A 144,179-nucleotide genomic window follows, 5' to 3' on the forward strand; every position below is an offset into this window, starting at 1 on the left:
CATCGTTTACTAACTTCTTAAAAGCTTAAATTTTCGAAGGTGGAAGACCTGAATGCTTCATACTTTGTATATAGATGCCTTATGTTAGGAGGTTTCTGTCAGTCATATGTCCATTGTCCTTGACCTCATTTTCATGGTTCAGTGACTACTTGAAATGTTGTTTTCTCGTAACTCGTTTCTCGTGGAAGTATTTTAAGATGTACATGTCCACCTGGCAGGTGTCATTTGACCTTGACCTCATTATCATGGTTCATTGATTATAGTTTTAAGTTTTTGTGTATTAGGCCACATTTAAAAGAATGTCTGTTTCCCTTCCCCCGGGTCTACCCTTTGTAAACAGACCAGGAAGGCAGGTTCTTTTTTTTTTTTTTTTGACCCGGGGGCTTATTTTTGACCCGGGTGGGGGGAGGGGAAACAAACATATTTTTAATTTTGGCCTTAGTCTGTTTTTCTTATACTGTATGCAATAGCCTATTAGGTCTACTATATTTGGTGTATGGAATGATTGTTAGGTGTACATGTCCAACTGGCAGGTGTCATCTGACTTCATTTTCATTGTTCATTGGTCAAAGTTAAGTTTTTTAATTTTAATTTTTTTTTTCTAATACTATATATGCAATAGGTCAACTATATTGGTGTATGGAACTATTTTATGATGTAAATGACAGTCTCGCAGTTTTTATTTGACCTTTACCTCATTCTCACTGTTCATTGCTCTGTGTTAAGTTTTTAAATTTTTTGTCTGTTTCTTTGTCGAAAAAGCGAGACATAGTTGTCCTACATTCCCTCTGCGTTGTCAACAAATATTCACTCTGTGGTTAAAAGTTTTTGAATATTAAATACTTTCTGAACTATCCTGGCTTTCTTGTTTATAGTCATAAGAAAATATCCAGAAGTAAATTTTGTAAAAAACAAAATTCCTGTTTTCCAGTATTTTACTTATAAATGGACTTAGTTTTTCTGCCAAGATACATTACATTCACTCTGTGGTTAAATTTTTTTTAAATTACAATATTTTTCTTAAACTTTCCTGGATTTGTACCAAACTTGCACAGAAGCTTGTTTATGATCAAAAGCTAGTATCTAGAAGGAAATTTTGTTAAAATTTTGTGCCTGTTTTTCTGTATTTTACTTATAAATGGACTTAGTTTTTTTTCTCCAGTTAACATTACATACAGTCTGCATTTAAAGTTTTTTTTCCCCACCTACGATAGTAGAGGGGCATTATGTTTTCTGGTCTCTGCCTCCGTTCGTCCGTCCGGTTAAAGTTTTTGGTCGAGGTAGTTTTTGATGAAGCTGAAGTCCAATCAACTTGAAACTTAATACACATGTTCCCCATGATATGATCTTTCTAATTTTAATGCCAAATTATAGTTTTGACCCCAATTTCATGGTCCACTGAACATAGAAAATGATAGTGCAAAGTTCAGGTTAAAGTTTTTGGTCAAGGTAGTTTTTGATGAAGTTAAAGTTACATCAACTTGAAACTTAGTACACATGTTCCCTATGATATGATCTTTCTAATTTTAATTCCAAATTAAAGTTTTGACCCCAATTTCACACTCCACTGAACATAGAAAATGATAGTGGGAGTGGGGCATCCATGTACTATGGACACATTCTTGTTAAAATATTTATTAGATTCATAAAATATTCTGGATTTTTATCAAACTTGGACAGAAGCTTCTAACATCAAACAAGAGGCTGTCAGAGCGACAGCAAACCAGATTTATTAACATTTATTTGTATCCTGGCATTTTTCAATATTACAAGAACCATAACTGCTGAAATTGAAAGTGAAAATCGTCAATATCAAAGGAGAAGGTTCACGAATGGTTAAAATCGGCCTTGATTTTTTTCTGTTTTTTAAATTGTGGCAAAAAATTACAAATGAAACATAGAAATACTTGTGATAATACTACTAAGACAAAAATATTTTTTCTGGCACTTTCCTTTACTATTTATGGAGCAATGACCCCTTAAATGAGCATAATTTGTATTAAAAGGTCATTTTTGGTACTTTTTGTCCATAATTTTAATTGTTTTTGGCATAATTAACCTTGGCCTCCATCTACGATCCAAAAAGTTTTTATACTGATGAAATCTATATCAAAATTGGAATCTTTTGGTTACAACACGTTCTGGATCGTAGGTGGCAGCCAAAGTGTTTCGAAAGCTTTTAGGTCTGAAAAATGCACACAATCATCATATTTTGAGAAAAGGTCCAAAATGGGCTTACTTTGGCGAATATTTTGTAGTCTTATGAAAAGAACTGATATATTTAGAATTTATACTTTTGAAATAGACCCATTTACGAACCAAATTGAGACCCGTTTGGTGTTTTATGATAAAGTTGATATTTTAGGCCATTTTGTGCCATTAGTGAACCTTGTCCTTTGACCTCCATTTATCATCAGTAACAACATATTAAAATTTGAAAAGCTTTGGTTGAATGGCTCATGAGTAAATGCAACAACATGACTGGAAACACAATTGTTCAATCTTTCAAGAACCATAATTCCTGAACAGAAAAAGTGAAAATCACCATTTTTTAACTTAACCTCAATTTTGTCATCGATAACAACATATTATATTTGAAAAGCTTTGGTTTAACAGTTCATGAGTAAACACATGGACAAGACTGGAAACACCATTTTTCAATCTTTCAAGAACCATAACTCCTGAATGGTAAAAGTGAAAATCGTCATTATTGAACTTGACCTTCATTTTGTTGTAAGTAACAACCTTTAAAATATTAAAAGCTTTGGTGGAACAGGTCATGAGTTAATGCAAGGACATTTGGCTGCCGCCTGACTGACCACCCGCAATACATCCCCAAATCAATAACCGACATTTTTGTTACAAAAATCTGGTTAAAAATAGTATTATGAGAAAATTTTTTTTTTTATTTTTCCACATTTTTGTTGAGCCTGCGATAAACAGCAAAAGTAGGCGAGACTGGGTTCCACAGAACCCCTTCAAATTTGTTACAAACTCTAAGCATTAGGTCAACTATGTTTGGTATCGAAGGATTGTAAGCTGTACATGTCTGCCTTGCATGGTTCATCCGACCTTGACCTCATTTTCATGGTTCATTGGTCAATGTTAAGTTCACCCGGTTAGGTTTATATAGTGTATTGAATGATTGTAAGGTGTACATGTATTTCTCGTTTGGTTTATATGATCTTGACCTCATTGTCTTTGATCATGTGAATTTAAATGTGGTTTTAGTTTTAGGACTATCAACATAATATCGATAGTTAGTAAAGAAGGCGAGACATTTCAGTGTATGCACTCTGGTCGATAAGAATAATGCCCTTCATACCCGTTTTTTTTTGGGGTTATTTTCAATGTGGGGAAACGTTTTTTAAAGATTTGTTGAGCTAAATGACATAAATTTATAGGTTTCATAATAAGTGAGAATGAGAAATCACTTGATCATTATTTAAATTAAATAACCAGACTTGATATCAAAAGATATCCAATTCTCACAAGTTGTTAAACATTTTTATCTTATGGTCAACACTCTCATTGTGCTAAATTAAACATTCTGCAAATCATTGATATAGTCTTTTGCACATTCCAGTATGATGCCGTATGGCCTTTTTTAAGACTGTTTACACTCTAAAATGAGATTATCAGGAAAAAGTGTGAATGTTTTGTATATTGTTGACGAAATCACATATGTCCATAAACTAGCTTTCTGTAACTAAGTAATTTTTTTTGTTTTCAGTGGTTTTTGCAGATCCAAGGAGTCAGGTCATTTCCAACTGGTTTTTGTTGTTCTGGTGTTAGCTGTCATTTGTTGGGGAGGGTTAAGCACTCACAGAAAGGCTTGACCTGAATAATCTTTATGCTCCTGTTCCAAATCAATAGCCTGTGATTCAGTGATCGTTATGTGTTGCTGTCATAATTTCATCAATCAGACCTTAGGGTTTTTTATTTGAATTGTCATGACAGGGTATTTTATGGCTGGCTATACAGTTTAGGGTTTGCTCATTTTTAAAGGCTGTAACATAACTTTTAGCTGCATATATCCATGACATTTGAACTCTGATCCATGTCATTTGAACTCTGATCCATGTCATTTGAACTCTGATGCATAGTTGTCTCATTTGCAATCATACCAAATCTTCTTATTTTATATAAGTAAATTGTTGATGAAAAAAATATTATATCTATATAAAAGTTTTGAACATTATGAATGTATTCAGATTTGTACTAAATATTACGAGGCATTGATTTATAGTTCCTTCAGAAAAAGACTCAGAGGCAAATGGACAACAGATGCTTAGTGATAGTAACAGCTCGCGCAGAAACTTTGGTTAGGGCCAGATACATAAAAAAGAAATAGGAATTTGCATAGGGTTTATTATTTCTTAAAATGAAAGATTTCTACTTCAAAAACTGCTATAAAATTACATAAAACTCACTGTTTACTTTGTTCACTTAATAAATTTTTTCTTGTAAATATATCAAAGTCAATAAAACACTTACATAACAATCTTTGGTTTTATAACTACTTTTTTAAAATGGTATACAAAAAAACAACAATGAATCTTATTAAAATTTAACAATAGCAAATTACAAAGGCACATATGGTATTCTTTTTATTCTCTCTTTAGTCTAGCTTAATTTTTTTTATACACTCAGTGAATTTAAAGTTTCAAAAATATTTCAAAATATTTCAAAACATTAAACTTCAAAGATCATGCAATATGTTTATACTTCAAATGATCAAGCATTGACTAAAATTAGTTTTGTAGCCTTGTTATTCTGGTAGAAGGCACTGTTACTAAATTAAATAACACACATGATTGTCATGAAGCAGTACCATGTTAATCTACAAACAGAATTTAAAAGTATGCAAATCTTGTTTATACAAGTTAATATTAATAAGTCAAGGAGGGGATATTTTGATTGAAGCTCTTTTTAAAAAACAGTTCATATAAAAATGCATGTGTAGTCTTGGTATAAAAATCAATTTAATGTGTAAAAAAAACAACTGTAGGTAAATTTTTATTAAAAAATAGAACTGTCAATTAGAATCTAACAGTAAAACTGCTTCTGGTTTAGATTCACCAATGGAAAAACAAATGGAACAACACGAGTTGCACTTTTTTTTTAGGATAAAACCCAAATTTCAGTACTTTTCCAGTTGAAAGATCAGGAAATGGAACAAAGAAGGATTTAATGCTATGATAAAACTGCGTTTTGATGTGATTACTGGACTGATTGTTAAAATCACACAATACATATTATTTGTCCATTGTAAATTGAGCCTTTTTCAAATTGAGAGACTAAAATTTAATAGCAAACCAGGACAAAAATAGAAAATATATAGACTTGACACAGTTTTTTTTTTGGCTATCTATTTTTTATGTCAGCTCTAAAAATAGTTTGTTATAAAATCTGCCTAAAATAATCATCTGCACTTGAGAGGGTCATCACCATAGTAACAACTCAACGAGATAACAATCACAATTGACAACTTTCAATCTAGTCTGGAAATTTGTATTTCCCACCAAAAGTGAACATAAAATATTGTTATTTAGATTTGAAGTTTAAGTTATCTGGATTTCTTAGTTTTGACTTGTTGATTATAATATAAAATGATTTTAAATTACATTAATTGTAGTATAAATATCAAAAATATTGTACGCTTAAATAAAATTGCAACCTTTAAAAATAAACTAAAAAAGCAATAGTATTCAAATAAGATAATTTTTTTACAACCTTTGTTGAAAAAATTTAATGAAACTCTTCTATATTATACTGTTAGGATTGATTGATATGAATTATAAATTTTTGACTGAAATACACATGAAGACAGAAACTTTTACAACAAAAATCTAAAATTCCAATCGACATATAAAAACAACACAGAACTATTACAAATCCACTTAAATGTAAATACATATGAATTTAATAAAAGCATCTCTACATAAAAATATTTACATGTATATATATACCTAAATGGTCATTAATAAAGAAATACAATAAAATCACAACTAGAGGTCTCAAGGAACCTTAAACATTTATACAGCATATGTGTTACATGCAGGCTTTTATGCTAATTGAATAATGAGGACTACAAAAGAATAAAAAACATCCAACATTTGATACTAATAGGTTTTGTAACAACAAAATGTGTAGTAGGAAATTATGTTTTCTTTGACTGTGGCCAAGTTTGGTTCAGTAACAGATTAAGAAATTTGTTTACCAAAGAAATATCATCAAAACATCAATCCTGCAATTTTTTTGTTGTTGTCATAGTTTAAAAAAAAATAATGGATGATGGACGCCAAGTAATAGATCAATTATTGACAATGGCACTGTAAATGGAATTCAAAATAAAACAGAAATGGTATAAAATTTGTGACCAAAATTAAAACAAAAGTTTTGATTCTGGTAGTTGTCCCAATAGGGCTCCCTTAATTATATACATTATTGATGAGGAAACACACAAGACTAAGGTTTTCTATAAAAGCACAAGGTGGAAAAACTGTAAGAATCTGAGAACATAAGTCACACTTTCTGACCTTACCAAATGTGTACTGTATTGGTGTATATAGGTAAGGGTACGAATTCTCACCAAAAAAAACATTTCGGTCACAGTTACTATTGAGGGAAAGCTCCATAATGATTACAAAATACTTTCTCTTCAGTGTGCGAGTGCATATGTATGACATTATTATAACATCATTAATAAAGAAATTTAATTAAATTTTGTTAGTTTTGAATAAGTTTTTTCAAAAATAAATCTGCTTAAAAGGCGTTGCAAATACCATGACAGAATTTTCACTGATTATTTGTGACCTTCTTTTTGTTTTCAGAGGAATAATGTCAAGATCTAATTTAATTTCTAATTTTGTGATCTCTTTTCAGTCCTTTTCATTAAAAGTAAACAAAAGCAGTATTTCTATTCTTTGCACTGTGACCAGGAATACAGTTTTAATTTTTATGGGGTTTTGTAGACGTAAAGCGAATATTATCACAAAAATATCAGAGTCTAAAACTCTGATAAATGAAAACAAAAACAATAATGTCAGCACCATATTATAAATATTGTTCAATTATTTTACTGAAATATAATCATGTAACACAGTTTGAGAAAATATTGGCACATTTGTATAATAATGAGTATATGAATCTAATATACACGAGATTAATAACCATGAAATACAACCTGAATAGATAATCTAATTCACATGTTTATCTAACCTACATTTGTATATAATATCAGGAAAGCTTTAAATACAATCGTACATGCAATAAGTTATCATAATTGTAAAAAAAATATGCAGATCTGTCAATTGGTTACAGCCCTTTTAAAACTTTTTTACCACTAACTATGTATGGCAACTATGTTTTACATTTATAATACTCCCTGGATTTCTTTGTTATAACTTGCAGATAAATTGTCATATTTCTGTTTAATTCATCTATGTCATCTGCTAATTGATTTAAAGTCATTTCATTTTTGTTGAAATCTTCTTGCATTTCTGAAAATAAATACACAAAAAAATATACATTTTGAAACATATTCCCGAACATACAAAAATAGCTTGTGCAATCACAGTACATTTATGCTTAGGTAAACAATGAAAATATCACTCAAATATATTTGGTGCATCTAATATGCTTTCAAAGGATTTACCTTTATCCTGATTTTCAAATCCACAGATGTATAAATACGGAATACTTACGACTTAACGACTATATCAACAAACAGGACCTAAAGAGAATACTAAAATCCATCAAAGGTCAACTTTGCCTGAGGGATTTAAGAAAGGTAATTATCAATCATATTTAGTGTTGATGGGATGGATAGACAGTGGTATATTATATTATCGCTATTTTGTGCATTTTTCCTTTGATCTTTTTTTGTGATAATTTTCATATCATGCTTCTCGCTTGAGATGGAACCAGATGCTCCGCAGGGCGTAGCTTTATACGACCGCAGAGGTTGAACCCTGAACGGTTAGGGCAAGTATGGACACAACATTCAAGCTGGATTCAGCTCTAAATTTGGATTGTGATTAAATAGTTGACACAGCATAGGTTTCTGACACAGAATGAATGTGTTCTAATGAACTTAAAATTTTTGTTTCTCTTAGAGCAATTCACTATGCTGTTGAATATTAATCCTCTCAAAAAAATGTTTGAAGAAATTTTCTTTTTTATTTATGAAATTTCAAATGAGAAAAATTGAACCCAATTTTTTTAATCACATCCCCCTTTCCCTTATTCCAAAACTAATCTCAATTAAAATTTCTAATGGAGTTTGCAACAATAACTACTCATTTAAATACATCATAAAATATTAAGATGTAAAAAAACTGCTTGTTATCACTGAATGGTAAAGATTATTTTAATTTATCAGTTGGTAGTAAAAAGTGAATATACATTGTATATTGTATATAACAAAGATTTAAGTTGATTCTGGACAAAGAAAGATAACTCCAATTAAAAAAAAATCTTGCTATTGCACAATATTTTGCAATTAGATATTTCTTGCTTACTATTCTGGACAAAGAAAGATAACTCTAATTAAAAAAAAATTTGCTATTTCACAATATTGTGCAATTAGATATTTCTTGCCATTGCGCAATACTGTGCAATTGAAAAGACTTGCTATTGCACAATACTTAATATAATAATTTTAGATCCTGATTTGGACCAACTTGAAAACTGGGCCCATAATAAAAAATCTAAGTACATTTTTGAATTCAGCATATCAAAGAACTTCAAGATTTCAATTTTTGTTAAAATCAGACTAAGTTTAATTTTGGACCCTTTGGACTTTAGTGTAGACCAATTTGAAAACAGGACCAAAAATGAAGAATCTACATACACAGTTAGATTTGGTATATCAAAGAACCCCATTTATTCAATTTTTGATGAAATCAAACAAAGTTTAATTTTGGACCCCGATTTGGACCAACTTGAAAACTGGGCCAATAATCAAGAATCTAAGTACATTTTTAGATTCAGCATATCAAAGAACCTAACTGATTCATTTTTTGTCAAAATCAAACTAAGTTTAATTTTAGACCCTTTGGACCTTAATGTAGACCAATTTGAAAACAGGACCAAAAGTTAAGAATCTACATACACAGTCATGACAGTTAGATTCAGCATATCAAAGAACCCCAATTATTCAATTTTGATGAAATCAAACAAAAGTTTAATTTTGGACCCTTTGGGCCCTTATTATGTTGGGACCAAAACTCCCAAAATCAAACCCAACCTTTCTTTTATGGTCATAAACCTTGTGTTTAAATTTCATAGATTTCTATTTACTTAAACTAACGTTATGGTGCGAAAACCAAGAAAAATGCTTATTTGGGTCCCTTTTTGGCCCCTAATTCCTAAACTGTTGGGACCTAAACTCCCAAAATCAATACCAACCTTCCTTTTGTAGTCATTAACATTGTGTTTAAATTTCATTGATTTCTATTTACTTAAACTAATGTTATTGTGCGAAAACCAAGAATAATGCTTATTTGGGCCCTTTTTTGGCCCCTAATTCCTAAACTGTTGAGACCAAAACTCCCAAAATCAATCTTAACTGTTCTTTTGTGGTCATAAACCTTGTGTCAAAATTTCATAGATTTCTATTAACTTAAACTAAAGTTATGGTCCGAGAACACAATTAATTCGTAGTGCATTTCTTTTAGAACATAAATGAAAATAAAAAAAATCCCACCTGCGCTTTCTCAATGAAATTTTTACAGTGTGTTGAACTACTTTTGGGACAAATTATATCAAAAATATAGAAAACTTCATCGCCTCTAACTCAAAATATGGACAATTTTGTGTTTAGGGTGTCTTGAAATCTTTTGACAGCTTCCGAAGTGCTAATTTTTAACCTTTTTCAGCTGGACCAAATCACTACTTTCCTGTAAAATTCTGGACCCAAATTTTTTTACAGTGTAGTTTCACCCCCCTACTTACAATTTGAGGCATTAAACATGGAGAAATAAATTTGGAAGGGGTATAAAAATTATTGGCAAGTAACCCACTGTTAACACTAGGGACTATATTCGTGAACAACGAAAATCAAGGGACGACAATTGTGGTCTCGGACCTAATAGGATAGAAAGAGTTGACAAATCTTAAAAAAACTTGGTATGACCAAAGCTTAATAAATTATAACACTGCTTGCAAAGTTTCATAACAATAGGATATATATTATAGACAATATGCTAAATTCTATACTCATCTTTGCGTGTTTAATTTTGACGTTAAAATTGAATAATTTCAACTATCAACATTTTGGGCTTTGAAAATTAAAATATTGCAAAAAAATACTTTTTAAATGCCCTAATATATCATTTATTATGTACTAAAAGCAATAGAGTACTCATTTGATATATCAGACTTAGCATAATTATTCAAAAGTCAAATTTATATCAGCCTGGGCCTAAAAATTGAGGTTTTTCAATGAAAGGGGGCCTTACATGAAGATGTAATATTTTCCAGCAATTTTAAATTTGTGAAGCTTTTAGGTTATAAATAATCCTTACATATGTATTGAATGTACTTTAAATGGAAAGAAAAGTCACAAATAACATATCATATTACTTTAAAAGGGTCTTAAGCCAAGTAAGACTGGAAAGAAATAAGGGTCAATTTAGGCCGTGCCACATATTTACATTAAAAAATGCATATTGAGGCTATAAGAAATAAAAAATTGTGTCTTTTTTATCATTTCTATACTCATGTGACATGATACAACAAATCTGAGCACAAAAAGGCTCTTGCAATTAACTTTTCTTACAGACAGTATGGTATGATACAAAGATTTTTGCCTTTTTAATGAAAAACTTGAATGCAATTTTAGTCTCAACAGGCTTATATCTAAACCACTTGCTATCCTACAGAAGAAAAGAAAGATATTATGTGAGATGGAACAGGTACAATAGACATTGCAAAGTGCTTTTGATACAAATTTAGTGAGGTCTTTATTGTGGACTTCAAATTTTATGTACCAAGAACCCCACTTTTGACTTCATCCAAACAGGGCGTTAAGACAAGGGTCATTTATACAACACATTTTGTACATATTGTCTGAGATAATGTTCTTTTCTGTAGATTCTGAGTTCATTAACAAGCAAAAGAACTAGATAAAGGCATAGAAACACAAGTATTGACACATGAAAACCTGTCAGATAAAAAGTCAGGATGCCATGTATGCATCATTATTGAAAAAGCCTTAAAATGCCTATTTTGACCATAAAATGCCAAAATTGGTCATTTTTGCAGAAATTCTATAAAATAAAAGTGTAAATCCTTTAGTTTCATGCTATTTGACAAATTGAAACCACCAAATCATTTAGGGAAGTTGCCAAAGTACAGATTCTATATTTACAGACTTCACCTCTTAGGTCCGAGAACACAATTAATTCGTAGTGCATTTCTTTTAGAACATAAATGAAAATAAAAAAAATCCCACCTGCGCTTTCTCAATGAAATTTTTACAGTGTGTTGAACTACTTTTGGGACAAATTATATCAAAAATATAGAAAACTTCATCGCCTCTAACTCAAAATATGGACAATTTTGTGTTTAGGGTGTCTTGAAATCTTTTGACAGCTTCCGAAGTGCTAATTTTTAACCTTTTTCAGCTGGACCAAATCACTACTTTCCTGTAAAATTCTGGACCCAAATTTTTTTACAGTGTAGTTTCACCCCCCTACTTACAATTTGAGGCATTAAACATGGAGAAATAAATTTGGAAGGGGTATAAAAATTATTGGCAAGTAACCCACTGTTAACACTAGGGACTATATTCGTGAACAACGAAAATCAAGGGACGACAATTGTGGTCTCGGACCTTATAGTGCGAAAACCAAGAAAATGCTTATTTGGGCCCTTTTTGGCCCCTAATTCCTAAAATGTTGGGACCAAAACTCCCAAAATCAATACCAACCTTCCTTTTGTGGTCATAAACCTTGTGTTAAAATTTCATAGATTTCCATTCACTTTTACTAAAGTTAGAGTGCGAAAACTAAAAGTATTCGGACGCCGGACGACGACGACGACGCCGACGCCGACGCCAACGTGATAGCAATATACGACGAAATTTTTTTCAAAATTTGCGGTCGTATAAAAATTATCGCTAGAAACTAAGGAGGCCACGTGGCGTTGCTAACGAAATTGACATGAAATTGACAACGTCGTCATAGGTAAAATAGCGATAAACAGATTATCATTGGTCATCTCAACTCGATTGCTTTTCTCATTTTCGCTGTACCAGCTCAAGCGAGAAAATCAATCTTGTTAAGATGATCGACGATAATCTATAAATATAGGTTATCAAAATTGCTTACATGATACAATACAACATAATCATGCTGCAGACCAAATATTAAATCATTCCTTTCAAAGAAGTCAAGAAAACTTTGACAGAAATTTTCTACCTAAGGTCTTTCAGATGACAAGACAGAGAGTGTCGAAAAGTTACTATAACTGCTTTTGTCGGTGCAACCCGAAAATATATACAAATGATGATATCTGACGAACTACTATCATGTTAAATCAAAAGGGGCTATTTGAAATCTCTTTAAAATATCTTTCTCTTTCTAGAATTCAATTTGCTTAAAAAGTGGCATAATTTTTTTCTCATGCATGACACAATTTACATACTTCTGAGTTTGTCTAATTTATTAGTTGTCTCCCCTGCTAATCTGTCAGCTCTATCCTTTAGATCTTGTGCCTTAGCTCTGGCTGCTTTGGTAAGGTTATAACGAGAATCTAGCTGTGATGCAGTGGGACTGTAGTCCATTTCAAGTTCAGTAGCTCTCTGTAAACATAAACATCAAATAAACAAAATTCTTGAATTTAATGTTTATAACTGTTACTTGGATTTAGGGGATCACATATCCTATGCATGGATCATTTCCAAAGCATTGAACACAGCACTCTCTACATTAAGTCCACATAATAAGAATATCTGTATAACTGTAGTGTAATATCCAAAGGTTTCATGTAACCCATGTATCATAAAAACCACAAAGCACCCGATGTCTTAAAGTATAGGATCCTGCTATAGCACGACAATTTTCTAATTAGTTTTTTTTGTTGTAGTAACAAGATAATCTAATAATGTTGATAAAATATGGTAAATCTGTAATATAATAAAAATGCAATCTTAATTCTTTTTTAAACCAGGTGCTCTGCAGAGCGCAGCTTTATACAAATGCAGATGTCAAACCCTGAACAATTGGGGCAAGTATGGACACAACATTCAAGCTAGATACAGCTCTGATCTTGGATTGTGATCAATTTTTGACATAAAATGAGTTTCTGACACAAAGCAAATGTCAAGATCTTACAAATCTATTGCGCAATATTGTGCAATTAAAGATTTCATCTTCAAACTTTTAAAAAATTTGGAATTTGAGAAATTTGAAAAAAAAAAATTGAAAACACTACCACCCCCCTTTTATGGAAATGAGTCCAAAGCCTGATATTCCTTAATACATAATTTACAAGAAGTGTAAGGGAGGTATATCTGAGCATACCCAACATTGTATGTTAAATGTTTTTGAATTACCTCCCTTACACTGCTTTTAAATTGTTTTAATTGTCCATTGACCAGAAAAACCTAGTTTTCCCCCTTTCTTGCCCCTAAATCAATCAAAGTGTTGGATAGCACCTCTGGAAAGTTTGCAACTGTATATGTGTATTATTTCAAATAGGTCATGTAGGTTATAGACGTGTATTATTTCAAATATGTATTTAATCACAGTTTTGATTTTTCAAACTAAACCATTGTCTCGCCAGCAATTTCCAAAATTCACTTTTTATGCCCCATTTATGGGCATTATATTTTCTGATCTGTGCGTCCGTTCGTCCGTTCGTCCGTCCGTCCGTCCATTGGTCTGTCTGTCCCATTCAGGTTAAAGTTTTTGGTCTAGGTAGTTTTTGATGAAGTTGAAGTCCAATCAATTTGAAACGTAGTACACACTACAAAACACCTGTGATATCTTGGGTCCGTGACTGAATTAAAGTATATAACTATGTGTATGCCTTATTTTAGTATTGGGATTGTCATCTGATAAAGTCATGCCGATTATAAGATGCACACTTTTCTCTGCTTTCAAAATCTTTCTGTTTGAATCCGTCGACTTGGAACTTATCAATTATTGGTAATATCAATTATTTGGAAAACAAAAGGTCCTGGAATGGAGTATTTTTTAATCAACAGCATTGTGCTATATTGGATATATATAAAATTGAATTCTTTGATTTGTCGTTTTAACCCCATGACTGCTGACAAATTGGACCTCGTTATTTTAGTATTACAGATGTTTCCTATGATATAATCTTTCTAATTTAAATGCCAAATTAGAGTTTTACTCCATTTTCACGGTCAACTGATAATAGAAAATGATTTCAGATGGGGCGTGCGTGTACTATGGACACATTCTTGTTTTATATATCTATACTTCTAAATCTAAAGACCGTTTTTATGTTCACCTGATAATGTTTAACCGAAGAAAGCTATGAGTCAAACTTATATATAAGGGTATATATACTTGATAGGGTATACTGAAATTTTCACCCCTTTTCATCTAGAATGGTAAAAGTGAGCTAACAATTTTAAGCTTAACTTGTGTTTTGTGGTTATAAGCATTGCGTATAAGTTTCATAAAATTTGGTTCAGGCAAACTAAAGTAAGAGAACAGAAATCAATTTTTGGATCATATGGATGTACGTACAAGTAAGGGACGTACATACTTACAGAAAAAACAAGGATAAAACTCAATATGGTTGGGGAATAACAATAGAAGTATGACCTCAGGAATAAAAAGCTTATATACACTAGATTCATACAATGTTGATCTGAGGTGCTTATAACCCTGCAACACATTTTAGTTGCTGCTGTGTAATTACCATTGAGGCAATGACATTTGATATTTTTGTTTTAAGCCATTTATTTGATATACTAGTAATCATTGCATCTGTGTTAGGACGACACATTGTTGATTATAGGTCAATCTTAAAGAATCATACTGTCCCAGGAATAAAGTGTGAGGATAAAAAGTTCTGGATCCGCCACTGCATTGTTAAGCACTAAGAAAGTCATTTTGCTAGTACATGGACAAACGTTATTAAATCATTTTAATAATTTCTAAAGCACTTGTCTTTAGCTTGATCTCGATCTTGATACACTGAACTATAATATTCTCAGAAGTAGATGATGACTCGGTTGCTTTTAAATTATACGGATGCAATGATACTAATTGTCATTAAAACGTTTTTCTGTTGTCAGTTTGATACACTTGAGCATGCTGAACGAGTGAAGGGTCTTATATCCACATTTGAATGTGAAACAGTTAGTATTTAAATAACGGAATTAAAAGTTTTCAAATGATTTTTTGCATCAAAACTTTCAGATCGATGTCAGTTTGACAAAAACAATGCACTTTTCTATTAAAGCCGGTATTAACCTTTCTTGGCGTGAGACATAAGCCAGTTAATTATTGATTATTTTATATTCTATCAGCTGTGAATTGTTCAAATAAATCAAACCATTATCACTTGTCAATTATCCGAGAACTTGCAGTCAAATATCAACTTGTTCTCGCCAGAGACATATATACACAAGTGATAATGGTGTGTATATATGTCTCTGTTCTCGCATACAGGACTCTTTTGATACACTGGGGATTTTACTTATTCAATAATAAACAGTTGTAAATATCGTACAGAGTAAAAAATAGTGCGGGAAAATGTTCATTCATAAAATATTCATGAATGAAAAGCTGTCTCGCGTAGATTTCTTTTGATTTTCTCTTCAGCCAATGACCGATATGCAAAGTAGTGTTTGTGATATTTATTTTTAAAATGAAGTTAAATTCATCTGAATTGTCGGTGAAAATTCATTCCTTTTTTATTCAGCTGTAATCTTTTCAAAAGACTTAGAGTAGCAACTCAAAATATCCAAGATTCACAATTTGAACACTAGTACTACATTATCTTGGAGCAGAACATTGCGATAGTATGTCTCACCTGTAGTTGAGGCCGACGCCTATGGAAAGTAGCTATAGCAAGCTATAGCAAACTTTCCAAAAACATTTTGAACCATAACTTCCCAAAGTCATAACTAACCATCCCTTCATGGTATTGAAACTTGTGCAATAATTTCCGAGATTCAAACACTTAAACACGAGTTATTGTTTAAAAACTGCAAAAATGCTCATTTTGGGCCCCCTTTTTGGCCCCTAGTTACTTAACTATTGGGACCATAACCCCCAAAATCAATCCCAACCTTTCTTTAATGGTATTCAACCTTCTGGTAAAAATTTATAGAGATCCATTCACTAAAACTTAATTTATTGTCCAGAAACTAAATGCGGTCTTCAGACGACGACATGATAGCATTATAGGATGCACATTTTTTTTTGCAGTTGTATAAAAACCTCCAATATTAAAGGTTCTCATTTTGGCAATATATCTCTGAATTATAATTCTGAATTAAGCAACTTTCAGCCTTTCCAGATTACATTTCACACCCTGTAGTTATTCATACTGAGGGTCCTCAAATAACAAGTACTAATTAAAAAAGTATATATATATATAGATTATAACATGGCATTTTTCATATCATGATTAAAATATCATATATACATACACACATATACAATATTAATTAAATGCTGTATCAATCGACTTTTTCATGAAGAAAATAAATCTTTTTCTTTTCAAAGATGCAAGAGCATAAAAAATCTTTATCTAATTTGGTAATATCCAAAATTTAAGGAAATTCAAATGATAAACAATAAAAAGAGGATGTCTAGGATAAGTATACCAGACTTTTATTTTTATTTTTTTATCTAAAACCGAAAAGCACACAGAATTTTATTATCTGTGAAAGAGAAAGATTTAAAGAGATTTCTATACTTGTAGTACACTTCTGTTAGGAATACAAATTGATTACAAACCGTTTCAGCTATCATAGCAGTCTCACTAGCTCGTTGTGCAGCGTCTTCAGCTTGTTTTACTTTAATGTCATTTTCAATGTATTTTTTTCGTAAAGCTTCCAGTCTTATCTTCAACAGTTCTATTGCTTTCAGTGACATGTCTGATTTTTCACTCGCAGCAGATGTCTCTGATTCAATCTAATAAATGAAAGAGAATTATTTTTACTCATACAAATCTTTCATTTATCTTTCAATCTAATAAATGAAAGAGAATTATCTTTACTCATACAAATCGGCATTTCTATAATATAAATAATATCACTAAATTTCTTTCTACTTGAACTAGACAAACTAGTGCATTCCTGGCAAAAACATTTACTGAAAAATTTGGTTACATAGTTGTTTTAAACGTTCTGCAGAATTATGTGTTATGCCTGCCATTGCTGCTGGCAGTGTAAAAGTGTAATGTTGACTGTAACAAGAGCCTGAATCGCTCACTTTAATTTTTTTTCAACTTAAGTTTGGTTGGAATTGTTTCAGTAGTTTCAAAGGAGAAGATTTTTTAAAGTTTGAAAATATGATAAACAAATTATGTAAAATTGTCTTTAAAGGACAATATCTCCTTAAGGGGTCAAATGACAGTTTTGGTTATATAAACTTATTTGTAGATTTTACTTTGCTGAAAATTTTTGTTGTTAACAGTTTATCTTTATCATCAATAATATTAAAGATGATAACCAAAAACTGCAAAATTTCCTTAAAATTACCAATTTAGTGGCAGGAACCCAACAATGGGTTATTAAATTCATCTGAAAATTTCAGGGCTGATAGAACATTACCTTATGAACACTTTTACCTCATGTAAGATTTGCTCTAACTGTTTTGGGTTTTGAAAGATAAGCCAAAAACTGCATTTTATCCCTATGTTCTATTTTTAGCCATGGCAGCCATGTTTTTTGACGAAACAGAAAATAAAACACAAAGCAAAAACTGCATTTTACCCCTATGTTCTATTTTTAGCCATGGCAGCCATGTTTTTTGACGAAACAGAAAATAAAACACAACATTTATTCCAGATACCCTAAGGATCATTCAGCTTAAGTTTGGTTTGAATTGGTTCAGTAGTTTCAGGAGAAGATGTTTGAAATAGTTTACACCAGACGGATGATGACGATGATGGACGACGCCGGACGCCAAGTGATGGCTAAAGCTCACCATTTAGTGAGCTAAAAAGGACTCCATTTATCAGTAAAATACAGAATTTTGTTTTTAAAATGAAGTTTTTTTTCAGATCAAACTGTCCAAACCGAACACCCACAGGACTTTAAGTTTTGTTCGGTTTTCACAGGTGTTCGGATTGTAGAGGTAAACGGAAGTCGACACCAAAATAATTTTGGCAATTACTGACAAGGTATAATAGGTGACACAACAGACGAAAATTTATTTTCGTGTCGATTTTGATGTAAATGTAAAAATATAAGTAGATGAAGATAGACGTATTGATACATTTTTGTTTGTAAATCAGTCGTCACTCCGTCAGGCAATCACGCTGTTGTTGTGAAACTATAAATCGTTCAATGATGTCCAACTTGGAGCGATTTTTCTTTTTATAATTATTTTCTCAATCGTTCATTCACTGATCAATTCAGATTCCCAGTCACTGTCAAATGACGATTCTGTAGTTGAATCGAGAACGGCATTGTACACATGAGTTCTCGGACTAAACTGGCCACCCGCTGATTGCTACTTCGCCACACAATTAGAGTGAAACAATGGCAGGGGTCCAGTTTACTCACAGACTTTATCGTTGCTAAATAGCTAACGGAAGTCTTCAGGAGCATCCGAATCAAATATATAGGGCCTCTAAAGGAAATACGGCAATCGAAAGCGATTGACCTTGTTGTGTTGCACAACTTCTTAATCCAGTGAAAGGCTTTAAAACTAGTATTCAATAAAAACAGTTTAGCTACAGAATGGCAGTTACGATTTTGTGACCATAATTATTTGAGTAAAGTGCATTTAATTGATCTAAGGGAAAGTTCCTATCTTGTCATTTTCAGCGATGGAGCAGCTGACCTGTTTAACGTTTCTTTACAACAAAATCACTTTATACATGGACACAAACATGCTAATTAATTTGTAATAACAACTCACCAGTTAATTTAACCTCAAATACCCTCGGGGATACTCTGTCATCCTGTTTTTGGTTAATTAAATCATGCAAATAATTAAAAATACTTTTTTGTTTTGATTGCTATCGATCGATTTTGACAGGTAATTTTTAAATACATATTTACTAACGAGCCTTCAAAAAGCTTTCGGAATTCGGTGTTGACAGGGTTTGTTTTTTTCAAGTTAGGTTAACGTTAATTGATAAGGAAATTTTGTGGGACTTTGAAAATTGTTTGGTTTAAACTGAAATTTGGTTTTATCAGGGTTCCGTTTACCCAGGTTTCACTGTACACAGATATTGCAGTAAATTATGCAATTCTTGTCTGTTCTCAACAATTAAAACAAATAAAATGAGGTCGACCATAATCTATGTGAACAACTTTGTAAAGTGACTGCATTTCTATTATCCAGAGAAGAAGTATTTCCTTAGGAACCTGTTTTCTCTATTTACCTGTGTGAGGTCTGCTTCAGCATTGGTTATGTCTGTGTCAGCCTTATTAATAGCAATTGTAGCTAACTCCTGGGCAGATGTAGCTCCCTTCAAGTTGTCCAGAACATCCTGGGCTTTTCCTAGGATAGTATTAGCATCACCCCTACAATAATCAAGTTTTTTTCAAATACAAACAAGCAATAATTTGTTAAGAAAGTACCAAAAGATTATCTCTTTCTTTATTATATAAAAATAAGGAGATGTGGTATGATTGCCAATAAGACCATAGTTCAAATGAAGTGGATGTACCAAGTTTATTGATGGCCTCTACAGGAAACTAACTTATTTTCGCTGATCACTAATTTCGCTTTTAACCCCTTCTAGTCCACCTTGCTGCTATTCAATTTCGTTATTTTCTAATTTACTTAATGTAATATAAGAAGCAAAGATCCTAGTTTTACATATTCTTGACAATTTATATTTGCATTATTTTTCTACTTGCAAAAATAAATAGCTTGTGAATATAAGTTGGTTTACAGTATTTTTTTTTTAAAACAAATATGGCATTAAATTTGGTATAAAATAAAGACAAGAGTTTTTTACCAAATATTTCCTATTAGAACATAATCAACTCATTCAGAAAGATAGAATTTCTTTTTAACAATTAACAAACTAAATATCAACCTGGTGTCTTTGATAATTCTAATTACAATTGAATTAAGTCAATGGTGGTTGACACAACCCTTAACAGTAATGGTATTAATCAAGTTTTTACTTTGCATTTTCCGCCCTCTCCTTCAGCTTCTGTGCTTTATCTAAATCATCTTTTGTAGCATTGAGAATGGAATCAATATTCTGTAAACCCCAAATGGTTTCATTTATTTTCTGTGCCAACTCGATGATTTGGTCTGGAGTCAGTGATATATTCATACCAAGTACCTCTTCAGTTATCTACAAACAAATTTTTACTGTTAATGACTTAGCAACAATATTGAAAGTGTATATTACAGCCAATTGCATTGAGTGTGTAAGCAAAGGTAATATCTGGTTAGCTTGCTTGCCATCTGAACTGTGAAGTCATTATTAGGTCAGGTAACAACAATGTTCACTAGCTGTAATATCAAGACTTTGTGATGATCTGTGCCTATTTAACAAGACCTCCCTTGATGTCACCATAATTTTTTTCAGGGTCTAAGTAGATATGATAGGATGTTTGTATATATAAATATATAATTTATGTTTCTATTAAGTAATATGAAAGAATTGCAGCCCTTTTACATTTACAGTCTTGTGAAGACAACAATATTCCCTACCACTTTCATGATCAACATATATACTTATTGTATTTCGCTTTTATCTCGATTAGACCATATTTTTAAGTTCTATCAAGCTTTTTCAACGGTTTACTTAAAGTGATTGAAAAGAATAACTGTAATGCTCATGGTGTAAATTAACCCTGTCTAAGAAAGGTTCAAAACATAGCCATGAAACATGTGAAGTACAAATGCATCTTGCCAATCTAGAATTAATGTCAACTCCTTTTTGGTACAATAACATTAACGGTACCAATTTTCCTGCACCAGATGCGCATTTCGACAATACATGTCTCTTCAGTGATGCTCGTGGCTAAAATATTTGAGAATACAATCTGTAAACCTTTAGGATGTAAGTAACTTGTTATTTAAGTCAGTAAATTTAATGAGATTTCAACAACAAAGAATTAAACTATCATCATTCTGACAATCAAATTCTTAATAGTAACAAATAAAAGTAATAGTGTAACAAGAATGTGTCCTAAGTACACGGATGCCCCACTCGTACTATCAATTTCCATGTCCAATGGACCGTAAAATTGGATAAAAAATCTTAATTTGCAATAAATTTAGAAAGATCATACCATATGGAACATGTGTACTAAGTTTCAAGTTGTTTGGTCTTCAACTTCATCAAAAACTACCTTGACCAAAAACCTTTAACCCGAAACTCTCACTTTCATTTTCTATGTTCAGTAGACCATGAAATTGGGGTCAAAAGTCTAATTTGGCATTAAAATTAGAAAGATCATATCATAAGCAACAAGTGTACTAAGTTTCAAGTTGATTGGACTTCAGCTTCATCAAAAACTACCTTGACCAAAAACTTTAACCTGAAACTCGCAATTTCATTTCTATGTTCAGTGGACTGTGAAATTGGGGTCAAAAGTCTAATTTGGCTTTAAAATTAGAAAGATCATATCATAAGCAACAAGTGTACTAAGTTTCAAGTTGATTGGACATCAGCTTCATCAAAAACTACCTTGACCAAAAACTTTAACCTGAAACTCGCACTTTCATTTCTATGTTCAGTGGACCGTGAAATTGGGGTCAAAAGTCTAATTTAGCTTTAAAATTAGAAAGATCATATCATAAGCAACCAGTGCACTAAGTTTCAAGTTGATTGGACTTCAGCTTCATCAAAAACTACCTTGACCAAAAACTTTAACCTGAAGCGGGACGGACGAACGAACGGACGAACGAATGGACGAACGGAGGCACAGACCAGAAAACATAATGCCCCTCTACTATCGTAGGTGGGGCATAAAAAAATGGTAAAATTTTGAGAAAATGAAATAAGAAGTTCTCTGGAATAATTTTCTACTCGGGGGAAGCCATATATGAGATGGCTGTCTACCAAAAGTTGAAATAGATGAATGCTTTAAATGCAAGAATATCTGTTTCATTTTGTACCATTTAATATTTAGCTTATCAAATAAGTTTAAATTCGTTCCCACAGAGTCTGAAATAAATCTGAAAAAAAAACATAAAATAAAACTATGATAATTACCTCTTTAACATCATCTGGTGTTGCTCTACCTAATCCCAAGAAGTCTTGTACGTCAGAAAGTACATTCTGCAACATGAGTTTAGCTTTTTCAGTTTGATTTTTAGCTTTCATTGCTTCATTGTAAGCCATCTGTGCTTGATCTTTAGCTTCTTCTGCTTCTTGTTGTGCTTGCTGTATCTGAAATATGAATACACTATGTAAATATGAAACAATTTAATAGAACTATGTTGCTTGAGTAAACACATTAATAAGATAATGTGTGCATGTTATCTTATGCAAATAATTAAACAGGGGGGTATACTTAAATCATTCTTTAAGAAACATCAGATTGTGATACTGTCATTCTGTTACATAATAAATAAGTCATAATGAACAAATTCCAGCATTCTTTCCAATACAGATCTGCTGTTATTAGGATTGTCTCTCTTTGCCATTCACCTGTTTAGACTGACAGGAAAATTCAAAAATGCAAGATATTGGTCGAGTTTTAAAAATGAATAAGATAGAGGTTCCAAGGAGCCAAATGTAAGAAGTATTTAATATGAAATTCAAGAGAGAAAGCCATGGCAATAATGATGGCAAATGACACTTGTGAGTCTTTGAGCCTCAAAGACCAATACAGCAGAACTTGAGTCTATACCAAGGCCAATACAGTAATGGCCAGTTTATTACACTATATGACATCTATGCGATATAATTATATAAGAGAGAAAATATGTTCAAGGAGAATTTTATGTTGTTTAAGTTGTAAAATGTGACAAAAGAAAAGAATTTTTATGTCCTCTGCATAGGACATATTTCAGGAAAATAACTAAAACAAAACTTTCGGGGTCCTCCAAACTTTGCAGGCTTGAAAGCGCTTAAAGAACAATTGTTCATATAACTAATACTTCAAAGGTGAATAACTTTCTTTTTTATTGGATCTGATTTTGGAAATTGTCCTAGACATTTATTCAAGAAATAACTATTTGACTTTTTGGTTGATGACACCTAAGTATACAGATTATTTATTGGTTGATGTTAGCTTCAGTTCCAATAATTATAATCAGTATGACTAACACTTCAGTTGTTTTCAAAGCTGTGCTAAATTTTCCTTCCATGAAAATATTGCTAACCGTATAAGTTTTCATATATAATAGGGCCAATGAGGATCAAGACAAAATCATTGATCTTATTTCTTTATACCTCTGTAAGCATTGTATTGGCATCTACTTCTTTAATGTCTAATAACAGTTTAGCTTGGTTGGCCCGATCTATGGCATTGTCAGCTTTGGTAAGAGCCCCTCCATCACAACTGATTCCTCCACACTTGCCACATCCGCCCCCTCCACAGACACTATCACAAGGGTCCCCTCTTCCATCACAAACCTGAAATGTACAAGTCAAACTTTATTTAGAAGTAGTCAGAAAGACACAGATGCTTTGCTTTCAAGGTATATACATTACAAGAGGCTGTCACAACGACAGCAAACCGGATTTATTAACATTTATTTGTGTCCTGGCAATATCACAAGAACCATTACTGATGAATGGTGAAAGTGAAAATCGTCAATATCAAATTTGACCTCCATTTTGTCATCAGTATCAACATATTAAAATTTGAAAAGCTTAGATTGAATGGTTCATGAGTAAATGCAACAACGTGAACAGAAACGCCATTTTACAATCTTTCAAGAACCATAACTCCTGAACGGTAAAAGTCAAAATCGTCATTATTGAACTTGACCTCTATTTTGTCATCAGTAACAACATATTAAAATTTCAAAAGCTTTGGTTGAATGGTTCATGAGAAAATGCACGGACACGACGGGAAACACCATTTTTCAATCTTTCAAGAACCATAACTCCTGAACGGTAAAAGTCAAAATCGTCATTATTGAACTTGACCTCCATTTTGTCATCAGTAACAGCATATTAAAATTTCAGAAGCTTTAATAGAACAGTTCATGCATAAATGCACGGACACGACTGGAAACTCCATTTTTCAATCTTTCAAGAACCATAACTCCTGAACGGTAAAAGTCAAAATCGTCATTATTAAACTTGACCTCCATTCTGTCATCAGTAACAATATATTAAAATTTGGGAAGCTTTGGAAGAACAGTTCATGCGTAAATGCACGGACACGACTGGAAACTCCATTTTTCAATCTTTCAAGAACCATAACTCCTGAACGGTAAAAGTCAAAATCGCCATTATTGAACTTGACCTTCATTTAGTTGTCAGTAATAACATATTAAAATTTTAAAAGCTTTGGTTGAACGGTTCATGAGTTAATGCACGGACAACATTTGATTGCCGCCCGCCCGCCCGGCCGCCTGCCGTACATCCCCAAATCAATAACCGACATTTTTGTCACAAAAATCCGGTTAAAAATGTTAGCACCTGGACAACAATGTGAAATTTTCCATAGTTTACAAATTAAAAAAAAATATATATCAATAATCAACGAAATATAAAATAAAACAAGAATGTGTCCCCAGTACACGGATGCCCCACTCGCACTATCATTTTCTATGTTCAGTAGACCATGAAATTGGGGTCAAAACTCTTTATTTGGCATTAAAATTAGAAAGATCATATCATAAGGAACATGTGAACTAAGTTTCAAGTTGATTGGACTTCAACTTCATCAAAAACTACCTTGACCAAAAACTTTAACCTGAAGCGGGACAAACGGACGTACGTACGGACGTACAGACCAGAAAACATAATAAAAATCAAAGGTTTCATTATTATCAAATATTTATTATGCTAAAATATCCCTGATGCTCATACATAAAGGTCTTAAACGTTGATCTAAATTTGAAACATTGAGAAACAGGCCTTTTTTTTAAAACTGAAACAGCATTGTTTTATTCTACACTTTCAACATTTAATTCTGAAAATTAATGATTTCTAATTTGTCCCCCAAAATTGTACATTTTCCTTTGCTATGTTTCAAACAATGTTGCTCTGTAAAATAAACTTTACCATTTCATTTAGATCAGCTATTCTACCACCAAGACTTGAAACTTTGTCATCTATTTCATTCAATTCAGCTTCATTTTCCTGTATTTTCTGATTAAATGCATTACGTTTTTCTTCCAGCATTTTTTCCACTTCAGCTCTTGTTTTCATCGACTCATTTAACATTCCCTGGGTTCCATCAACTTTAGACTGTGCCATTCTAGACTTTTGCTGTGCCTCTTTTGTTATGTTGAAGGCACCTAATGTAAAAATAAGAAGTTGAATTAATAATGGAAACTAATATCAGACAGAGAAGGGTATAACTTGAAATCAAAATGTGAGAAGTTGATGGACGACAGACACTGAGTAATAGCAATAGCTCACACAGCCTTTTTTGAGTTGCAAAACTGAAAATTTCCAAGTTCCCCATTATTCTTTACAGTATGTTTATTTCTGTTGCTTAATAGATTTTTAAAAGATTTCTTATGGAGGTGTGTTTATTAATTGATCACTGATCTATTGAAAATTACCTTCTACATCTCTGGCCTGAATGTCTGTTGCATTTCTTCTCAAATCATCAGCCTTTTTCTTTAATTCCTCCACTCTTTGTTTAAGTGATAAAATATCATTATTTCCTTTTCTTATATCATCCATTCTTGCATTGAACTGACTTTCCGTATTATTCAATCTTCTAAACTCATCTGATAAAAGCTGCCTATGTAAATAAGATAAAAGAACAAAAACTTATTAAAAGAAAGCATACAAGTTTATGATTATATTTTTGACTGATTGAACATTGTGATTTAGCTTTTCTCTCAAAACTGTGAATTCATTTCATATTCAGACACACTATCTTTGCCTTTGTACACCAAGGGTAATATGGTTCTCCCAGCACCTATTGAGAGTATCGTGTCTGTTTGGCTATGTATAAATATGTTGTCATATCAGGATGGAATGATGGCTGTTTAATGTCCACTGACAAATTGAATGCATATTCAGGATTAGAACATGATAATGTATTATAACTATAAACCTTGATTGTACAACATGCAGATCTGTTTTTTTCTCATGTGGTATTTCATGTAGACTCTACCCTAACACATTATTTTGACTCTGAGCTGATAAGTTTTGTGCTTACTACTAAATACCACCAGTTAGCAGAGAAACAGCAAATACTGATTCTCAAAGCATGCAACTATTAATTATCTTGCTATTGAATCATTCTTTTTGATACTATACATATTTGCATTCATATTTTAAGTACTAAAATTCGAATATCAAATGTGTTAAATTTTCAACTAAAGTACTTTGTGAAGTTAATAATAAAGGGTGAAAAAGTTCTATTTTGTATATGTATATAATGCCAAACTTTCTGAAATAAAAGCTTACCGGAGAGATTTGAGCATACTATCTAAATCTCTGATATCTTCTGAAGAAATGTTGGCATTTCTAACAATCTGTCTTATTTCATCCAAATTTTCCTCCATTTGCTGAAATTCTTTATTAAAGGCACTTTCTACACCTGTTGCTTTAATGTCTACTGCTCGTTTGATCAAGTCTGTTGTTTGGGCTGAAAAATGTTTGACACATGTACATGATTCTTAACTATTCAAGATTTGAGTTTTCCATAGATACCATGTTTCACTCTCTTTTTAACTTTTCAGTAACTTAATTTTGAGCATCTTTTTCAGGTACTTGAAATTCAGAAATTATTGCATGCATTTATTATTGCGATTTTGTCCTTTTAGACTAAAATGCCATTTTAATTTTTGCGATATTGAGAAAACCATAAAATCGATTTGTATCTGTTAAGAGTAGTTACAGATCATGTAGCAGATTAATACACAACTGAAAAGTCCATGTTTTTCTTTGAACACAGCAAACAATTGATGAATCAAAATATATGATAGATTTGAGGTAGTTAATAACACTTCAAAGAACAAAAATCTAACTTGTGCAAGAAGTGTTGCTGGTGTAATGCAAGGTAAATCCATCTGACAGTAAAAACTGGTACAAGTGTAATCTCTTTCAGCAAGTATGAAAATTGATGGTATTTTTTTTCTTTTCTGGTTACAGTATTTTTATTTTAGATAAACCATCCAAACTAATAGTTGGCAAAGAATTCCGAGGGACATAACTATGAAGATATGTATAAATATTTCATACTTGAGAATATTTCATTTGATAATCATACTTTAAGATGATATAAGAACAAGAATGTGTCCATAGTACACGAATGCCCCACTCGCACTATCATTTTGTATGTTCAGTGGACCATGAAATTGGGATCAAAACTATAATTTGGCATTAAAATTAGAAAGATCATATCATGGGGAACAAGTGTACTAAGTTTCAAGTTGATTGGACTTCAACTTCTTCAAAAACTACCTTGACCAAAAACTTTAACCTGAAGCGGACGGACGAACGGAGGCACAGACCAGAAAACATAATGCCCCTCTACTATCGTAGGTGGGGCATAAAAAGGTTATCACTTAGCTCTCTTAAGTGTATGCACAACTATTTAACCATTCTAGAAAGTTACCTGACAAGTCTCCGATCACTCTGTCCCAGTTGTTGAAACAATCTCCACAAGGCTTACAGTTGGGGAGTACTCCTGTGGTGCCTCTGTCACAGCGATCACATTTGTAACCACTGATTCCTGTCAGACATACACATTGACCTGACCTCCTGTCACACTGAGTCTGAGCAGACCCTTGGTAGTTACAGTCACATGCTAAAAAGTAAAAAACATGGGCATTGAAATATTTAATTGAGAAAGAATCTACATAAAAAAAATTCCTCAGTGTTCTCCTCAGGCCGTTTTAGGGTCGCGGTACCACAACGCTATATTTTCTTCCTTTGACGCTATAAAAATTTACGCGACGCTAAAATTATTTTCAGGATGTTAGTTTTCACGTTTCTATATGGCAAAGCAATGTCCTAAATTTTAAACTTTCATCTAATTACCGCTTATGATCATAAAAAAATATATCACCTTTTATTGAAATCCCTTCAAGTCGGACAATAAAGGCAATTTAGAGTTATTAAATAGGTGTTAATTGCCCTTTGTGTGATAACTGTTTAGATACGAATACCCCAAGCTGTTACTTGTGACATGATTATACCACGTGGTCTGCAATCGCAAATTTGACAAGGAGAAAATTTCAGAAAATCATAAAAAAAAAATTGAAATATATGTTTGCAAAATGAAAATTTAAAGAAACAAACAATTTTTCTCTTTTAGAAAAAGGTTGAGTTGTATCTTTTTAAGTCTTCAAAATATTAGTATTACTTTCTTTCTCTTCCTATTACTTTTTGTAAATCGAGAGTGAAAATTTTGATTTTTTAGCTAAATAAGTTTTGTACTTTCTTTAGAAAGTGATCATAATTGGCTTAAGTTCATGTTTCATCCATTTAATGCATTAAAAACTCCATATTCATTCCCAATCTCTTGACAACCATTGTATATTTTCGTATTTTTCATTGCTTTCGGCGGCCATTGAATATTTTAGTGTAAACTACAGATCGGAACCAGACCAGATACGGCATAAATTCGCATTTTACGCTAATAACTACATATGCACAAATGGCACAGTAGACAGAAAACAATGATACCTAAAGAGAAAACTAAGCATTAACAGACTATTTGTTAGATACCTTTGTTAAAACTATATATCATTTTGATAAAAAGAAACAACTGGGACTAATTCATTGAGTACCATGAACCAATATATTTCATAGACCATGATAAAGAACAAGTTTTTTAATTTAAATTTTATTGCTATATATGATACTTTCTCTTCTTTTTTTTTTTTTTTTTTTTTTATAAGAACCAGTGTTTCTTCCTACATATTTAGTGCAATTGTATCTATACAGGTTGCACTATAATAAACCATTCAATCATTTAGCTGGGTAGGTAGGGTAACTGGAACCACACATATATTTTTATTTGGCCCAAAAGGAAAAAAATAATTCTGGAACTATAAATGAATATAGAAAACATAAACTGAAAATACTGTTATCATGATTATAGTTTACTTTTATTCTCAGTTATGAATTCAACTATATAGACACAAAGAATAGAGTGGAATAGAATATTTTAATCACCAAATTAGGGCCTATATAGCATACAAACAATATAATACATGTTGTAATAAACAATAACGTATATGACACGTAATAACGTATATAAAGGAAATAGAGCATTGCCAAGACGCAACAGATTACATTGAAAAAAAAATACAATTTATTTTTTTACGCCAAATGTGATGCTATCCAAAATTTCTGGAATAATATCATATATAGTTATATAAAGGGACATAACTGAAAAACATTAAAAGTGACCCTACCCAAATTTGTACTTGATCTGAGATTTGTGGCAATTAGCATTGTGTATAAGTTTCATTAAATTTGGTTGACACAAACTAAAGTTAGAGAACAGAAATGAAAAATTCAGGGGCATAACTCTAAAAGGTTAAAATTGACGCCCCCAAAATTCATATTTGATCTGTATTTTGTGGTAATAAGTATTGTTTATAAGTTTCATAGCATTTGGTTGAGGCAAACTAAAGTAAGAGAACGGAATACAACCAGATGCTCCGCAGGGCACACCTTTATATGACTGCAGCGGTCGAAACCTGAACAGTTGGGGAAAGTATGGACATAACATTCAAGCTTGATACAACTCTGAATTTGGATTGTGATTAAATAGTTGACACAGCAAAGGTTTCTGACACAGAATGATGTGGTCTAATGAACTTAAAAAAATGTCTTTTTTTCCTTTTGAGCAATCACTATGCTGTTGAATATAAATCCCCCCAAAAATATTTGAGGAAAAATTCTTTTTAATTTCTGAAATCTGAAATGAGAAAAATTTTACCCCCTCCCAATTTTTTTTTCACCTCCCCCGTTTTCTTATTCCAAAAAAAATCTCAATTCAAATTTCTAATTGAGTTGGCAACAATAACTTCTCATTTAAATACATCATAAAATATAAAAATATAAAATGACATACAGTCATGGTTAAAATTAATATTAATTAACAGTAACTTTTAACAATAAATTAACTACTACACAATTCAATTTTTGTTAAAATCAAATTTAGTTTAATTTTGGACCCTTTGGACTTTAATGTAGACCATTTGAAAACAGGACCAACAAGAGGCTGTCACAACGACAGCAAACCGGATTTATTTACATTTATTTGTGTCCTGGCAATATCACAAGAACCATTACTGATGAATGGTGAAAGTGAAAATCATCAATATCAAATTTGACCTCCATTTTGTCATCAGTATCAACATTTTGATATAATAATATTTGAAAAGCTTAGATTGAATGGTTCATGAGTAAATGCAACAACGTGAATGGAAACGCCATTTTACAATCTTTCAAGAACCATAACACCTGAACAGTAAAAGTCAAAATCGTCATTATGGAACTTGACCTCTATTTAGTCATCAGTAACAACATATTAAAATTTCAAAAGCTTTGGTTGAATGGTTCATGAGAAAATGCACGGACACGACGGGAAACACCATTTTTCAATCTTTCAAGAACCATAACTCCTGAACGGTAAAAGTCAAAATCGTCATTATTGAACTTGACCTCCATTTTGTCATCAGTAACAGCATATTAAAATTTCGGAAGCTTTGGTAGAACAGTTCATGCATAAATGCACGGACACGACTGGAAACTCCATTTTTCATTCTTTCAAGAACCATAACTCCTGAACGGTAAAAGTCAAAATCGTCATTATTGAACTTGACCTCCATTCTGTCATCAGTAACAACATATTAAAATTTGGGAAGCTTTGGTAGAACAGTTCATGAGTAAATGCACGGACACGACTGAAAACTCCATTTTTCAATCTTTCAAGAACCATAACTCCTGAACGGTAAAAGTCAAAATCGCCATTATTTAACTTGACCTCCATATAGTTGTCAGTAATAACATATTAAAATTTTAAAAGCTTTGGTTGAACGGTTCATGAGTTAATGCACGGACAACATTTGATTGCCGCATTTCAAGAACCATAACTCCTGAACGGTAAAAGTCAAAATCGCCATTATTGAACTTGACCTTCGTATAGTTGTCAGTAATAACATATTAAAATTTTAAAAGCTTTGGTTGAACGGTTCATGAGTTAATGCACGGACATTTGATTGCCGCCCGCCCGCCCGACCGCCCGGCCGCCCGACCGCCCGGCCGCCCGACCGCCCGGCCGCCCGCCGTACATCCCCAAATCAATAACCGACATTTTTGTCACAAAAATCCGGTTAAAAATTAAGAATCTACATACACAGTTAGATTTGGCATATCAAAGAACCCCAATTATTCAATTTTTGATGAAATCAAACAAAGTTTAATTTTGGACCCCGATTTGGACCAACTTGAAAACTGGGCCAATAATTAAAAATCTAAGTACATTTTTAGATTCAACATATTAAAGAACCCCAAGGATTCAATTTTTGTTAAAATCAAACTAAGTTTAATTTTGGACCCTTTGGACCTTAATGTACACCAATTTGAAAACGGGACCAAAAATTAAGAATCTACATACACAGTTAGATTTAGCATATCAAAGAACCCCAATTATTCAATTTTTGATGAAATCAAACAAAGTTCAATTTTGGACCCTTTGGGCCCCTTATTCCTAAACTGTTGGGACCAAAACTCCCAAATCAAACCCAACCTTCCTTTTATGGTCATAAACCTTGTGTTTAAATTTCATAGATTTCTATTTACTTATACTTAAGTAATGGTGCGAAAACCAAGAATAATACTTATTTGGGCCCCTTTTTGGCCCCTAATTCCTAAACTGTTTGGACCTCAACTCCCAAAATCAATCCCAACCTTCCTTTTGTGGTCATAAACCTTGTGTTTAAATTTCACTGATTTCTATTTACTTATACTAAAGTTAATGTGCGAAAACCAAGAATAATGCTTATTTGGGCCCTTTTTTGGCCCCTAATTCCTAAACTGTTGGAACCAAAACTCCCAAAATCAATCCCAACCTTCCTTTTGTGGTCATAAACCTTGTGTCAAAATTTCATAGATTTCTATTAACTTAAACTAAAGTTATAGTGCGAAAACCAAGAAAATGCTTATTTGGGCCCTTTTTGGCCCCTTATTCCTAAAATGTTGGGACCAAAACTCCCAAAATCAATCCCAACCTTCCTTTTGTGGTCATAACCTTGTGTCAAAATTTCATAGATTTCTATTCACTTTTACTAAAGTTAGAGTGCGAAAACTAAAAGTATTCGGACGATGACGACACCAACGTGATAGCAATATACGACGAAAAATTAAAATTTTTGCGGTCGTATAAAAACTTTAACCACAGAGTGAATATTTGTGGACGCCGCCGACGACGACGCCAACGGAATGTAGGATTGCTTAGTCTCGCTTTTTCGACTAAAGTCGAAGGCTCGACAAAAACCCTTGTTTTCCCCCTAATTGCTTATTGATTTGAGCCATAACCCCCTATAACCATCTCTTTGCCTTCCCTTCGTTATATGGAACCTTGTGGTACGATGTCAGAGAGATCCATACTCTTAAACAGAAGTTATTGTCTCGAAACTAGAAAAAAAGCTTGATTTTGGCCTTTTTTTGGTCCCTATATACTGATTGAATTGAGGAATTACCCCAAAACTCAATCCCAACCTTCCTTTTGTGATATGGAACCTTGTGTTGCAATATAAGTGAGATCCATAAATTTACACACAAGTTATTGTCTAGAAACAACAAAAATGCTTGTTTTGGGCCCCTTTTTTGATCCTTAATTCCCAAACTGTTGGCACCATAACCCTCAAAATTAATCAAAACCTTCTTCTTGTGATATTAAACATTGTGGTATAATTTCAGAGCAATTCAACAACTTATATACAAGTTATTATCATGAAATTAGAAAAATGCTTGTTTTGCCCCCTTTTGGGCCCCTAATTCCTAAACGGTTTGGACCATCATCCCAAAAAACAATCCCAACCTTCCTATGCGGTATTGAACCTTCTGATTGAATTTCATAGAGATCCATCGCCTTAAACTCAAGTTATTGTACGGAACCAAATGTGTCTTCGGAAGACGCAGACGACATCATACCATTGTACGACAACAAAAATTTTTTTGGCAGCCGTATAAACATTCAGCAATTTTTTTGTTTGTTAAGGGGCATCACACTAGAACAGTAAAAGTTACACCCCCAAAATTCAAACTTGATATGTGTTATGTTGTAATAAGCATTGTGTATAAGTTTCCTAACATTTGGTTGTGGCAAAATTGAAAGTAGAGAACAGAAACCAACTTTGGGACGTACAGACTAGGGTAAAACTTAATGCCTCCTCCACTATGGTGGGGGCCTAAAAACATAATAAACTGGAGTTATTAATAGGAATAATGAAAATATCAGCTTACGATAACACTGTGCAGTAGGATCTCCCCAGTAATTATCTTCACAAGAGGCACAATCTCTTCCTCCTCTTCCCTGTACACAATCACATTGACCATCAAACTACAAAGAAAAATAAGCAATTAATCAATCAGCTTTTCAAGTTTAATAGATGTTTGAGTCGGACATTGGTACACTTTATTTTTATGAAAAATGATTAAAACATTTAACCAATATATACTGCAGACTCACAAAAGACTCTCTATTGAATAAAAGCTTTGAGAAATCATTTTGATCATAATTTACCTGATTGCATTCTATTCTAGTAGATCCAGACATATCACAGCCACATGAAGAGCAGCCCATTTGACTTGTTATATTCCAGAAACCAGCAGCACATGAATCACATTGTTGTCCAATGACATTTGGAAGACAGGGACATTGTCCTGTTACTCTATCACAGTCTCCACCAGTTGGGTCTGTTCCATAGGGATCACAAATACATTCTGAAAATCAAATTACAAATACTGACAAAGAAAAACATCTATCTTGAAGGACAAAAACTTGATATGATGGGCCCGGCAATATCCTTATTTACAGATGCCAAAAGAAGAAATGATAAATAATTCTTAAAAGAGATTCAATGTGAAAAGCATGGCAATTATGCAAATAGGAGGAAAAGGGTCACAAAGTATAACCTAACAATATGAATATTGGTACTAATATATCAATAACCTTTAATTTCTAGTAGCTGAGAATAATGTGACAGAAATGTGTTATCAACTCACATTTTATTATTTTATGGTATTAAATGAGTATATATAATTTTAGTTTCTTGTGTATAATTTGGAGTTTAGTATGACGTCCATTATCACTGTACTAGTATACATATTTTTTAAGGGGCCAGCTGAAGGACGCCTATGGGTGTGGGAGTTTCTCGCTACATTGAAGACCCATTGGTGGCCTTCAGCTGTTGTCTGCTCTATGGTCGGGTTGTTGTCACTTTGACACATTCCCCATTTCCTTTCTCAATTTTATATATAAATTTATGGGCTTAAATGCTATTTTAAATCCTCAAATGTCTGTTTGGAGTAAAGAAGATATCATTGGTGTCTAAAAAAAATTAATGTTACAAGGGTAAAATCATCAAAAAGTAAACCATACCAAATCATTTCAAACTTATTCTCAACATAATGATATATACTTACGTTTACAATTCTGGCTTGTTGCATCACCATAGAAACCAGGACTACACTGTTCACAGTTGAATCCTTCAGTATTAAACAAGCACTTGAGACATTCCCCTGACGAGGTATCACAACTTCCACCAATGTTTGGATCTATATTATTATTACAGATACATGGTTCACATGTACCATTCACATCCTTTGGATTTCCAAAGTAGTTGTCTGTACATGTATCACAGTTTGGTCCTAAAAATAACAGGACATTAATGTAGTCATTTAATCTATCATCACTACAGTATGGCCTTAACATGTAATGAGTGAGGATTTTTATCAGTTACATGTCAAAGGCCAGGTCTTCTCTGTTAATACCCCAGTTTTGTCTTCAAATAAACTGTGAGTACTCTCAGATGTGTATTTGGTGGTTTTTGTTGTTGTTGTGATGTACAAGTACCCGACCATGTCCACTCTGTGTATTTGTTACAAGGTTTTTTCTATTTGTATCCATCTGAAGAGTTGAGCCCTTTTCAACAATCTATCATGTTCAACCCGCCACATTCTGTATGTATGTGCCTGTCACAAGTCAGGAGCCTGTAATTCAGTGGTTGCTGTGCTGTGTTACATATTTGTTTTTCGTTCATTTTTTTGGACATAAATTAGACAATTAGTGTTCTCGTTTGAATTGTTTTACATTTGTCATTTTGGGCCTTTATTATAGCCCACTATGCAGTATGGGCTTTGCTCATTGTTGAAGGTGGTACGGTGACCTATAGTAGTTAATTTCTGTATCATTTGGTCTCTTGTAAAGAGTTATTTCATTGGCAATCACACCAAATATTCTTTTTTATATCAACAGCCATGAAATTGTAAGAAAATATACAAATTGTTCTCAGACTTAGCAGTGAACAAATTTTGAATCCCCTTATCTTTTTTAAAAATCTTTGAGAACTGTATAACTGTTTACTAGAATGGCTATATTTGTTTCATCAAGGAGAAATTGCAGGAAAATGTTAAAACTGTGAATGCTTTGATTTGTAAGACGATTGCCATGTAGTAATCTGATACAAAGCATAATTCTTTGATTTTCTTTCATGATTATTAGGTTCAAATAATTTCAAACTGTTTGGAAGTGAGATAAATTTATTATACCTTTGAAACCTGGATAACAGTTACAGACTACTGACTGCTGTCTTGGATCTTCAAAGCAGGAATCAGCATGCTGTACATCACTAGTTGGTCCTCCAGGACACAAACAAGGTCTGCAGGGTATGCGATAGTTTATACGGGGATCACCATAATATCCATCCAAACACCTATATAAAGTATTTAACATTTAGATATATATCTTATATACATGTTGCAACCCCTAAAAAAATCTTATTGTCTGAATTTTTCAAATTATTGTTTGTCTAAATAAAAACTGCATAGAATCAAACTGATCAAATCAAGCTGCATTTTTACCTACTAAAGGAATGACTATTTTTCCTAACTCAAGCTTTCTTTCAAAGCAAAACTGATAAGCCTAACTATTGTAAGTGTGACCTAAAAATTAATGAAATAATATTAAAGTACTATTTATACCATACATTGATTAAATACTTGGTTACACCCCATGCAATATAAGTAATATGTTAGATACCAAGTGCACACCATAATGCAATCCATGTCCACAGCATAATTTGTTTAATAATGTACATAGATTTAAATAATTAAGACTTTTGCAGTGACTACACACCGTAGATACTATGTTATTAGAATATGGTTGACAATGGTTAATTTGATTGCAGACCACTGATGATTACCTATTTTCCTAAGAATGTACAGGCATACTGTTTCAATGTAAATACTGGACTTCAGTCAAACTTTTTTTGTTGTTAACCTGTTTAAGTGGTTTTCAATTAATATGAGCAAAACTTGATTAAATTTAGTTTGTCAAAATATTTTAAAATTGATTATTTTGGTTTTTTACAGTTATAATAGAATGTACAAACACGCAGATGTAAATTTCCATGATGCATCTAAAATGTTAACAGAATCAATAATTCATTCTGGTAACCTTTATTAAGAATTATTCTCAAGTACAGTGGAGTCCCCGGTGTAAGCGCGGCCCGTGATATTGCGCATTAGCTGATTTTGTCATATCAACACAGTAACATAAACAAAATTGTTCTTGTTAGTGTTTTAGCCTTCCGAAAGGGATGAAAAAGAATAAAATTGATAAGTTCAAGAGTTAATTAATAATTGCAATCACGTGATTTACCGTATTTGACCAATTTCCATAAAAAAAATACATCATCAGATAAAATTTGTTTTACTTAAGTCAAACTTATATCAGATTGAAATAATTTTTGCTCTGCATCCTTGGCAGTGTATTTGGTTCAAACTCAGCTATATTTCGTAGTATAAAATTTTTCTTTTATTTAAAATAAGCTACTTATGGAAGGCATGCACGAATTCACTGGACATTAAGAGGAACTCTCAGAACAGGGGTTTCCCTTATTTTGGACACACATTACATAAATCTAAAGGATGAAACCATACAAACAGAAGATTTTATGAAATAAAAGTATGTTATGAATGTGTTCACAAAAAATGATCCAATTATTGGTGTTATCAGTTGAATGAAGTGAAGTCACAAGTCTTAGGTGCACGGATAATCCGTACTGCACCGTATGTGCATGACTTGTGAAAAAAAAAAACAAAAGAGAAACATCAGATTTTACAAGAGGCTGTCAGAGAGGGCAAACCTGATTTTCCTGCAGAGGTCAAACCCTGAACAATTGAGCAAGTATGGACACAATATTTAAGCTTTACAAATTTATAAAAACCTTGTTAAAATTGTTAACCACATGTTGACATAATTAAATCTTAGTTAATGAAATGCAAGTGTAGACAGCATTCTTATTCAGATTTTGAAATGTTTTGACGACAAACTATGAACAAGAGTGCACACACTGAAATGTCTCGCCTTCTATACTAATCATTGATATTATGTTGATAGTCCTAAGTAAAAAGCTAAGCTTTAAAACAACTGTACCATAAACTTAACATTAACCAAGATAACTAAACAAAGACCAATGAACCTTGAAAATGAGGTCAAGGTCAGATGAACCATGCCAGGCAGACATGTACAGCTAACAATGCTTCTATACAACATATATAGTTGACCTATTACTTATAGTTTGGAAAAATAGACCAAAACACAAAAACTTAACACTGTGCAATGAACCGTGAAAATGAGGTCACGGTCAAATAAAACCTGCGCGACTGACATAAAGATCATTAAATATTTCCATACACCAAATATAGTTGACCTATGGCATAGAGTATTAGATAAAAAGACCAAAACTCAAAAACTTAACTTTGACCACTGAACCATGAAAATGAGGTCAAGGTCACATGACATCTGCCCGCTAGACATGTACACCTTACAATCATTCCATACAACAAATATAGTAGACCTATTGCATATAGTATGAGAACAACAGACCAAAACACAAAAATTGAACTATAACCACTGAACCATGAAAATGAGGTCAAGGTCAGATGACACCTGCCAGTTAGACATGTACACCTTACAGTCCTTCCATACACCGAATATACTAGCCCTATTGCTTATAGTATCTGAGATATGGACTTGACCACCAAAACTTAACCTTGTTCACTGATCCATGAAATGAGGTCGAGGTCAAGTGAAAACTGTCTGACAGACATGAGGACCTTGCAAGGTACGCACATATCAAATATAGTTATCCTATTACTTATAATAAGAGAGAATTCAACATTACAAAAAATTTGAACTTTTTTTTCAAGTGGTCACTGAACCATGAAAATGAGGTCAAGGACATTGGACATGTGACTGACGGAAACTTCGTAACATGAGGCATCTATATACAAAGTATGAAGCATCCAGGTCTTCCATCTTCTAAAATATAAAGCTTTTAAGAAGTTAGCCGCCGCCGCCGCCGTAGCCGCCGCCGCCGCCGGATCACTATCCCTATGTCGAGCTTTCTGCAACAAAAGTTGCAGGCTCGACAAAAATTATAGTTGCCATAATCGATGAAGGAAACTTTTCCCAAAATATCAATTTTATTTTATTTACCAGAATTGGGAATTTATATCCACATACAATTTTTTGGGGACGCTGGCCATTTTAGGGCTGAGCTACCCTAAACTATATAGTAGAATCATCCCTGAACTCTTCTGTAAATTTTAAAAGGCAATAAAGTTGAACTATTTTATCAATAAGAGTCTTACTTATCACACTGGTCACCAGCAGTGAAGTCATTACAATTATCACATCGGCCAGTTAAATCATCACAAGTATCTGCATTCCCATTACATTGGCATGGTCTACAGCGAGGGAATCCCCAATATCCAGCCTGACACTGGTCACATATCTTGTTTCCAACATAGCTGATACAATTACACTGTCCAGTCCTTGCATCACAGAATTTATCAACAGCACCATATTCATGACAGTTGCAAGCTGTAATAAGAAAAATATTTCAGAAAAGTTTAAGTGATGAAAATAATTCCAACTTATGTTTAACAAATTGTTTTTGAACAATTTTAATCAAAGGATACACTTAAATGTTTCCCCTGCTTCACTGATTATGATTCCATGGAGAAAGTGTTTAAGATCAAGGTCTTACAACAGGTATTACAAAGAATAACCTTTATCAATGCTCCATCAAAATAAAGTCAAGGTCAGTAGACCCATGTCAGAATGAATTATACTCCTTACTATCATTCTTCACACCAAACATAAATGACCTTTTACTTACAGCATCTGGTAAAGGGGATAAATTGTTGTTTAACATCCAGAAATAAATGTAACATGAACATGTACATCAAGTGGAGAACATGCTAATGTGATATCAATATGGACCTTGCTTTGTACTAGACCAACAAGCTGAGTCTGCTTTTTAACTTGCTAGTTCATGAGGTACCACTTTGCAAGAAGATAAGCCACCCTTATCACCCCCAGACATTATAATGGTTGTTTCCTAAAAAGTGAAACAAATTGCACTTCTACTTCCTTTTAAAGTTGAAGGTCTGTAGCAGAGGAATTGTAGTTTTGTAGTTGCTTATACTTACGTTTGCATCCATCTGGTCCAAAATCATATGTACCAGGAGCACACTTGTTACATCTGCGACCAACAACATTAGGTTTACATCTACACTGACCACCAGCATATTCACATTCACTACTTAAAGATCCCATTGGATCACATTGACACTCTATAATCAAAATAAACAATATTTATACAGACTAGAATCAATTTTTCATGTTATACATTTAATTATCACAATTGCATTGATTGAAAGTAGGATTTCATATACATTTGTAATAATTTTTTTTTTTTTATCATTATTTTTCCTTTGTTGAAATACAATCTTCATTTATTACACATTTGAAAAATGGTCACTATTTAACTTTTTTCTGTGACTACTATTACTATTATACTACCGGTTCTCCTCATCTTTTATAAACCATAAAATTTGAAGTCCCTGTGAAAATAATACCTATATATAAGGAGATATTTCTCACTTAATATTTGATAAAAATATTGTTTTATTGTAAGGGTTCCATGAAATCATTTTCAAACTTCAATGTTGTAAGGTGTATGAGTATGATTTTGGCAAAATTCATTTTAAAAGGTAAGGTTTTCAGAGAAGATGTTTTTCAGATTTTAAGACAGATAAAATTTTTACATACCAAGAGCTTTCTGGTGAATAATGGAAGAAATACTGAAAGTTAGCTGTCTACAGAAGTCCTGGAGTTCTGGCTGGTAGACTGACAATTGAGATTCACGACATCGGTAACGAATAAATTCATTTTTCATGTATTCTGGATAACCGATTCCATGAAATATTGGAATACTATCTATGTTTGGAGTTAAAACAATCTGAAATCACAAAACAATGAATTTTTTAACAATTATAACAATATCACTTAGTTTTTTAGTAAACCAAAATAAACAAGTATGCTGAAGAGAAAATCTGGAAATAAGTTCATTAAATTTGTTCTCACTGTCACCCCATTTTTCCAAAGTTGGAGGTCTCAGTGATAGAATTATGACTTAATTTTCCCTGCCTTACATTCTGTTTGAAGACATAGCTTGACCCACATTTTCTGATTATTTGTCCAATGGGGACAATAAAATGTGTTAAGTTTTATGTGGAAAAATGTGTCTTCCCTGCAATCTGGACATCAAATAAAACCAGATGCTCCCCAGGGCGCAGCTTTATACAACCGCAGAGGTCGAACCCTGAACGCTTGGGGCAAGTATGGACACAACATTCAAGCTGGATTCAGCTCTGAATTTGGATTGTGATTCAATAGTTGACACAGCATAGGTTTCAGACACAGAATGAATGTCGTCTTATGAACTTAAAAATTTTTTTTTTGCTTTTGAGCAATTCACTTTGCTGTTGAATATTAATCCTCTCAAAAATATATGTTTGAAGAAATTTTCTTTTTATTTCTGAAATCTGAAAAAATGAACACCCCCCCAATTTTTTTCATCTCCCCCTTTCCCTTATTCCACAAGAGTGCACACGCTGAAATGTCTCACCTTCTTTACTAATTATTGATATTATGTTGATAGTCCTAAGTATAAAGCTTTATTAAAAACTGTCCCATAAACTTAGCATTAACCAAGATAACTAAACAAAGACCAATGAACCATGAAAATGAGGTCAAGGTCAGATGAACCATGCCAGGCAGACATGTACAGCTAACAATGCTTCCATAAAACAAATATAGTTGACCTATTACTTATAGTTTAAGAAAAATAGACCAAAACACAAAAACTTAACACTGAGCAATGAACCGTGAAAATGAGGTCGAGGTCAAATAAAACCTGCGGGACTGACATAAAGATCATAAAATATTTCCATACACCAAATATAGTTGACCTATGGCATATAGTTTTAGATAAAAAGACCAAAACTCAAAAACTTAACTTTGACCACTCAACCATGAAAATGAGGTCAAGGTCAGATGACATCTGCCCGCTAGACATGTACATCTTACAATCATTCCATACAACAAATATAGTAGATCTATTGCATAAAGTATGAGAAAAACAGACAAAAACACAAAAACTTAACTATAACCACTGAACCATGAAAATGAGGTCAAGGTCAGATGACACCTGCCAGTTGGACATGTACACCTTACAGTCCTTCCATACACCGAATATACTAGACCTATTGCTTATAGTATCTGAGATATGGACTTGACCACCAAAACTTAACCTTGTTCACTGATCCATGAAATGAGGTCGAGGTCAAGTGAAAACTGTCTGACGGGCATGAGGACCTTGCAAGGTACGCACATACCAAATATAATTATCCTATTACTTATAATAAGAGAGAATTCAACATTACAAAAAAATCTGAACTTTTTTTTCAAGTGGTCACTGAACCATGAAAATGAGGTCAAGGACATATGACATGTGACTGACGGAAACTTCGTAACATGAGGCATCTATATACAAAGTATGAAGCATCCAGGTCTTCCACCCTCTAAAATATAAAGCTTTTAAAAAGTTAGCTAACGCCGCCGCCGGATCACTATCCCTATGTCGAGCTTTCTGCAACAAAAGTTGCAGGCTCGACAAAAAATGATCTTAATTCAAATTTCTAATGGAGTTTGCAACAATAACTACTCATTTAAATACATCATGAAATATTAAAATATAAAATGTCATGGTTAAAATTAATTTTAATTAATAGTAACTTCTAAAACAAGAATGTGTCCATAGTACACGAATGCCCTACTTGCACTATCATTTTCTATGTTCAGTGGACCGTGAAATTGGGGTCAAAACTTTAATTTGGAATTAAAATTAGAAAGATCATATCATAGGGAACATGTGTACTAAGGTTTAAGTTGATGTAACTTTAACTTCATCAAAAACTACCTTGACCAAAAACTTTAACCTGAACTTTGCACAATCATTTTCTATGTTCAGTGGACCATGAAATTGGGGTCAAAACTATAATTTGGCATTAAAATTAGAAAGATCATATCATGGGGAACAAGTGTACTAAGTTTCAAGTTGATTGGACTTCAACTTCTTCAAAAACTACCTTGACCAAAAACTTTAACCTGAAGCGGACGGATGAACGGAGGCACAGACGGACGGACGAACGGAGGCACAGACCAGAAAACATAATGCCCCTCTACTATCGTAGGTGGGGCATAAAAATAAATAGGGAATGTGTCCAAAGGGACAAAGATGATGCCCCCACTAGCATATAATCGTTAAAAAGGGACATAACTCAACCTGTAAAAGGGTAGCTACCAAAAATTGAACTTGAACTGAGTTTAGAGGTACTAAGAATTATAAAAACATTTCATTAAATTTAGTTGAGACAAACTTAAGAGAACAGAAACGACATCTTCAATTTTTCCACTTGTAACGAGGTATAACCCTAGAATGGAAATCAAAGTGCTTGTAATCACTGAATGGCAAAAATTGTTTTAATTTATCAGTTGGTGGTAAAAGTGAATATTGCATTGTATATTGTATATAGCATGGATTAAGTTGATTCAACTACTCTGGACAAAGAAAGATAACTCCAATTTTCAAAGAATAATAATCATGGCTAAAAATAAACAAAAAAGCTTCATCAGCAAAATTTTTTATTGGCAAATTTCCAATGAAGTTTATTTAACTAAATTTATTGGCAAATTTTTAATGTGAATAATTTAAAAGCAGTTTAAGTGAGATAAACAAAAACGCTTCATCAGCAACTTTTTATATTGGCAAATTTCCAATGAAGTTCATTAAACTAAAGTTATTGGCAAATTTCCAATGGAATTTATTAATAATAAAGCTTTTGGCAAATTTCCAATATACATAATTTAAAAGCAGTTAAGGTGAGATATTCAAATGAGTTTCAAACACCAACCTTACACTGCTTTTAAATTATGTTTTGTACTTAAGTAATTGTCTATTAACCTGGACACCCTTTTCCCACCTTTTTTTAACCTTATTCCTTACTGGTTTGACCCCAATTTTGACCAACTTGAAAACTGGGCCCATAATAAAATCAAAGAGCTGAAGAGCTCTGAGGGAAAAGACGGCCATTGTTTCAATTTTTAGGGGGGTATCTTTTGATAGTCTACATACAAAGAATGAGCAAAAGAACAGCTAGAACATATAGAAAGGCTGACAATAATGAAACTAATTGTTGTTTATTGTTATTTCATTTCCTTAGTCAAGAATTCATCATAGAGACAATTTGGACCAATGAGATCTACACCTTCTAAATCAAATGATTTGATTAAAGTTGGGAGTTAATTATCTAAAATTCAATTGAATTTAACAACTACTACAATATATTTTAGAATTTTAATTATGTAAAACTGAACGGCAGGCTAAGACCATTCTCAATTTTTTGTGACAGTATTCTCAAGAAAGTGAGGACTGAAAAATCTATTCAGTTTTAATTTTCCATTGATAAAGTTCCCAGTTACAACTCTCATCACAGGGATAAGCTGTGTGAAGTTTGTTTCCAGATCCCACATTTTGATATAACTGTAAAATTCATGAATAAATTGCTTTAAACTACAAAAAGCAATATTTAAAAAAAAAATGAAAAAAAAATGACCACTACAATAATTATGTTGGTATGCAGAATTATTTTTTAATTGATGACTACTTTATATCATATATATACTTAATGTGACATTTTTAGTGTTCATATACATTAACTTTCATTTTAGTGTAAAATTACTCATCAATTGAAGTGCTCCTGAATTGGAGGAAGATTCTAAAAACAGAACTTTACAGAAACAATGAAAACTGCCGTTTCTCTCCCCAATCTCATGTATCCCCATTGACATTGTTTACCGCGAAAGTTGACCTACATATTATCTGATTATAGCCTCAGATTAAAGCATTGCATGTTGGTGTGTGAATCATCTACACTACAGCAAACATCATTAGGTTTATATTTAACAAATACGGATTTTAAATTAGTATACAAATACTGTGAATGATTTTTATAATGAATAAAGGATATCCCTGTGTAGTGTGGCATTCCAACAATGACGTCACTAGGTTAGATATATTTAGAATATTTCGTAATACTGATTTTTCCGGACTGTAAAAGAAACGTATATAGTGTAAGGGAAAGCTCAATATACGATAATTTCATGAGAAACAGAAGGGAAATGTGTAAAAAATGTGTTTAAAGTCAATCTGTTCTCATTGTCATCAATTTCAGTATGACATTTTGAGGGGGTTTCCAAACTATCAAAACAAAATGATTGACATGAGGGAATGATACTCTGGCCAACCCCATTAGGGAATTGACGGCTTGAAGCCGTCTTTCCCCAAAAACTAAGTACATATTTAGATTCAGCATATCAAAGAATCCCAAGAATTTAATTTTTGTTAAAATCAAACTAAGTTTAATTTTGGACCCTCGACTTTAATGTAGATCAATTTGAAAACAGGACCAAAAATTAAGAATCTAAATACACGGTTAGATTCAGCATTTCAAAGAACCCCATAGTTCAATTTTTGATGAAATCAAACAAAGTTTAATTTTGGACCCTTTTGGCCCCTAATTCCTAAACTGTTGGAACCAAAACTCCCCAAATCTATCCCAACCTTCCTTTTGTGGTCATAAACCTTGTGTTTAAATTTCATAGATTTCTATTAACTTATACTACAGTTATTGTGCGAAAATAAAAAAAAATGCTAATTTGGGGCCTTTTTTAGCCCCTAATTCCTAAACTGTTGGTACCAAAACTAAAAAAAAATCAATCCCAACCTTCATTTTGTGGTCATAAACCTTGTGTTAAAGTTTCATAGATTTCTATTTACTTATACTACAGTTATTGTGCGAAAACCCAAGAAAAATGCTTATTTGGGCTCTTTTTGGCCCCTAATTCCTAAATTGTTGGGACCAAAACACCCAAAATCAATCCCAACCTTTCTTTTATGGTCATAAACCTTGTGTTTAAATTTCATGGATTTCTATTTACTTATACTAAAGTTATAGTGCGAAAACCAAATGTCTTCGGACGACGACGACGCAAACGTCATACCAATATACGACCGCAAAAATTAAAATTTAAATTTTGCGGTCGTATAAAAATTGATGATGACAAACAAATTTTGTAAACATATAATTTAATAAACTATTGAGATATCAGATAAGTCCTGCACGTATGTGATTTTGATAATATATTGTAACTGTTGAAATCAAAATAAGTCTGAAAACCCAGGTACTCACAGAATCAATGAGTGTAGTTGCATCAGGTGTAGCCTGGTTAGTCTTGTAACTATTGAATTTAATTCTTATCTTATATTCTCTCTCTGGTTCTAAGCAAGCTGCTGGACTGACCACTGAGTATCTACTACCTGAAAATATATACATAAATGTCAAGCAAAACATTATTTCTACACATCTAAGAAAGAAAATTTTGAAAAAAATTAATTCAAGTTTAATGACATAAATATATAATCTTCAGGTTGCATTTCTGTAAATATTGACAATGCAATTTCCAATAGGAACTCCTTTTACGTCTAAAACTGTACCACTTTTACTATGAAGTTTTGAAAAAAATCTGATCAAGAATTGAAAGTTCATATGCACTACAATGTTTTTCAAAAGTCAAATATAGGGCTGGGCAGCATATTTTCAACGTTTATATGCCCTGAACTTTTCAGAGTTTAAACTAACACTAATTTTCTTAACTATAGCCCTACCTTGAATGAAGGGTTACCACAGATTTCTATGTAAACAATATGCACATGTATATTTACAGGTAACATTCCCAAGTTATGTCTCTATGAGATGGAACAGAGAGAGCATAACTGGGAACCAGTATGTAAACAAGATTAATTTTCTATGAATATTCTAGATCTCCCCAAAAGAGGAGTGGTTTGAGAAACAGCTGTTTTTACAAAGTGCAACCTATAGTTAGATCAACAATATGTATGAAAGAAATTTAATTTGAATTGAAAATTTATAATAATAGGTTATGTTTCAATGTTCATCAACGTGACATTATCTGTTTTTAAATCAGCATGCCAATAATGTTAATAATCATTTAACTGATTTAATGTCAGTGTCCTTTTTCTAAGATGCCAAAAGTTAATATCACCAATATGAATAAAATTCAGAGATTTGTTCGCTAACTTCAGCCATCTAACCAATTTTGCCTAAAGGTATTTTCTTTTTAAGTGTTTAATAATTAACATAGTAATATTCTTTGAAATTTGTAGGAATGCAATCAGGTTTAAGACCAAACATTGTCTCATTTTCAATCATACAACATAGCCTTGTTTTCAGGTTAGTATTTACCAGGTTGTAACACTGTAGTTTTTTTGTCATCTGCAGGTCTGTGATTGGCACATGGTCCTGTCTGATCAACTGTCTGTGAGCGAATAACATCAACTTTAATGTCTTCCCATAATTCTGGCATCTGCAATTAATCCAAATATTGTTTCAATATCAGAAAACGGAGTTTCAAAATATGACAATATGAAAATAACATACTGTGGGAACATTGCTGAATGATATGTAGTCTATGAAAGATGCCCTTACAAAATTTATCTAACAAAGTTATCTAGTCCTTTACACAAGTATTTTAAAATTTATTTATTGATTTTTGTTTGACGAAATTCATCAGATGTTACTCATTTAGAGCATCTCAATCATATCATTTGACCAACATTAGGTAGCTTCTTGTAACTCTTTTGACTTTTATGATTTATAATTATTTATCAAAAATTTTAAGGGGAATTTTGCTATTTTCATGAACAAAAGGATCATATATGTATATTTAACTTATGGTCATTTGCATATTTTTTTAATTTTTTTTTTTATATTGATTTGCATGATTTTGTCAACCTAAGTTCCACTTACTAAATTGTACATGATAGCACTTACAAAGTAATTTTCCATGTATTATCTCCTTTGACTTCAGAAATAGTTAATTGGCACTGAAGTTTTAAACTTATCCAAACATTGACAATACGAACCTGTTATATACATTTCATAAAAATCTGGCAAGAACTGTACATGTCAGAGTGCTTAAAACACAATTTTCTATATAACAAATATCTCCAAGGGGCATAATTCCTTAAAAAAAGTAGTTGTCAGACACCCAGTATTTCTGTGTCCTTCCGCAACGTGTTGCCTGAAATACCTGAATTTCTTATAAAATATGACTAAATACTCTACAAATACCTACTCTGGGGTCAAATCTAATAACAATATCATAATACATGGGGAACACAATATCATTCACAGTGAATTCAATGATGTCTCCTTCCATTATCTGCATAAATCCATTGCCTGTCCAACTCTGAAGCCCTGGTCTAGGCTCTCTTATATATGGCCGTGTATTCTGTAAAGAAAAATATATATTTTTACTTATATGCTATACTTAACATATCTTAAAATTTGCACTGTTTCTGTCAAGTGTAAAAAAAATTACCTTGTCCATTTATCACTAAGATGCAAAAAAAAATATATTTCTGTAAAATGATCAGGAATAAACCAACAAATTTAACAAAATGTTTATACATTGTATAACAAATGTATTTTTTCTGCTATATGGATCTATTTAAAATGTGTCATTCCTATCTTGATCATTGATGTTTTTCACTTGAATAGATGTAAGAAGATGTGGTAAAAGTTGTTTTCATTTCATTCATTGATATTTTTTTCTTTATATCATAACTTAAATTCTGATTTTTCTTCTATATTTTGTTTTCCCTTTTGAACATTGTCAAGCAACATTATTTACTTCTCCATGAGCAACCAAGACCAAAAACATTCATTCAGTTATTCAAGTGAGTTGGTCATGACATTTCCACAGAGTTTATTGACAAAATAAAGACACTTCATTATAATAATAAATAAAATCTGTATCTACATATGGTAAGACTTAGAATGGGTGGCCCATATTTGCCATTTTCCTATTTTTTCTGTAAAATTTGTATATCTTTACCCAGTATTTGCCGAAATAGATGGTGAAGGCTGTTTTTTATGTCTCGAACGGTTGAGATTCCTTTTTAACCCATTTCCAAGGTTATTCCAACATATAAAGAAATTTGCAAGAGTTTTTAAACAATTTTTGGCTACTATGTAAGATTTATATGCCCAGTCTTCAAGTAAATATTTGTGAGAAAAAATTGTAAAGAATGATCTCTCGAGCTTATTCATGTAATTACAAACATTTGTATTTATAATATACCTGGATAATGAGGATGGTCATATCATACATTGCGGCGAAAATATGTCCCCATGGTACACACACAACTTGATTTCCTCTTGTGTTTGAGTTCATTTTTAGAACAATTAACCAATGTTTTGAAGATAATTCCTTTATCAAATATTTTTTTCATACAGTAAAATTTCTGAAACTTATATAAAAAGTTCCAAATATTTGAATGCAGGTGGAATGAAAGTGGAAATGAAAGAATTATGCGGTGAATACTTGAGTTTGCGTTCATTTTTAGAACAATTAACCAATGTTTTGAAGACAATTCCTTTAATATCAAACATTTTTTTCATACAGTAAAATTTCTGTAACTTTCATAAAAAGTTCCAAATATTCGAATGCAGGACGAATGAAAGTGGAAATTAACGAATTATGCAGCGAATATGGGTCACTCACTCTATTAGGGTTTTTATCGTCTGCTTTGTGTAGTTACTTACTCCAATACCCAAAGCTTCCTCTGCTTCATACAAGAAGTAGTCCAATTTGCCAAAGAAATATTCAGAACGTGGTTGATCACACTTCCTACCAACTATGTTTGGTTTACAGGTGCACTGTCCACTAATGGAGTCACATTCTTCAGATGTTGCACCACCAACATCACAATCACATGGTCGACATCCACTGACATCAGAACTTAATCCCCAATATCCAGGCTACAATAGCAAAACAAAAATAACTATATCTGTACATATGAACAAATCTGATTATTGCTTTGTTTTATTCTTCTAGCTTGTAGTACAAGAGTGCACACGCTGAAATGTCTCGCCTTCTATATTAATCATTGATATTATGTTGATAGTCCTAAGTATAAAGTTAAGCTTTATAACAACTGTCACATAAACTTAACATTAACCAAGATAACTAAACAAAGACCAATGAACCTTGAAAATGAGGTCAAGATCAGATGAACCATGCCAGGCAGACATGTACAGCTAACAATGCTTCTATACAACATATATAGTTGACCTATTACTTATAGTTTAAGAAAAATAGACCAAAACACAAAAACTTAACACTGTGCAATGAACCGTGAAAATGAGGTCATGGTCAAATAAAACCTGCGCGACTGACATAAAGATCATAAAATATTTCCATACACTAAATATAGTTGACCCATAGCATAGAGTATTAGATAAAAAGACCAAAACTCAACCAGGTGCTCCGCAGGGTGCAGCTTTATACGACTGCAGAGGTCGAACCCTGAACAGTTGGGGCAAGTATGGACAAAACATTCAAGCGTGATACAGCTCTGAATTTGGATTGTGATCAAATTTTTGACATAACATGGGTTTTTTTTACACAAAACAAATGTCAAGATTTTACAAATCAATTAAAGATTTCTTCTTCAAACTTATTTAAATCTAAAATTAAATAGTTGACACAGCATAGGTTTCTGACACAGAATGAATGTGGTCTAATGAACTTAAAAAATTTTTTTTTGCCTTTGAGCAATTCACTATGCTGTTGAATATTAATCCTCTCAAAAAAATGTTTGAAGAAATTTTCTGTTTATTTATGAAATCTGAAATGAGAAAAATTTAACCCCCCCCATTTTTTTTTTTCACATCCCCGTTTCCCTTTTTCCAAAACTGATATCAATTCAAATTTCTAATGGAGTTTGCAACAATAACTACTCTTTTAAATACATCATAAAATATTAAAATGTAAAATAAAGTGCTTGTTATCACTGAATGGTAAAGATTGGTTGGTAGTAAAAGTGAATATACATTGTTTATTGTATAAAACAATAAAAAAAACTTCATCAGCAACATTTTATATTGGCAAATTTCCAATGAAGTTATTTACATAAAGTTATTGGCAAATAAAAATAGAAAATGACATCATAGTCATGTCTGGCAAATTTCCAACATATATTATCAACTACTATTCTATACAAAGAAAGATAACTCCAATTGAAAATTAATTGCTATTGCACAATATTGTGCAATTAGATATTTCTTGCTATTGTGCAATACTGTGCAATTGAAAATTTCTTGCTATTGCACAATACTTGATATGGAATCCTGATTTGGACCAACTTGAAAACTGGGCCCATAATCAAAAATCAAAGTACATGTTTAGATAAAGCATATCAAATAAGCCCAAGAATTTAATTTTTGTGAAAATCAAACTTAGTTTAATTTTGGACCCTTTGGACCTTAATGTAGACCAATTTGAAAACTGGACCAAAAATTAAGAATCTACATACACAGTTAGATTTGGCATATCAAAGAACCCATTTATTCAATTTTTGATGAAATCAAACAAAGTTTAATTTTGGACCCCCATTTGGACCAACTTGAAAACTAGGCCAATAATTAAAAATCTAAGTACATTTTAAAATTCAGCATATCAAAGAACCCCAAGGATTCAATTTTTGTTAAAATCAAACTAAGTTTAATTTTGGACCCTTTGGACCTTAATGTAGACCAATTTGAAAACGGGACCAAAAATTAAGAATCTACACACATAGTTAGATTCGGCATATCAAAGAACCCCAATTATTCAATTTTTGATGAAATCAAACAAAGTTCAATTTTGGACCCTTTGGGCCCCTTATTCCTAAACTGTTGGAACCAAAACTCCCAAAATCAATCCCAACCGTCCTTTTGTGGTCATAAACCTTGTGTTTAAATTTCATAGATTTCTATTTACTTATACTAAAGTTATGGTGCAAAAACCAAAAATAATGCTTATTTGGGCCCCTTTTGGCCCCTAACTCATCAACTGTTGTGACCTCAACTCCCAAAATCTATCCCAACCTTCCTTTTGTGGTCATAAACCTTGTGTTTAAATTTCATTGATTTCTATTTACTTATACTAAAGTTATTGTGCGAAAACCAAGAATAATGCTTATTTGGGCCCTTTTTTGGCCCTTAATTCCTAAACTGTTGGAACCAAAACTCCCAAAATCAATCCCAACCGTCCTTTTGTGGTCATAAACCTTGTGTCAAAATTTCATAGATTTCTATTCACTTAAACTAAAGTTATAGTGCGAAAACCAAGAAAATGCTTATTTGGGCCCTTTTTGGCCCCTAATTCCTAAAATGTTGGGACCAAAACTCCCAAAATCAATCCCAACCTTCCTTTTGTGGTCATAAACCTTGTGTTAAAATTTCATTGATTTCTATTCACTTTTACTAAAGTTAGAGTGCGAAAACTAAAAGTATTCAGACGACGACGATGACGACGAAGACGCAGGACAACGACGCCAATGTGATAGCAATATACGACCAAAAAATTGAAATTTTTACGGTCGTATAAAAACTTAACATTGACCACTGAACCATGAAAATGAGGTCAAGGTCACATGACATCTGCCCACTAGACATGTACACCTTACAATCATTCCATACAACAAATATAGTAGACCTATTGCATATAGTATGAGAAAAACAGACCAAAACACAAAAATTTAACTATAACCACTGAACCATGAAAATGAGGTCAAGGTCAGATGACACCTGCCAGTTGGACATGTACACCTTACAGTCCTTCCATACACCGAATATACTAGCCCTATTGCTTATAGTATCTGAGATATGGACTTGACCACCAAAACTTAACCTTGTTCACTGATCCATGAAATGAGGTCGAGGTCAAGTGAAAACTGTCTGACAGACATGAGGACCTTGCAAGGTACGCACATATGAAATATAGTTATCCTATTCAGGGATCTCCATGGCCTGTTTAACGATGGCGCCCCGCCATCGTTCCAATGTCTTGCGCCATCGTCAAATGACTCGCGCCATCGTTAAATTATCTTGCGCCATCGTTAAATTGTCTTCCGCCATCGTTCAAAACTTCATCGTTTTTTGTAGCCCGACGCCATTTTTTTTATCAATTATAATCAAATGCATGTAATTGCAAAACCCTTAGGCTTTTTATGTTATAATCCAATACAGTTCTAACGCCTGAGGGATATCCTGATTAAGATCGCTAATCACTTGTACCTGAGCTTGTACAGGTAGATCAACAAACCAGACAGGAGAATACTATCTGAGGATAGACGATCCATTTGTCGAATTAATCAACTAAGTTTCAGCAAATGATTATGATAATTTAGATTAAATAAATAAATTAATAATCCAGTTACAAAGAAAACAAGTCGAACACGTGCTTTATTTTGACTTACGCAATCAGCATCCCCCTTTTTTAAGAAGTACAAAATAAGACGCAAAACAGTAAATATTATTTCATCGCAAATAACTCGAGTACTGCTGTGACGATAATTTAGAATTACTTTAAAAGTTAAAAAGTAAAAACTTAAATATTTCCTGTAAAAATATTGTATCGTAATTCCGAATTCATTTCGTATATTACAATCAAATTGATGCATCCGCGTTTCCGGTTTCTATTCAGACTCGAAAGATGCATGTTGCACAGCATCAATTTGCCAGATAAAGTCATTAAAAACCTTTTCATTTGTCAACGTTTGCTTTACAAATCTCTTTAACCTTTTACATAACCCGTACGCATCGTTTTGTTGTTGCTGCAAATCAGCCATACCGGTAATGGGTTCTGAATTTGACAGTGTCCATGAAAAATAAGCTCCACATCATATGATTTTTAACCCCCATAACAATTACCAAAAATACAAAAAATCTACATAGGGACCTTCAGGACAGCTTTTAGTCATTCTCGACTAAGGGGGGATCATGAAGACTTGGCATTTGAATGGTTAAAAACAGCAATAAATGAAAATATTGATACTTCTAATTCTATAATGAAAATTCAAATAAATATAATTTAAATAAGTAAGGAATTAGCATGTTCACCATTCCTTGTATTATTGTTGTATGGAGGGATAAAATACTTTCGATCGCACTACACTGTACAGCGTAGACACGGTTTGTAATGGTGAAAGTTCCTCCATCGTTCAATTTTCATCCATGGAGATCCCTGCCTATTACTTATAATAAGAAAGAGTTCAACATTACAAAAAAATTTGAACTTTTTTTTCAAGTGGTTACTGAACCATGAAAATGAGGTCAAGGACATTGGACATGTGACTGACGGAAAGTTCGTAACATGAGGCATCTATATACAAAGTATGAAGCATCCAGGTCTTCCACCTTCTAAAATATAAAGCTTTTAAGAAGTTAGCTAACACCGCCGCCGCCGGATCACTATCCCTATGTCGAGCTTTCTGCAACAAAAGTTGCAGGCTCGACAATAAAACTAATCATAGGAAGATGTTAGTTAATTAAGTTGGGTATAATCATTTTATTTTTACAATCAAGGAAATCATTGAAAACGGAAATCCTACGACCTGGCAGAGTTCAGGACAAATTTCCCCTCAAATAATTTTACTGTTAAAGCCAACTACATTATCACGACCTATTTGTATCCAATTACTTCTAAAATATGAACAATACATAAGGAATGTCAGTAAGGCCACTTTTTTTTATTTGTTGGTTTACGGATCCACCGACCCTGTTTTTCATGATTTTAAAATAAAAATAAAAACGATTTTAAAGATTTTTTTTAATTCCGCCGACCCTTTTCTGTTTGAAGAAGTACAAATAAAAATAAAAACATGATAAAAAAGATCGGTCTTTCTTCTTCCAGTCGGAATACCATCGGAGTGGATTCGAAAATCCCGTGCGGTTCCCTGTTCAGTCAACGTTTCATCATGATCTAATGTGGTGAAAAGGAACCAGTTGAAAGGTGGTTCCCTGTTCAGTCAACGTTTCATCATGATCTAATGCGGTGAAAAGGAACCAGTTGAAAATGGAGGACCAGATACGATTTTACAAATACTTACTTATACTTACTTAGATTTACACATTAATTGTTGGAGATTTTCGGTGTAAATCTAGCGGTTGAACAAAATGAACATCGCAGTCATGAATAATAAAAATGAAAATTATTTTTGAGATCGTTTGGGAATTTTGGTTTAAAAGGTTGGACCACCGCTAATTTGAACCCCTGTTTCAGACAGTCAGTGAGGTTGAAGGCGGGTCAACTTTGCTTCAAGTGTTGATCAGAAAGTCTGAAACCCGTCGAAAGGGGCTGTTTTAGTTCCATTACACATATGAGGTAATAGTCCAAATAATTCTGACGTCTGGCAAGGCTTCCTGGCATCCCAGATTTGTTTTTAAATAGCCTTGCCAGACGTCACTGAAAGGGAAGGATCTTTCAACTTGTTGCCAGGGATGAGTGTCTGATTAATTGGCCTTATTGTATAAATACCTAAATACCATCCCACGGTACCCATTAAGATTTAATGGAACAGAGGTGGGATATGGTGAACAAGATTCCAACACAAAATCAGAACATGTATTACTGTCATAGAATGCCTGACAATTAAAATCACTTCGACATTTATAACCAGATGCTCCGCAGGGCGTAGCTTTATACGACCGCAGAGGTTGAACCCTGAACGGTTAGGGCAAGTATGGACACAACATTCAAGCTGGATTCAGCTCTAAATTTGGATTGTGATTAAATAGTTGACACAGCATAGGTTTCTGACACAGAATGAATGTGTTCTAATGAACTTAAAATTTTTGTTTCTCTTAGAGCAATTCACTATGCTGTTGAATATTAATCCTCTCAAAAAAATGTTTTAAGAAATTTTCTTTTTTATTTATGAAATTTCAAATGAGAAAAATTGAACCCAATTTTTTTAATCACATCCCCCTTTCCCTTATTCCAAAACTAATCTCAATTAAAATTTCTAATGGAGTTTGCAACAATAACTACTCATTTAAATACATCATAAAATATTAAGATGTAAAAAAACTGCTTGTTATCACTGAATGGTAAAGATTATTTTAATTTATCAGTTGGTAGTAAAAAGTGAATATACATTGTATATTGTATATAACAAAGATTTAAGTTGATTCTGGACAAAGAAAGATAACTCCAATTAAAAAAAAATCTTGCTATTGCACAATATTTTGCAATTAGATATTTCTTGCTTACTATTCTGGACAAAGAAAGATAACTCTAATTAAAAAAAAATTTGATATTTGACAATATTGTGCAATTAGATATTTCTTGCCATTGCGCAATACTGTGCAATTGAAAAGACTTGCTATTGCACAATACTTAATATAATAATTTTAGATCCTGATTTGGACCAACTTGAAAACTGGGCCCATAATAAACCAGGTGCTCCGCAGGGCGCAGCTTTATACGACCGCAGAGGTCGAACCCTGAACAGTTGGGGCAAGTATGGACAAAACATTCAAGCGTGATACAGCTCTGAATCTGGATTGTGATCAAATTTTTGACATTACATGTTTTTTTTTTACACAAAACAAATGTCAAGATTTTACAAATCAATTAAAGATTTCTTCTTCAAACTTTTTAAATCTAAAATTAAATAGTTGACACAGCATAGGTTTCTGACACAGAATGAATGTGTCTAATGAACTTAAAAGTTTTTTTTTTGCCTTTGAGCAATTCACTATGCTGTTGAATATTAATCCTCTCAAAAAAATGTTTGAAGAAATTTTCTTTTTATTTATGAAATCTGAAATGAGAAAAATTTAACCCCCCCCCCCTTTTTTTTCACATCCCCGCTTCCCTTTTTCCAAAACTGATATCAATTCAAATTTCTAATGGAGTTTGCAACAATAACTACTCTTTTAAATACATCATAAAATATTAAAATGTAAAATAAAGTATTTGTTATCACTGAATGGTAAAGATTGGTTGGTAGTAAAAGTGAATATACATTGTTTATTGTATAAAACAATAAAAATAACTTCATCAGCAACATTTTATATTGGCTAATTTCCAATGAAGTTATTTACATAAAGTTATTGGCAAATAAAAATAGAAAATGACATCATAGTCATGTCTGGCAAATGTCCAACATACATTATCTAAAAACATTTTAGATAAGATAAGGAAAAAAAGCTTCATCAGCAACATTTTATATTGGCAAATTTCCAATGAAGTTATTTACATAAAGTTATTGGCAAATAAAAATAGAAAATGACATCATAGTCATGTCTGGCAAATTTCCAACATATATTATCAACTACTATTCTATACAAAGAAAGATAACTCTAATTGAAAATTAATTGCTATTGCACAATATTGTGCAATTAGATATTTCTTGCTATTGTGCAATACTGTGCAATTGAAAATTTCTTGCTATTGCACAATACTTGATATGGAATCCTGATTTGGACCAACTTGAAAACTGGGCCCATAATCAAAAATCAAAGTACATATTTAGATAAAGCATATTAATAAGCCCAAGAATTTAATTTTTGTTAAAATCAAACTTAGTTTAATTTTGGACCCTTTGGACCTTAATGTAGACCAATTTGAAAACTGGACCAAAAATTAAGAATCTACATACACAGTTAGATTTGGCATATCAAAAACCCCAATTATTCAATTTTTAATGAAAACAAACAAAGTTTAATTTTGGACCCCAATTTGGACTAACTTGAAAACTAGGCCAATAATTAAAAATCTAAGTACATTTTTAAATTCAGCATATCAAAGAACCCCAAGGATTTAATTTTTGTTAAAATCAAACTAAGTTTAATTTTGGACCCTTTGGACCTTAATGTAGACCAATTTGAAAACGGGACCAAAAATTAAGAATCTACATACATAGTTAGATTCGGCATATCAAAGAACCCCAATTATTCAATTTTTGATGAAATCACACAAAGTTCAATTTTAGACCCTTTGGGCCCCTTATTCCTAAACTGTTAGGACCAAAACTCCCAAAATCAAACCCAACCTTCCTTTTATGGTCATAAACCTTGTGTTTAAATTTCATAGATTTCTATTTACTTATACTAAAGTTATGGTGCAAAAACCAAGAATAATGCTTATTTGGGCCCTTTTTTGGCCCTTAATTCCTAAACTGTTGGAACCAAAACTCCCAAAATCAATCCCAACCTTCCTTTCGTGGTCATAAACCTTGTGTCAAAATTTCATAGATTTCTATTAACTTAAACTAAAGTTATAGTGCGAAAACCAAGAAAATGCTTATTTGGGCCCTTTTTGGCCCCTAATTCCTAAAATGTTGGGACCAAAACTCCCAAAATCAATACCAACCTTCCTTTTGTGGTCATAAACCTTGTGTTAAAATTTCATAGATTTCCATTCACTTTTACTAAAGTTAGAGTGCGAAAACTAAAAGTATTCGGACGCAGGACGACGACGACGACGACGACGACGCCGACGCCAACGTGATAGCAATATACGACGAAAAATTTTTCAAATTTTGCGGTCGTATAAAAATCTAAGTACATTTTTGGATTCAGCATATCAAAGAACTTCAAGATTTCAATTTTTGTTAAAATCAGACTAAGTTTAATTTTGGACCCTTTGGACTTTAGTGTAGACCAATTTGAAAACAGGACCAAAAATGAAGAATCTACATACACAGTTAGATTTGGTATATCAAAGAACCCCATTTATTCAATTTTTGATGAAATCAAACAAAGTTTAATTTTGGACCCCGATTTGGACCAACTTGAAAACTGGGCCAATAATCAAGAATCTAAGTACATTTTTAGATTCAGCATATCAAAGAACCTAACTGATTCATTTTTTGTCAAAATCAAACTAAGTTTAATTTTGGACCCTTTGGACCTTAATGTACACCAATTTGAAAACGGGACCAAAAGTTAAGAATCTACATACACAGTCATGACAGTTAGATTCAGCATATCAAAGAACCCCAATTATTCAATTTTGATGAAATCAAACAAAAGTTTAATTTTGGACCCTTTGGGCCCCTTATTATGTTGGGACCAAAACTCCCAAAATCAAACCCAACCTTTCTTTTATGGTCATAAACCTTGTGTTTAAATTTCATAGATTTCTATTTACTTATACTAACGTTATGGTGCGAAAACCAAGAAAAATGCTTATTTGGGTCCCTTTTTGGCCCCTAATTCCTAAACTGTTGGGACCTAAACTCCCAAAATCAATACCAACCTTCCTTTTGTAGTCATTAACATTGTGTTTAAATTTCATTGATTTCTATTTACTTAAACTATTGTTATTGTGCGAAAACCAAGAATAATGCTTATTTGGGCCCTTTTTTGACCCCTAATTCCTAAACTGTTGAGACCAAAACTCCCAAAATCAATCCCAACCGTATTTTGTGGTCATAAACCTTGTGTCAAAATTTCATAGATTTCTATTAACTTAAACTAAAGTTATAGTGCGAAAACCAAGAAAATGCTTATTTGGGCCCTTTTTGGCCCCTAATTCCTAAAATGTTGGGACCAAAACTCCCAAAATCAATACCAACCTTCCTTTTGTGGTCATAAACCTTGTGTTAAAATTTCATAGATTTCCATTCACTTTTACTAAAGTTAGAGTGCGAAAACTAAAAGTATTCGGACGCCGGACGGAGACGACGACGACGACGACGACGCCGACGCCAACGTCAGTGATATTGTTGGCTTTTTTCAAAACTACCTCTACCCTTTTTTATTGGGAAAATATGCGTCATTTTCATCAAATTGGGAAATTTAAAATATACCATGAATTTGATTGAAACTTCAATTTACAGACCCATTTTCAAGAGTCAAACCCTGCTTTAAAATAAGACCCCATTTTGTTAGTGATGATACATAAACAGACCCTCAAATGTGCACATATAGTTATTTTTAGGCACAAAAAATGTTTAAATGAGTGTTTTTCAGCATGTATTCATTCACAATTACTCCTGAGACTGCACTGTTTGGGAACAAAGTTGTCTTTTTGGGAATAATTTTAAGCCATTTTTTTTTTCAAATTGGGATTTTTCTCCAGGGGAAAAAGCCTTTATTCTCCACTAATTTAAGGCAAACAATATCACTGAACGTGATAGCAATATACGACGAAAATTTTTTCAAAATTTGCGGTCGTATAATGATAGCAATATACGACGAAAATTTTTTCAAAATTTGCGGTCGTATAAAAAGGGACAATCACAGGACACTTCGAGATATAAGCTAATACTTAGCAGTGTAAAATAGCATAAAAAGCCTAAAAAGGACATGTTTTCATGTACAACATATGAAGGCATATGACATGCAGAGCGCATATGGTATTTCCTCAATTAGATTGTATTGTGTTATGAGTAATTTTGTCACTCCCTGATCTAAATTTGATAAATAAATACACAGAACAAAGAGAAATGCAATTGGAAAAGACACTTCCCTTTCATCAGGGACATATATATATATATATATATATCTGCTTTCATCAATCTACATTGACATTGGACCCCTTGTAACACATTTAATTTAAATTAAAACACTTTAACATCAAGAATTAATACCAAATTATAAAATGATCTGCATACATGGTTAGTATAATACTATTATATAGAGTAATGTCATTGTTTGTTTCTCTCTATTTTTGGTAAAAAAAAAACAGTATTAATTCCAATTTTTATTTTTAATTTTTTTTCGACATCCTACCCTATATTTTTTCCTTAATTTTTATTTTTTTTTCCGACCTCCTACCCTTCCTTTTTTAAGAAGAATCCCGTAAACCAACTTATAAAAAAAAAGTGGCCTAATATCCAATTTCACTACTTAAAATTCTGAAGTATGAGTAATATAATTGTCTGTAAACCAACATGAAAATTAAGTTATGTCGTTGGTCAAATATTAGTTGTTTAAGGTATTGTTAACAAATCATAATAATTTGGCGTACAATTTTCTAAATATAACTCAAAATGCTTTAAAATCTAATAAAATGTTGAATCAAAATACTCACATAACATTCATCACATCTCTGTCCTGTGACAAATCTTTTACAGAAACAAGCACCATTTTGTTTATCACAGCCCATATTATCTATAGTGCCTAACAGATTACAATCACATACTGAAATATAGACATAAAAAAATATCAATTATTCCAGCAAAACTTGAATATCATATCATGAAATTCACTGTAAAGTTGTAGAGTAAAATCTGAAATAGTAGTAATTTAAACATATATAGTAGAACAGAATGCTAATAAAATGTAAACATAGAATAATGTCTCATTTTTTTTTGTTACTTTTCACCTTGACACCTGAATAACATTCATCATAATCGAATTTTAACAACATCGGGTTACATCGCTAAAATTATTTTGACTGTATAGTAAGTACAAAGAATTCAAGCCAGTTCAAACGTGATAAACATTATCAAGTTTTCAACCATCCAGTAGATACATATGTTTCTCTAATTCTATGGAAATTTATCCCTTTCCGAACCCATTGTATAATAAAATTAACCAACGTGTGGTTGCTGGTGATCTCAAAAGATCATTGGATGATTTTAAGGTTCATAACCTCTTTAGCTAACTGGATGAATCAAAATATGCTGTCAGGTGTTAATGAAATTGACAACTTCGTGGAATGTGAAAGGTACTCAAAGGGGATTTTTGTTTAACAAAAAAAGAAAATTTATTTTTTAATCATTAGATAAACAGATTCTTACATAGTTATACTCTTGGATTATAGGATTTATCCAATCTCGATAGTTAAATTATAAATTTTAAAGTCCTCGCCAAGGCTAGGACTTTAAAATTGATAATTTAACTATCTCGATTGGATAAATCCGATAATCCACTCGTATCAATGTAAGAATCTCTCTATATATATAACAGTGTCTAGATGTCTGAATGATTAAATTCTGTGATTTCAAATAAACAACCATGAGATATCAAATAAATCATAAGTTTAAGGGTCCATTTGTTAAAAAGAAAAACTTACTTTGACAACCATCAGTATTATCTTCACTGAGCATCCAATAACCATCAACACAAGTATCACAACGTTTTCCCTCTACTTTAGCTTTACAACGACATCTTCCAGCCTCCAAACCAAAATAGGGGTCAGTATGATCATCACATCGTCCATCTCTCTCAGATCCTGCTGGATCACAATCACAAGCTGAAAGAACACGGATGATATAATATCAGGGGAGATAACACTATCTTAATTCAAAATACAATTAAATTGTTTAATAAAGGTGAAGCAGATCTGAATAATGACACGTTATTTGTGTGAAAAAATGTGACGCACAAGTAATTTTACATGAAATATTACAAAACAGTGTTAAATTATTTTCATTTACCTATGCATTATATGACAGAGGTTTTTTTAAAAGTGAGGATTTTCTAAAAATTGTTTAACATTTCACAGCGGTCTCATACTTTAACTTTGTTTAAACCTGTTTATGTGATTGAGTTAAGCCTTCCAATTGATATTTATAGTGTGTCTTTCTATGTTGTGATGTTATACTATTGTTTCAGAAAAGGGAGAAGGTTTGGTACCATTAAAACGTTTAATCCTGCTGCAAATATTTGCACCTGTCCGGAATCTTACAGTGGTTTTCGTCTGTTCATGTAGTTCATATGTGTTTCTCGTTTTTATATAGATTAGACCTTTGGTTTTCCCATTTGAATAGTTTTACACTAAGTATTTAAACAGAGTGCTAAAGTGAATATGTAATACTAAAAACTATCAATAAGAAAAGAAAAAAAACAGACAGAGAGAAATTTGATATTTAAACAAAACAAAAATCAAGATACCTTGACATATCTCAGGGTCTCTTATATCTCTATTGGGATCTTGAAAAAAGTATTCTTTGCATTCCTGACAATTCCTGCCTGTTGTGTTATGTTGGCAATCATCACACACACCACCACTGATCCTGCCAGAAAGTACAAACACTGCAGGGTCAAAATGACATTCTGTTGCATGATTGTTACAGTTACATTCTAAAAAGAAAAAAAGATGTATATATTTTTATAATTTTAATGTTCTTCAGTCATAATAGGGGGACACTTGCAAATATAAGTGTTACATAGCAAATAAATCATGTAAAAGCTTATGTCCAGCTGATAAAATAATCTTAATTCTGTTATTTGCATTTGAAATCATTCATGACATAAAAAATATGACAGTTTCAGACTTTTTTGAGATACTGCTCTCTATGTTGAAAATTATGAAGTCTCCTTGATTTCTGTTGAAAATGTGACAATTCCAATGACATAAGCTTAACACAATTAAAAGTGATCTTCTAGAATAAGTACTAACTCTGCAATGCAGGTGACACAATAAAACTTACTCTGACAGGCATTTGGTTTATTCTGTTGTGCAGGTTTCCATGGAAGGTCACTGTAAAAATCAAGACAGCGTTCACAATTGTCTCCTTGGGTATTATGTGTACACACACATTTACCATGCACCTGAAATAATCAAATATGATATTCTTGTTTGTGTCTGATGAAACTAATTTTATTTGCATTACATCACAACATTTGCTGAATTTTAAAAATTACAGGTTTTTTAAAAACAGCTGTAGACTGCAAAGTTTATGATACTGAACCAGTTCCTTTTTTAATGATTCAGATAGATTAAGTTTATTACAATCATATTTTATAGTAGTTTGAATAAATTTTACTAACTTGAACTATAATTCTTTTAGGAATATAACAGCTGTATCATTCCCTTGAAATTTGACAGCTTTTGAAACTTTACAGGATTGAATTTCTGAACCATGTTAACAGAGTAAGTTGTTAATTTAATTTGGACTTCTTTGTTTAGGGATTGCAACTGTAGCAGATACAAATAGCTGGTGCTTCAGGTACAGTAATTTGTGAAAACAGAAAACTAATACAATTTAGTCATATATACTCTAAGATAAATACCATATTGCCTTGATTTTCTTTGCCCTTGTACTTATCAATAGGCACACATTGTGAGGCATGACCATAACAGCTACAACTTCCTCTGACAATCATTTCATACATTGCATAGTAATACTTTTCTTTTATTTCTAGTCTATTGTCAACCAAAGTGTCACCTTCAATAAAAAAAAAACAATTTTAAGCTTCTAGTATGGCTGCCAGTATTACTGTATTGTTTATCATATAATGTGTCTATCTAATTTTGTAAGGATCATAAGGTTTTTTCTGCACATGGGTATCATAAATTATCAGATGTGAGCCACAACATTTAGCCTTCTAAATGAGTGAGCTCAGCAAACAAGCAAAAAAGCTTCACATTGTAATGAGCAGCTTATACTTTGCTATTTCTCATACACAGAAATCCCACTGATTTCTTTTTAAGCTTTAATTATGGTCTATTTTCCCTTGATTAAACAATTTTAATGGTTGAAGAAAGTGAGATAAAAACTTCTCCACACACAATATGACATTGCTGATAACTTCTCCTCAGACATTATGACGTCATTGATAAAGTTCTACTTGCATTTAAACGTTTATTACTGAACAAGAAAAGAGACACAGGCTGATGTTTAGTACCAGCTTTTCTGTTTATGATCATGATTGAATTTTTGTTGGATAGGGGTTCAAATTAACATTTGGTACTGGAAGGTCCAGGACCTTTAACACTACTTGAAATATTTCCCAACTCAGTAAGATACAAAATAAATGTGCTTTTGGTGTTAGGTTAATTTAACTTTATTTAATTGTCAAAATCACTGTTGTTTAACATGTTTAATGATAAATGTAATTGTCTTGTATATAGATTCAAATAATTTTTTTTTTGTAGTTGGGAGGGTGTCACTGTGGGTAGTTGTGTTGTCTCAACCATTGGTAATTAATTACTAATTATACCATTATATTAAACAGTTCAAATGCAAAGCTGTTTCAGTGTATCATATCTAGTTGCACTATAGTGTGTTAACATTGTGTGAGGGAATTCGACGTTTGATGTACCACTGTTCACTCCAGTGCAATTTATGACAATACCACTGCATCAATCAGAATTATTTTTTTTGCAGTGTTTTAAAAATTGATTTTGCTTTGTTGTCGCGTATTATTTGTGAAACATTCAATGTTTTAAAAAGGCGAATTTTCTTTACAAAGTCAATGATTATGTTGACTTTTGAAGGCCAAACTTTCTACAGCCTTAAATACGCTAATGAAAGATCCAAAAACTATACCAATACATAACGACATGATTATGAAATTATAACAAATCTATTGGTTAACTAATTTTTACTCGTTATTGCAAAATAATGAACTTAATATATCTGACATTTTCTCCCTACCCAGTTTACCCCTATACATTTTTATGATGTGGACTGGTCATTGTTATTGAATTTGATTGGATTAAGTTGTTATTAGTTTACCTTCAAACTTGTTTATGCTTTTCATACATGACTATTGATTAATTAGAACGTGCATGAATGTGACCGGTAACTAAAATGACCTTCAAACTGGACACTGGACGAGTCAATATTATGTTTTATCAATGAAAGTTAAGGTATGAAAGGTAAGAATTGCCACTTATTCGATTTTCTCAAAATTTTCGGAATATACAGTTGGAAAGGTTATTCTTTAAAAGCCTATTGTGAAGAGTAAAGAGAAAGTTTACAAATAATACGTTTTGTTCCATTAAACAAGTCATTTTCGTAAGAGAAATACCGAAATATATTTTACGCACGACTACGGCAGGTAAAATTATTATTTATCATAATAAAAAAAAGCATTTTTCAGTCTCATTGGAATATGTTGATTACAATTAATCCCAAACTTAAGAAGTAAGTAACTAAAGTCAAAATATGTCCGATCTGCCTATTTATTCACATCAAAAGTCAATACGATCGTTTTAAAGTCAATTTCGTCTACCTCACAAAATCTTGTTAGGCACTATAGTACTATTATCATATATCAGTTCCTGTGTGAAAATAAAGTAAGAAACTTCCAGATTTTTACTGGCCCTTCAAACATTGTCAAAATTGAAATGAAATTACCTCTTGGAATTGTAGTAATATGCTTACACTATAAAAAAAAATCTTCATGTAATATCAACATTTATTAATGATAAAGAAAATTACTGTCACATTTTATTGGATTTTAACATGAAAATTTGTGAACTTAAAGTAATTTTGAGTTTCTATATAAAATATTTCCTACTTTTTCTACCTCAGTGTTCTCCCCAGGCCCTTAAAGGACCGCGGGATAATTTTTTACCGTGGTGGTATCCTTCTTGCTGGGATGTATAATTTTTCACCGTGGTGCTAAAATTTTCAGTAAAAAAAATCATAAATTGGAAAACCTTTCCATGGGGTATTAAATTTCAGATGAAAATTGACCAGTTCAAACCAGGACCACCACTAATTTGAACCACTGTATGGTGTATGGAATATGTGACATAATACTTGTAATAAAATCTATAACTTAAAGAATTCCAACAAGGGTTCAAATTAGCGGTGGTCCGAGGTTCGCGACCTTCCACTTTTGCAATCGGACTTTCATTTTGGTTACTAGCTACGTCCGACGGACCTTTGATATCCAAGAAAATATAAATTAACTTTGCCAAAATTTCCAAACGATCTCAAAATGTATTTTCATCTTCATTACTAATGACAGCGATGTTCGAAAATCGACAACAAGTAATTTGAAAATCCGAGTAAAATCGTATTTGACTGACAAAAACAACATTGAAAAACAATCGAGCCATAAACCGGAAATGAAGACAATTATAATACCGGATCCGATTCCGGGTGCGGATAAGGCTAATTCCGGGTTTGCCAATCAACTTAAATGAAAAAATAATAATTCCCGGCAGGTGACAAAATACATCTATGCCGATGAATTATAAATACCAGAATTGAAGACCAAATGATATATTGAAAAGATCATTTTATATCTATTTAAGCTACACTGAAGTTAAAGATATATGGACCATAATTTGGTATTCGGCCTTTGGTTTCTTTTTGTATCCTTTTTTATAACTTCTAAAACTTTAACTTTTATTCTGTGGGTTGTGTTGGTGTTAGAATAGTATTAATGGAACAATTGAGTTTTTCAAGAAAAAATTAATACATTTTGATTCACCGTTTACGTGACAGGAAACCAAACAGGAAACCAATCTTTATTTTCTTTATTTTGCACAATATATTTCAAAAGACATAAATGAACACCAATACTAGTGTTACTTGCTTCATGTTAATATTTAAAATCTATTTTCAATGTTAAATTAAAGATTTTTTTAAACGCGACAGGAAACCATAAGAAACCGAAAGCATTTTTTTAGTTTTATTTTATTGCAAAATCTGCTTAAAATAATCTGAACAGTATACTTTTTCTTAAAATCCATCTTAAATGTAACAGTATTATAAAACTCCTAAATATGTGCTTGTTTTGAAAACAATTAGTACAATTTATTCAGAAATTTCCATATTTTCTTCATTGATACAGGATACCATAATCGTTGTATCTTGATGTTTTAGCCAAAAAAATGTATTTATATTTGGTTTTGAAATTCCAGTTATATACAATTTATTCCAAATCATTGGCAATGTAAAATTCTTTAAATCCAGTAAAGAAAAAAACTTTTAACTTGTAATTAAAATCTTTAAAATAGGCACCATGTTATATTTGTGACCTGTACACCATCTACATGGTTTCCACATTTTAACCTACTTTAGTGGGCTAAAATCAATAAAGTACTTCCTTTCAAGTCATGCATGGTAAAAGTTTACTTTTCCTTTGACAAGTTTATTGCGTTTCTGAAAAGTGTTTGCAGAACATGAATAAAAAAAAATAATTAAAAAGTGACAAAGATACCAACTTTGTACATTCCAAGTGTAACGGTATATTAACATGTATTTTTTATTAAATTATCTTTATTCACCTAAAATATCCAGTAATATTTACTGCTGAAGCAAAATCAATCCAACGAGCATCGGCACAATGATAAGAGATGTAATGTCGATTGAATTTTCCAAGGACCCTTTACATCTTTATCCGGAAACGAAGTGTGTTATAACGTCTGTCAAATCTGAAATCGATTTTGTCAAGTCATTGGGCATTTATTTTCACACAAGATCGTATGTAACATTATGCACATAGGAAAAATAATAGACCCCCGGCGCAATCTCTTTGAAAATTGTATTTTCCTTTTATAAACAAGACGAAACAAGTCTACAGATTATGTTTGCTAACATCCCGTTGGAAACAAAAACAATGTTTAGACCTAGTATTTCATATATCCGGCCGTAAGGGCGTGATCACATGTTAGTCACATGTTTCCGTATGACTGGAAATGATTAAAACTTAACGACAAAAACAATTTTAATAAAAAAAGGAAATAACTGGACTTCTGTTTCGTGTGAAATGTAACGCATAACGATAACGTCATTTTCTAACTTAATTATTACAAAGAACAAAACTAGAATGTAAATCATCTCTGATTTACCTGTTTGAACATCTCGCGAGAGTTCATATTTGCATATTGTTATAAAGAATTCTATTACAACAAAGCAGATTACATCATCTAAAATTTGCGTTACGAAATTGGAAACCAAAGTAACGCTAGTGTTCTTACACCTGCTACAGAAATACTTATAGTTCTCCGCATTTTCTTCTGACTATTCTTATTGGTCGATGTTCTTTATTATTTGAAAGCAAAAGTTACGAATTTGCCGGTGACGATTATCTATAAATCAGTCAGCGTTATGCACTTCGGAAGCGAAAAGTAACGCGAGAAACGACACAAAAATACGGTCGTATTATCTTTGAAATTTGTTAATTTCAATTTTTTTTCTAGGGAAGAGTAGCATACACTTGTATGTTGATAAAAATAAAGGCATCTGTAGATGTAGTTACAACTTTTCTTACAGTAATACACATTTTTATCACTTTTCTATCGTTATAGGAAACGAGCCCAATAGTAAATTATGGTCCATATATAGAATCGTTTAAATATTATTTATCGTACTCTAATAGCACTATTAAGTACACAGAAATTGGCTTAATATTCAGTCACAAGAGTGCACACGCTGAAATGTCTCGCCTTCTATACTAATCATTGATATTATGTTGATAGTCCTAAGTATAAAGCTAAGCTTTAATACAACTGTCACATAAACTTAACATTAACCAAGATAACTAAACAAAGACCAATGAACCTTGAGAATGAGGTCATGGTCAGATGAACCATGCCAGGCAGACATGTACAACTAACAATGCTTCTATACAACATATATAGTTGACCTATTACTTATAGTTTAAGAAAAATAGACCAAAACACAAAAACTTAACACTGTGTAATGAACCGTGAAAATGAGATCACGGTCAAATAAAACCTGCGCGACAGACATAAAGATCATAAAATATTTCCATACACCAAATATAGATGACCTATGGCATATAGTACTAGATAAAAAGACCAAAACTCAAAAACTTAACTTTGACCACTGAACCATGAAAATGAGGTCAAGGTCACATGACATCTGCCCGCTAGATAGGTACACCTTACAATCATTCCATACAACAAATATAGTAGACCTATTGCATATAGTATGAGAAAAACAGACCAAAACACAAAAATTTAACTATAACCACTGAACCATGAAAATGAGGTCAAGGTCAGATGACACCTGCCAGTTGGACATGTACACCTTACAGTCCTTCCATACACCGAATATACTAGCCCTATTGCTTGTAGTATCTGAGATATGGACTTGACCACTAGACCACTAAAACTTAACCTTGTTCACTGATCCATGAAATTAGGTCGAGGTCAAGTGAAAACTGTCTGACAGACATGAGGACCTTTCAAGGTACGCACATATCAAATATAGTTATCCTATAACTTATAATAAGAGAGAATTCAACATTACAAAAAATCTGAACTTTTTTTTCAAGTGGTCATTGAACCATGAAAATGAGGTCAAGGACATTGGACATGTGACTGACGGAAACTTCGTAACATGAGGCATCTATATACAAAGTATGAAGCATCCAGGTCTTCCACCTTCTAAAATATAAAGCTTTTAAGAAGTTAGCTAACACCGCCGCCGCCGGATCACTATCCCTATGTCGAGCTTTCTGCAACAAAAGTTGCAGGCTCGACAAAAAACTGATAACAACGCAGACAGGGAATTCCGGAAACTAGTCATTTTACCCAACATCATAAAATTACAGAAATTCTTGATTTTAAGAATTGAGATAAAGTCTTGGTCTTGAATGAAAAAGCAATAACTGACAAGTAATTTGGTGTGTTCTAAAACGGATAGAGTGCAAAAACATTTAATGAAAAGTAAATTGTAGATCCGAGAAGGTTAGGATTATGAAAATTTTTCGTATAAAATGCCAAATATTTAAAAGGACTGCTAAAGCATGCAGACTTACACTCGTAAATATTGTTTTTCAATATTTTAAGAATCTAATTCACTTAATTATACTGCCTAAAAGAAGAGATACGCCTAGTTCCCTTTGCCTGAAAAACATGTTGTAATTTTATAATTTTCAAGTAATTTCTGAAATAAACGTCAATTTTACAAAAACTGCACTGTACGATTTTGTGACGACCAGGCAAAAATCAAAGTTAAATCATTATTCTTTCATTTAAAAAAGAAATTAGCCGTATCTTAGGTGGGTGCATTAAAGTCCTTCACTAGAAGTCTTTTTCAAATATTACACTCGCCTATATAAAACAATTACCTAAAGTGTGCAAATCTGTAAAATTAACTCTCAAATTGGTTAGTTTAAGCAAGTCTTGAACTTTTGGGTTGTATGGATCTTCTATTGGAATGAATGGTGGGAGTACCCTGAAAATTACCTGAAAAACATTCAAAAAAACAAATAAATATACCAGTATATGAAACCAAACATTCTATTTCTCAATCACAGGCATTAATGGAGTCAAACTATCAAGATATTCACTGTACAGTCTTCATTTCTTCAGAAACACCCAATTAATAAATATAGCATGATGTTTAAATTTAATTGAAAACAGTTTTTTTTTCATATCTATAAATAGTTGTGTTCCTGAATTTGAGGTGCATAAGGATTTGTACTGCATGTGATAATTTTTCCCATTGGAAGACCCCTTGGAAGTTAATAGTTATGACATGTGTAATAAAATATAGACATAACAGTTATTGGTCAGCACAACTTAATACAGATATTAAAATGGCTTTACATGACTGCTGTCAAACATGATATCAATTATCTTCTGCTAATTCATGATCAGTGTCTGAATATTGTGTCAGCATTAAAAATAGATCTGACCCATTTTGAATCAATATTGTTTAAAGCATTTAAAATTTGCTATTGTGCAGAATAGATGTCCAGTGGACAATAAAGGATACTTAGATTCTCTTAATTACAGATATTAATACAAAATTTAATTCTTAGAATGAATTAAATCTCAAAGTGCTATATCATACCCGTGTCCATTGGCAAAAATATATATTTAACACATATTGATGTCATAATCATTTATAGGGAAAATATAATTTTAAAATAAAACTGAACTCATACTGCACAATATTTCATGCTTTACATTTATCCAAGAAATTAAGATGGTCAAAAGTTGTAAGAAAACATTTATACATGCTTAGGAAAGAATTCTGTGCTGTCTGAATAAAGTAATAATAATGAGGATCTTGAATACAAACAATAATTCTCTGGCACTTCCCCAAAACAACAGAAATTATTGCACAGATGAAAACAATTTGGAACCGCCCTTGAATTGTTTGTATAGTGTATATATTTGTAATTACAGGTTATATATATATATATATATATATATATTCTACTTTGGAAATAAGGAAAATTTAATATGGAAATCATTGCAATGGCTGTGAGTCAAAACTAAGCAATTTTTTTTAGAACACAAAATATTACAGAAAGTAATTGAGACCACAAAGAGGCATATCTACTGTACAACATCTAATTAGCAATATATGCATATTATACTTTGTTAAAAGTAACTAAAGGCTTCTGAGAGGCCAAATCAACAGAACTTACCCTGGTACTTTTTAACATTTAGACAGAAATTCTCATTCTCAATTCATGTCTGTCAGCCAATGAAGCTCAGAAACCTTAAGTCGTCACAACCTAAGATCTTCAACAATGCTGACAAATTCATGTGCCAAATATTAAGGTCAAATTTGACCTTCAAACTTACACCTTGTTAGGAAATGTCAATATTTAACTCTATAAACTTGTGACCCTGAATAGTCGAAAATGTTTGAGCAACTTTTCACCAAGGAGATTTAATTATGAAGCAGTGTTTATTTTCCAGGATAAAGATACTGATCCATTTCAGCCAGGCACTACTCACATGACACCAGGTGACATCCATTTGTACCAAGTGACCTCCCAATCCTTACACTAAAGTTGATTTACAAAATTCCAGTATTTTTGAAGGTTGATTGATAAATCAGGGGTTTAATTTAACCTCTGTCTGAATGTCACCTAAGTTTTCAAAAATCTAACTAAACCCATAGGTAAAATTCAGTTAACTAACAATCATTTATGTAGATTAATGTCATGGCAATTTTTTCAGTCAGAAAATATTCTAATAGTTAATATATATGAAATCTAATTTTCATAACATCTTTTTCAAATGTACCTATTAAAAAGAAAATATGGAAGAAGTTTTTACCTCTCCTTCTGTAGATGGGGCTACATCTGAATAAGAATCATCACAAATTATATCTTCCAGTGTTTTAGGAGGCCATCTTTTAACTCCCGGAAATGATGCCACACAATCTTCAGCAAAATACCTATAGACTCTCCAAGTTTTTCCTCTGTCATATGATCTTTCTATTAACATTGCTTTGGGTCTAAAGGTTTTAAATGTCATTATCAAATGGGTAAAATGAAACTCTGCTTCTAAATCAAGCTGTATAGAGACTTGCTGCTTTCCAGCTTCTGCTTGCCACCAGCGTGTATACCTATTTCCATAAGACCATACAATGTTTGTTATATTATGACTCTCTCTTTCATATCTAGAATCACATACAAAACACTTAGCATCTTCTTCTAAATGACTAACTATGCAATAACGTTCAGGACTGTTTAATCCACATGTTGATGTGGAAGACAAGGAGTCCTCACGACCTATTAACAAATCTCCAGTTGCAGGATAACAACTGCCTTGTTCACATCGAGGCTGACGTATACTCTGCAAAACAATACCTGAAAGAAAACAAAGCAACAAATGGAATAACAAGTCATATAAAGAAATGTTTAAGTCACCAACCAGTTAGGTTGATAAATAAAGTCTTTTAAATTTGTTGCTAAATGCAAAATTTGACTGCTATATAATTTTACTATCATCTAGTCATCCACTGATAAGTGTAATTGTTATGCATATAGCATACAAAATTTGATTAAAAGTTGAACCTAGCAGTATATATTATAAATCATCACTACTGTATCTCACACCTTACTCTGTATCTTATTAACATGTATGTACTTAAACTTAATCAATAGGGAATAATGAGGAAAAGCTTGAATGAACTGTACTTGATAGCTATCAAAGGTACCAGGATTATAATTTAGTACGCCAGACATGCGTTTCGTCTACATGAGACTCATCAGTGACGCTCATATCAAAATATTTATAAAGCCAAACAAGTACAAATCTAAAGAGATACTATACAAGTCAGAAGTCTCTTTAACCATTAAAGATCTCACTTTTCCAGACTTTCATAAGCAATATCCAGCATGTCTAGTTGCCCATGCTTTCAAACAAGTGGCTTTTATCATTGGAAATTTTCCATTTTAATTTTATAACAAGTTGATAAAATGGCAATTTCTCATCTAAAAGTAGAGAAATTAAAAGATATTTATTTCTAAAGAACCCAAATGAAAGCTTTGACTTTGAAGAATATTAATGGGGATAAACTATTTTGAAGGAATGGTATTCAAAATTTAAAACAAATCAACTATGACTAAAATCCATATTATATTGATATTAACTGCAAGGCTCAGCTACATAAAGCTGGCCATGGAGATTAATTAACCAAAAAGCAACAAGTATGCATCTAGTAAGCATTAATAAACATTTGGTTAGATCACCTTTATTACACATATATACTATAATATATTTAATGCAACTGCATTATTTCAATTTATTGATTAAATTCGCTTTTAAAAAGAGACAGTATCAATGATACAGCTGCACAAATGCGGTAACTGTATAGATATCAATGAAAAATATATTTCAGATCATTTTCAGGACTCTTTGACCTTTTTGAAGAAGCAAAATATTTATTTTTTTCAGACTTCAGTAAGACCAGATCTCATTTATTACAAGAATGGTCAAGGTCAATAACTGAAACCTTTGAACATTCGTTTACAAATATGAAAAGTAATAATTATTAATAACTTTGATTTCACTTAAGTGTTCAAATTGAGTCCATTTCAAATGAACCTGGCACTCTTTTTTAAAAGATTTTATAAATCAATTGTCAGAATTATTAAACATTAAAAAGTATTGTAAGTAAATTGGTAATGTTTTATAAAAAGAGTTTATAATAGTTGTTATAGAAATTTTTCAAATTCCTCCCAAATTTTTAATGTTATCAACTGAAATGCCATTGTTACACAAACAAAGGCATTTAATGAAATTTGATTAGTACATTACAAAAAAAGAATTTAATACGTTAGAATACAAATGGCAATTACAAGTCACAAGTATGTCATTGTAAAAACCAACCCAAACGTTATAGCGCACCGAGCAAATGATTACTTCTCCTCTTCTTCCTATCAATTTCTAAAGAGAAGTCTGCTGGCCGGACACCCTATGATTCTGAAGAAGTGAGAGCCTTGCATTGTTTAACTCAAATTTCTCCGTTCATTTGTTCATAATATTTAATCTCTAGACTACTGATGAAATAACATCTGTAATTCAAAGCAGGAACCTCAATCATATTTTCTTAGCTGGGTTTTTTTCAATAACACTTTTAATTTATCTAATTATTAAAATGCCTTAATTGTGTTAGTAGATAAGTTGCCTCATGTCTGTAAAAGAGATCAGTCAGTGCATCATTGATAAGGGGTTGTTAAAGGCAATGACCTCTGACCAGCATCTGTTGTTTAAATTTAGAGGCAAAATAAAATATGTAGATGTTACCCATGAACATACTATACATGCATGTACAAAATGTACTACTAAATAACTATGTTTTATAAGCTAAATAGTTAACTTGGAGAGATTTTTTAGGGGAAATGTTTAATTGATATTAAAACTAGAGAAAAATATTATCTGTTTGATTTCTAAATGAAATAAAATATGGCCTTCCAAATACTTTTTGATCCCTTACATCACTGAAGAGACATTAATTGTCGAAATCCGGATATGGTGCAAAAAAATTAGCATCTCATGTTGTGGTTTACCATCTTTGCTGCAAGTTTATTGTTTTCTACTTGGTATTAAATTAATATCGAGATCCGTTTTTTTATACCTAGGCAAATGTCAATGGTAGTCATCAGGGTTGAAGAACATCAGTTATTCAACCTGTTAGTCAAATGAGTTTTGTTAAAATATATTTTTTCACTCTTTTGAAAATGTTGTTTGTGCTGTATTTAGACCCCTCTACTAAGAAATTTGTTACATGCACACATATAAAAATTGCAGTTTTTATCCAACGTAGGTTTTTACGTTGTTTTCAATTTAGACTTGTAATATATATATATATATATATAATTTGTCTAAACATCAACCCAAAAATGTTAGATCTGTAAATTTGCTGGCGCAAATTTTTTGTTCTTCCCTCGGAGGGATTTGAACCCATGCTACTGAGATATCGTGACACCAAATCGCCTGCACTGTAGCCGTCCCGCTAGACCAAACAACCACCTGGGCTTCACAATAATAAAGCTTTCAGTGGTCGTGTGTTACCTTTCCTCGTCAGTTTTAATCTAGCGTCGTACTACAGTACATGATATATAAGGCATGGAAATGTTATATATCCATAATCTATATAGTCAGGTTGTCGCTTTGACACATTCCCCATTTCCATTCTCAATTTTATATAAAGGCTAAAAATTTCATAATTATAAAATTATTGGTATATAAATACATAAAAGAAGAATGTGTCAACTGGATATACATGTACATGAATCAATGCATAACTAGGGTGTAATAAGTCTTCAGCCTCTTATTTTCTAGATTGCCTGTCAACGGAATATTTATAACAAAATTATAACATGACTGAGATAAGTTTTAAACAAATTTTGTCTCTCCTCAATAAATTTGGTATACCTGTTAACAGTTAAATTCTATTCTTTTCTCTCAAATTACTATACCTGCTCATTAACTATGACAGTAAGCAACAATGCAAAGATTAAGAATATGTCACACAGTTTTTATTCAGGGTAGTGAAGCTTTCTCATGTTCAGAAATTTAATATTTTATGATGTATGAATGGTGTCCAAACAGTAAGGACATTAGCTCCAGAAATATGAGATTTTTATTTACTGATCAATTATACATTTCAATTGTCCTTTTAGCTTTAATAAATGAGAAATAAATGTAGAGTACTAAGCAGTACAATTTAGTTTTCTTCTCTAGTCAATCTAAAGTTTATGTACTACAAATGTAATGTACTCTGCTACATTCTGTTAGTGCCTGTCCAAAGCCCAGAGTCTGTAGATCAGGGGTTGTTTTTCTTAAATTGTTTTGTTATAAATTAGGCTGTCAGTGTTCTCAATTGACTTGTTTCATATTCATTTTGGACCTTTCATATAGCCAATTATAAAGTATGGGGTTTTCTCATTGTTAAAGAAAATATGAAAAATTGTGTAGCCTATAAATGGGTACATGTTCATCCACTTTTATATTTAATATTTGCTAGTGAGTTGTCTCATTGGCAATCATACCTTATTTCCACATTTACAGGCCTGTATGATCAAACATGCATTTTGATGGATGCTTAACTATCTGTACAAATGTGCTATTTCATAAACCAATTGTGTTCACAGATGTCCATATAACTGAGTATTCATAATCAAGATTATATTCTTTCAAAGTTTAGCGGTTTTATTGATAAACATGAGAGGGAAAAGAAAAGAAATGTAACAACTAATAAGATTTTGAAAAGAAAATTTGTGTACAAATCATAATATACATGTATTAGTTTCTGTATACAAAATTTTGTTTCTTCTTTTTATTTGTATCATTTGGTTTCTAAGACTGGATGATATGGACTTTGCTTAATAGCTGTATTTTGACATTGGACTGAATCCAAAAAAAAAACAGATGCTCTGCAGGGTGCAGCTTTATACAACCGCAGAGGTCGAACCCTGAACAGTTGGGGCAAGTATGGACACAACATTTAAGCTGGATTCAGCTCTAAATTTGGATTGTGATTAAATAGTTGACACAGCATAGGTTTCTGACACAGAATGAATGTGGTCTAATGAACTTAAAATATTTTTTTTGCATTTGAGCAATTCACTATGCTGTTGAATAATAATCCTCTCAAAAAAATGTTTGAAGAATTTTTTTTTTTTTATTTATGAAATCTGAAATGAGAAAAATTTAACCCCCCCCCCCATTTTTTTTTTCACATCCCCCTTTCCCTTTTTCCAAAACTGATCTCAATTCAAATTCCTAATGGAGTTTGCAACAATAACTACTCATTTAAATACATCATAAAATATTAAAATGTAAAATAAAGTGCTTGTTATCACTGAATGGTAAAGATTGTTTTAATTTATCAGTTGGTAGTAAAAGTGAATATACATTGTATATTGTATAAAACAATGATTTAAGTTGATTCAACTACTATTCTGGACAAAGAAAGATAACTCCAATCAATTGAAAATTTCTTGCTATTGCACAATACTGTGCAATTAGATATTTCTTGCTATTGCGCAATACTGTGCAATTGAAAATATTTGCTATTGCACAATTGAAGATTTCTTGCTATTGCGCAATACTGTGCAATTGAAAATTGCTTGCTATTGCACAATACTGTGCAATTGAAGATTTCTTGCTATTGCTGAATACTGTGCAATTGAAAATTTCTTGCTATTGCACAATACTTAATATAATAATTTTGGATCCTGATTTGAACCAACTTGAAAACTGGGCCCATAATCAAAAATCTAAGTATATGTTTAGATTCAGCATATCAAAAAAGCCCAAGAATTCAATTTTTGTTAAAATCAAACTAAGTTTAATTTTGGACCCTTTGGACTTTAATGTAGACCAATTTGAAAACGGGACCAAGAATTAAGAATCTACATACACAGTTAGATTTGGCATATCAAAGAACCCCAATTATTCAATTTTTGATGAAATCAAACAAAGTTTAATTTTGGACCCCGATTTGGACCAACTTGAAAACTGGGCCAATAATCAAAAATCTAAGTACATTTTTAGATTCAGCATATCAAAGAAGCCCAAGGATTCATTTTTTGTTAAAATCAAACTAAGTTTAATTTTGGACCCTTTTGACCTTAATGTAGACCAATTGGAAAACGGGACCAAAAATTAAGAATCTACATACACAGTTAGATTCGGCATATCAAAGAACCCCAATTATTCAATTTTTGATGAAATCAAACAAAGTTCAATTTTGGACCTTTTGGGCCCCTTATTCCTAAACTGTTGGGACCAAACCTCCAAAAATGAAACCTAACCTTCCTTTTATGGTCATAAACCTTGTGTTTAAATTTCATAGATTTCTATTTACTTATACTAAAGTTATGGTGCAAAAACCAAGAATAATGCTTATTTGGGCCCCTTTTTGGCCCCTAATTCCTAAACTGTTGGGACCAAAACTCCCAAAATCAATCCCAACCTTCCTTTTGTGTTCATAAAACTTGTGTTTAAATTTCATTGATTTCTATTAACTTATACTAAAGTTATTGTACGAAAACCAAGAATAATGCTTATTTGGGCCCTTTTTTGGCCCCTTATTCCTAAACTGTTGGAACCAAAACTCCCAAAATCAATCCCAACCTTCATTTTGTGGTCATAAACCTTGTGTCAAATTTCATAGATTTCAATTTACTTGAACTAAAGTTATAGTGCGAAAACCAAGAAAATGCTTATTTAGGCCCTTTTTGGTCCCTAATTCCTAAAATGTTGGGACCAAAACTCCCAAAATCAATCCCAACCTTCCTTTTGTGGTAATAAACCTTGTGTTAAAATTTCATAGATTTCTATTCACTTTTACTAAAGTTAGAGTGCGAAAACTAAAAGTATTCGGACGACGATGACGACGCAAGACGACAACGACGCCAACGTGATAGCAATATACGACGAAAAATTAAAATTTTTGCGATCGTATAAAAATCTAAATACATGGTTAGATTCAGCATATTGAAGAACCCCATATATTCATTTTTTGTTGAAATCAAACAAAGTTTAATTTTTGACCCTGATTTGGACCAACTTGAAAACTGGGCCTTAATCAAAAATCTAATGAAATTTTTAGATTCAACATATCAAAGAACCCAAAGAATTCAATTTTTGTTAAAATCAAACTAAGTTTAATTATGGACCCTTTGGACCTTAATGTAGACCTATTTGAAAACAGGAACAAAAATTAAGAATCAAAATACACAGTTAGATTTGGCATATCAAAGAACCCCAATAATTCATTTTTTGGTGAAATAAAACAAAGTTTAATTTTGGACCCTTTTGGCCCCTTATTCCTAAACTGTTGGGACCAAAACTCCCAAAATCAATCCCAACCTTCCTTTTGTGGTCATAAACCTTGTGTTAAAATTTCATAGATTTCTATTTACTTATACTAAAGTTATTGTGCAAAAACCAAGAAAAATGCTTATTTCGGACCTTTTTTGGGCCCCTAATTCCTAAACTTTTGGGACCAAAACTCCCAAAATCAATCCCAACCTTCCTTTTGTGGTCATAAACCTTATTTTAAAATTTCATAGCTTTCTATTAACTTATACTAAAGTAATTGTGCGAAAACCAAGAAAAATGCTTATTTAGGCCCTTTTTGGCCCCTAATCCATAAACTGTTGGGACCAACACTCTCAAAATCAATCCCAACCTTCCTTTTATGGTCATAAACCTTGTAATTAATTTCATAGATTTCTATTTACTTATACTAAAGTTATAGTGCGAAAACCAAATGTCTTTGGACAATGATGACGACGCCGCCAACGTAATACCAATATACGACCAAAAAATTTTCAATTTTTGCGTTGGTATAAAAATATGCCAGATACTATCAGCTGCTGGAAAATAGGGTCAGTAGGTCATCAATTTTGATTTATGCATCTGTCAACAAATAATTCAACTGTAATTACCAAAGCTCAAATAATGATACAACCTACCTTTCCCTGTCCCAACCTTAGGCAATGGCATGGCAATGGCATGGCAAAGGCTAAGGTAAACCCCCAAAACTAATTCAAGTCATCCTTCTAGCTCCTTGTATTTAATTACATCCTAGAAAAGGTAAGCCCTTCAAAATATACATATCCATGCATGAATTCACAAAATTCATGCAAATTTTTCAGATTTATCCTCATCTTCAACCTTTCATCTCAGTAGCTGTAATCAAGAGCTGTCAAATCTGATATAAAGACACAGGCATCAGTCCAGGAAGTTATCCACTGATGATAAGTATTATCATGATTAACAAGAATATTAACTGTAGCATATTATATAACTCTTTTTTATGAGTTAACAACACAACTTACCTTGAAATACAGATGAAATCACAATTATCTGTAATAATTTCGGCACCATCGCTGACATCTGTTTTTCAAATTTCTATCAATTCCATATACCTCAAATTCAGAGTAAATCTGCAGGTGACTGTATTTTTAATAATACTCAATATTGAAAAGTATACTGCCACATATAACTACTGTTTAAGGTTCTCTTGTTGATGTTTCAGTGCTTCATGTGTATCTACTGTGTACAACAACCTGACAACAGAAATTGTCTTACAGTAGATAGAATAATTAATATTTATTAGTAAAAAAACATAACTTACTACTTGTAAGTGGACATGCTGAAATAATATACCAAAAATTTGAAGGCACTTATGGCAGGGTTTCTAAAAGGAATCTATTGTCAGGACAAGGCTGCTTTTTTTAAACATTTTTACTAATAGAAAATAATTTTCTGGACAGGAGTCCTGGACATTCAAAAACAAATTTCCTTATCACGGGCACATTTTTCAAGCCATAAAAGTGAAATGAGAAGTAATTATGACATGTACATTGTAAATGTATGACAGTATTGGATTAAAGTCTGTATACTAATATTTATACTATAACCACCATAAGATTTGGAATAGATTATCTTTGTGGACTGTTCCTTTGGTGTCTTCCCAATTGTCCCACTTTTTGAATTTACAGGTAAAAAAGTAATTAAATTTTGTGGGACAATCAGGAAGATGTTTGTGGGAATTTTAAAATGTGGGACAATCGGGAAGTGTTTTGATAGTGATTGATTTGTGTGAAAAGTGTGTAGCAGTTAATTACAGGCTACCAGACTAATCAATGTCACTTATAAAAGATGAAAAAACAAGAATGTGTCCCCAGTACACGAATGCCCCACTCGCACTATCATTTTCTATGTTCAGTGGACCGTGAAATTGGGGTAAACCCTCTAATTTGGCATAAAAATTAAAAAGATCATATCATAGGGAACATGTATACTAAGTTTGAAGTCGATTGGACTTCAACTTCATCAAAAACTACCTTGACCAAAAACTTTAACCTGAAGCGGGACAGACGGACGAACGAACAGACGGACAGATGAGCGAACGGACGGACGAACGGACGCACAGACCAGAAAACATAATGCCCCTCTACTATCGTAGGTGGGGCATAAAAACATGAAAAAATATAATATTTACATATTTTATTTTGTACATAGTATGTACATTTAAAGCATCAACAAACATAGTATGATATGAAGTCATAGAATTTTAGTCCTAGATACATGTTTTTTTTAAATTAGTTTTTATTGACTTTGAACTAGCTGTCAGTAACTACAAGTACTCTCAGATCTATTCTTATCTATAGTCTTTTTTGTGGGAAAGCATAAGTATCAGTCAAGGTGCACTCTCTGTTTATTGTAAGATGTATTTCTATTTGTACCTATCCGAAGAGATAAGCCTGTTTTCAACTGGTTACATCATATATATGCAGTGTTCTAGGATTCCCATTACCCGTTACCAGGGTTCTCGTTAAGACGCGTATACGCGTCCTGGACGCATGGGAATCGAGCTGGACGCGTCATTTTTTAAACCCGTGAGTCCCTGGGACGCGTCCTGATTGTATCCCCTGAGTCTCAGAAACATCATTTTGCCTAGAAGATTTATGATATGACATTGTTTTGAGCCGTTGTTTTGACAAGAAACTAAACCGGAAGTCGATGTCAAAACATCGATGTGATGCGTAGATCAATATTTTTGGCAGCTGATAGATTTATAAACGGTTACCCGGGGTAAGTGGATTAGGACAACGGGTAAGTCATTTTTTAGCCTTTGTCACCCGGTGGTAAGTCAATTTTCAAGTTCGGGGAAGCCGAAAAACTCTTGAAATTTCCCGGTCCTCTTCAATTTTCCCATATCTGCTTTTTATTTCTATTAAATCACGAGAAAAAACTTTGATAAAAGATCGAAGATTTTGTCGATGTCTATCGGCGCTTTTATTCAAGCACTCGTTTACTAGGTGTAATCAAGCACAAAAGAGACCACATTCTTCTCCTATCATTCTAAAAGTCGGTCACGGTGTCGGTAAAATCGGAAAATCCAGATTGATAACTGGTGCTTAAATCGGGACATAAACGATTTTTTTTCTTGTCATCGGAGGAAAATAAACTTACAGTTGCATTTATTATAGCTCTTAATAAATGACATAGTAATAACTATAACATATTTGTCAAATTTAGTAAGAAATCGTTTTTTTTTGCGCCGTCCGCATTGGTTGGCGGATTTTACTTTTAGATGTGGGTAAGTAATTTTTTTATTGATCTTACCCGTGGTAAGTCAAGGTGACAAAAAAATCCTAGAACACTGATATGGAGGGTGGGAAACTTCAAATAAGTTTAACCCAGCCACATTATGCATGTCTGTCCCAAGTCATCTATCAATAAGTGGTTATCCTTTGTTGCTGTGTAACATATTATTTTTTCTTTAATAATTTGTACATAAACTAGGTCGTTAGGTTTTTTCTTTTCAATTATTTTACATTTTTCATATCAGGGCCTGTTATAGTCTAGTATCGGTATGGGCTTTGCTCATCGTTGAAGGCCACATGGTGACATATAAATTTAATATTAAATAGTTTTTATTTTTTGTGTCATTTAGTCTCTTAATTTAAACATATTTATCTATAGTGGATTGGGAAACAAGTTATAGCAACTTATATTAATCCTGTATGGCTTGTGGAGAGTAACAGTAATTAAATGTCTCATATGCAATCATACCACATCTTCTTACTTTTAATGGAGGTCTGGTTCTTCTTCATAGTTTGTGAAAAATCATTTTGACTGCATTGTATTGCAAAGACACTGGGAATAGTGGAAAAAAAACAACCTTTTATGTTAATTCTTTTAAAGGCTGATTTGGCAGAATTCTAGACAGCAACTTCGTTGTCAATAAAGAAAGTTGTTGGGTTCAGATGAATCTGACGTTCGGCCAGTGTTAGCAGTCTTCAATAGTGCAGAGAATGTTGTTTCAATGTCCCCTGACTTCCCTAGTAAAATTGCAAAGACTAGAGAAAACATTTCTCCATCAACTAATTTGTGTTAAGTGTGAAATTTAAATGAGTTTAAACCTTTTTTTTTTTAATTGCATGCATTATTTCTTCATTTATTTACAAACTTTATAAAGAAAACGAAATTAAAATTACGGTTTTGACATTTTTTTTAATAACTTAACATTGTTCATATATTTCATGAATCAGAAATAACATATATTTTTTTTAATCATAAATTATTTAAAATACATTTATAAAAATAATATTAAATGTGCAATAATTAATTCTTGTTTATTTAGCAAAACAAACAACAGTTACCTTGTTTATTTAACAACATTTTACTTTATAAAACAATGTGGGACAATCAGAACTTTTCATGTGGGACAATCACAACTCTAAAATTTTAAAAAGTGGGACAATCAGGAATAAACCGTTCCTTTTCAGATACCAAAACAAAAACTTACATCAAATTAGACAAACAGTTACATGCATGTACATTTGTCATGTTTGTATTATTATTATGTAATTTCCAAATGCCAGCACAGCTATATTTACATTGTACTGGTTGAAGTACAATCATTATTTAACATATTAAATTGTTTTGTTTCAGTTAACGAAAATAAGATATATATACATATATACATGTATTTATGGTTATGGTCACATCCATAAATAATGCATTTACAGTTTAATCTGATATAAATTCCAAAATACATTTGCGCTCGATTATGTTAACAGGACTTGACAGCTTTGACGGTCAAGTGATCTCCTCAGATTTTTTAAATAGCAAATGCACACTGATAATTAACTTAGCAAAAAAAAATGTATAGAACCACACCCTTGATAAAAATTTTATCATAAAACAATCCAAAATGCACCATAGTAGAAAATCTAGCACCAGGGTACCACAGTGGTTTTACGGCCCTGAGGAGAACACTATCCAATTTGCACACAACTTGTATACATACATTCAAACATACATTTATGTATGGGGAGTTATAAATCGGGATGAGACCCAAGAGGACAAAATAATATCTTTGTACCCACCATCAGTCAATTCCAACTCTGACAGTGATACATGTGCTTGATCTGAAAACTCTGACCAATCCCATTACTATCATGGTTATCATATATTAAAATGTTAGATTGCACATATATGTATTTTTAAAAATATCCTTTTGATTTTTTCAGTTTCTGTAAACATATACAAGTACATGTACCTAGGACATGTCAGGATGGACCAAGAATACAGCTTGCACATTTTTCTGGACAGCAAAAAACAAATATTTAACACTAAACCAAACAATGCAATACATTTCAGGGGGTATCCTTTTTCATTATAAACAAATTTTTATCAAATTGTCTTTGAAATCGAGTTTGAAATCCTAGTACAAAAATAATTTTCTTCCAATTTTCTATTTACTGCAAGTTTGTCACAGGGAATTTGAATAAACTAGAAATAGCATGTTATAAATTTGTTTTACCTACATGTAAATATTATTTATCATTGCAATTCTACAATTGTACTTGTGGTGTTCCATCAAAATACTTCACAAAATTTGTATATTATTGACAAAAAATACTGTAATTTTTATCTCATTTTTTCCAATCTTAATTTCAACATGTGTTCATAGCATAGTATTTACTTTAAGGGCATGATCACGGGGCATGGCCATGGGAATCAATTTTGATAAGTTATATATTGAACCCCTTATCTAAATTATCCACAAAATCTTAGCACAAAAAGAGTTGTCACCATATGTTTGTGCCTATACCAAGTCAAGAACCTCTTGACTGTGTTAGTCTTGTACTCTGTATTTTTTAAAATTTTGGTTTACATGTATATGCAAATGTATATATATGTTCTAGAGTTAAGTGTGATGTCCATTTCCCAAATCTAGTATACATTTTTTAATGGGACAGTTGAAGACTGCCTCTGAGGGAGAGATTTTGTTGCTGTGATGAAACAGATTGGTGGCCTTTGACTGTTTTCTGCTTTTTGGTTCTAGTTGTTGCCTCTTTGACACATTCGATCTCCATTTTCATTCTCAATTTTATTATATAAGCAAGAAACAAGAGAAAGACTTTGATGTCATTGATCACCATTAATAGACAATCACCTCTTACTTTGATGTACAAATAATGTACAGACATACAATCATTGTGACATTAAAAATGTACAAGTATGGTAAAAGGCATGACTATGAAACTTGTATTTCATGAAACATTTTCCAAGAAGTAAAAAAATATGATGCTGTAAAATCAGAAAATGTGATTTTTGTTTTTGCGATATTGAGAAAAATCCTGTTTAATTCATATCAATATTTTCAAACTGCAAGTTTAAATGATTGCGATTATAGCCCTGTCACAATTTGCACAATAATAAAAACATTGCATTAAATTCTGAATTTACAGTATACCACTTGTATATTACATCGCAAAGGGGTTGAATTTATCTGATTGTGGGCTGTACCCCTGCACACTCAAACCATGGAAAATTCATACAATTGCAAACTCATACCAACTAATTATCTATTTATTTAAAATCATTCAAAACTAAAGGTGTTAAATGATGAATAAATATTCAAATTTCACTAATACATGTAATAATGTTAGCAATATGCAAAAAAATCATAAAACACTCGCATATATTTCTTTTCTTCGATTTATACTAGAACACACCCGCGAAATCGAGAGCTTGGCTGAAAGTATGTAAACTGTTGTAGGATGAATCTTTGCAAAAGATTTTATGTCTAGAGAATTTTAGAAAAAGGTATCAAAAGTCATAGGTACTTGCAGTGAGATGTAATGCAAAGTAATTTATAATGTACATTTTCTGCGTAAAAATTACATGTACAATGTAATGTAATGATTACTTTAGTTAAAAATCAATGTAATGCCTCCATAACTGTACATTACTTTTCATTACAAATTAGTGAAATACATAAAATTAAAGAATATATATATTGTAAAATATTAACAAAAACAAAAGAAAGTATTGAATAAAATTATTGTCACAGTTAATTACTGTATTAAATAAATTGCATCAAACTTTAAAACACACATTAAGGTAAGAAATATAAAACTTCTTTAATTTGCCAAAGGAGGGGGTGAAAATTATCAAGTCTTCATCTTTCTGATACATTGTATTTGTATAAAATGATATTGGGAATATTTTGGTGTTTGGTGATCCATGAAAAATCTTTTAAAAAAATATTAAACAAAACTATAATGATGAATGGAAAAAATATGAAGATGAAATTTTCATATTCTATACACACCTTACATGTATTTTAAGGAAATATTGAATATGTCAATCAAAAATTTTACACCAAACGGTTTTGATCCTGTCTGTGTTGTTATTTCGCCTAATTTTAATATCAAAATGTTTTTATTGCAATCAAATCTTCTCAACTTATGTTTGTCCTCACAGAGCCCTAATTAGTCATTTAACATGTTTAACAGGATAATCCTTTAATGACACATTTATTATATCCCTTTGAAATCCCTTTATGATGTCTTAATGATTAAGTGATCAATGTTAGAAACAAAATTATATGATAATTTATCTATTTTTCATAAAAATCTGTTTTTGAAATGTTTTTAGTTTTTAAATTGAAAAAGTAATGTGTAATGGAATGCATTACACAGGCAAAGTAATTGTAATATAATGCATTACATGTGAGAAATATATAGAATAGGATTATAATCATAGTATACATGTACATGCAGAATAATGCAAAAATTATTGTCCTGTCGCCACTGTGCCTGTCGCTAAGTAATTTTGAAAATTATGTTTTTAAGTTTAAAATCGGACGTCTTGTCTATGACTTAAAAGTCGGTTTGATGTAGGAAACAATATCAGGAAACCTATTTTTTCCATTTTTGTTTTTTCTACCAAAAAACTATATCTAACTCAGGGGTTCAAATTAACGGTGGTCCGAGGTCCGCGACCTTCCACTTTTGCAAGCGGACCTTCGTTTTGGTTACTAGCTACGCCCGACGGACCTTCGATTTGAAAGAAAATAAAAAATAACTTCGCAGACCTTTTTATCAAAATTTCCAAATAAACGATCTCAAAATAAATTCTCATCTTTATTATTCATGACAGCAATATTCATTTTATCCAACCGCTAATTTTATACCGAAAATCGTTAAAAAGTAATTTGTAAATCCGAGTGAAATCGTATCTGACTGACAACATCAACATAGAAAAACAATGGATGCCATATATAAACCGGAAATGAAGATAATTACAATACCGGATCAGTTTCCGGGACGGATAAGGGTAATTCCGGGTTTGCCGATCAAATACAATAAAAAAAATAATGTCAGGCTTGAAGTTGTGACAAAATACATCTAAGATTATGAAATATAATCACTAGAATTGAAAACCAAAAGATATATGGAAAAGAAAGAAAGACCAGAAAATATTTTAGGTTGAAACTCAAAATTACTTAATAAGTTTTTTAGTTGACAAATTTCCATGTCAACATCCAATACAATGTGACAGCATTTTTCTTTTATCATTAATACATGTGGATATGACATGCAGATGTTTTTAAAGTGTAAACAAATTACTGCAATTCCAAGGGGTAATTTCTCCTCAATTTTTAGGGGCCTGTAAATAGCTGGAAGTTTCGTACTTTATTATCAAAAATAGTGCAACTAGATATGATACAATGTAACAAAGTAACAAGCTCTAGTGGACTTTTAAAATCGAGTTGAAGTAGTGTGAGCCCTGAGGTAATGATATGATACAATGTAACAAAGTAACAAGCTCTAGTGGACTTTTAAAATCGAGTTGAAGTAGTGTGAGCCCTGAGGTAATGATATAATTAGTAATTAATTACTAATCTTGGTTACAACACACCTACCAACAGTGACACCCTACCAAATAAAAAAAAATAAAGATAATATGAATTCATAATATACAAGACAATTATATTTATTAGTTTATTGAACATATTATACAACAGTGACACTGACAATGTAACAAGATGACCTAACACCAAAGGCACAATAATTTTGTATCTTACTGTGTTATAAAATATTTCAAGTAAAAGTAGGACCTGCAATTTAGGTTGTGGACCTTTCAGTTTTGAGTGTCAAAGGTCCTGGACCTTCCAGTACCAAATGTTAATTTGAACCCCTGTAACTGAATAATCAAAAGAATGGCGACTATGCATGCTACCTATAGGAGACAGAGGCATGCTGACTAATTTATAGCCCAAGGAAGAGAAGCGACACACAAAATGAGGTCTTTTCGTTTCATAGTATACATTGTAGATATATTTTAAAAATTCAAAAACGATGCATATATATTTTTAATAGTACAAGTTTACAGTGGTAAGAGTTGACTTATAGTGGTACATGTTGACAATGGTATCAGTTGACTTGCTTCCCTGGGCAAGTGGTCATAACCTGATAATTATATAAAAACTACTGTTTTACAATTGTAATCTTTAATATACAAAGTTATACAATGCCAAATTCTGAAATTGGGTAAACAACAGTTCAAGAATAAATAGAAGAGAACAAAACTAAAACGGGGGAATCCACAATGATATCCGTATTTAAAGGGGGTCAACTTCAATATGCATGTCGAAGGAACTTGGTTTTAAACGAAGTAAAATAAAGTACAAAATGTACCCCTACAGTGCCTTTTTCGGTGTTTAGACTTTCCCGACTTTAGAAAAGTTTAATCAATTTAAAAGTTACCAAAAGTACTCAAACACCTAAAAGTTCATGAATGCAGCTTTAAACTGTCCTGCATTTAAATGTTATGTTAATTCATGCCACTTACCACAGCCAAAATGGGTCTCTCCCTGACTGGGCAAAAGTTGCAAAAGTTTGCAAAATCTGTGTACTATCAGTATCAAATTACACATGCCGGAAATGACACTCAAAATTCCGGATATCGTAAACATGCATAAGGATATTAAAATATTTAGACTATGTTCGATTGTGAGATGGATGACTACTTTAATTGAAATGATAAATCGCATACAAATATGTGAATATATGTATTCAACAATCACAAACTACAAGGTGCACAATAAAGGGTTTGTCCCTTTGATGGAACAGCATAAATAACTAAATCAAAGTACTGTGATACTGGTTCAACTAGTTATCAAAGGTACCTTCTAGCATATATAATACTAGAACACACCCGCGAAATCGCGGGCATATATAGCTTGTGAACTGTTGTAGGATAATTTTTGGTAAAAGATATTATGTATGGAAAATTTCATAAAAGGTATCAAAAGCCCTCTCCTTTTTTCTCAAGTCCGATATTTGTTTCCTTTCGCAGTGTTAAATTCAATTATTTTCGTGTGTCTGGCCTCAGACCACAATAATTATTATTCTTTTCCTTTGCTACGATGCTTCTTTTGGTAAAAGTCAAATCAAAATTTGCACCGTTTCAAACATGAAATAAATGTAACTGCTTATATACGTATAGACCATTATTCATGAGTCTAATAAAATAGGCTTCTAGGACAATCCATCAGTGTTTTTTCTTTTGAGAGCCTCATTAACATCCCAATGGAAGGATATCGGAATCATGTATAAATGACTAAGACCGACTAAGGCTAATTTGAGGGGTGGTCGGAGAGGTCCTGATTCTGAAATCCCGGGCTTAAAGTTAACCATGAAATCCCGAGATCCAGAATTTAAAGAAATTCATATCCCGAAATCGAAAAATATATTCCCAGATCCCGTAAGGATCAATCCCCAAATCCCGAGCTTAAAAACACCCGATCTCGATGCCCTGAAAAAGGTCCTACTTCCCTCTAATCTCTACCTTACTTTCATTTTTGCCAAATCACTATATTTCCCTTTCACAACTTGTCATGCCCCATTTATGGGCATCCTTGCGTTCGTTCGTTCGGTCGTCCGTCCGTCCGTCCGTCTTTCTGTCCCGCTTCAGGTAAAAGGTTTTGGTCGAGGTAATTTAAGATGAAGTTGAGCATGTTCTACTTATTTAAATATATACTAGAACACACCCGCGAAATCGCGGGCATTCAGAGCGTAGTTTAAAGTATGTAAAGTGTTGTTGGAAGAATTTTGTAAAATACTGAATGACTGGAGAATTTCAGCAAAAGTATCATAAGGTTATTGGGGACAGGAAAATGATTTTTTTTATCCCTCCACCTTTATTTCCAAAGTTCCTAATTTTTGGTTTTCTATCAATTTCAATTCGAACGTACATTTAGTATGTTATGAACATTTAAGTAAGGAACCTGTAATTCAGTGGTTGTCGTTTGTTTATGTGTTACATATTTGTTTTTCGTTCATTTTTTTGTACATAAATAAGGCCGCTAGTTTTCTGGTTTGCATTGTTTTACATTCAATTTTGTCATTTCGGAGCCTTTTGAAGCTGAGCATGCGGTATGGGCTTTGCTCTTTGTTGAAGGCCGTACGGTGACCTATAGTTGTTAAGTTCGGTGTCATTTTGGTCTCTTGTGGAGAGGTCGCAACATGGCAAACATACCACATCTTCTTTTTTTTTTGTAATCAATGAATTTTGTAAAAGATTTAACGACTGGAGAATTTCAGAAAAGGTATCAAAAGTTCACATGAATAATTTTAGCGCTTACCTGTATATTATGAACATTCATTACTATATAAATAAAGTGTATTTACTTTCAATTCTAAGTTTACTAATCGATCCATGGTGGTCATTGATATAGTATACAGACCCTCTCTATTTAATAAACTCTGTGACCGCCGTGGATAGTTAACTTGAAAATGATAGCAGATAAAATTCTGAAAATACACTTTATTCGTAGTATATGTATGTTCAAAGTATACAGAAAAACGCAAACCGGAAGTCTAATCTGACTTAAAATTTCGTCCAATGACGGGACAATATCCGGATGCCTTTTTTCTCGTTTTTCTCCCAAAATAACTCAATCTGAATAATCATATAAATGGATGACAAATGCGACTATGCACTGTACCTATAGGACACAGAGGCGTGTTGATTAATTTATTGTGGAAAGAGAGAAGCGACACCCAAAATGAGGTCTTCTCGTTTAATAGTATAGATATGCAAGTGGTATGAGCCCTTTTAAAATAGATACATATCTCATAGAAAAACAGTAGACAGAAAACAGAGAGTCTCTATATTAAAGTAATATAATCGTAGTTTACATGTAGATAAACACGAAAAGCAATTGTACTCTATAAAGAGGTATAATAGTTGTGGTTCTTGCGATGGTTCTTGCGATCTAAACACCATGATATGGAGAACGCCCTGATTGGCTTATTTATTTTTCATCTATCATACGATTGGTTGTATTTGTGCATGTTTCAAAGGGAAAACGGTAGTATTTAATTTTCCTAGCATTAGGTTGGCCTTTTGTGTACCCAAGGCAGGTGAAGGAAGTCAAATTAGGAGCGCTGTGATTGGATGTAAGGGTACAATATATTTTGTATTTATCTATGAATAACTGCAGTGTGTATATTTACAATGTAAATTTTGAAACCTATTGAAATATTTTCTAGAGAATTATTCGAAAAGACTTGCAAAATTTCATAAATTTGGTGCAAAATGATGGTGGGCATGGATAACATAAACAAGCTCCGTTGGAAGTTGGTCATGATACTATTTGGCTTTAATTTTTAAAACACAATAATAAAGTACTAACACAACATATAACTGTTTTATCCAGGTTTTTATCTTAAAAAGTGTTAAATTTAGAAAATGTTAATATTGTCGCCTATGGCAGAATAAATAGTACCGTTTTCCCTCAAACCGAAAGTATCATCTATGACTATAATATATATGACTAAAAGTCAGTCCGATGACGGAATCATATCCGGACTCCTTTTTTATCGTTTTTCTCCAAAAATAACTCAATCTGAATAATTATAAGAATGGATGACAAATGCGACTATGCATGTTACCTATAGGACACAGAGGCATCTATACTATTAAACGAGAAGACCTCATTTTGTGTGTCGCTTCTCTTCCTTCCACATTAAATCAATCATAGTGTGGAAGGAAGAGAAGCGACACACAAAATGAGGTCTTCTCGTTTAATAGTATAGATGTATTATATGTCTCTGTTATTAAATACGCGAGACGCACGTTCATAAGACTTATCATTGACGAGCCTCAGATCAAATAGTTAGAAAGTCAAACAAGTACCGGAAGAGCTGGTATTTAGGACCCAAAATCTAATGAAAAAGTTGTGCCCGAAATACGGCTAAGGTAATCTATGCCTGGGATAAGAAAAATCCCAAGTATTTCGAATAACTGATACTTTTGCAAACCACAATTAAGTGCTTGGATAATGATACAGATTTTTTTTGATTTTTTGTTGTTGATTAAATATTCAAATTTCTATATTTATACTATATATCATGATATATGATCATATATATATATATATATGTAGTATAAATACTATACTATAATAATAATATATATATCACTCGTGCACAGTAGTGATATATATATATATATCATATATATATATTCATACTGTGCACGAGTGATTTAAACTGGCGACTCAGAGAATATACCCAATTTTACTACTTGTCAAAAGCATTTGTTTTTATTTTTCCTGAATTATCATACATACTATTCCATTCTTAATTTCATAGTTTATAAAGCAACTTTGTAAAAAAAATTAATTCAACTAAAAAATAATCATGATGCAAGGTGGTTTGGTACTTATAAATGGCTTCATGGTGCCACGAACTTGATCTATCCATTGCATGAAAAAGCTTGATAAATCTTCAAGTTTATAAAGGCTTACCAAAAAAACTGGATTTGGTTACCGTTCTCCAATTTCAGTTTGCCTTATTCAAATGTTATGAAACTCATTGATTTGAATCCTGGTGGCGACACTTTTAACTTCCTAGAGCTGCGAAAATGGAAAAAATGCTGAATGTATCGTTTTCGCTCTAGCTTTTATACTTAGGTTTACCTCAACCAAATGTTTTCAAACTTATATACAATGCATGAATTCTTATTCACTCAGATCAAGTACGAGTTCTTGATCCCGTCCCATGATAACTTGATACGCAAGCGGAGACATCATCTATGTCTCACGGACGCATTCTCCATTTTGTTTTTATAAAATCTGGTCATTTTGTTGTTGTTTTTTTTTTGCATTACATTACAAAAGAGATTGTTTCTCATCCTCAATTATATTGCATGATACAATCCTTTTTTTTTTCTAGGATTATAACTGATTAACCCTATATAGTCATTACAATTTTTATGCATTTTCGTCCGTCTCGATCTAAAAGAAGTGAATTCCAGTTCAAAATCGGTGACTATCTACTTCAAATAACTGACACATACAAATAACTCGGTGTAACTTTTCACGACCCAAAGGACTTTAAAGATAATGCAAATGGACAATCGGAAGCTGGAGGTAGAGCTTTAGGAGGGATTATCTCCAAGATTCATCATCTAGAAGACTTAGGAATGAAAACTTTTGAGAAACTTTTTACTTCGTGTGTAGTACCAGTGCTTGACTACAGCTCTTCGATCTGGGGATACAAAGCCTGACTCCGCTTGCATGAATCAAATTCAGAACAAAACAATTCGTTATTTTATTGGCGTCCATGAATTGGCACCGACATTGGCAATAAACGGTAAAGTTGGTTCAACGCAAAGGAAAGACGATGGTGCAATATGATAAGGTATTGGAACAAACTTGTGTCAATGGACGACATTCGTATATGTAAACGCGTCTTCATTTGGGACTACGAAAAATGCACGAACAATTGGTCATATGAAGTGAAAAACATTATGTCAGTTATAGGATTAGAGAGCAATTTTATTACAAAAAACACCTGCGATTTATTGATGTGCAAAACGTTGCTAAAAGATAAATGCTCCGCAGATTGGCAGAAAGGTTTAACGAACTTTCCGAAACTGCGAACATACAGGCTCATAAAATCTTAATACTGAACACTACATTGAACATAAACGGACGGTCCATAATAGCGCCTCGGGTGTGGCATTCTTCCACTCAGGTTAGAAACTGGTCGTTTTGTAGGTGAAGACGAAGGTGACGTTTGTGTAAAATGTGTAGTGATAACTGTGTGGAAAACGAATTTCATTTCCTCATTTACAACAATCTGCGACTGCAACATTTCTCAAAAATAGACAATTTATGTATACTATCAAGTGAAGAACAGTTTAAATATTTACTATGTCAACTTCCGAGAAAAACTGCTAAATATCTATTGCAAGCTTTCTAAGGCTTTTCTACCTCAGGCATAGATTACCTTAGCTAGATTTGGCAAAACATTTAGAAATTTTGGTCCTCAATGCTCTTCAACTTCGTACTTTATTTGGCCTTTCAAGTTAACTTTTTTGGATTCGAGCGTCACTGATGAGTCTTTTGTAGACAAAACGCGCGTCTGGCGTATATTCAAAATTTAGTCCTGGTATCTATGATGAGTTTATTTGCTACCACTGGGTCGATGCCACTGCTGGTGGAGATTTATTTCCCCGAGGGTATCACCAGCCCAGTAGTCAGCGCTTTTTGTGCTGACCTGAATTATCATTGATATGGTTATATTTATAAATTAACTGTTTACAAAATTTGGAATTTTTGAAATACTCAGGCTTTTCTAACTCAGGCATATATTACCTTAGCTGGATTTGACAAAACTTTTAGAAATTTTGGTCCTCAATGCTCTTCAACTTCGTACTTTATTTGGCCTTTTTAACTTTGTTGGATTCGAGCGTCACCGATGAGTCTTTTGTAGACGAAAATTTAGTACTTGTATCTATGATGAGTTTATTCAGTAAGAGAAAAAACTTTTAATATGAACATTTTTTATATAATTTATTTATTTTGTTCGTCGTACCATTGACATTTATGTTTAAAGTGACTTCTTTATAGACCCAAAGGGTCGGGTGTTTTAATTATTGTTTATATCTCACTGTATTATATTATATTTTATGAAAAACACATGTCACTATAATAAATTATTTACTTACTTACTTTTAATTGATTTTACATTGAATGAGAACATACAAATAAACCTGAAATCGGTTTTACCTTAATTGAAACTCGTCATCATGAATTTAATTGAAATATTACGAAATAAATGTATCTTGGGGAATGGACTCGCACATGAGATTTGCGGAGGAGCGAACCGTATGCTGGTATGACTTTAATACTACTACATACACGGCCGAGTTGGACAGTCAATCAACCAGAATGTTGGAAAGAAGTCATTAAAAAAATTGTATGAGCTTTCTCAAAAATTTACACCACTGGGTCGATGTCACTGCTGGTGGACGTTTCGTCCTCGAGGGTATCACCAGCCCAGTAGTCAACACTTCTGTGTTGACATGAATATCAATAATGTGGTCATTTTTATAAATTTCCTGTTTACAAAATACGAAAAAATAAGGATTTTCTTATCCCAGGTATAGATTACCTAAGCCGTATTTGGCACAACTTTTTGGGAAATTTGGATCCTCAATGCTCTTCAACTTTGTACTTGTTTGGATTTATAAATATTTTGATATGAGCGTCACTGACGAGTCGTATGTAGACCAAACGCGCGTCTGGCATACTAAATTATAATCCTGGTATCTTTGATAACTATTCTCAAAGTTTATCACTACTTTATTTAATTAAGGAAAGGGGTTCTGTGAGTAAAAATATACAAGGGACACATCGGTATTTTCTCAGATTGAGCACAGGGATGTTGGAAAATTATTTGATTCGTGGTATTTTTAACGGATATATAGAGAGCATGTGACCTTCTTAAATAATATCCCTAACCCCTATGTTTCAAGATTGCATGGCAGCAGATTCTACGCAAGTTTTTTCTGCGGGAAAAAAAGAAAGAAAGATTTCACATGGTTTTATGTCCATAAATGTCAGTATACATGATTTCTTGAGAATGTACAAAATTGGACTGTCTCTCTCAGATAAGTAATATTGTATGGTCACTTGCCCAAAGTACAAGCTGTTTAAAAATGGTTAATCTCCAACTCAGCACTGTGGCAATTTTGAACTTTACTACTTGTCCGAAAATTCAAGACGACTGTAACAAAGAAACACAGTTTAACATATAGAACCTGTGACACATCTTGTGCACGCACATGCACCAAGTCATATAAACTCGTTGGAGGAAACACTGTCAAATAGCATACAACATTGTATCCCCCCGCCCCCCCCCCCCCACACACACACACATACACAAACAATTACTATCCACACTGAGCTGTGTCTACACATGTTCTCAGTATAAAAATAAGATGTTTTCTGAAATCGAAAATCTGTCCCTATCGTAAATTTAATTACATCTATATTGTTCTTCCCATGATCATTCCATAGGAAAAACCAGCACAGTAACATATAAAATGTATGAGTAGCCAGAAGACGCCGTAGGTACTTTTAAACATTCAGAGGGGATCTTAATCTTCGATGTGGTAGTGCCATGTTTAATTAGTTTTAAATTTTGACTCTCTGTGAAGCGCACGGACTTGAATGTTGAAGCATTTCATTTCTTACGAACTTCCATGTAGTACTCTTATAGCCTTATAACTATCACATTGTTGGCTTCTTATTCGGTATAGGTACGAACATGCACAAAACTTTTTTGGAGTATTTGAATTTTGTTTTTAATATTCTAGAAATGGGCGTTTTACTACCTCTTTTATTAATTTTAAGTTATATTCGAAATGTGATATGCCAATATCCATGATATTCAGACATTTATTCAAATAAAAGTCAATTGACCTTTTTGTCAGATTTTCCCGTTTACATTTTTGTGAAAAATGGATGTTTGTGGGGTACTTTAGCGAATGCCTTGACCAAGATATTTGAATATTATTTTTATTCTTGTTATCAAGTTCTTGAATAAGCCATAGGAGCTGAGACACGCATGCTAACCGTATCAGAGGTCGTACTATAGTCACAATGTGCCCTACCAATTGGCAGCTTATACTTTTCAGCCTTTTATTATATCGTTCACCTATTTTAAATGCTGGTGCTTCGATTGCATGTTTCCATTCTTTTTGTGTGTTGCCGGTTTCTAGTGATTAAGTAAAACATATGGTTAATAGTTATCAAAGGTACCAGGATAATAATTTAGTACGCCATACGCGCGTTTCGTCTACATAAGACTCATCAGTGACGCTCATAAATATTTATAAAGCCAAACAAGTACAAAGTTGAAGAGCATTGAGGATCCAAAATTCCCAAAAAGTTGTGCCAAATATGGCTAAGGTAATCTATGCCTGGGATAAGAAAATCCTTAGTTTTTCGAAAAATTCAAACTTTTGTAAACAGGAAATTTATAAAAATGACCACATTATTGATATTCATGTCAAATTGATGCAGTCTGCATTTTTGTCCTTAGAATACTCGTCCACTGATTTAATCAGTTCCAATTGTAAATACTGACTGAAATTATCAACTGGGTTCAAACTCCTGCTTTTTTCGGTAGTGTTTGTTACTAGTTATGCCTTCTATATCAGGGTTGCGATTCCTAGTATGTATCGTTCTTTATATCATATTATTTGTCATTTAAATATCTTTAAGAGTCAATTTACAGACTTTGACCGGGTTATATGCTTTTTTGTGAATTTAAGTTTTAATGTTCAAAAATGTGTTGCCAGAGTCACACTAAGAAAGTCTTCCGGTCAACTTTTCAATAAAAAAACATATTCAAATATATATTTTTTTAATTTTATCTTATAGACTATTTTATCAGCTTTCAAAATCAGTTTTATTTATTAATTTAGCTTTAGCGGTTCCAAAGATATCAGTTATAATACACTAATTTTTCTCTTCCGCGTTTTTCATTTCCGCGTTTTAGACCCTCCCCTTTTGATGCACTGGAATAGTTTCTTTTGTTTTGGTTTTGAGAACTGAACGGTTGCTCTGTTTCACTGATTGGTAAATCACATACGATTCCAGAGACATCTCACAGTTAAGGACAATTTCACTGTTGAGTGTTGAGGAGGAAATCTAAATTCTGTATTGGCTAATAGGATGGCGTAATATATGGTAAGATAATAGTTACATTGATACATATATGCCAAATGAGGCATTGCAGGTTTATGACGACTTCAGTATGTATATTAAAGAAATTTATCCTGTTGAACTTACTTTAAATAAAGCTAATACTAACAATGACCACTGCCCTTTCCTCGATCTTGATATCTATATCACTAACGGAAAGCTGAATACTAAAATTTATGATAAAAGAGATGATTTTTCATTTCCTATTGTTAGTTATCCATTTTTAGATGGTGACGTTCCCTTGGCACCATCTTACGGTGTTTATATATCTCAACTTGTACGATTTGCTCGTGTATGTAACAATGTTTTAGATTTTAACGAGAGAAATTTATGTATTACTGAAAAATTATTACACCAGGGTTTTCGATATCACAAACTAGTCAAAACATTTACTAAATTTTATCATCGGTATAAGGATATCATTCGTAAATATAGCTCAACATGCAGACTTCTTATACGTGCAGGTATTTCACACATCCAATTTTTTATGGAAATATTCTTTATAAAGCACAAAGGTGTCAGTATTCACCTCAAAAACTAACAAAACCTTTGAATAGACTTATTAAGAAGGGATATAGTTACGATACTGTTGTCAGGTCATTAAAGATTGCATATTTTGGCGTTAATATTGATTCACTTATAGGGTCTTTGCATCGGAACTAAACACATTTATTAAAAAACCAGTTGTTGGCATGACACAGGTTATGTTCTTCTCATATATGTTATGATGGTATGATACTAAACCCCTAACGGGAAGGATTGTGCCTAATGTTCATATGATGAAATCATAATCTTTCAGTCAGTTTAATTGAAGTCTGGAGCTGGCATGTCAGTTAACTGCTAGTAGTCTGTTGTTATTTATGTATTATTGTCATTTTGTTTATTTTCTTTGGTTACATCTTCTGACATCAGACTCGGACTTCTCTTGAACTGAATTTTAATGTGCGTATTGTTATGCGTTTACTTTTCTACATTGGCTAGAGGTGTAGGGGGAGGGTTGAGATCTCACAAACATGTTTAACCCCGCCGCATTTTTGCGCCTGTCCCAAGTCAGGAGCCTCTGGCCTTTGTTAGTCTTGTATTATTTTAATTTTAGTTTCTTGTGTACAATTTGGAAATTAGTATGGCGTTCATTATCACTGAACTAGTATATATTTGTTTAGGGGCCAGTTGAAGGACGCCTCCGGGTGCGGGAATTTCTCGCTACATTGAAGACCTGTTGGTGACCTTCTGCTGTTGTTTTTTTCTATGGTCGGGTTGTTGTCTCTTTGGCACATTCCCCATTTCCATTCTCAATTTTATTGTGTAGAACTGTCAACATACTAGTGTTCTAAGCCAACTGATACATGAGGCGAAAACAGAAAAGAATAATTTGGCCGAAGTATGGTTAGACCCAGCAAACGCATTTGAATCAGTACAACACATTGATAGAGATGGCAATGGATCACTACATCATTCCAGTTCACATCACGAAGAAAGTTCAAATGTATTTTAATTGTATACAGCTGCGAGATAATAAGACAACATCATGACAGAAGTTAGAGAAAGGAATAGTAACGAGTTGTACCATCTCACCGATACTTTTCATTATCTTCTATACTATTAAACGAGAAGACCTCATTTTGGGTGTCGCTTCTCTTCTTTCCACAATTATTTGATCAACACGCCTCTGTGTCCTATAGGTACAGTGCATAGTGCCATTTGTCATCCATTCATATGATTATTCAGATTGAGTTATTTTTGGAGAAAAACGAGAAAAAAGGCATCCGGATATTGTCCCGTCATTGGACGAAATTTTAAGTCAGATTAGACTTCCGGTTTGCGTTTTTCTGTATACTTTTTTCTGTATACTTTGAACATACATATGCAAAGAATAAAGTGTATTTTCAGAATTCTATCTGCTATCATTTTCAAGTTTACTATCCACGGCAGTCACAGAGTTTATTTAATATAGAGGGTCTGTATACTATATCAATGACCACTATGGATCGATTAGTAAACTTAGAATTGAAAGTAAATACACTATATTTATATAGTAATGAATGTTCATAATATACAGATAAGCGCAAAAAATATTCATGTGAACTTTTGATACCTTTTCTGAAATTCTCCAGTCATTAAATCTTTTACAAAATTCATTGATTACAAAAAAAGAAGATGTGGTATGATTGCCATGTTGAGACAACTCTCCACAAGAGACCAATATGACACAGATATTAACAATTATAGGTTACCGTACGACCTTCAACAACCCATACCGCATACTCAGCTTTAAAAGGCCCCGAGCTGACAATGTAAAACAATTCAAACCAGAAAACTAGCGGCCTTATTTATGTACAAAAAAAGAACGAAAAACAAATATGTAACACATAAACAAACAACCACTGAATTACAGGCTCCTTACTTGAATGTTCATAACATACTAAATGTATGTTCATATTGAAATTGATAGAAAACCAAAAAATGGGAATATTGGAAATAAAGGAGGAGGGATAAAAAAAAAAAAGCATTTTCCTGACCCCAATAACCTATGACTTTATGATACTTTTGCTGAAATTCTCCAGTTATTCAATATTTTACAAAATTTTTCCAACAACACTTTACATACTTTAAACTACGCTCTGAATGCCCGCGATCTCGCGGGTGTGTTCTAGTGAGTATAAATATTGTAACGTTTGTGGGTCATCGTAAATTCCCCTTTTTCTATTTTTAGATACTATATATAACCATAGTTGTCCGGTCACTTTTTCGCGGGGATCGTTTATCTCCTGCTTGAACTCCATGTCCAGACTTGGATATTTAAACCTCGTCAGGGCAGTATTTCTTTAGATTGGGGAAAACTTTCGTACTGGTAAGTTGTACTTTAAAATTTCATTTTATTTTGTATTTTGATGTTTGACTTAAATATTTATTTCTTCTCATTTGATATATTTCTTTCCGGTCTTGTAGTCAAACAGTTCTAAAATATTAAATTACGTTTCCGTTCCAGAATAAATAGAGGGAATTGTACACTAGCTAGATTTTATAATTTCGGGTTTATAAAGAGAAGGAGTTCATTTTGATAGCGATATTTAAACAGATGGCTAATCCGAGGGGTATTTTGGAGTAACGGTCGTCAATCTACGGAATTGTTCGTGCCTTACTCTGAAATAGAATTTTGTATTATCGCATGTTTTGGTTTTGGATCTTGAACTGGTCAATGATATTGAAAAACGTTTTCAGACATTTCTCTGGTTGGATTGAAAATTAAACAGGTATAGAGAAATGCGATGTTTTTTTTTACTGGATCGATGTTTGTTCCCTAGTCATAGAATAATGAGGTTCATGATCTAGTCAACAAAGTAGGTGGGAACCAGTGGGTATATTTTTTTTGTCTCGGAAGATTGGCGTCACAACTTGATTGATTGGATAATATTTTAGTTAAAGACGACTAGTGTACAGCTCTCAATATTTTAAGAAAACGGACACCTCAAAATTCTAGTATCGTTTTATTTTATTCAAGTAGATAGCACTAAGGCCAAAAGCTTCCCTAAATTCGTTGTAAAGGGTATTTTTCACCTCATCGTTTGGGGAAGTTCGACAATGTATTGAAATTCTGAATTGATATTTTCACATGGAGATACCGCGATATTTATGTATTTATAATGTCTTTGTCTATTAAATATGAAACTGTTTTATGAATTTTGGTCATTTGTTATATGAGCAAATACATTGCTTGGCAAATCGTCATCACTTTCATATTTTAGGTTTCATATAATTTATTGTTTCGTTGTATTGTCAGTATGCTGTCAGAAGTCCTGGAGCGAAAGCACAGGCCGAACCCTCTCTACCAGTAACGTAAACGGCTGAGCGTAGCGGGGTATAATGTAATGAGACAGATTATGAAAAAAAACACGTTTACACACGAAAACCCATTTACGTTGCAATATCAACATGAAGACAACAAAGAGAAACAACAGGTTCAAAGACAGAATCAGTGGTGTTTTTTTTTTTTACCAGTAACAAGATGGTTCATGGAAATCGCATATTAAAGCAAGATGGATACTTTGAGTTAGACTGGAAGAGGTAGTCAATTTGACTAGAATGAAATTTAAGTCGGGTAAATCAAGTTCAATAATTACGAGGAAGGGTCAGATAACAAAGAAGTTCAAACCATTATGGGCTCTTCAAAGATACTATCTGTTAACTGTCAGGATCTGGGTGATTTATCTAAAAGGAGGGATGTATTTAGTTTTTTTTAAGGCACTGGCTACGGTTACATGGAAATGTAACAATAATAAAAATATTATTGTTACATTGGAGACTAAATGCCGGAATGCATGGTTGGGTAAGGACCTGACTAATTACGAATGTAACAATAACTATTGAGGCTACGGTTACATAGCGTTATTGTTACATGAAAAACAGCAATGTCACTACGATGAGACTTGTAATAGGTACTAAATAATAAAAGTTGAAGACATTTATTTTATATTTACAATACATACAATTATTACATACAATTTCTTTATTTTTTTTTATTTACAATGACAGTTTCTACATATCCCGTAAGTGAATTTTGGAGTATGTTTTAAGTCCGACACATTTTTGACGAAACCACTCCAAGCAGCCATCACCATGATCACACACCAGTGGTGCCGTTTGGTGAACGTAGTATAATTCCATTCTGCGATATTCCTTTTAGAAGATAAGGCAACATTTAATGTTTGCCATGGTTCTGGTGAGAAATACTTTTTTACTCTAGCAATGTTGATATTCTTATCCAATATTTTGGTTGGAAGCATGTGATGTAGTTTCACTGTCGTCTTTCAATATGATCGCATTGCTGTCCATTACGGATTTTAGGTTTACCTCAGATTTTAGTATCCAACTTAGCAGTTAGTAAACTGTAATTTGCTTTGGATGTATCAAATTTTTTTAGAGCTGCGTTCGTATCTATAGCTGTATGCAATTTGTGTCTTGATATTGTTTCAGTTTCGTTTCAAACGCATCCCAAGTTTTATTTTTTTTCATCCAAAACAAAATTGGTAATAGGAATCTCTTCATACATTGTTCAAAGTTACCCTAACTTTAACCATGGTGACAGTAATAAGAGTAGGTGTGCAGTTAAGGATGTACTTAGGTGAGGTTAGGTGAAAATTAATAAATCAAGAAGTTAAAATTGATACTATAAGCTGGTAGAGCATCAATTAAGGATAAAAATAAGCTAAAAATTCTTTTCGAGATATTTGAGATTTAAAATATGGCGGGAAAAGGCTGACTCGGACTTTTACCTTATATTTGCATTGGTACTATTAGTTCTCAAACCAAAAGAAAGAAAATTAAGAATCTTCTAAAATTTTGGTAAATGACCTTTCATGAGCTTCTAAGTCTTATATGAAAAAATAAATGGGTGTAATGGGGCAAAATATTTTACATTGTATTGTATGGAAAAACACAAAGGAGTCCGAACATTTGACACAAATTCCAAAACCTCACCCAAGTACATCCTTAAACTATTTAAATACCATTTGTTGAATGATGATATGTATTATTTATCATTATTACAAGTACTATTTAGTACATGTGAAAGAATTAAGCAACACAACTATAGAAGATTTAAATTTAATAAATCTAGCATGCATACATTGCTGTTTTTCATGTAACAATAACACAATGTAACCGTAGCTTCAATAATAATTGTTACATTCGTAATTAATCGGTTCCTTACCCAACTTTGCATTCCGGCAATTAGTCTCCAATGTAACAATAATATTTTTATTATTGTTACATTTCCATGTAACCGTAGCCAGTGCCTTTTTTAAATCTGGAAACCAAAACCTTTACTGTCTACCAGACACTCATTTCACAGTGGATAAAGAAAATAGTATAAGAATGTTATGGGGACATGAATGCTACTTTTCTTCCTTTTCTTCAAATTCAAGAAGTGTAGCAATTATGTTTAAAAATAATTTTGAGTGGAAAATGCTTTAAGAAAAAGAAACATTGATGGAAACTACTTAGCTTTGGATTTGGTTGTAGTTAAAGTTCGTTTTACTCTAATAAGTATATATGGCCAAAATACTGACAGTCCATTTTTTTATGAGCATATTATGTCAATTATTGATGATTTTGAAAATGAGTGTTTTATTTATATCTGTGGAGATTTTAATCTGGTGTTAAATCCAAATTTAGATTGTTATAATCCTTTACACATAAATAATCCTAATGCTAGAGACAAACTATTAGAATTGATCGACGATAGATCTCTAGCTGACCCTTATAGAGAACCTTTTCCTGACCCGTGTACACTTGGAGGAAAAAATCACATTTCAAACAAGCTAGGCTTGATTTTTTCTTATTTTCTGAAAATATTTTCATTTTTGAAAAATGCTGTGTAGAACCAAGTTACCGCTCGGATCATTCTAGAATTATTCTTGAACTTGAATTGAATCCATTCATTAGGGGGAAAGGTTTATGGAAGTTCAATAATTCTTTGTTGTATGATGCAGACTATGTTAATGCTATTAAGGAAAAAAATTTGGATGTAAAAAAACAGTATGCAGCCTTGGTATATAATTTTGACAATATTAATGAAGTGATTAATGATGACCTTCATATTACAATTAATAGTCAGCTTTTTTTGGAAACTCTATTAATGGAGGTGAGGGGCAAAACTATCTCATACTCTAGCTTCAAAAAGAAGACAAGAGAGAAAAGGGGAAAAACATTTAAAGATGACATTAATATTTTAGAAGAAAATGGAAATTCAGGTTCTATACAGCAATTGGAAGACAAAAAAACTAGAGGGTCCAAGGACCCTGTGTCGCTCACCTGATATTTTTATTTACATTTGATGCAAAATAAATGCAACTGTTGAACTGTTGTTTAGTTTCAGAGATATAATACTAAAAAGTGCGTTGGAAACCTATGTTTTATTTCAGCCATGTGGGCAGGCAGGGTCATCATACACAGTGGTCCCTGGATATCCTAGTGGTGATTTAAACCAAGTTTGTTTAAATTTGACAGATGTTTCAGGGGAGAATTTTTGTAAAATTTATCTAACGAGAAATGCAAAGTAATGAGAAAGTTGTGAAGTTGTTTTGTTGTTGCGCAACCCTCCCCCCCCCCCCCCCCCCCTTTGACAAAAAAACCAAAAAGGTAATAAAAAATTATCATATAAGGGCAATCTATCTTAATGATTTCTGCAAAATTCAGTTGATTGTGCAAGGGTTGTATAGCCAGCTGAGGTCGTTAAAAACTCTCTTTTGTTGTTGCAGATAGATCTTGACCTGATAAACAATTTTACCACATGTCAGATTTGCTCTAAATGCTTTGGTTTTTGAGTGATAAGCCAAAAACCGCATTTTACCCCTATGTTCTATTTTTAGCCATGGCGGCCATCTTGGTTGGTTGGCAGGGTCACCGGACACAATTTTTAAACTACATACCCGAATGATGATCGTGGCCAAGTTTGGTTTAATTTGGTCCAGTAGTTTCAGAGGAGAAGATTTTTGTAAAAGAAAACTAAGATTTACGAAAAATGGTTAAAAATTGACTATAAAGGGCAATAACTCCTAAAGGGGTCAACAGACCATTTTGGCCATGTTGACTTATTTGTAGATCTTACTTTGCTGAACATTTTTGCTGTTACAGTTTATCTCTATCTATAATAATATTCAAGATAATGACCAAAAACAGCAACATTTCCATAAAATTACTAATTCAGGGGCAGCAACCTATCAACAGGTTGTCCGATTCATCTCAAAATTTCAGGGCAGATAGATCTTACCCTGATAAACAATTTTACCACATGTCAGATTTGCTCTAAATGCTTTGGTTTTTGAGTGATAAGCCAAAAACTGCATTTTACCCCTATGTTCTATTTTTAGCCATGGCGGCCATCTTGGTTGGTTGGCAGGGTCACCGGACACAATTTTTAAACAACATACCCGAATGATGATTGTGGCCAAGTTTGATTTAATTTGGTCCAGTAGTTTCAGAGGAGAAGATTTTTGTAAAAGATAACTAAGATTTACGAAAAATAGTTAAAAATTGACTATAAAGGGCAATAACTCCTAAAGGGGTCAACAGACCATTTTGATCATGTTGACTTATTTGTAGATCTTACTTTGCTGAACATTTTCGCTGTTTACATTTTATCTCTATCTATAATAATATTCAAGATAATAACCAAAAACAGCAAAATTTCCTTAAAATTACCAATTCAGGGGCAGCAACCTATCAACGGGTTGTCCGATTCATCTCAAAATTTCAGGGCAGATAGATCTTGACCTGATGAACAATTTTACCCCTGTCAGATTTGCTCTAAATGCTTTGGTTTTTGAGTTATCAGCCAAAAACTGCATTTTACCCCTATGTTCTATTTTTAGCCATGGCAGCCATCTTGGTTGGTTTGGCGGGTCACCGGACACAATTTTTAAACTAGATACCCTAATAATGATTTCGGCCATGTTTGGTTAAATTTGGCCCAGCAGTTTCAGAGGAGAAGATTTTTGTAAAAGTTAACGACGACGGACGATGACGGACGCCGGACGCCAAGTGATGAGAAAAGCTCACTTGGCACTTCGGGCCAGGTGAACTAAAAATGAACTAGAAAAATTAAGAAAGGAAAAAATGCATGGTAAGATAGTTCGATCCAGAATACAGTGGTTAGAAGAGGGAGAAAAACCATTTTTGAGGACTGGAATCTAAGAATTTTACCAGCATTTTGGATCCTCAATGCTCTTCAACTTTGTATTGATTTGGCTTTTTAACTATTTTGATCTGAGCGTCACTGATGAGTCTTATGTAGACGAAACGCGCGTCTGGCATATAAAATTATAATCCTGGTACTTTTGATAACTATTATGAAAATTTGTACAAAAAACAGAGATGTTGAATGTTGTAAACCTAAAGATATTGAAAATAGTCTACAAAATGTAAATCTTTAGACGAACAAGATAAACTAGAAGGTGAAATGTCAGTTAATGAAGCTGGTGAAACTTTAAAAAGAATGAAAAGGGTGGATTAGATGGTTTTTCAAGTGATTTTGTTTTTAAATTTTTCTGGCCTGACTTAAAATATTTTGTTGTAAGATCCTTGAATGCAGGTATAAAGGGGGGCTTTCTGTTACTCAAAAACAGGGGATAATAACATGTCTTCAAAAGGGTAACAAACGTAGACATTAAAAAAAAACAACTGGCGCCCTATATCTTTGCTAAATACTGTATATAAAATTGGCGCTGGGGTTATAAACAAGAAGATTTAGAATAGTTTTGACTAAACTTATTGATATTGATCAGACAGGTTTTATGAGTGGAAGATATATTTGGGACAATCTAAGATTGATCTATGATATCATGGAATATACTGAAGATAATGATATACCAGGCTTTTTATTGTTGATAGATTTCGAAAAAGCCTTTGATTCCATTTCATGGGAATTTCTTTTAAATGTATTGATTTTTTTAAATTATGGCGATTCTATTATAAATTGGGTGAAACATTAATTCAGCAGTCATTCAGGGAGGGAATCTTATAGACTTTTTCACTGTTGAACGGGGTTGTAGGCAAGGTGATCCATTATCGCCTTATCTTTTCATTCTTTGTGCAGAAATTTAAGAATTAAAAATAACAAATAACAAAAAAATAAATGGAATCAAAGTTCTTCATGTTGAACACAAACTCTCACAGTTTGCTGACGATACATCACTTCTTTTAGATGGTAGTGAAGAATCTTTTAATGAGACATTGTTGGAACTAGATTGGTTTGCTCAAATTACTGGTTTGAATATAAATGTTTTCAAAACTCATGTAATTTGGATTGGAAGTAAAAAGTACAGCACAGAGACACTTTGTACAAATCAAAATCTTAATTGGAAAAGCACATCCTTTAAATTATTGGGTGTTAATGTTGATGTTGATTTAGATAAACTAGTTGAAATCAATTATGATGAAAATATTGTAAAAATAACCAGATGCTCCGCAGGGCGCAGCTTTATACGACCGCAGAGGTCGAACCCTGAAGAGTTGGGGCAAGTATGGACACAACATTTAACTTGATACAGCTCTGAATTTGGATAGTGATTAAAAAGTTGACACAACATAGGTTTCTGACACAGAATGAATGTGGTCTAAGAACTCAAATATTTACCTATTATGGTCCAATATCCAAAATTTAAATACATGGTTAGATTCAGCATATCATAGAACCCTAAGAATTCAATTTTTGATGAAATCAAATAATGTTCAATTTTAGACCCTTTAAACCTCAATGTGGACCAATTTGATAACGGGGCCCAAATATTAATCAAAGAGCTGAAAGCTCTGAAGAAAAATGACGCCACTGTCTCTTATATTGGGATAGTTTTTATGCAGGTCTTGATTTTCACATACCGTAATTAGTTTAACAATGCAACATGTCTCGTAAGCATATAATTGATATTCGTATATATGTGTGTGTGTGAAGTGAAGGTGACAACTGGCTGTTTTTTTAAGACAAATGAATAGGTCAAGACTACCTGAATTGTACAAATAAATACCGTAGAAAGGCTTGTATATTTCTCACTGGTACATAGTCTGAATCCGGGTCCGTTCGCGCCAACTCATGTTCGCCCCCTTTCACTTTCACACCCTAAATGTTCGCACCCAATCTTAATTGGTTTTGTGTTTAATAACTCTGTAAGCAAGTGTTTTCTTATAAGTATAATTGTTGTCATTGTCTCAAAATAAAGTGAGACAGCATTTTTATTTGTGTTGAATAAATCTTAATCATGTTTTGGATAGCATATTGTTAAAAATAATAATAATCCTTTCTAATTAAAGTGGTATTTTGTCAACGTTTTATTTTGTGTTGAATAACTCTTAATCATGTTTTGGTTAGTGTATTGCTATAACTTTGTTTCATTGACTTCTTTCAAAATGAAGTGAGATTCTGACTATGTTTTTTTCTGTGTGTTGAATTGATTTTATCATGTTTTGGTTATAATAGTGGATTGCTATATTTTGGTTCCTATATTTTATTGTTTCGTTGTTTCAGATCAAAGGGACCAAGCTGTTAAAAACAATTATCTTTTGTGTTTTTCCTTTAAAATCTTCAATGTTTTACTCATACCAAGCTATAAATACATTCAGTATTTACACCAAAGCAATTTAAAACAACAATCATGATTTTCCAATTATTCAACTTGAATTTGAATTAAAATTGAGCGCGAATGAGTAGAGTGCGAACGTGCGAGGTGCGAACCTGCAAGGTGCGAAAGTGTATTGGGCACGAACAGACCTGATACCACAAAATATTAAGTAAATAATCTTTTTGTTACTATTATCAAAGGTCTAATGAAACTCAGGTATTTTCAAACATTTGTCAAAGAATTCTAGTCAAACCGGCACCTGGACAAATCAGCACCTGGTTAAATCGACACCTGATATAGTCAATTCGTCACCCATGTTAAATATATATTTTAACTGTATTTTAAGCAAAAAGAGTAAAAATAAGTAAGGGGTTGCCAGAATTTTTTTCAGTATTTAAGCAAAAAGAGTTAAATACTAATTCTAATATGACGTGCTTCTTTCGCTTTGTAAACAACACCGTGATAAAATTCTCGATATATCTATACTTAGCGCAGACTCCAAGATGTACACAAATGGCTGTTTAAATATGCCTCCCACGTAAATCCACATGTATCGTAACCTATGTGTAAACGGTTGTGGATTTCGCTGTGTTAACAATTACAATTGAATAAAACCCTACAGAACATTTATTCTGATTCTGATGCATAACAAAATGAATTTACCCATTAGAGAACAGAAAAATGGACAAAAACAAAACAAATTAAAATTCCGCGAAATTCCAGTAATGATTTTTGCGCATTGACGTCATTTCAAAACATGACGTCATACAAATGAAAACGTCAAAGCTGAAGGTTTTTCTATTGCGTTTACCTTCTAAACTCGGATACAATTGCATTAAAATAAAGTATTTAGGTAGGTGTTGCTTGTTTTCTGTTCTATTGCAAAATTCGCACATTTACTGATTTCAGCAAGTCAACATGGCGGCTCCTTGATTACAACATGTCAACAGTGAATTTGACGGTAGCTTACGATAAAAAATGCAAATCTAAAATTGCAAATGTTGGGTTTACTGAGAAGTAAAAAAAGTAATCACATTTTTTTCTAGCGGTTAGTTAAGAAATCATTCATGCAGGTTTATTAGATTTGTTTTACATTTATCGAACAGTGGGTAAAATAGAACAGCAACACACACGGTATACCCATCATCGCTTCAGTTTTTTAATGATCGTATTTGTCCTATTAGAATCGAGATAATTCATGGAAGCCATAGATTTGTTGTAAATTTACACATGGCCTGGGCCGTGATATTCGTTAATTTTATCCCTTGCTAACGCTCAGGATAAAATTCAAATATCACGGCCCAGGCCATGTGTAAATTTCCAACAAATCTATGGCTTCCATGAATTATTTCTTAACTTTCACATTTTTGGGTGTTCATTGTACATTTTGTATATATTTATTTTTCTCAACTAAATGACATTTTTGGTGTATTTTTAATGATATATATATGAGTAGTCAAAATAATTATTACTTCTGGCAAGGCTTTTTTAATTTTATTCTGGGACACCTTTCTATGACCGCAAGGCATGTTAATTTTTTTCTGGGACGCCTTCCTACGAACTTCGTAGGAAGATGTCACAGAAAAAAAATAAAATAGCCTTGCCAGACGTCATAATTATTTGGACTAATACATGAGATATTGGATATTTTTATGCATTATTTAAACCAGTTGAGCATTTTACAGGATTGTTTGTTTAATGCTTTTTTAACTTTACTGAAAAAAAACACCTTAAATTTGCTTATTATTTGGCATGAAAGTTTGATTTATTGAAAGGGACTCATAGTTTTCCATTTTTTTTTAATAATTGTCTAATTGTTAAAACAACAGCTTGGGTAAGGGCTTCGTTGTTTACCTTTATACACAACAACATAATTTCACTTTGGTTTCGTTGTTTACCTAAATACACAACAACATATTCACTATGTACTTGGTAACAGTTATTAATTAATTGAATAGAAAATATTATAACAAATATTATTGGATGCCGAATTGACGTCAAATAGGTGCCGATTTGACTAGATGCCAATTTAACCAGGTGCCGACTTGACTTGTACGTTTCAATTCCTCTGCGATTGTTTGCGGTATTTTCTTGAGAAAAACCTATTTTCCATCATCAAAGAGAAGAAGAAACTGCTTGAAAATGATTCTGGAACGCTGCTTGAAAATGATTCTGGAACGCTTCATGATTGTTAAAATAAAATAAGTTAAATTCACTCAAAAAACAATTTTAAAACTTGCGATGTTTAAACCGGAAGTTTCAAAAGCACGTGTAAAAAAAGAAATTAACCGGTGAGAGTGGAAATCCGTACATAACAGATATCACTATAGTACGACTTTGAAAGCAAAACAGTTCCATCCTTTTGTAAAACAGTCTTTAATATACCTATCACATTAATGTTTGAAGGGTCTTAAGCTTATTCAAACCATAAAAGTCGGTATGAAACACCAAAACGGAATGAACAATAACCGATTACGTTTTGTAGTTTACAATTCTAAACTGGTTCCCGTCAAACTACAACACTTTGTCCGAGTGTAGTGGAATACAAGCAGAAACCAGTTAGTTTGTAAACTGGTTCCTGGCTGATTACTACACAATGACCTCTCATGCATAATTAATGATAACACAAGCAGATTCCAGTTTGTATAGAAAATAGTAAATACGAAACCAAGCGCGGTAGGCAGAGAAATGTAATGAAGTTCAGGTCGCCAGTAATGGAACAATGACTGCGTCATTTTCCAAAAATCTAAATACTTGGTTAGATTCAGCATATTTAAGAACCCCATATATTTAATTTTTGTTGAAATCAAACAAAGTTTAATTTTGGACCCCAAACAACTTGAAAACTGGGCCCATAATAAAAAAATCTAAGTACATGTTTAGATTCAGCATATAAAAAAACCCCAAGAATTCAATTTTTGTTAAAATCAAACTAAAGTTTAATTTTGGACCGTTTGGACCTTAATGTAGACCAATTTGAAAACAGAACCAAAAATTAAGAAACTAAATACACGGTTAGATTTGGCATATCAAAATACCCCAATAATTCATTTTTTGATGAAATCAAACAAAGTTTAATTTTGAACCCTTTTGGCCCCTTATTCCTAAACTGTTGGGAGCAAAACTCCCAAAATCAATCTCCACCTTCCATTTGTGGTCATAAACATCATAGTTTGATGCCTGGAATTATTGTAAGGTAACATGTATGTATGACAGAGTTCGGCTGACCTTATTCTCATTCGACAAAAAGTTTCATATTGTGACTTGCTGCTGATATTTTACAATCTCAACATGCAGATGACCTGAACGGACACATAGACCAGAAAACATAATGCCCCTCTACTATCGTAGCTGGGGCATAAAAATAAATGTGGCCAATGTGCCAATATACTGCACATATACGATTATTCAAATTCCATACAATTGAATTTATTCAAATATTGCACAAATATATCTATAACAATTCAGGTATTCGCTGTTTAGCTAAAAAAAAAAACAACCTGATATTCTTTATACATTATTTACAGGTAGTGTAAGGGTGGTAAATACGAACATACCCAACATTGTATGTTAAATGTTTTTGAATTACTTCCCTTACACTGCTTTTAAATTGTCAGAAAAGCCTAGTTTCCCCCTTTTTTGCCCCTAATTCCAAAACTTTTTGAGCCATAACCCCCCAAAGTCAGTACTAAATATCCCTTCATTGTATGGAAACTTGTGGTATAATTTCAGAGAGATTCGTACACTTAAACACAAGTTTTTGTTTGAAAACTACAAAAATGCTTATTTTGGGCCCCCTTTTTGGCCCCTAATTCCTAAACTATTGGGACCATAACCCCCAAAAATCAATAGTAACTAATCCTTCATGGTATGGAAACTTGTGGTATAATTTCAGAGAGATTCATACACTTAAACACAAGTTATTGTTTGAAAACTACAAACATGCTTATATTGGGACCCCCTTTTGGCCCCTAATTCCAAAGCTATTGGGACCATAACCCACAAAATCAATCCCAACCTTCCTTTAGTAGTAATGAACCTTTTGGTAAAATTTTATGAAGATCCATTCACTAAATCTAAAGTTATTGTCTGGAAACAGAATGTGTCTTCGGACGATGATGACGATGACGACATGATAGTATTATACGACTTTTTGCTGTCGTATAAAAACCTTGATGTAGATAATTTGTATAAATCGTGTTTTGTGTCTCAAAAAAAGGTCATGAAGAAGAAACGATTAATTTGCTTCAAATGACAATGTCCTGTCCGGTACGCTTTAATCTAATGTTTTGAAGACTTAATAAAAATAATAAGTCAAGGATTACGCATGTGTGATACTTTTCAGTTCCTCCTTTACAACAAGAGAAGTCCTTTTTTTAAATACTAGATTGGAATCATATCCACACAATTCATCTTCTTTTCTCTTGTAGATTATTTTTCATTTTTCGTCTGATTTTTCATTCTGTTCCCATTTCATCATTTCAAAATATCTGAAATACATGACAAAAAAATTCATAAAGAACCAGTCTGGTGTAAAAATATATTTGAAGTTCAAGGTTACATTTTAATAATTGTATTTAGCTTATAAATAAACTCATCATATATACCCAGGAGCGAAATTTAGAACGTCAAACCAGCGTTATGCCTTAAGTAGACTCATCAGCGCCGGATAATTATTGTCAAACCGAAGTGCTGAGTAATGGCCTCGTGTAACCTTTGGAGAGGAAACATCCAAAGCAGTGGCACCGACCCAGTGGTTGTAAATAAACTCATCATAAACACCAATGTTGTACGGTAGAAATGCATTCGTCTAAAGATCATGTTATGTATAATAAAACCAGAGAAAGGTTCGGCACACACTAAAACCGGGTAATTCATTGGTACTAATATTAAAACCTAGTATGCAGGGTAAGTAAAGTAGTTCGTAAAGTCAAATGCAAAATCAGGATGAACAATTTTAGTACCTGGCTCTAGTATGGGTGCATAACATGACAGTTATAGTAGTTCAAATACGTGTACAAAAGAACAAAGTCTTACACTTACAGTCTATATATGTTCATGAAGTACCAGGTTATGATTGATAATGAATAAATAATGGAATGTTCAAGCTTCAGCAACCAATCACGAATCTAAAGTACCAAATCAAAATATAAAATGCATTTACATGTGGTATTGTCATGAACATAACACAGAGTCAAACTAAAATATAGATAGGACATACATCAATAGTATTGAAAAATAGATACGTAAGATGTATTTAAGGTACACTTAATTAAAGGCTATACTGTAGTTTAATAAAGTATAAAGCTTAAAATATTAGACAGACCATAAGTAAATATGGAACAAGAGAACTCAAATCTTAGGTCTAATTTCTGAGCACAGACACATACGGTGCTAGACTATAAAGTATCAGAACTCGAGAAGTATCGGCTAATGGCTATATGTTCAAAATGAAGCACGAAAAATACTCTTACATAAACAAACATAGATTATAATGTAAAGTAACTTGACTGTAAATTAAGTTCCCAAATTGTCAGTTTTCAAAGCTATATATAGTACATCACAGCAGTTTGAAAATATAACCATGTATACAACCAGATGCTCCGCAGGGCGCAGCTTTATACGACCGCAGAGGTTGAACCCTGAACGGTTGGGGCAAGTATGGACACAACATTCAAGCTGGATTCATCTCTAAATTTTGATTGTGATTAAATAGTTGACACAGCATAGGTTTCTGACACAGAATGAATGTGGTCAAATGAACTTAAAATATTTTTTTTGCCTTTGAGCAATTCACTATGCTGTTGAATATTAATCCTCTCAAAAAATGTTTGAACAAATTTTATTTTTATTTATGAAATCTGAAATGAGAAAAATTTAACCCCCCCAATTTTTTTTATCACATCCCCCTTTCCCTTTTTCCAAAACTGATCTCAATTCAAATTTCTAATGGAGTTTGCAACAATAACTACTCATTGAAATACATCATAAAATATCAAAATGTAAAATAAAGTGCTTGTTATCACTGAATGGTAAAGATTGTTTTAATTTATCAGTTGGTAGTTAAAGTGAATATACATTGTATATTGTATAAAACAATGATTTAAGTTGATTCAACTACTATTTTGGACAGAGAAAGATAACTCCAATTGACAATTTCTTGTTATTGCACAATATTGTGCAATTAGATATTTCTTGCTATTGTGCAATACTGTGCAATTGGAGATTTCTTGCTGTTGTGCAATACTGACAGTGTTTTCCTTTTTTCACTAAGGTAAGGTCGGTGTTTAAAAAAATCACTTGCAACCGGGTGGTTTTTTTTTTAAATGTCCAACCTTTTTTAATTTACTGTGGGTGCACGGTGGGGGTCACAGAAATAAAGATTAGTATAATATTCACATTTAATGGAGTCTGTGCAATTGAAAATTTCTTGCTATTGCACAATACTTAATATAATAATTTTGGATCCTGATTTGAACCAACTTGAAAACTGGGCCCATAATCAAAAATCTAAGTACATGTTTAGATTCAGCATATCAAAAAAGCCCAAGAATTCAATTTTTATTAAAATCAAACTTAGTTTAATTTTGGACCCTTTGGACTTTAATGTAGACCTATTTGAAAACGGGACCAAAAATTAAGAATATACATACACAGTTAGATTTGGCATATCAAAGAACCCCAATTATTCAATTTTGATCAAATCAAACAAAGTTTAATTTTGGACCCCGATTTGGACCAACTTGAAAACTGGGCCAATAATCAAAAATCTAAGTACATTTTTAGATTCAGCATATCAAAGAACCCCAAGGATTCAAAAATTTTGTTAAAATCAAACTAAGTTTAATTTTGGACTCTTTGGACCTTAATGTAGACCAATTTGAAAACGGGACCAAAAATTAAGAATCTACATACACAGTTAGATTCGGCATATCAAAGAACCCCAATTATTCAATTTTTGATCAAATCAAACAAAGTTCAATTTTGGCCCCTTTGGGCCCCTTATTCCTAAACTGTTGGGACCAAAACTCTCAAAATCAAACCCAACCTTCCTTTTATGGTCATAAACCTTGTGTTTAAATTTCATAGATTTCTATTTACTTATACTTAAGTTATGGTGCGAAAACCAATAATAATGCTTATTTGGGCCCCTTTTTGGCCCCTAATTCCTAAAACGTTGGATCTAAAACTCCCAAAATCAATCCCAACCTTCCTTTTGTGGTCATAAACCTTGTGTCAAAATTTCATAGATTTCTATTTACTTAAACTAAAGTTATAGTGCGAAAACCAAGAAAATGCTTATTTGGGCCCTTTTTGGCCCCTAATCCCTAAACTGTTTGAACTAAAACTGCCAAAATCAATCCTAACCTTCCTTTTGTGGTCATAAACCTTGTGTCAAAATTTCATAGATTTCTATTTACTTAAACTAAAGTTATAGTGCGAAAACCAAGAAAATGCTTATTTGGGCCCTTTTTGGCCCCTAATTCCTAAAATTTTGGGACCAAAACTCCCATAATCAATCCCAACCTTCCTTTTGTGGTTATAAACCTTGTGTTAAAATTTCATAGATTTCTATTCACTTATACTTAAGTTATGGTGCGAAAACCAATAATAATGCTTATTTGGGCCCCTTTTTGGCCCCTAATTCCTAAAACGTTGGATCTAAAACTCCCAAAATCAATCCCAACCTTCCTTTTGTGGTCATAAACCTTGTGTCAAAATTTCATAGATTTCTATTTACTTAAACTAAAGTTATAGTGCGAAAACCAAGAAAATGCTTATTTGGGCCCTTTTTGGCCCCTAATTCCTAAACTGTTTGAACTAATACTGCCAAAATCAATCCCAACCTTCCTTTTGTGGTCATAAACCTTGTGTCAAAATTTCATAGATTTCTATTTACTTAAACTAAAGTTATAGTGCGAAAACCAAGAAAATGCTTATTTGGGCCCTTTTTGGCCCCTAATTCCTAAAATTTTGGGACCAAAACTCCCAAAATCAATCCCAACCTTCCTTTTGTGGTTATAAATCTTGTGTTAAAATTTCATAGATTTCTATTCACTTCTACTAAAGTTAGAGTGCGAAAACTGAAAGTATTCGGACGACGACAACGCAAGACAACGCAGGACGACGACGCCAACGTGATAGCAATATACGACGAAAAATTAAAATTTTTGCGGTCGTATAAAAATGAATTGGGTGTGAAAAATAATAAAAGACATCAAATTTAATTGTTTATTATGAAAAATTTGAACACGTCAAACACTTCAAAAAATGCATTATAATATTCATTCTCTTATACATTTTTTTTTATATATGTGCATTAAAACAGTTCACTTATAGAACAATATTTACATTCTATAACAACACATTTTCAAAGTCAAAATATGACAGTAAAAACAGTATATATAAAAAGCAACACAGCGATTATATTATGATATGATTATTGTTTCCATAACTTGACCTTCAAAATTTCTTGAAGTTAATTTGTAAAGACTTGTCGAGAAGAATATTTTACAGTTTTTTCCAACACAAAGAGTCTAGATTCTATATATAATTTATTTTCTCTTGAGCATTTAACAACTATCTGTCAAAGTAATTTTCATTTTTGTTTCATTTCTATTCATGGTATACTGAGTTATACCATAGTATCTCTGTTTTAAACTTTATTCATATCAGTTCTGGTGCATTTGCTTTAATGCAAGATTCAAGAGTTTACCTTGATTGGTTGGCTTGGTCACAGCACACATTTTTTAAACAAGATACCCTAATAATGATTGTAGCTAAGTTTGGATAAATTTGACCCAATAGTTTCAGAGGAGAAGATTTTTGTAAAAGATTACAAAAATTTATGAAAAATGGTTAAAAATTGACTATAAAGGGCAATAACTCCTAAAGGGGTCAACTGACCATTTCGGTCATGTTGACTTATTTGTTAATTTTACTTTGCTGAACATTATTGCTGTTTACAGTTTATCTCTATCTATAATAATATTTAAGATAATAACCAAAAACAGTAAAATTTCCTTAAAATTACCAATTTAGGGGCAGCAACCCAACAACTGTTATCTGATACATCGGAAAATTTCAGGGCAAATAGATCTTGACCTGATAACCAATTTTACCAAATGTCAGATTTGCTCTAAATGCTTTGGTTTTTGTTTTATAAGCCAAAAACTGCATTTTACCCCTATGTTCTATTTTTAGCCATGGCGGCCATCTTGGTTGGTTGGCCAGGTCACGCCACACATTTTTTAAACAAGTTACCCCAATGATGATTGTGGCCAAGTTTAGTTTAATTTGGCCCAGTAGTTTCAGAGGAGAAGATTTTTGTAAAAGTTAACGACGACGGACGACGACAGACGGCGGACGCCAAGTGATGAGAAAAGCTCACTTGGCCCTTTAGGCCAGGTGAGCTAAAAAAGGGACTGTAACTTGTTTTTCATATAAACCAACAGATTTTACAATGATACTTGTAATATTACAAACATCATAATATAAAATTGAGAAAGGAAATGGGGAATGTGTCAAAGCGACAACAACCGGACCATAGAGCAGACAACAGCCGAAGGCCACCAATGGGTCTTTAATGTAGCGAGAAACTCCCGCACCCGTAGGTGTCAATCAGCTGGCCCCTTGAAATATGTATACCAGTACAGGCATACTGGACGTCATAATAAACTCCGAATTATACACAAGAAACTAAAATTAAAAATCATACAAGACTAACAAAGTCCAGAGGCTCCTGACTTGGGACAGGCGCAATATGCGGCGGGGTTAAACATGTTTATGAGGACTCAACGCCCTCCCCCCCCCCCCTATACCTCTAGCCAATGTAGAAAAGTAAACGCATAACAATACGCACATTAAAATTCAGTTCAAGAGAAGTCGGAGTCCGATGTCAGAAGATGTAGCAAAAGAAAATAAATAAAATGACAATAATACATAAATAACAACAGACTACTAGCAGTTAACTGACATGCCAGCTCCCTACCTCAATTAAACTGATTGAAAGATTATGTCTTCATCATATGAATATCAGGCACAATCCTTCCCGTTAGGGTTTAAGTATCATACTATCATAAAATATATGAGAAGAACATAACCCGTGTCATGCCAACAACTGTTTTGTTTTTAAATAAATGTGTTTAGTTCCGATGCAAAGACCCTATAAGTGAATCAATATTAAAGCCAAAATATGCAATCGTTAATGACCTGAAAACAGTATCGTTACTTTAACCCTTCTTAATAAGTCTGTTTAAAGGTTTTGTAAGCTTTTGAGGTAAATACTGACATTTTTGTGCTTTGTAAAGAATATTACCATAAAATATTGGATATGAAATACCTGAACGTATAAGATGTCTGCATGTTGAGTTATATTTACGAATTATTTCCTTATACCGATGATAAAATTTATTAAATGTTTTTACTAGTTTGTGATATCGAAAACCCTGGTGTAATTAATAATTTTTCAGTAATACATAAATTTCTCTCGCATAAGATGGTACCAATGGAACGTCACCATCTAAAAATGGATAATTAACGATAGGAAATGAAAAATCATCTCTTTTATCATAAATTTTTGTATTAAACTTCCCGTTAATGAAATAGATATTAAGATCGAGGAAAGGGCAGTGGCCATTGTTAGTATTAGCTTTATTTAAAGTAAGTTCAACAGGATACATTTCTTTAGTATACATACTGAAGTCGTCATTATTGAGAGCCAATATATCATCCAAATATCTAAAAGTATTGTTAATTTTTTGTATCAAATGTTGTTTCGATGGGTCTTTGCTAATTTTAGTCATAAATTGTAACTCATAACAACACAAAACAGGTTTAGTTACTGTATTACACATTTGATTGACAATTTTTAAATAAGATTTATAAAATGTATATAAATTGAAGATACCGTGTACTTACTTTTTAACCTCATTATCCAACCAGTCCTTATGTAAAAGCTTCGTCAACCATGATTCCGGTAAAGCAGACATACCTAGTTTACATCCCAGTAAAGCACCTCCGACACAGGCATTCGAATCGGCATCTCCTCCCTAATTAGAAGATTAAAAAAGTACTTTATTCAAAAACACGGGATAAAAAGACAACCAATAACAAGAATGTGTCCATAGTACACGGATGCCCCACTCGCACTATCATTTTCTATGTTCAGTGAACCGTGAAATTGGGGTCAAAATTATAATTTGGAATTATAATTAGAAAGATCATATCATAGGGAACATGTGTACTAAGTTTCAAGTTGATGTAACTTTAACTTCATCAAAAACTACCTTGACCAAAAACTTTAACCTGAACTTCACACTATCATTTTCTATTTTCAGTGGACCATGAAATTGGGGTCAAAACTATAATTTGGCATTAAAATTAGAAAGATCATATCATGGGGAACATGTGTACTAAGTTTCAAGTTGATTGGACTTCAACTTCTTCAAAAACTACCTTGACCAAAAACTTTAACCTGAAGCGAACAGACGGACGGACGAACAGAGGCACAGACCAAAAAACATAATGTCCCTCTACTATCGTAGGTGGGGCATAAAAAGAGCAACCAGGTGCTCCACAGGGCGCAGCTTTATACGACCACAGTGGTCGAACCATGAACAGTTTGGGCAAATTTGGTCACAATATTCAAGCTTGATACTGTCTGAATTTGGATTGTGATCAAATTTTTGACATAATATAGGTTTTTGTCACAAAATTAATGTGGTCAAAGATCTAACAAATTTATTGCACAATACTGTGCAATTGAAGATTTCTTCTTGAAACTTTTCAAAATTCGAAATTTGAAAAATTTTGAAAAAAAGGAATCCCTTTAAAAAATGGTCAACAAAAAATCCCCCCCAACTTTTTGAACCTTGAAGTACAATTTCAGAGAGATCCATACACCTAAACACTAGTTATTGTCATGCTTGTTTGGAAACTAGAAACATGTTTCTTTTTGGCCCCTAATTCCTACATATTTTGGACAATTAATCCAAAACTTAATCCCAGCCTCCCCTTTGTTATATGGTACATTCTGGTACAATTTCAGAGAGATCCATATAGTACAATTTGGTTGGTTTGCCGGGTCATCGCACACATTTTTTAATCAAGAAACCCTAATAATGAGTATGGCTAAGTTTGAATAAATTTGGCCCAGTAGTTTTTGAGGAGAAGATTTTTGTAGAAGATTACAAAAATTTACGAAAAATTGGTAAAAAATGACTTTAAAGGGCAATAACTCCTTAAGGGGTCAATTGACCAATTCAGGGGCAGCAACCAACAAACAAATTTCAGGGCAGATAGATCTTGACTTGCAAAACAATTTATCCCCATGTCTGAATTGCTCTTAATGCTTTGGTTTCAGAGTTATAAGCCAAAATCTACATTATACCCCTATGTTCTATTTTTAGCCATGGCGGGCATCTTGGTTGGTTGGCCGGGTCACCGGACACATTTTTCAAACTAGATACCCCAATGATGATTGTGGCCAAGTTTGGTTTAATTTGGCCATGTAGTTTCAGAGGAGAAGATTTTTGTAAAAGTTAACAGACGACAACGGACGACGGACGCCAAGTGATGGGAAAAGCTCACTTGGCCCTTTGGGCCAGGTGAGCTAAAAAAAAAAAAAGGAATTTGTGTTTGAATTTGCCCCATATCTTTATTATGGTAAGACCTAAATGGGACATTTAATTACCATTAGCGTATCAATATACCATTCTTTTTAATGTCTTCTAATTTTAAGACAGGTAAGTTACGACTTACAAAATTAATTTCAATGTCATCTCCTCAGTGGGTCATAATATTGTATAATTTCAACTGTTACTAAACGTAAATATCTGAACTTGTACCTGCATCATAATTTTGGTAATTGTCTTCCGGAAATCATCTTGCTTTAATGCCCAAAATCCTGCACCCATGGATTTATATGTGTAGCCAATTTTATCGGCTTCATCTAATTTCAAATTTTTTATATTGTCACATTTCAAATAAAACATTAGGTCTTTCTTTTCTTTATCCGTTTCTAAACACGTTGATGCATATTCATAAGCATCTCGTATTATATCTTTCACTCTGAATTTGCCTTTTTTGTCCTTGTGCTTTCCTTGTAACATGGTCGCTATGACAACAGATACTGCTACTGTTGAAGCCTGGCATCTAGAAAACGAAAAAAAAAATAGGTATAAGCCAGTTATGCACACACTTCTTCTCCATAGTCTTCAATTGCTTCAAATTATATATCACAAAACATCTTAAAGGTTCATTTTTGAAAGTTATATTGAAAATTACATGATAGTTTGTTTTTGTGGTTTCATCCAAACTTTTGTAAAAATATTTACTTTATCTTTATTTTGCTTCAGCATTGTAACAGACGGTGAGAACATATTTGTTTGATTCGAAATATATATATATGCTAAAGCAAATTTACAGATCTAACATTGTTGGGTTGATGTTTAGACGAGTTGTATATATATATATACATCTCCATGCCTTATATATCATGTACTGTAGTACGACGCTAGATTAAAACTGACGAGGAAAGGTAACACACGGCCACTGAAAGCTTTATTATAGTAGAGCCCAGGTGGTCGTGTGGTCTAGCGGGACGGCTGCAGTGCAGGCGATTTGGTGTCAAGATATCACAGTAGCATGGGTTCGAATCCCGGCGAAAGCAAATTTACAGATCTAAGGGACGACATCAAAAGTTCAATGAAGGATAAAAAACTTAATTCAAATAGTTTTTTCACTGACCCCCCTACCCCCCTATTAACTTAATTTGGGAAAAATTGATTGACCCATATGGATATATGTAAAAATCAATGTCGGATAACAAAATCTTGCAGCAGTTCAACCCCACCCCCAAACTATTTGAATTAAGTTTTTTATCTTACATTGATCTTTTGATGTCGTCCCTAACATTGTTGGGTTGATGTTTAGACGAGTTGTATATATATATACATATATATAAATCATCGTGAAACTTTTTCTGAACAAAAATCGGTTCAGATTGGTTCCAGCATAATAAAGCTAAAATTCCATTCGCCAGAATGATATATAGTAAAAATTAGTTGAAAACACCAAACCAAAGCCTGCTATGTCTAATGAACAACTATATTTAAAAGTTTTAAAATATCATTAAAGGATCTTGATAGATATGTACCTAGATTGAGTTTTGTCGGCAATAAATCATTCTGCATACTTATTATAAACACATTTACCTTGGATCGTGATGTGTTGTTTTTGCAAAGTCCCTTGCATTTTTTGTTACATCGTCTAAACTCCAGTACATGTGAATACCAACAATGGAGGTCCTCATTACAGCACCATTGGGAGCAATATTTCTGTTATTTTCATCCCAAACATACCGAGCTACCTAAAATGTAAGTTAAGTGTTATGCCTGTGGTTTGATAGACTCAGAACCAAGTATTTCATACCTTACAGTGTTGTTATTCAGGTAGTAAGCATTCAAGAACTGGAATCAAGTACGAAGATGTAGCACATCGAAATGAAGTACGAAATTAAAGGGCATTGAATCAAGCATGAAGTTTAAAAGTTTTTGAATCGTGAACGAATTTGGAAAGCATTAAGGGTGAAACAAAATGATATTTGCACAATGAAGAGTCTTTGAGATAGAATTACTTTTGTTCGTTTTGATTTTAAGATTGTTTATATATAAAAAATGAAAAAAAAAAGTTCTGATAGTAGATATAGACTAGAAATTACTTTATCTTCCAATTTGTTTTTAATCTGTTAAAGCATGGAAGTATTATATTGACAATATACTGATACTAAAGTAAGCCAGTTGAAGAATAAATAAATTATATTAAGGTAGCACAATACAAAGATTTTATAATTCCAATTCTCCAGTTTTAAAATGCTGTAACTTTCTTTATAATGCTTGAAAATTTGGTATTCATGGATAGCTAACAGATTACTCTTTCAGATTAATGCAATTTTAGTATTATACAACAATTATGTAATCAATTATAATGTTAATTGTGTCCACCAAATTTTACAAGAAATTTCCACTTTCAATTGAAATTAGATTCCTTATGGATACCCCGAGAGGGTTGATTTTATTATATGTTGTTCCTAGAGCCATTATCTACAACAGGGTGTCTCAGATTTCAGATAGAATGCATAGATCAAGTTTTACAACTAATCAAACATTTTCTACTTTTATGTGGTAAGGAGGTTTACACTAATTACCGATTTATGAGTGAATGGAATATGTGAGCAATAATTTGAGACACCCTTTTGTAGCTCCTGCTGTGTTGATTAAGATTTCGTTAAAATGTCCTGTATAGTTAAAGAGATGATAGAGCTAAATTCATGCAAGTGAACTAACCAAGATTTTGCCATTAATTGCAGAATAATTGATTACATAATGACTGCATAATAAAAATATTGCAATCGTTTAAAAGATTAATCTTTTATTTATCTATTGATACCTCTTTTAATGTATATGCGGTCTTACAGTACTGCAACTGACATCGAAAAAGACGCTTAGTTAACGAGTTTAATGGTCCGGAATAACACACGGCTGCAATTTTTTTTAAATGATAGAATAATATCTATATTTTAATTTCCGTCGGGTCGTAAAAAGTTTCTATGGTCACATTTTTGTATTTTATCCCTTTAATGGGGGTACCCCTCAATTTACGGTTTTGGGTAGTTACCTTAAAATGCAAAAATATATTTTTTGGTTAAATTTCCCGCTATTTTCGTAAATATTTTCTATGCACATATCATCAAGGATCATCGGAATTATGAAGACATAAATATAATACCATCTCCAAGTAAAACTTTTAAACTTAAAGTTGGCTGTTTTTTAGATTCCAAACAATTTTGTCAAAAACTCAAAAATAAAAACATCATTTGTACCTTTTTTAATTACGGAAATTTCCTATCCGTCAATCAGCTCCACCATTTATTTTTTCATTCACAATCAATTTGATAGTTTCGATGTGATTATGTAGATTTTGTAGGAGAAGTTAATTTTTTTTGAGTGATTTGAATATATATAGTAGTTCTTTCGTGTTTTTTCTGTAAATAAGTTATATTTTTGTTAATAAAATTTTGACTTTATATAAAAGTTAACCAAATCCTTCGGATAAGAGGTTTTTCCGGATAATGACTATAGTTGACATTGTGTGAAAATACATTGTATGTCAATGTTTAACCTCAGAGCAATTAATATGCATGCAAGTGGTCGGGGGAAAAGTACTATTGAAGTTTCGCAGAGATTTGGTGTGTGACAAGGTGATGCTAAAACCAACTTCTCTTGATATTCTGCTTTCCGTGGGCGAATCATCAGTGATGTTATGAGTCTTGCACCAGAAGGCAAAATTGGTGCGTCTTTAAATTAGATTGATTGATTGATTGTTGGTTGCTTAAAGTCCAGTGGCAAATATTTCATGCATGTTCAGGACGAGAACAAGCTAACAATAAAAACAATAGGTAGGTTTTGTCATGATACCATTCTGGGATGATCGGGAAAATTTAGACTGCCACTGGAAAATGATGGGCTATTGGATTGGGACAGAAATTTTCCATTGCAACATGCCACCTACGGACCCCTCAAAGAGTTGATGCAAAGGTTTTTAACGTGCAAAGAACGTGACACTCCCTTTACACGAGGCATCGGATTTAACGTCCCCATTCTGACCGGACGTGACTGCGAACTTGATACATCCTGCACAGACAAACGGACGCCCAACTTCGTTTTACTGCCAGTCGGGGGAAGACCAGGTGACCATATTTCGTTTCCCTAGTCACCCTTTGGGAACTTTAAATTAGAAACAACAGAAATCCATAATGTGATCAAACTGATCGACATGTATCCTCACAACAGGTTTTTATACGATCTCGCGCTCAGTTTCTTCCTTGTAGTTTGGATATGAAAACAGGGTTTTTGTGTAAAAGAAAAACCTTTAAAAAAAAAACCAGAAAACTACGCAAAACTGAGTCCTCTAAACGTGTTGACAGTCTTTTAAGTTGTGCTTATTAATGTGAGTAATCATTTATCCATGCATAACCATGTACTTATTGAACCTGTGCAATTAAGTAAAACAGTCACTGAAAAATTAGAATTTGAACTTGCTGTCAGTTCATTGATAACGATTGTTAGTGATGTGATTTGTTCTTCCATAAGAAAAAGCCTTTCTCATGTAGCACATCCTCTATATATACCGATCAATTTTACCCAAGATTGTCTCTGATGCTTACCAAACTGCCAAACTCCAGAACTAACTAGATATTGTGACACCTTACAATTCAGACACAGTGGGGCCAAGGGATATAAATTATAGAGTTTAGCTCTGAACTCAATTTAGGGGATGCCATATCTGCTGCAGGAAAATTGAAGTCTATATTAAGATTTTCAGAATTACACAAAGGTGTGTCTGAAAATATCAAGGATACATTAAAAGAAGAATAATTACTTCATCCTGCCACCAGTGCTCTTATGAGCTATGTCCTCGTTTTGGTATTTTTATGGAAATGATGCCCGCATAGCTTGTTAATAGATATAGGAAGATGTGGTATGAGTGCCAATGATACAACACACCATCCAAGTCACAATTTATAAAAGTAAACCATTATAGGTCACGGTCCGGTCTTCAACACGGAGCCTAGGCTCAAAAGTTCATTTGATAGTTAATCGATGAAAAATAACACAAAGGCGCTTCTGAACCGTATATTGTCCCTAAAGATAACAAAAATTCGTAAATGTATGGCTATTACAAAAACAATCGTTTCTGTAGCAACATTCGCCCCATTACATTTGGGATTGGCAGTGCAGATACATCATGCATATGCATATGGGAATATGGGTCACGAACATTGATCAAACTTTGTACTCACATTTCTTTTGTGTTTCCTATGCAAAGGTAAGAATATATCTGACGAGTTTGACCAAATCATGACGGTATTTACGCTCCAGATAGTATTTGTACTAAAAAACTGTGTTTGCTTTGAACAAACTCTGTCCTGCGCCGAGCTTGTTCTTATAAAAAAAAGGGAAGTGTCTTGTAATGCTAATACGCGTACTGAATCCGCATATGATGACTAAGAGATTGATTCATGTCCCTATTTTATGAATACTTGAGCTATTGTGTGTCGCTTTTAAAATTTATATAAGGATCATGACTGATTTTGAATTACAACATTAGAAAATTGGCATTGCATTGTAAAATTTTTCATCCTTCCCTTAAAAAATTAATAAGTTAATATTTTTACCAGGATTATCCCACTAAAAAAAATGTTCATGCACCAAACTGACTTTGTTTTACACTCAATTTATTTTAAACCTCGCATTCGCCTCGGGTGACTATAGTATATTTTGTGTAATAACTGCTCTGTCCAGACTTTGCAAATACACAATATGTATTTATCTATAACTAGATACTAATTTTCACAAAATACACAACCTTTAAGATGCAAAATTAAAAACACTGTTTCGGCGCTTGAATTTTGTTTTTTTCAAAGATAGAAAAAATATTGAAATAATTTGATGAACTGGTGTTTTATACTTTAGAAAATAATTCTGTAATATACTATAGTGAAATACTATACACAATGTGAAAGTTTATGGATGTGAAAAGGTCAAGGCCACTTCTTCTTTTGCTATGTCTTAAATGGAAAAAAATCAGAAGGTTCCAAATCAACGCCATTTTGTAATGGCAGCTCTTCATATAAGTACTCAAATTTGTCATTTTAACATCGTTTATAGCATATGCTTATGATTGAATCGTTTTTGTAGCATTCTATTGAATAAATATCAGAATATTTCTCCTTTTTGTTCTTGTGGTTGAAATATTGATATTTTTAGGTCTGACCTTTGACCTCAATTTCACAAAATGGTGACCACTCTGGATTTTTACGACCCAACTTTTCTTATTGTACACGTTTTCCTCTTTCCAATGATATATAATTTAGGTGTGTGTTCTTCCGGACCATTAAAGTTTTAAAAAATGAACTCTGGTTGCAGTACTATTAAGAAAGAAGCAGCATTTTAAAAAATTGGAGATTGGAAGTTAAAAAAAATCTTTGTAATGGGCTAGTGTTTACCGTTTTTATTTATATTAGGATATTATGTTGGCTAATTATATATGACAGTATAAAAAAAACTATGCATATTTTCTACTGTTTTGCACTCTTTCATGGTATATTAAACTCTTTCAATGGCCACTTAGGTATTTGCTGCTTATGTTAAAGGTACAAAAATATGATATGAGTTATTTTATTTTAAAAAGATTTGGAACCAGATGCTCCGCAGGGGCGCAGATTTATACGACCTCAGAGGTCGAACCCTGAACAGTTGGGGCAAATATTAAATTAAATTATTGACACAGGATAGGTTTCTGACACAGAATGAATGTGGTCTAATGGGATGAAATCAAACAAAGTTTAATTTTGGACCCTTTGGACCTCATGTGGACCAATTTAAAAACGGGGACCAAATTCCAAAAACTTAATACAAGGTTAGATTCAGCACATTTAAGAACCCCAAGAATTCAAGAATAAAACCCCATTGAAATTTGTCAAGAAATAAGCAATTTATACAAAGTATTAGAAATGTATTTTTTTTGGCCCCGTTTTGGTCCCTAATTCCGAAACAGTTTGGGCCATAATCTCAAAAATCAATCCCAACCTTCCTTGTGGTACAATTTCAGAAAGATCCGTACACTTACACACAAGTTATTGTCTGGAAATTAGAAAACTACTTATTTTTACCCCTTTTGGATCCCTTGTTCCTAAATTGTTGGGACCAAAAACCCCACAAATCAGTCCCAAGTTTTAAAATCTTATAAACCTTGTGTTATAATTTTATTGATTTCTATTTACTTATGGTAGATCATAAGTAAATGTTTTTTGAGACAGAATTTTCTTATAATTTGACAAAATGAAGATTTTCCTATGTTTTTTCAAAAATATAATAAAAAGTATGGGTTATCGTGCTATTTTTCAAGCTATGAGTCGTTGAAAATTGCCTAAATTTGGTGAGTTTGTTCATGAAAAAACACATAACAGTGCATAAAAAAAATTCTATGAGATAGAATTTTGAAATAAATTGAAAGAAGATAGGTTTTATAATATGTTTTAAGAAAATAAAAAGAAAACATGGTGTCATTGAACTTGTTTTCTTGCCACAAGTGAAAATAAAAAATTTCCCTATTAGCCCAGTATAAATTTTGTGCTAAGAGTTATCTCCCCTTAAATGGCTCATTTGAAAAAAATGATTTTAAAAACCAAAAAGGTTGATATTTGTTAAAATATTTTGAATAATACAATAAATTAGCAAGTTTTCTTTATATAAATAAACAGTCTAACCATTAAATTGCAAATCTGTTTCCAAATTTGCTGATTTGGGCAAATAACTAGACCGATTTTGTACTGTGATTGTACAATCCAAGATGGCGGTATACCATGAATCTACCTTATACTAAGGGTACTATAAACAGTTTCGTATAAAAAACTAGGGGTTATTCCCCAACTAAAAATAGACATGGAGGGAAGTCCCTTTTTATCAACATAATTGGTGAAAAAGTATCATGTTTTTTGTATTTGGTTGTAAACATATGTTAATTAACTTCAATTTAAACAGGTTAAATGATTAAAATAATTTAAAAAATTAGATTAAATATTCATGTTTTGAGGGGAGACAACACTGTAAACAGTCTGTTTTTTTGGCAGTGAAAATTCAAAACTTATTTGCAGCCACTGTAGCTCTTTTCGGAGCAGGCGAATGTACCCTGAAGCATGAATTTTTTGAAAGACCAGGTAAAAATCTATGAAATTCATACAACTTTGATAATGAAAAATGTGCAGGTATCATGTCTTCAGGGGTGTACACATGACCTGATTTCAGGTTTTTTAAGCTTAAATTAGGCAATGTTTTTCCCAGTTTCTCTGGATAAAACTTTTTTATACTATTAAAAGTACACTTTTTTTTTATTCCATTATAAACTAGAGAACATTCTGATTCCAGTGATATCTAGTTTTATACAAGTATCTTAATTAATCAGTCCACCACAAAGGGTCACTTATACATGGTCCCTCAAAATATGACGTCATAGAAAAAAACTGTTGATTGCACCCTAAAGTTTTTATCCGGAAATCATCCGTCTTCGGACGACACTGACGACGACGACGACGTGATAACAATGTACGACCAAATTTTTTTAAAGTTTTGCGGTCGTATAAAAACGAAAAAAAAAAAGAAAATGTATGAATTCCCTTTTACTTTTAATTGGTTTGGTACTTAGACAGGGTTAAATACCACGTGATATAAGTCTTACTTCGTGTGGATCCTTCAAGTAATCCGGATGGGACGTCACTTTGCTAGTTGTAGCACCTAAACCCAATCCAGCAAAATCACCCAACTCACTAAAACCCATCCGTATCCAGGTTCTCAATTTTTTAGCAAAGTCAACAGGATCTACCTGAAGATAGATAACTTTTTATAAAATATATTTGTATATATGGTATCCTACATTTCTGTTAAAACATATGTCTTTATAAATTTTGCCTGTTATTCTCTATTCTTTAATTTTAGCACCTCATTATTCTCTATTCCTTTTTAACCATATGTTTCTCTATTTTTATGTTTTGGACTACTTATTCTGCACTTTTTGTACATTATTCTCTATTCTGTAAAGCCCTTCAACTGTGACGCTCAGATATTAAAGTGATGTATTCAGACGTCTTCTGATCGTGAATCAAGTGTTGTGTGTAAACTCTAGACTTCGTTTTGGCTAAATTGGATTTCATTTTAATGTACATGGGAAAGCCTGTGATTAAGCACTACAAAATAATACGAACGATACCATCTTTTCTGAATCAAATGCATGTTTCAACAAGAAATGGCTCTCTATTCATTATGAGACCAAAATATTTAAAAATCAAAAAACTTTTAAAAAACCCAAACTTTCAAAACTGAACCGTCTGAAACATACCTTACCGCCACAGTCGACTAAAGATCTCATGATTAGGATCATTTGGTCACTGTCATCTGTCCAGTCGCCTTCTTTCCACCTTGACCTGTGTCCATCACAAACGATCTGCTTATGTAAATATTCTAATTCTTTGGCTACTGTCCCATAATACTGAAGAAAAATTTTTATAAATAACTAAATTAGGAAATTAAGTAAACAAATTAATTTACCACTTTCAAGTTCCTATATTCTTAGCAACAAATATACGTTCTTATTGCCTCAGATCAAATTGCAGTCGTTTTTTGAAGACATAACTGTATCAACCTATAGTTGTGTTTTTATTAGCTAATGTTGCCGTTTCACTAACGTTTTATTCATATTTTGGAATCTCTAATAAGATGATATATAAAATATCGAATATTTGGCGCTGACTTCTAAGTTATAATTCGAAATAAATTACCTTGTGAAGAATAAACACAAATAAAAACTGTTCTTTATACCATCATTCCTAACAATGCAATCATCATCATTTTAGCACCGATATAACTGTTTATTGACTGATTCTTGACCTTAGTAAGTCCCTTTTCATGGGGAATGCATAGTCAACACGACGGGTGCAACTTGTGGAGCGGGTCTGCTTATCCTGCAGGGGCACTACCAGTTTTCGGTGGGATTCGAGTTGCTCAGTCTTTAGTTTTTTAAGTTGTGTTTTATGTACTATCGTTTTTCTGTTCGTGTTCTGCTTTTTATTTTCGACTTTTGAGTTTGGATGTCCCTTTTGGTAAATATATTGCCTCTCTATGAGAGTTGTGAGTGTTATACGATAATTACATCTCACGTTGAAGGTATCACCAGCCGAGTAAAGAGGATACTAATATGATGCAGTCCTTTTCTATAAATTTACTGTTCATACAATATTAATAATTGCTCAAATTTGTTTTAAATGTTGCTCGTAACCACGGATTTTTTTTTATTTGGTCTCCTAACTGATTCGAGCACCACTTCTGAATCCTATTTAGCAAATACGTATGCACATCTGGTGTAGCGAATTACTATCGTGTTTAATATGTTTACCACGTTGCAGCATTTTGTAAAAAAAAGGTAACATCAACATCTATAACAATTTAGAAAATGTTGTCAGAAACAAGCTGAATGAATATGTTTATATTCGAACGTTAAGTAGATTTTTACAGAAATGGTTGGCTGGTATTGATGGCATTACTGATAAATTATTTTAAATTTAAATTTATCAACGACTATAGTATTTAGAACTATTGTGAATAACAGTAGAAAAATGTGTCCTTAGTCAAAGATTTCATACAATCCAAATTAAATAAATGGGAAATGCGTTTATGGTACACAGATGATTATAACGTTATAAAGGGCCAAACCTCAAGAACATTTAACAGTGACGCTACCTGAATTCGTACTTGATCTGAGTTTTGTGATAACAAGCATTGTGTATAAGTCCCATAACATCTGGTTGAGACAAACTTAAGTAAAAGAACCAAAATGAAAATGCCATTTGTAACAAGCATAGTTACCCCAATACAAGAAAAGTGATGCCACCAAAATTCAAACTTGATCCATGTTTTGTGGTAATTAGCACTAACTGTGTACGATTCATAACATTTATTTGAGCCAATTTTAAGTAACAGAATGGAAACGAATTTGAGACGTACGGACGTACAGGATAAAACTTTAAAATTCTGAGAGAATGTGCTGATCTATCGATGCGAACATTTTCTATATTTAAACTGTAATCATAAACGTCTACGACTTTTAATATTAAAATAAATAAAAAGCCAAACAAAAATATTCACCAGTTTTGCTTCTCTCTTTGATAAGAATTCCGTAAGTAGTCCAATTGCATCCCCAATACATTGTCCGTATATAGTAGCTATGATTCTGTCTATCGTTTCTGGTGATGGTTGGTTATTCTTGAAAAACAACAGCGAAAACATTTTTATACATGTTGTCATCGTGGATTTGTGTGCATATTCATGTTTGTGTGTATGACGTACTAAATAGGTAGGACTTGAAAGCCTTCATTAAAATCCTCGTTTTTGGTGGATTCTTGTTGTCAAGTTCAATCTTTAATTTTCTGTATACTGTTATGTGGACTTCTTCATGCTTATTTTTGTCCGCCTGTTCTCCCCAAAACTCTTATATTTAGGCGATACTTAATAGATTATCGTTGGTCACCCTAGGAGGTAACGAAGTTGATTTTCTCGCTTGAGCTGGTACGCAGTGGCAGATCAAAGAGGGGGTCCGGGGGTGGAACCCCCCCCTTTTTTGAAGACCAATGCATTTGAATGGAAACATGTAGTTGGAACCCTCCCCTTTGTCCTGGGTTAGGACCACTTCCCCCCCTTTTAAAATGGCTGGATCCGCCTCTGGTGCTGTACACGAAGCGAAATGATGTCTTTTTTAACGACGTCGATTAGAGACTCAATTTCAGATATAGAAAAGGGAACTTCGAATTATAGCAACTATTGTGTGATATTGGTTGTTTCAATTTTAAAGTTAAAATATTACTCCAATTACTTGTTGCTGAAGTTAAATTTCAGGACTCTCATTTATATAGAAAAGTCTTTCCGCCCCACGATGTTTTGTTTGTATGAAGTTCGGCAGGCGCGGATTCGGGGGGGGGGGGGGGGGGTCTGGGGGTTGTAACCCCCCTTTTTTTTGGACGATCAATGCATTTGAATGGGGACGCGTAGTTGGAACCCCCGCCCCTTTGTCCTAGGTTAGGAACCCCCCTTTTTAAAATGGCTGGATCCGCCCCTGTTTGCTATTTCACAAATGATATTGCTGAAGTAAATAATTTTTATACGAAATATTCACTGAATTTTGTATTCATTCATATTCAGCATGATCCTGTATATTTTTCATGCATGTGTATTTCATATGGATGCCTACGTAGGTAAAACATCGTCGAGATAGACCACAGGCTGTGGGATATAGACCCTCGAGATCTACATCTGTAACATTTGTTTACGCATAGATGTATCAACACATGATTGCATGACTACTTATTATAATACGATTTTTAGAATTCACTACATATTATTAAATGCAGTTTACTTTATTTCTATGAAGTCCGGGAAAATATGCATTATTATCTGAAAGATATCCTCTTAGAACCTCACACATTTTTGGCCCCACATTTTTGACGTTATGACGAGTGGACAGTATGATATCTACTCATATATATATATATTTCAATTGATTGGGAACATAAAAATGTTCGACTGCATGCAAATGTATCAGTATACAAATGTATCCACAAGAAAGCTTAAATGTAACATGTGTAATGATCTGTAATAATAACATGTAATTATTTTATATCACAAAATTCCGGAAGTCATCGATTATGTTCAGCATTTACAGTAAAATTATTTGTCAACATGTGTTTACAATAAAAAAAAACATTTTTACCATACTGTTAATTTGAAATACTTACAGAAGCTGCTTCTCCATCTCCACTATTCGCCATTATCAGATCGTACAAGGAATTTTGATTAAAAGTGACGTGTTTACATCATTTCATTTATATATATATAGGGAATAAGCAATATCTATAAATAGAATCTTACGCGTTGTATTTATATTCATATTCGGAAATGGGGGACTTGATGGGTAGTCCACATATCAAAAATTCATTCGTAATTGTTGCTTTTCTTTTTCTTTTTAAGGTCTTTCCTCTACGCGAGGAAAGACCTTATTGTTTTTCTAATGTTTTGGTTTTTTTCTTTTTTCTTTTTTTTCTTTCAACATTTTTTTTACATGGCCGCCTCTTGTTTCTTTTGAAGTTATGAAGTCCAAATATGGACCATCGATAGACCTCATCATGAAGTATTACCAGATGACATTGTTAAGGATATCATCATCCCCTTAAGAAGTTATCTCCCTTTTATGTTTTTTTTTCAACATAGCCCCCCTCGTTGTTTTAAAAGATATCATGACCTTATTAGAACCATAGATCTCATTATGATGTATTACCATATGAGGCTGAATAGGGTTTTATCATCCCCTATGAGAGTTATATCCCCTTGAAGCAATTTCTTTTATTTCCATTTTTGTCAAAAAGTATTAGGGAGCTACAATTTGATTTTTATGGGAGGGGGGGGAGGGGCTAGGATGAAAAATTGTGTCCTGCCTTTTTTTTTATATTTGTAATCTCTGTCCTGCCTTTTTATTTTTCAGTCTATTCGGTCCTGCCTTTTTTTTCTCAGCTTATCCTGACTTTTTTACAACAATTGTCATCCTGCCTTTTTTTTTTTGCCAAGTTACTCATCCTGCCTTTTTTTTCAAATTTCATCCTACCCCCCCCCCCCCCCCCCCATAAAAATCAAATGGTAGCTCCCTTTGAGATAGATTCGATTTGAAAATTGCAACATGTAAAGGAACAGATGGCAATGTTAATGAACATCGTGATGAACATATACATCATTTTGTTACTTTATAAAGGAGTAGGTCCAGTAAGACCCCTTTTTGGCCCCAAAATATAGCAGTTTTACAAAATTGTTAAAATGTAAACTTTTAGTCATTTATTGGATAGTAGAAAGGTTCTGTTACATAAATATGGGCTCTTTTTGACAATACAATGCACAGATATTGAGAACTAGCACCATTAATTCATGCTAAATTACTGAAATCTTCACAATTCCAGCATTTTAGTTAAATTTTAGACGGTTTCCGTGTAAAACGAAAGTGGCCGCATTCGTGTTCATCCAAAATATTGAAATGGAAGTTGTATTTGATGATAATACATAACATATATAAAGATTGAGGATGAACACGGATGTGGCCACTTTCGTTTTTGACAAGAACCATCTGAAAAGTGACATTTTTTCGCATATTTGGTAGATTTCTCATATTTAAGCCTGAATCGGATCGTTTTTAATGACTAAATAAGTTAAAATCTTTCACATAAATTAATTGCATCATATGAAACAGACACTTCAGTGTTTAAAAAGTGGTCAAAATCTTTCGTCAGATGAAACTGAAATTTGAGGCCAAAATCGGTCCTTACCGGACCTACTCCTTTAAATGACATAGATAAAATAACATATATACTCAACCCAATTTCACACATTCAGGTAAATAAAAGAGGGACGAAAGATACCAAAGGGACAGTCAAACTCATAAATCTAAAACAAACTGACAACGCCATGACTAAAAATGAAAAAGACAAACAGAAAAACAATAGTACACATGACACAACATAGAAAACTAAAGAATAAACAACACGAACCCCACCAAAAACTAGGGGTGATCTCAGGTGCTCCGGAAGGGTAAGCAGATCCTGCTCCACATGTGGCACCCGTCGTGTTGCTTATGTGATTACAAATCCGGTAAATAGTCTAATTCGGTAGGTCACATTCATGAAAGGGAAGGGGATTGTAGTTACGACGTAAGGAACATATCCGATATCATTTGTGAAACGGTTATTCGGTCAACCAACTCGTGATGGCGTCCGTAAAATTTACGAAGGGATGATTTCAACTTCACCATTTGGAACTCTTTGTTTAAGAGCTTCCTTGTGAGCAGTAACCCTCTATCAAGAAAATCATGATAGGAAATGCAAGCACGGGAATATCATATCAATTGAGAGATATATACCCCGTATGCAGGTGCTGCTGGAATGTTGCTACTTAGAAATGGAAAGTTCACAATTGGAAAGCTGAAATCATCTCTTTTGTCGTATAGTTTTGTTTTTATCCGACCCTCATTGTCAATTTCTAGATGTAAGTCAAGATATGAAGCCGACTTAACTGTATCTGTAGTATCCTTTATCTCCAATTCGATGGGATAGATGCGTTCCACATAGTCACCAAATTTTGAATTGTTTAGTGAAAGAACGTCATCTATATAGCGGAAAGTAGAGTTAAAGGATATTGCTAACTTCTTATCTTTCTTCCTAAGAAGTTCCTGCATGAAGTCAGCCTTGGGTGCAAATTGAAGGTCACATGAACTTAAGATTAAATAAGCTAGGATCCTTTTTAAAACAGTCTATTGAACTGAGGACAGGGGACTCTTAAAATATTTACTTGTGTATATTAATGATCTTGTTATTTTTCATTTTGTTATGTTGTGTCACACACTATAAATATGTAGTTTTATGGCAATAAAGATTTGAATTGAATTGAATTGAATTGTTATTAACCCTTATAAGGAGTTCCCTTATGGAAATATAAGCCCTCTGGCACATAGTTGCGGTAGCAGTATGGCTATGCTGCGGCTTTGTTGCTGCAAACTGTTGCGGCTTCGATGCAGCGATAGCATATTTCGTATGGCACCATAATTGCGGCTATATTCTGGCACCGTTGCGGCAATATTCTGGCATCATGTTGCGGCACTGATGCGGCTATAGCGTATTTCGTATGCAAATTAGTTTTCTGGCATTATTGTGGCGCTGTTGCGGCACTAATACGGCTATATTCTTGCATCATTTTAGTGACAAAACATGCGAATAGGCCGTGCTTTGTATAAAATGTATTGTGCCGGCAAAACAAGTTGTCAATGCATATATATGACATGCATTCATGCATTATAAATTTGTATGCACAGGCATATAATAATGAAATTTTTTAATGTGCCCTAAGTTTAGCAAATAATATTGTGTTATTTACCAAACTACAAGTATGCAATTAAACTGCTGCAAAAAAAAAAAACCAACCAACAAACTTCACCGATACATGTATAGTGAACTCAGATGAGGCCATGTTATTGAAATACACAATGCAAGATTGATCTTTTCTATACATGCAATTACTTGATATGAGTTTACTGATCTTTACTTACAAGTCTTCAAATCTTCCAAAAAAAAAACAGCTAGAACACCAAATTCTTCAATACAATTATAATCACAAGCAACATGGTGGATTTCTAACACACTAGTACAGGGAATAGCTAAAAACGCTGGAAGTGACATCATCAAATTTTCTGGCTATATTGTGGTGCTCATTAATTTTGAAAGGAATTAGTGTCGCAATGATGCCAGAACAATGCCGCTAGCAGCATCATCCGGCACTACTCCGGCAACAATCCTCTGGCAACCTGATTAGGTTGCAGCTTTAAAGCCGCAACGCTGCGGCAATGCTGAAGCAACATTTTAAATTTCATAAGGGTTATTTCCCTTGAAAAAATATACACAATTTTTGAAAAATTGTATTTTGAGAACCGGAAATCGTAGAGACTTGGGACCTACACCATTAATCTTAAGTTCATGTGACCTTCAATTTGCATCCCGATTTCCCGGTTTTAATATCAGAAAATCCCGAAATCCCGGACATATTTTGTTAAAAATCCCGATCCCGATAAATTTGTTCCAAAATTTAAAAGTTTAAAGTTTCAATGCTTACGATTTAAACGTCTCGGATATGATTGATGTTCAAAGTCTTTCATCAGTAACCAATCCGAATATGTATTATCAATATTACTGTGGCGTCAAGCTGCATATAAGCATTTTTGTTCACATAAATCTTCAGTAACCAGTCAAAAAATTGGCCAAATTCCAGTTCAAGTCAATACAAGAATTTGGCTTGATAAGAAACTGGATGCACACGTTTAGGGGAAAAAAAGGTGGGTAAGGTTTTGTATATATACAACTTTTATAAAAAATCAAACGATATTTTCAAGTTGATTGAATGAATACTTATTAGTACTATAACAGATAGAGATAATTTTCTAGATGCACCTATCAAATTTGATCTTTCAGTTTGAAGGAATGTTTTCTCGTGATCCCATTGATGCTGTGTATAAATGGAAAAGTTTATTACTTTTCCCTTGTCATCTTTGTATTAAGGCACTTTTATCTGTCCAAGGTACAGTTGTTTGTCAATCCCGTTATATTTCAACATAATAATCCCAATTTCCCGTGGCTAAAAACTTGGTTTTCCCGTATCCCAATGTTTTTCTATCCCGAATTCCCGATCGTTAAACAAGGCAATCCCGATTTCCCGTTGCTAAAATCGGACGATCCCGGCGTCCCGAAAATGGTCTAGCCCCCCCTCAAAGATGATCAGTAATTCAAGACCTTCAATTTGAGGTCAATGTCAGACCATGATGAAATTTAACCTTGACCTACAAAGTGTACTATGACCTTGATCTTGTCACATTTGAAAGGTCAAGTAGTCTTGAGATGAATGGTGGTAGTCCCATGTCTCTACCACTTCCGGTTCTCAAGTTTATTATTGCATCATATATTTGATGATTCATTGTGACCTTGATGAACCTCCAAATTGTCCCAAATCGGATTTTCTACAATGTTGTCCTTCAACTGCAGATCATTTATCACTAAACAGATTTGAGATATCTGCTGTCGTTTTAGAGATAATTCAGTTTGAAATTTTGCATGTATTTCTGAATCAACAACAGATTACCATCCAAAATGTTTTAGAAATTGAAGAGGGTAACATAGTTATATGTTTGACCAAATCCCGAAAACCTTGCTTCAAAAAAAAAAACCCAAAAAATCAATTTGAAATTTTCATGTTTTGCATTGACTTTGTAAGTTGCATAAGTTCTATTTATATAATTGATATTGCGTAATTTTTGGCACTTTGCAAAATAGGGTCATATGATACATCAAATTGAAGGTCTTAATGAGCTTTACTAAAAAATGATAATTTCAAACCCCATTTTCATCTCAGTGGGTAAGGTGTGGTCATTAAGTGCAAAACTTAAAACTTCTCAGATGGTCAGGTTGTCGCATATCAAATGAAAGTCCATAAAGCGTACATTTCAAATATTAAATTGACGTCCCCAAAAAATGGAGTGGATGGGGTCATTGAGTGCAAAACATATATTTTTTTTAAAGATAAGGTTGTTGTATATCAAATGAAATGTCTTAACGTGTACATTTGAAATATCAAATTCCTGTCCTGCAAACATTAGTTGGATGGGGTTATTAAGTACAAAAATCATAATTTTAAAATATGGCGTTGTCGCATACTAAATAAACGGTAATCAAGTCTACATAACAAATATCATACTTTGAATCTCAAAAAATTTAAATGCATGGGGTCATTATGTGTAAAAAATGAAAGATTTAAAAGATATGCTTGTCGTATATCAAGCGAAAGGTCGTAAAGAGTACATTACAAGAACATCACTTTTACAGGAAAGACCTTTCTAGTTAATCTTGTTTTTGTTTTGTTTTGTTTTGTTTTGTTTTTGTTTTTGTTGAGAGAAAAAGAATTTAAAATTAAAAATTTTATTAACTGCTCGTATTTACGTGTAATATCTTATTGGTTATGTCCAAATCCCGTGATTCGCTACCGTGGAGTTGACCAGTACCTCGAAAAAACCATCACTCAGTCATTTTGAAATTCAAATTAATGTTACACATTGCTAAGGCTGAGGATAACCTGCATGACGCCTTCAAACCGACAAAGTCTGAGGTATTTTAAACTCGCAAATTCTAACCCTGCTTTTTGCCTTAAAAATAATTCTGGCCGTATCTGGGTTGATTAATCTTGAAATTCTTATCTTAAATATATCGATAATATAAAAATGATTTCCCTCATCGATAATGACCCCCTCGATAATGAACAGATATAAAAACAAAATACTTTTAATCAATATTCCAGCTTGGAAATGGACTTCAAATAAATAAAACGTCTTAAACTTATTCCTTTGTTCTGAAAACTAAATTTTCACAAATATATAAAATGAGGTCCAAAATGACTCTATGACAATATCAATGGCGACATGACAAGGTCATAAAACATCTGGCAGAGATCCTTGATGTTGAGAGAAGGAAGAATAGACCACAAACAACAGAGGCAAAGTAGATCAGATTCGTTAGAGGGAGATACTGGTCAAGCAACAAAGCCACAACAGCACTTCAATTTGGACAAGGTCAGTGAATGGAACACGAGGGCTGACATAGACAAGAAGCCTGTTTTCCCTTAATGTGTACAGAAAACCCTACGTCCCCACATTGTAGGTTGGTCACATAAATCCTATAAAAATGAACAGTTCCGTAGGAAGAGATATGTAAAGAGACATACCAACGCTTTGTGCAAACAAAATCCTACATACCAACTTAAGAATTAAATAGAAACCTGTATAATAAAATCGAGAATGGATATGGGGAATGTTTCAAAGAGACACCCACCCGACCAAAGAGCAGAAAATTGCCACAGACCACAAATGCACTTCAACACAACGAGAAAATTCAGCACCCAGAGGCGACTTCAGCTAACATCTAAACACAAATGTGTACTAGTTCAGTTATAATGTACATCACACTAAACTCTAAAACATGTAAATGAACTAAAATTATAAATGAACTAAAATCATAAATGAACTTGAATTATAAAATAAAATGCTCCGCAGGTCACAGCTTGATATGACCGCAGAGGTCCAAACCCAGAACAGTTAGGGCAAGTATGGACACAACATTCAAGCTTGATATACAGCTCTGAATTTTGATTGTGATTAAATATTTGACACAGCATAGGTTTCTGAAACAGAAGGAATGTGGTCTAAGAACTAAAAATTTAAATTGGACATTTACCTATTATGGTCCATGCCCAATGTCCAAAATCTAAATACATGTTTTCAACATATCAAAGAACCCCAACAACTTTACTTTTGAACCCCTTTGACCTCAACGTGGACCAATTTGATAAAGGGACCCTAAAATCAAAAAAATCTAAATACATGGTTAGATTCAACATATCAAAGAACCCCATTTATTTAATTTTTGTTGAAATCAAACAAAGTTTAATTTTGGACCTTAATGTAGACCAATTTGAAAAAAGGGACCAAAAATTAAAAATCTTAATACATGGTTAGCTTCGGCATATCAAAGAACCCCAATAATTAATTTTTTGATGAAATCAAACTAAGTTAAATTTTGTACCCTTTAGACCTCAATGTGGACCAATTTAAAAATGGGGTCCCAAAATCCAAAAAAACTTTATACACAGTTAGATTCAGCATATTAATGAACCCCAAGAATTCAAGAATAAAACACCGTTGAAATTGGTCAAGAAATAAGCAATGTATACAAAGTATTAGAAAAGTATTGTTTTTGGCCCCTAATTCCTGAACAGTTAGGGCCATAACCCTTAAAAACTCCCAACCTTCCTTTTTTGGTATGGAACCTTGTGGTACAATTTCTGAAAGATCCATACACTTAGGGGACGACTATTTGATATTCTAGGGTCTAAGGGGGGGGGGGGGGGGCAGGAGGATTTTGAAAATAGATAACTCAGCCTTGATAATCACAAAAATAAATGGTTTGTTCTGTGGTAGTTTGAAAATAAATTACCTGACTTGCAATGTATAGAAAATAAATAACTCAGCAGGTCTAATCGAAAGTATGAGATGGCACCAGATTCTTCATAAATTCATCTTTTTTTCCCAAAAAAATGGGGAAACACTTCCCAAATTTTTTAATAACAAAATTATAAATATTATTTAAATATACTTGAAATGTCTGAAAATTGGTTTCATTTAACTTGAGGTATATTGTCTCAGGAAACCTTACCTCACCGTTATTTTAACAGGGCCGTAACTACATTTAGGAAATTTTAAAACCAAACGCTTGTCTCCATATTAAATTGTGTTCACGGCCTTGCTAGAAGAAAGTTCTGTTTTCCCTCACTCTTATAGCCCTGATTTTTCGGGATCAATGTTTTATTTATGTATTTTTGTCATTTTGTTTATTTTCTTTGGTTACATCTTCTGACATCAGACTCGGATTTCTCTTGAACTGAATTTTAATGTGCGTATTGTTATGCGTTTACTTTACTACATTGGTTAGAGGTATAGGGGGAGGGTTGAGATCTCACAAACATGTTTAACCCCGCCGCATTTTTGCGCCTGTCCCAAGTCAGGAGCCTCTGGCCTTTGTTAGTCTTGTATTATTTTAATTCTAGTTTCTTGTGTACAATTTGGAAATTAGTATGGCGTTCATTATCACTGGACTAGTATATATTTGTTTAGGGGCCAGCTGAAGGACGCCTCCGGGTGCGGGAATTTCTCGCTACATTGAAGACCTGTTGGTGACCCTCTGCTGTTGTTTTTTATTTGGTCGGGTTGTTGTCTCTTTGACACATTCCCCATTTCCATTCTCAATTTTATTTTTTACAGAGTTTGTCTTTAGTGCCGTGTGGAGGCAGTAGAGTGCCTCCCCGTGCTTCAGGTTTATGCTCTTATAATATACTAGATTATGGAGTGTGTGTCCGAGCGAGAACTGCTCTAATGCATTACTTTAGGAATATTTATCAAAAAGTAGTATTTCAATATTCAGCCCCATTCTACTATTTAATACTGATAGCGTTTGACATTTTTAGCCGAACAAATTTATCCATTTTATATAACTTCAATTATTGTATGCTGGTTCATATTCTGGACGCCAATCTTTGCTCCTTTATTATATAATTCACTAACAAAACAATTATGAAGCTTAGAAATGGAAAATTACTAAATACTACACTTGTTCAAAGGGTATCCACACGTCTCAATCTTCAAAATCGGTTATCTAAAAATACTACCATCGCTAACATTTTTAACAATAAAAATCGTGGTTACCCTT

At 32.7% G+C, this 144,179-nt stretch overlaps 2 protein-coding genes across 3 annotated transcripts; both read right to left on the reverse strand.

Moving 5' to 3' along the window:
* Positions 1-7,201: 7,201 nt before the first annotated feature.
* LOC143079161 (laminin subunit beta-2-like) lies at positions 7,202-89,454 on the reverse strand. The gene is made up of 31 exons (XM_076254388.1): positions 89,354-89,454; positions 80,530-80,760; positions 72,503-73,038; positions 70,552-70,669; positions 63,781-63,935; positions 63,198-63,318; positions 62,659-62,847; positions 61,838-62,017; positions 60,851-60,960; positions 49,585-49,800; positions 48,113-48,268; positions 47,221-47,341; positions 46,147-46,274; positions 40,604-40,793; positions 39,982-40,125; positions 39,139-39,370; positions 36,031-36,194; positions 34,906-35,130; positions 34,004-34,203; positions 33,724-33,820; positions 27,854-28,045; positions 26,701-26,881; positions 25,842-26,026; positions 25,336-25,571; positions 23,548-23,730; positions 22,363-22,539; positions 20,315-20,490; positions 19,561-19,702; positions 16,959-17,135; positions 12,655-12,811; positions 7,202-7,505 (listed from the first exon to the last, which is right to left on the reverse strand). The coding sequence occupies exons 2-31, from the start codon at positions 80,585-80,587 to the stop codon at positions 7,366-7,368; spliced, it is 5,286 nt and encodes a 1,761-aa protein (XP_076110503.1). The 5' UTR covers positions 80,588-80,760; positions 89,354-89,454; the 3' UTR covers positions 7,202-7,365.
* A 23,643-nt stretch (positions 89,455-113,097) lies between these two features.
* LOC143079092 (ADP-ribosyl-[dinitrogen reductase] glycohydrolase-like) lies at positions 113,098-135,229 on the reverse strand. 2 transcript variants are annotated; one of them, XR_012979333.1, is made up of 9 exons: positions 135,087-135,229; positions 133,444-133,560; positions 131,642-131,791; positions 130,985-131,128; positions 123,901-124,055; positions 122,533-122,839; positions 120,605-120,735; positions 114,728-114,813; positions 113,098-114,174 (listed from the first exon to the last, which is right to left on the reverse strand). XR_012979333.1 is itself a non-coding variant. In XM_076254270.1 (8 exons), exons 1-8 carry the CDS (start codon positions 135,117-135,119, stop codon positions 114,123-114,125), a joined length of 1,089 nt encoding a protein of 362 aa, XP_076110385.1. In that variant the 5' UTR covers positions 135,120-135,229; the 3' UTR covers positions 113,098-114,122. The 2 variants fall into 2 exon arrangements, 1 of the variants encoding a protein (XP_076110385.1); XM_076254270.1 differs by lacking the exon at positions 114,728-114,813.
* Between the last annotated feature and the right edge of the window lie 8,950 nt (positions 135,230-144,179).

This window comes from Mytilus galloprovincialis, chromosome 1 (genome assembly GCF_965363235.1).
Source record: "Mytilus galloprovincialis chromosome 1, xbMytGall1.hap1.1, whole genome shotgun sequence".
In the NCBI taxonomy this organism is placed as follows: domain Eukaryota; kingdom Metazoa; phylum Mollusca; class Bivalvia; order Mytilida; family Mytilidae; genus Mytilus; species Mytilus galloprovincialis.

Excerpts from the sequence above, each read along its gene's own strand:
- LOC143079161 (XM_076254388.1), bottom strand. The coding sequence starts at position 80,587 with ATGTCAGCGATGGTGCCGAAATTATTACAGATAATTGTGATTTCATCT. Across the intron at positions 63,319-63,780 it reads AAGAAAATCAAGGCAATATG|GTGCATGGTAAATGTGTGTG; the intron begins GTATTTATCTTA and ends TGATTATTTCAG. Across the intron at positions 17,136-19,560 it reads CTGAAGCAGACCTCACACAG|ATTGAATCAGAGACATCTGC; the intron begins GTAAATAGAGAA and ends TTCATTTATTAG.
- LOC143079092 (XM_076254270.1), bottom strand. The coding sequence starts at position 135,119 with ATGGCGAATAGTGGAGATGGAGAAGCAGCTTCT. Across the intron at positions 124,056-130,984 it reads ACTTGAAGGATCCACACGAA|GTAGCTCGGTATGTTTGGGA; the intron begins GTAAGACTTATA and ends CTTACATTTTAG. Across the intron at positions 114,175-120,604 it reads TTGGATAATGAGGTTAAAAA|ATATTTTGAAATGATGAAAT; the intron begins GTAAGTACACGG and ends CATGTATTTCAG.